Raw genomic sequence first — 144,179 nt, 5'->3', positions numbered from 1 at the left:
TATTGCGACTTGGTCTGTTAGCTTAATATATTCCTCGGTTTTGTTAACGTTTTGACAAAAGGCAGGATGTTGAACATTATAATAAACAGGCCTCCATGCGTATGATTGTTATACGTTAAAAATTACTTAATTAATTAAACGCCATCCAAATAACTGAATTTAAATTTATTCTTTTCCTTCTGGCAAACATATTGACCGGTTCTAATTTTGCCGTACTCGTGAAAAAATATTATCAGATGTCAAATTACGCTTCCAATGTAAATATGACAAATTTTATTTTTTCGACGTTTCACTTTGTTTTTCGCAAAAAAACAAAACAAAACAAAACAAACAAAACAAAAGTTTTTTTTTCGTAAAAATAAAAATGCTACAGTCGAACCTCCCTCAAGCGACCGTCCAAACTGTGGATCAATTTTCTTTTCTGGGCAACCGACCACGATAAAATCAGGTCGAGTACGAAGACCTAATTAGTGCACGATGCAATTACATCCAGCTTGATTACTTCTACCTCCAGCTCGATTACTTTTTATCGACTCGATTACTTTTTATCGACTCGATTACTTTTTGTCGACTCGATTAATTTTTATCGACTCGATTACTTTTTATCGAGCTTGAAAACAGTTCTTTAATATAATCGAGCACAAACTTTCAAAACTACAAAAAAAACATCATCGAGCTTGTATCACCCAAAACTTCTCGTTCGAGTTTGATTTTTAACGGGACTGGTACAGAGACGGGCGACACCCGATATGGACTGGTACCAAAATTACAGTTGAATCCCGATAACTCGTACCTTTTTCGATTCCCCTTCACGTCATTTTCTTACTAATTTAACCCTCGATAACTGGAACTCCCGATATCTCGAACCTTTTTCGATTTCCCTTGAAGGTTCGAGTTTATCGGGATTCGACTGTATTTCTTGCTCCCAGAGCCCCTCGTTGAATAAAAATGTCATGGGGAAACAAGAACGAAGAACGGGTGTTTGTAGTTACTTAGTAATTTAATAATAATAATAATTATAATATTACTAATAATAATAATGATGATGATGATAATGATGACGATGATAACTTAATGAATATACAGTCTGTTGGCTAGATCGATTCTCTTTTATTTTGTAATATTTCAGTTTGCGTCATAAGAGAATTTTTTTATACAAATGTAAAACTTTGTTGTCTGTAATAAACCGTGCTACATCATTATTTAGTATTGCTTTACCATTCAGTCAGTCTTTTAATTGTATTCTATTTTTAATCGTGATACGAACATTGATACCTAAAAAATGTTCATGTATATTCTAACGTTCATGTATAAAGACGGTAAATAATTGTAGTTAATGGAAAGTAATTCACTTATTGTTTATATACAATTACAAAAGTGCGCAGTTGTAATAATATAAGCATCAGAATCCCTTACAAAGGGTCAATAATATCTAACTTATTGTGCCTTTCAGTAACATGCAAAATTCCAAAACTCAAATATAAATTGCTACTTACTCCGACTGCAACCATGCATATGGTTGAAAACCAGGCATAAACCTTGAAAACAGTAACTAAGAAATGGATTCTAATTTTCCAATTTGAAGGGAATAAATTAGCTGAGGTGAATATTTGTTTGCCTTCATTTCTCTAGGTATGCCAAGATGATTGACGGGAGCAAAAAATGTAACCAACTTATTGAAAAGCACAGTTATACCAAATGTATGCAATTCAATGCATCATATTTCTTGGAGGCTACCTTAAATGTTTTCTCATTTTTAATTTATGTTTGCAATATTTTTGATATTTTCATACACCATTATTGGAGGATACTTAACGTTGCATTTATTCACGGCAGGATAATATAACACTGATCATAGCTTGGAATTTTTTTATACGTTCCGTTAAAATGTTACATACATTTGCTGAAAATAAATGGTCTATACGCGGCCTTAATATTTTACGCTTCGTAATAGATTCCAATAATAGGTACTGACCTGTTGATTTAGGAATATTTCCGGCTTCAATTATTCTTTACAGTTTGCCTACAAGCCTATTGAAACCAAGTTATACCAATCAAATATTTTTCAATGAAAACGTAGTATTGATGGCTTTCGTTTTTGTAAAACCGATTTTTGACTTTAAATCATCATTACAGACAATACCTCTACTAAAAATATTGTACTGCATACATTTTTTTAAAAGTACCGTTATCCTAGGTATCATATTTGTTTAATTGATCCATTATTTATATATTGTTGAAAGGCACCCTAAATTAAGGTTTGAAACGCATGCAGCAAGTTTCCCAAGTAGTCTGCGCCTTTTGTCGATGTGCTATTGTCTCTTGTATTTGCACCATCGATTTACTTTTGGGAACAGCCACCTTCCTTTGCTTTCAAGTAATATTTGATTGGTTAATTTTTGAAAGTTATATCTCAACAAAACTACTCCTTAAAATTTAAGAAAATAGATAATGAACTTAATTCTTAGCTTCCCATTTTCTTCTACCCATTTATTTATTCTTTGTAGATTTACCCCCCACATTTCGCCCTCCTTCAGGGTAGTGTGGTTGAGGAATAAAACCTCTTCTTTCTCTCCTCCAGGCATCATCACAAACCTAATTAAGAAAAATAGTTTACAAATGTATTGACTGTTAAGTAGAGTAATTATTAAAAGTTTTCTTTGACTGCATGGTTTTAATGCCTTACATTTTGAATACAAATCATTGCATTTCTACTGAATAAAAAAAATGGTCACTTGCATTTCAATCATATAGCTGGTGTTGAGGTTTCTTGTTTATACAGTATAGGCGTAAACATCATTAAGAGCTGCTTGATAGCGCCGTTAATGCAATTTTTCGGTTTTCGAGAACGAAACAAATATTCCACTAGCGCTTGCCAAATATGAAACGTGTAAAGCTAACCTGGAGCTACGAGCCTCATTGTCTATCTACCTCTATCCAACATATACTCATCGAATAATTGTTAATTTTCTTACCTTATCTCTACTGTCACTGGGTTTGTTGCTGACACAAGTTGCAGGAACAAATCCATGTCCGGTGTCAGCAGTGCCCTCCAACTGTCTTTTTCGTTTCTGCATATGATGCTGGTGATTGGCTCTTGTCTCATGTTCATTAGACCCATATTGTTAGGGAACTCTTCTATTTCCCATTTAAAAGAGATAACCCTTTCCACTTCAAGCTCTTTTTTTTCTGCATTGCACTCCTGTAAGTTGGATGCATTAACAGTTTGTTGATGAGTATGCCATTTCTGGATAATCCAGAGTCATTTAAAAACGCAAATGTTTGCTTCTGCCCCATAAATAGGGAAGAGGCGGTGACTTTCGATTTAATTATAAATTCAATTCTGAACAAGAAGTTTGCATTTTGGATGTAGAAGCAAAATTTGTAGATACTGTTATAAAAAATAATTTATTTTGAAGCTAACTACCTTTGTGTCCTTTTCACTGACTGAAAATAAACAACTGAGCTTGTATAATGTAGTCACAAATATATTGTTAAATCTCGATATTTTTTACCTCTTTGTTTATTATCCTATTGAGTCGTTGGATTTCCCCATCTTGTAGGCGGTAATGACTTTCAGCAGCCTCCACTACATGCTGCTGATAGTCCTTCCTTGCCACGAGTCTTTTGCAGCCAGGAACCTTGCACTCGATAGCTTTGTTGCTGCAAAGCTCCAAATGCAGGTTAACATGATTCCTGAAATTGAGATGGGTTATTATTTCAAGTTTCAATATAACGAAGAATTGTAACAATGGTAACGGTTTTATCCACAAATACATTACACAATTTATTCCTGATTCTAATTAACTAAATATGGTTGCTGATAACCATGTTTTGAGGTTTAATTATCTGTGACCGTTGGTTAAAAACATAAGGTCTTCACATCATCTAACTATGCAGAAAAAATATCATTTTCTTTCTTTTGCCTTGTCAAAAAACGTTTATGGCTATCCCTGATTTTACCAGATTTTCGAGCAGCCAAAATTTAAATGTGTGTCGCAGGAATCCTACAAATAATAGTACAGAGACTTTTTTAATTGACGGAAATTACTGACTTTTTTCAAGATTGTTGATAACGTAAATGACTTGCTTTGTAACTGTAAAAATTTCGTGTTATTAAAATTTCGAACGCTTAAAATTTCCAAAATGTTTTATAGAACTATAGTTATTGTAATCCTTCGGAGGTGCCTCACATCAAAACTAGTGTGTCCAGGTTAAAATGAAAATACCTAAAAACCAATATCAAATTAAAGCAAGTAGATCTGGCTACCCAAATATTGAATCCGCACCCACTCCCTCACGCGAAAGCTTCAGCAACAAAATTAAAATTCCTCTCATTTAAATTTTTAAAGGGTTTTCAACTCCCAAACCACTAAGGATACCAGTCAGTGTTTTGCATATTCGATCACAGTAAAATGTTACAAAGCACTTTGAAATCGGCTTAACACTCTATGGTTTGTCTTAGCTTGGAGATCTTTTTGAGAAAGAGCACATAATCTTTTTGTAATTATTGATGGTTTGAGTTTCTTTCCACTACCTGATGTCTGTTGAATGCAATCATTTCTATTGCTCACACAAGGTTGACTGGGACCATTCCATAAATCATAACACTTATATAACACTTAGCAAAATAAAAAGTTTTATTTTGTTACCAAAATAGACTTCATCTGTGGATAATTCACATGTTCAATTATAATTTATTTTAACAGTAAATTTTATTTTTGGATAATGGCCAATTTGAAAACAATTTGAAGAAAATTCATTCCCTGAAGGAATACGGTAGCCTAGGGCAAGAGTGTGACAAAAAAAAGCAGATATAATGTAATTTTTTGTTGAGGAATAATTACACATATTAAAAATCTTGATTGCAAAGTTGATAAAGCAAAACTTACTGCTACTGCTACTCTAGGGACGAGGCTATTTAGAAGCCCCGATACTTGGGAACTACCGACACTACTGCTACTCCAGGGACGAGGCCATTTATAAGCCCCGATACTTGGAAATTACTGATACTACTGCTACACCAGGGACTAGGCTATTTAAAAGCCCTGATACTTGGGCATTACTGACACTACTGCTACACCAGGGACGAGGCTATTCAAAAGCCCCGATACTTGGGAATTACTGACACTACTGCTACTCCAGGGACGAGGCTTTTTTAAAGCCCCGATACTTGGGAATTACTGACACTACTGATACTCCAGGGACGAGGCTATTTAGCAGCCCCGATACTTGGGAATTACTGACACTACTACTACTCCAGGGACGAGGCTTTTTTAAAGCCCCGATACTTGGGAATTACTGACACTACTGATACTCCAGGGACGAGGCTTTTTTAAAGCCCCGATACTTGGGAACTACTGACACTACTGCTACTCCAGGGACGAGGCTATTTAGCAGCCCCGATACTTGGGAACTACTGACACTACTGCTACTCCAGGGACGAGGCTATTTACAAGCCCCGATACTTGGGGATTACTGACACTACTGCTACTCCAGGGACGAGGCTTTTTTAAAGCCCCGATACTTGGGAATTACTGACACTACTGCTACTCCAGGGACAAGACCATTTAGAAGCCCCCATAATCGAGAAAAAGTGACAAGAACAAAATTGAAAAACATGCCGATTAACAAATTTGTAACATTATTGGTATTGCATAGGTGACACATGTGGAATTCAACAATAACTTAGGGACAAGCTATTTAGAAGCCCCCGATACTTGGGAATTACTGACACTACTGCTACTCCAGGGACGAGGCTTTTTTAAAGCCCCGATACTTGGGAACTACTGACACTACTGCTACTCCAGGGACGAGGCTTTTTTAAAGCCCCGATACTTGGGAACTACTGACACTACTGCTACTCCAGGGACGAGGCTATTTACAAGCCCCGATACTTGGGAATTACTGACACTACTGCTACTCCAGGGACAAGACCATTTAGAAGCCCCCATAATCGAGAAAAAGTGACAAGAACAAAATTGAAAAACATGCCGATTAACAAATTTGTAACATTATTGGTATTGCATAGGTGACACATGTGGAATTCAACAATAACTTAGGGACAAGCTATTTAGAAGCCCCCGATACTTGGGAATTACTGACTCTACTGCTACGCCAGGGACGAGGCTATTTAAAAGCCCCGATACTTGGGAATTACTGACACTACTGCTACTTCAGGGATGAGGCTTTTTTAAAGCCCCGATACTTGGGAATTATGAGACTACTGCTACTCCAGGGACGAGGCTATTTAGAAGTCCCAATAATTGAGAAAAAGTGACAAGAACAAAATTGAAAAAGATGCCAATTAACAAATTTGTAACATGGTTGGTATTGCATAGGTGACGCATGTGGAATTAAACAATACCTTAGGGACAAGCTATTTAGAAGCCCCTGATAAATGGGAATTACTGACACTACTGCCACTCCAGGGATGTGGCTATTTAAAAGCCCCGATACTTGGGAACAACTGACACTACTGCTACTCCAGGGATGAGGCTATTTACAAGCCCCGATACTTGGGAATTACTGACACTACTGCTACTCCAGGGACGAGGCTTTTTTAAAGCCCCGATACTTGGAAATTACTGACACTACTGCTACTCCAGGGACGAGGCTATTTAGCAGCCCCAATACTTGGGAACAACTGACACTACTGCTACTCCAGGGACGAGGCTATTTACAAGCCCCGATACTTGGGAATTACTGACACTACTGCTACTCCAGGGACGAGGCTATTTAGCAACCCTGATACTTGGGAACAACTGACACTACTGCTACCCCAGGGACAAGGCTATTTACAAGCCCCGATACTTGGGAATTACTGACACTACTGCTACTCCAGGGACGAGGCTTTTTTAAAGCCCAGATACTTGGGAATTAGTGACACTACTGCTACTCCAGGGACGAGGCTATTCAGAAGCCACGATAATTGAGAGTTAAAAGTGAACAAAATAAAATTGAATAAGATGCTGATCAACAAAATTTATAGCATGATTGGTATTGCATAGGTGACAGAATGCTAGGTATGTGGCATTTAACAATAATTTATTGTCAGAAAAGGTATATTTTTCACATTTCCAATTAAAAAATAATAATAATTTGTATAAACTGCATGATAAAGAGCATGAAGGGGAGTATGCTGCACAAAATTAATGAGTAATGTGTAACTTGCTTTAAAATGACTGGATAAAGCATAGAGCTACAATCATTTTTAGCAAGTTGCATGTGACTCATTCAAGCAGCATACTTCCCTTTCCTATACTTCATTGCAGGTATCCTTCAGTGGAAATGTACTGGAAAATGACATCAGGAGATTGGAAACCACTGTCGAAGGTAAGTTTCAACTCTATGCAGATACTGGCAGGCCGTGCTTTCAAATGAGGGTAAATGAGATTTCAAGTGATGATCAGAATTTTTTTTGTAGACAGGAAAATTTGGCACATACAGTTTATTTAGTGGCAATAAAAATAATTTCGAGAATTGTGGTAGTGCCTTGGCTGCACTGTTCTGTGAAAAAAGTATAAACAAACATTATGTCAAAGCCCTTGCAAAGTTATTTTGAAGGAGGACGGGGGTCTTAAGCTTTGCAACTAATTGATAATCCTCATCACTTGAAATCCCAACTACCTCTTTCCCCCCAGAAGCTGACATTAACTCTTTCAGTGCATTTATCGAGTAAAACTCAACATCTCATTTCGTGACCCTGAGTGCAGATGTCAAGTTTTCTTGTCATGATAAACAATCCCAGATTTCCTTTCGAAACTGCCTTCAATAGGGACTCTATGATCAAGAATTACTTCAGATACCCTCTGGGGTATCTGGAAAGCGTGACGAGCGGGATCTTTTGCCATTTTGTATATGAAGGCGGAGTATTATTGACAAATTCCTGTTACAATGTAGCTGTGTACGTCTAAAGGACATTTAAACATGGCGTCGAATGATAAATTTTCAATTGAGGAGTGCTTTGGAGAAGATTCTAGCCAACTTTTGGCCGAGAATATAACAGTTTTGGTTTATGAAGCAAGCGATTTCAATGACAGATTGAGTATTAAAGATGCGGATATTGCAAGACAATGATTACAACCTTCATGCTTGGGAAGGAAGCTATCAGATGGAGAACCAAATTACTGAAAGGATCAAAATGCAATGAATTTACACAATGAATATTTATGTTGGGCACAGCTCCTGAAAAACGTAATTAAATTGCTTAAACAGAACGAAAGATATTGTTGAATATGATGCCTGTTTGATTCAACGCACTGTGAAAAAAATGCAGCACTGCAGGGGAGTAAGGTCAACAGAAAAGTCAGCACCAAAAGAGTTACAATGTATATGATTCAAACAAACAAAGTCCTGGTAATTATACATCCCCGGTCTCTATTATCAAACAGATTATCAGATAAGGGATATGAAAGACACTCCAGGCTACATGTGATTCTATAGTATGCATCAGTGTATAATAGGTAAAAAATGCCAAACAAACTTTGTGTTTTTACAGACGAAAACAACAAACATGGCAATGAAAAGACCAAAAAAGAAAGAAAAAAGAAAAGAAAGGGCCCAGAAGAAAAAAGAGATGCCAACAGACAACCTAAAACAAAAAGAAAAAAGAAAAACCAAGAAAAGAAAATTAGATTGAAACGGAAAGACACAAAAGAAAGAGAAGAGGGCAAGGAGGATATAGAAGACAAAGAACAAAAAATTAGAGAAAAAGAAGAAGACAAAGAATGGGAAGAGAAAGATGAAAAGAAGGAAAAAGAGAAAAAAGACACTGAACAAAGTAAGAAACACAAGGAACAGGAGGAAAAAGTTGATGAGAAAGAAGATGTAGAACAGGAAGAAAAAATAGAGAATCGTAGAGAAACAACGGAAAAAGAACAACAAAAGACAGATCAAAATGGTAACGGACAAAAACAAGAAGACGCAGAGAAGGAGGACATTAACAGGAAAAGGAAGAAAGAAAAAAGATCAGGAGCCCAAAGGAAAAAATTAAAAAGTACAATGAAAACCATTAAATTTTCATACTGTTAGAATAATGTAGCACAGGAGCAGACTTTGAAGCTGGAACAGCATACAAAGTTGAAGGGACTATGTCACAGATTTTACCAGATTTTTGAAGAGCTAAAATTTAAATTTGTGTGACAGGAAACATAAAAATAAAAGTTCATTTTATTAAAAGTTGCTATTATTAGAGCACTGAAACTGTTATGTTAACAGGCATCTTTGGCAGTGGATAGCTTGGATGGAAACAGACTGCAACTTGAAAAAGTAATGCTTAACTTTTCAAGTTGTTTTTGCACAACTTAAAAATAAATATGTTATTTATAGCTGTAGCTTGATTTCTGCCTGCAAATTAAGGTTAAATCTCCCATTAGATTTTCAAAGATACCGGTAATGTTTTTTAAGGGTAAAGTTGACTACCACTAATTTCAGAAAAGTTCAGACTAAAAATCAGCGAAATCTACTGACATAGCCCCTTTAACATGAACAGTATTGGTATCAGGACAGAGATCTGTCTATAAATTATTACAGTCGGAAGTAGCAAGGCATGACAGGCCTGCACAATTCCTAGCAATGAAGAGTTTTGTACCATGTTTTTACCATGGACGTTGTTATAGTTTTGCATTTACAAGCATATCTTTTATGGATTTACCAATTACAAAGGATAGAAGTGGAGGCTCTTTGAAAATTTGCTGTAATGAATGCAGCTAGTTTTGTATCATGTGCCATTTTTGCTTTAAAACATGTTTGATTTTTGCATTGATGAGTGATATTGTATTACAAAAGTCAGGATTTCTTTTCAGCTTACATTTTTTTGCTGTATTGCTGATAACCTTTCTGCAAATTTAATATCTGATAGGAATGTCACAATCAGATTATTTGGATAAACTCAGCATGGAGACGCGATTTCAATTTGGGAATGTTCTCTTCTAATGATGCTCTTGAAGAGTTAGTGCATAAAAGTCTAAGTCTTTTTTGACACCTGGTTGGTGGCATGAAAGTGTTTTTATATCCAGAATGGATTGTTTACTTTTGTATATAAATGTTTCCAAAAATGTTGTTTCAGTATTTGAGATAGAACATTATTGGTATCAGCATAATATATGAAAAAAAAATTCTTTATCTAATTGAAATCTAAAAGTAATATTGTTTTGTTAGATAGTCTGTTTTTATAACCCTAATGATTAAAATTAATAACCAGACAAATTTTTCATGCAATGATTTTATTCGGATTGTTGAAAGTCGTTTCTATTTTGGTTCCAGCTACCAGAGGGTACATGTTTGTAGCATGCAATTAAGAACTTTCAATTAAAGATATATTTATAAAATATTATCAAAAGAATTGTGAGTTGTCTCTGAGGTGAAACAAGGCTGAAAAGACTTCGACCTTATTTTTTGTTCAAAGAGAGGCCACAAGGGAAATTATCTTCCTCTAACGCCAGGGACAGGTGGGGATGATTGGGACACTTAATTACCTGGTTAGGATCCACAGGTAAATTGCCATCCTAAATGACGTCTAAATGCACTGCAGGCTACAACTAAATGAACAGAATCGAAAATAAACAAAACAATTAATCCATCCAATAGACTAATGCAAGACAAATGCAAACACTATTTACGACGTGGTCCTTTTTATGTCAACTTTTTTCAAGCATATCTAATCTCGTTACATGGGTATTTCTCTGATAGAAATCCTTACCGTACAAAAAAGAAAAATTATGTATAAAACTGAGCCGAAAAACTGGAATAAGTACTTTTGAAAGGAAACTTGCTTCAAGTTGGAGCTCAACTTACAACACAATATAATAATATTTAATTATAGCGCGTATCCAAGTGCTAAGCGCTTTCCAATGGTTTAAAAAGGATTACCTTAATCCAATTCAAAAGGTTCGAGAGATTATCTTACTGCATGCAGGCTACACAAAGTCCAACTTCTTCGAATTACCACCGTGTTAACGTATCCATACTACGCCATGACATTTTTATTCTACGAGGGGCTCTGGGAGCAAGAGTACCAGTCTTTCTCGGTTTCTCGGTTGTCGTCCGACTCTGTACCAGTCCTTTATTTGGGTGATACAAGCTCGATGTATTTTTTGTTGTTGTTGTTGTTGTTGTTGTTGTTGTTGTTGTTATTTTTAAAGTTTATGTTCGATTAGGTTAAACAACTGTTTTCAAGCTCGATGAAAAGTAATCGAGTCGATAAAAAGTAATCGAGTCGATAAAAAGTAATCGAGTCGATAAAAAGTAATCGAGTCGATAAAAAGTAATCGAGCTGGATGTAAAAGTAATCGAGCTGGATGTAATTGCATCGTGCACTAATTAGGTCTTCGTACTCGACCTGATTTTATCGTGGTCGGTTGCCCAGAAAAGAAAATTGATCCCAAAATGTCAAGCTTAGGTGGACGCTTACGGGAGGTGGTCGCTATCGAGAGCTCAGACCTTTTTGCCGGTCAAAATTTTGGCTCATTAGCATATGGTAACTGCAGAGCCTTACCAATGCTTTATATGTCTTATTCATCAGAAAAGTCAATTTCAAGAGAAAAACCGGTACTTTTCGTTGAGAAAATTTCTATCTCTTGTAATGCGATGATGTTACAACATCTTGGAATGTGTCTTGTTGTCCAATTTTCGGTCTATAATGTGTTCAGTGGTCGCTCACACGAGGTTAAAAACAGGAATTTCAAACTTTTAGCTCTAAAAGTGGTTGCGGTCGTCTACGAGAGGTGATCGCTCATAAGAGGTTCCAAATATAGCGATCGGACTTGGAAACTTTTGGTATTTTGGAAAACTGGTCGCTTACGAGAGGTGGTCGCAACCGGAGGTTAGACTGTACATTACATGTTATTACGTCACTCTTGGTCTACAGGCAAACCAACAACAGAAGACCACATGTATAATATGAGAGTTAAAATGTTAACCCTTGGTAACCACGAATTGAATGGTAATTTCATTTCCGGTCGGTGCGGAGTGGACGACGGTGATCGAGCATCACTGACATGCGCAGAATATTGACGGAAGTCATTTGTTGTTACCGGTAGCCGTTCCAATCTGTCACGGTCGTCCTTGCTAAAGGTCTGTCTCCTCGACAAGGCTCGTATGTATACCGAACAATAAGGGACCATTCAATATTTATGCCTTGGGTGAAGGGGGAGGGGAGCTGGAAAATAAGAGGGGGAATGATCAAAAAATTAGAAAATGCAGAGGGGGTCACTAAACTAAATAAAGATAGGAGTGGGGGGCTATGTATTTTTTTTAGCCATATAGAGCATACCGGTGAACACTTCCAAACAGTCCACTTATATGAGTCAACTAATACAAAAAAAGTCACGACAGTGAGAGAACGACCTCACAATATTGCGCCCAGGTCGGATTTGGTCGGACACCTGTGCTACAACAGGTACTCTGTAACTGTTGGTTTCCTTTTGAATCACTCTCGCTTTCCGATTAATCAGAGTTGCAAAGATGCAAAATAACGATATCATCTCCGCTGTCACTTTCCGCATCAGAACTGCTGTCCATATCATTGTCATTGGTATCATCTTGCAGTACTTCGTGCCGCTGAAGAGGGACATGGGTATCAAGTACCCCACCCATTCTGATCAAGGGGTGTGCAGTGACCAGTGGCACCTCATCATTTTTCTTGCTCTTTAATTGAAGGTTGAAATGACTGACGGATACTTGTCAAGCTTCTGGATGCTTAATTGCCCAACTTTACCAGTGCGACAAGGAGTGTTCCAATCATAGTCTTCGAAGCATTTCTGTTGTTTCTGCTTGCGTTTCCTGTTGTTTCTGCTTGCATTTCTCACGTCATGTATCTGTTTTAGTTTGCATCCTGTCTTGAGGGTTCTTTAGCATTATTTTCTTTTGACATGCTTTTAATAATACAATTCTTTGCTATTTCATTGAAACGGTATTTTTGGACTGAACAATTTGCATGGCAGAAATTGAATGGCAATGTGAGGCCTGTTCTCATTATATATTTCTTTCATTATCTATATTTATGTTTCTTTATATTTTATTTCTTCCATGCCAGCTGCCTTGGAATTCATCCCCAAAATTGTCCACTGGAACAGAGAGTAACTGCGAAGGCTAATTCAAGAACTTGTATAAAGACCGAAAGAATGAAAAGGCCAAGTATTTCAACAAAATACTCCCAGGCATGTACAAACATGCACAGCCCTATTTGCTAGGTAACTTGCTAAAGTACCTTTACAAGGAAAGGAAAAGAAGATTTCACATCAAAAAAATATCTTAAAAAGGTCAAGCATGACATGAGTGTACTTTTTTCTGAAACAAATGAAGCCTCCTGTCTTAAATTTATGAGAATGTCCCCGACCCAACTAAGGCCTAATCATATAGGCATTGTGTCCAAAGTTGTTAAAAAATTCGAAAAAATTATGTCCCAAATGAAAAAGGAAGAAAATAACATCCTATCTAATTTGGGGACACTTTTTAACAGAAATAAACTTAAGCCATGGGCTAGTGAGGAATATCAGTATACTAAAGCAGTGCAAGAGGAACTTGCTCAAATGAAACGAGATGTCAGTAACAAATAAGAGAAGTTTTTAAGCTTAAAGCGAAGTCTTGACCGAGCCTTCAAAGGTTTGCCAAATAAGACAGGAATGAGGAACGGCAGACAAAAAAAAAAGAAAGAAAGAAAAGAAAAGCTGAAAAGGGAAAGAAAGAGCGCCTAAACAAAATCCAAGAAGAAACAAGGTGTAATATCATCAAACGTGATTCTGAGGAAGCTTACAAGTGTATTACAAAACAAATACTTCTGTTAAATGAACTAGAAAAATTGAGAGCAGACTGGCACAAAGCTCGATTAGCAAGCCTCATTAACAAGGGAAATTGGCATCCAGAAGCAAGGATATGTGCACTTGCAAAGCTCACCGATTAAGAATTAGAGGCAAACTGCCATGAAGACGAAGGACATAGTGAAGAAGAAGTGAAAAGTGAAAAAGGTGATTGCAAAGAAAGAAAGAAGTGGTGGAGGATAATAAAAAATTCAATGAAAGAATTTAAGTGTCATTGTCAGAGAACCGGGCAGTACCACTAGATCGAGGTCGGCCGTTTACTTTCATCTTTTCACAGTATAAAAGCTATCCGAAAAGATTAACAGCCATGACATTTAAAGGCATTTTATTTAGTTTAACATTCTGAAACGTGTACATGAGTTTTTCTAAAACAAACATATACTTACAGATTTATTGCATTCATGTCTGGATGGAACAAATGTCTTAACTACCGAGTTTAGAAATTGTACTTCTAATTTAATCTGAATTCAATTCTGTGTTTATCCACCCTCATTTCCATCCAAATCTCTACAAGTACGCTCTTCAGTCGTTATTAACAGACTGGAAAAAATTTATATGAAGAGAAGTTATTCTTCGCCGTATTTCTTATACGTTTAACACTGACGGCAAGTTAATGTTTAAAACGAACCATGGTTAAGTGGCATGTTTTGATTTCCCAACAGAAACACCTTTCGAGTTAACATCATTACGTTCCATCCAGACTTCTGGCACATTTAAACAATAAAACAATATTTACACCGACAGGTTATAACTATATCATGCATTCAGAGAGAATGCTTTAATTTACTAACACAGAGGTTTTTACCCAAAATTCCCAAGGTAATTCTCATTAATTTGCTTTGACTTTGCCTCGCTACGCTTAGTGATTGGTTTAAAAGCCTAGCATCATATTCTCAAGCAATCCTAGCTAAGCCTCGCTCGCACATCTTTTCTCGAGTTCGTATTCGAGTTCAATATTGCTTCAGTCGAATACCTGTGTCCTTTTTGATTGCTCAGAGTGATTACCTTGGTTGTCGTTTTACCACAGTCAGTTAAAAACCTCTCTATGTGTTCAATATTAAAATATGTTGGATAACTCATTACTAAACGTTGTATTGTACGTAACGTAATTTAATTAGTACTGCACTAAGATGGCATTGAGCCCCGGTGTAGCGTGATAGTGCGCAAGTCATTTGTACAGTTTGAAAATTTTATTTAGATTCAAAATTAATTGGTTTCTGCTGGAATCTGTGAGAGAACTAATAATTTCGTGGGATGCAAATTTAACCAGGAAAGAAATTTGGTGGGATAAAAGTTAGTTTCATCCTCAACTTGAATTTTCATTTAAGTTAATTTGTTGCTATTTGAAATCTATTTTTGCATCATGAAGAAATTAATCAACAATAATTCCAGCGCTTTTCTTTTGACTCCTGGTGCCTTTTGTTGCACGGAAAACATGACAAAAGCACTATCATGGTACTGGCCCTTTGAATCACTCTAACGCTGCGGTAAATACAACTGAACATACATGTACATATATATGTGTATACCTTAGTTGTACTAATCCCCTTAAACATTACATTATTTTAAGTAAAAAGGTAAATAATGATTACTGTTATAATAATAAAGGGTCCTTATTCATAGTTTTAAATAGACGTGAAAACTTATAAGGTACTTATAGACTGTCCCAATAATAACAATTTTTAACTATAATCCAACTTGTAAGCAAGGCAATTTTGGGCATTTTGTAGTTTCTGCCAGAAATTGTCTTGTATCCACTATATTTAAACTGTAGGGCAAATGAGAAAAGTTAGAAAGGAGTATTGATATTCATTACTAACATATGCAGAATCAAATAACAAAGGTACTGGACGTATATCTATAAGTGACAATTGTCTGTTTAAATACCTTACATGATGTTAGCACTACAGCTTAAATATATTTACAAAATTAAGGTAAGGAATTTGATCATTCCCTGAAAGATGCCTGTCTGTGGAAATAACTTCGTTGCCTGGAGTCTATCACAGTGGAGTTAACTAAGGAATATGTGAAAACTAAGATCGCGAAATAATGTCCTAATGACGTAAGGCAAAATCCTTAAGGAATTAAACAAAGTTTAATGTCAATCGATGTGATAAAAACTGAAATTTTCATATCAATCTGATCAGAAAAGTTGAAACACCAAAACGAATTTTGAGACAGATGTTGGGCTAAAAGAAAGAGGAGACTTACAAACTGAATTGTTTCTTGGTTAGATTACCGAAGGAAGAGTTTTTTTGATAGATTGAGGAAACAGGCAAAATGTCTGGAAGAGATTTCTTTTGTTGGCCTCTTAATATCTACATTATGTACACACAATTTACCAGCTCAGCATGCTGCAACAGAAATCAGCAGCCTTGGAACTTTCAGAGATGAGATAATTTCTTTTGTAAAATCCGCCATATTGTACCTAGAGAGTTCTACCACCGTCATTCCATATCAGCCGGAATTTTCAGCCGCGCAAGGAATTCGTAATTTTCTCGTCTCTATCCGTCTTGTACGTGCAAGCGCCGGACGCTATCGCATTCATTGGTACTACGGCGGCTAAAACCGTGAGCCAAAACCTTTGTCACGCCTTGTGTAAATATTTCACAACGTCACCTGCTTCCCTTCATAAATCCGACAAAACCTTAGTGGTTTGTGTCTTTGAAATGGCCACTAGTGTGGCTTAAATACAAGCGTTTACTGTATGTTTGTAAAACTACCTGAAGAGATCTAGTACTAGTTTGGTGTTTAATTTTAATTTTAAAAAATGTAAACCAAATATAAAAAGAAACAAAAAGTTGTAATTTAAAAAAAAAATTGTAAAACTTCTCGGTCTGCTTATACTACAGAAACTAGGCTGTGCTACTAAGTTAAATTTACGAGAAGTTACTATTTTATACAATTGCAAATTGCTTGTATAATGTCTGGGATGTCAGCAAATTTTTACGTTTGACTGTTGTCTGGGCACTAGCCAAACATGTTTACTAAAGAACTTTTGGCATTCCCTACAGGCGATTACACTAGATACATTTTTTTGAGAAACCAAATCGAAGAAAAACACAGATAAACAAACATAAAACACAAAAGTTAACCTACACGAGCTAAAAACGTGTATATTGTATATTGTATATTGTATACTGCTTATAATTTCAATCAAAACTGGTTAAAAGGTGTTCAATAACTTTTAAACAAATTAGGCTAAACCGATAGGAAGAGCAGTTTTTAAGATAAGACAAAGTAATGGTTGTTCCGCGCAATCAACAAAAATTGTTAAGCTGGCTTTCATATCAAATTTCTTTTTAAAGTCTCTTGTCTTGAGGAATGGAAGTTATGAAAGTTTTAAATAACCCTCACTTTTCACAAATTATATACACGACTGAATATTGAAAAATTATCAGATTTTAAGCTTTTGTAATCACACTCTATTTCCTTCTCTATAAACGAGAGCAAATGGATTGCTCAAATCACCGAAAAGAATAAACCTGCTTTGATTCAATATTTTTACTGCAGGGCCAAACAAAGTTCTCAGAAGCTCTCTTAGAAGACAAACTGTACAAAGTTATAACAAATCAACTTGAGCAACTAATTTCTTTAAAGCCTTTACTTTTGTTAAGAGAATGCGAGTTACTTTGCTAATGCTATTCGCATTGATATTATTGCTATTCATCTACTAGCTCACTGTACAGCGTTACAGTGTCTTGCCTAAAAAAAAAAAAAAAACAGCCGTCTTATGTCACGCCGTCGAGTCTTCTCCCGAGAAACGCGTGAAACTCGATGTGCATTTTGTTTGTTTGTTTATAGTGGTCAGGTTCTTAGTAATCCAGGTTTAAGAGTTGATGGTGGCTTAAAGTTTTCTTTCGTGGGTAAAGTATTTTCTTTTCTTATTTTTACAGGTCTTAGAGCTTGTAAGCCGTCGTCAAAAGTTGAGAGAAAAAAATGGCTAAAGTTTATAAATGGGTAACACTAATTTTGGCCTAGCTTGGTCATGCTTTGAACAACCAGGCCATGGTTAAGTTTTACTGTAGGTAATCATGTCGGGAAGTAATATCCCGCTTGGCACTAAAAGAGACAATGATCTAAGTCTTTTGCCACTACTATTCAACTGAAGCTAACTGAAACATACATATGCTATGACCGGATTAGTCAGTACTGCAATATCGGGCAGAACAATCCCGCAGGTGTGATAACTTGTAGATATAATAGGAGCCGCAATTCTTTAATTGAATGGGGAATGATATGCCGCAACAGGCAAACTTATTAATGCAGACGTTTCTTGTGACTTTACCCTCAGCCAGTGTAGGATGACCACCACTCAACCAGACAGGAAAGGAGGCATCACAACGCAACATCGGTGGACATGTGGTCACCATTTTTGTGCCTGCAGCTCCTTGGAAGCGATACCAGCCATTGAGGGTGTTGTCACACTTGCCGTCACCTTGTGTTTCGTAGTAATATCGTCTTTTTGCATCGGTCAGATTTTGGTAATTTTGCCAGTGACATACATCAACCAAAGGAAGTACACAAATGTGTAACTAAATATGTGATAAACACAGAAGACATTTGACATATGTCGTCTTGTGTTGTGTAGTCATATCTTCTTTCCGCGTCTGTCAGATTTTGGTAGTTCTTACATATCTCAACTAAAAAAAACAAACAAAGTAATACGTAAATAACTCTCCCCTGATCCGTAGATGCCTCTGTCGTGCTGTGTCGTTGGGTGTTACTTGTAGTTTGAATACAGTCACTTCATATATTTTGTTCAATTTTACATCACTTTATTACATCCGGTCATGCACAAACATTTCTAGATGATTTGTCTTCGTTTCCATTTTTCCTGGGAACAAGGTTGTAAAAAGATCTCGCCACCGAAATATAGCTTCTACAATAGGTATTAATTACCACCTTTTTGTCTGTTTATACGAGAAAATCTTCATATTTACATTTGAAATTTCCAGTTCAAATGTTGTTGGGTAACCTGTAAGTAAGCCATAGCTGAATAAATTTGTCCTTCAGGCGATGATAGTTACGGTTCTAAGTGCAAGAACATCGCAATCAGCGCCAGTGTTTCTCCACTAAGGTATGTTTACTCTCTGGCATTGGATAAACCGCTGGAGGAATACCATGTGGGATACTTTAACCAACTATGTGGTGGATTCTAACTTCATATGGATTATTTCTTATTTTTTCCTGATACATGCCTACTTGTAAAATAAGATTCTTAAATGTGGCAAACCGTCCTTACATAACGACAAATAAAGTTTATAACTGTAGCTAATTAAAACAGAATAGAAGATATCCCTACTAATGATAAAAACTGTGTTGCACCTTCACAAATAGCACCGTTCTTTACAAATCCATCTTTGCACTGGCAGTAGTACGATCCATTCGTATTCTTGCACTCAGAGTTTCCAACAGCATTACATGGGTCGACCTGTGCTGCGCACTCGTCGATGTCTAAAAACAAAGGGATCTAAGTGACAATGGACGGTTAAGTGTTCCATTACGAGCATAATAGGGAATTCTGGTGGAAATAAACTTCTTTACACATGAAACAAGCAAAAACAATTATCAGAAAAACCTCCAGAGAACCTTGTTACGAAGGAAAATAAGTAGAATTGGCGCCTTAAATCCACTCCAAAGTTTCTACATTTCTAAAATGATTACACAGCATATAGACCACACAATACTGCCATCTGTCGATCGATTGTAGGCGTTTCAGCCCGATTATTTACATATGGTATTACCTGCTGTTATCTACAGCGATTATCTCATTCACAGTGTTCCAGTAAAATCTAGTGCGCAGCTGCAGTTGAATTCGCTCATTCGTCTATGTAAAATATTTTTCTTCAATTTCAAGTAACTTTTCGCATCATTTCGCCTGCACCTGGCCACAGATGGTGTGAAATCGGCCCTGAAGCCATGCCCACCCGGTCAATTCCCCACCTGTCTCCCTTCACGAGATTGGAGGCTATGACTAAGGAACTACACGCCCTAGTGTGTTTAGTACGTTTAACTTTGGGTCGTGTGTCCGCTCATAGGCAAACTTTCTCAAGGAAATATGCTGTAAAGATGGAATTAAAACAGTTCTGCTGGAAAAGTAAAAAGGATGAAAGTTTCACAGCAACTCGTAAAAAAGGTTTATCTCTCGGTTTCCTCTTGGCAATAATAGCCAAAGACGACTTTCTCTTTGTTTTCCCTTTTCCAGTGGCTGTCAATTTTTACGAAATACACCTATTATTTACGAGCCCGTCTAATGTATAAATCAGATAACGTTCTGTTCCTTTCCAGTTGCTCCAGTCACACTAGTGTTTTATAGATGTTTTGGAAACGTATTTTCCGTTTACTGTGACTTGCAATAAATGTATTATAAACGTAATGGTTCTAAATGTAATGCTGTTGCTCAGATACGTTATAACTCGTCATTCCAAAACAACATTTCTATTTCGCTCATATGGCCCCCGGAAATAAGACACCCCCCCCCCCCCCCCCGCCCGTCTTTAAACCCACACAAAATCCTTTATGAAGTTATATGAGCCTGGGCTTTAACGCGGCATTTTACGGTATACGACAGAACCCACAACAACTATATCTGCAAAATAACCAAAAATGCATATGATCGTTTATCGGCCCAAACTTTCGCTCCTTAGAGACTTGGATAGGTCAATTGGTCAGAATTATGGAGAAAAAAGAAAGTTTTGGCAAAAAATGTGCCTTTCTTTAATCAAAAATGCATAAGCAAAAATATCTGTGAACATTGCTGTTTCATTCTTTACACGAACTATGAGGTTGCTGATGTTATCTGTTACGATTACCTGTTTCACACTGTGTTCCGTGAAATCCTGATGCGCAGCTGCAGCTGAATGCGTTCACTCGGTCTGTACAGGTCCCGTTGTTCTTACAGGGATGACTTGCACAGTCATCGATATCTGTTTCAAGGTGATAAGGCAGAAAGTTAATAACGGTCACATTCGTTAAAGTTAAATTAAAAGACACAACACTGCAAACAACTTAGAAAGAGATTAAAAACCGTAGAATATCAATGAAAATTAACTAGTTTTGGCTATAGCTACCTGTTTCACATTGTGTGCCATTAAATCCTGGTGCGCAGCTGCAGTTGAATGCGTTTACTCGGTCTATACAGGTCGCGTTATTCTTACAGGGATGACTTGTACAGTCATCGGTATCTGTTGTAAAGGAAAAAGGTAGAAAGATAATAACTGTGAGGTGAGAAAATCAGATTATTTAGTATATTTTACATATTCGGTTTAGATATATTTATTTTAGTTCATTTTGGATTTCTAAGTTATAGTATACTATTAATTCCAATTCATTAACCGTAACAAACACCTGCTATTTTTGTTGTAGATCATACCTGTAATAAGCGCTGAGCTGTAATTACTACCTGTGATAGTCTTTTTGTTGAACTGTTATTTCCCTTTATTGTTTTGAAAGTTATTAATGTTGAAAACTACAAATTCCGTTACAGCTAATCGAGTTTCCTGAAATGTATGAGATAATGTTTAGTTGAGATTTTTTAAAAACTTTTCGTAAACCTTTAGAATTGTGTTTTCGGCTTACATACCCATGCCTTGTAAAATATTCTTTTGTTACGTTCTTGGATTAAAATGATATCGTTGGACCTAAGTGCTGAGTGCTGCTGGCGGCTCTGAAGATATCTCCCTGTAACAGATTCCGGTCCTGATCCTCGTAACCAGAAAGTTTTCACAAGTTTTTACAGAAGTGCTTTCCCAGGCCAAAACTATATTATCACATATCGGTCACATACAATAGAACTTTGCAACAACAAAAATATATGTCTCTGCCCTTTTCAAGCAGTTTAAAAAATAAAAGGACTGCAAGCGACATACAAAGAGATTAAAAACTCCTAACATCTGAAGGAAAATAAATTTTGGCTATAGTTACCTGTTTCACATTGTGTGCCATTAAATCCTGGTGTACAGCTGCAGTTGAATCCGTTCACTCCGTCTGTGCAGGTCCCGTTGTTCTTACAGGGATGACTTGCGCAGTCATCGATATCTGTTTCAGAAGAAAAGATTGAAATGATTAAACTGCAATAGCTTCTGTTGATATATTTGACGGAGCCCGGTCAGGAGCAAATAGGCAAAAGAGATCACTAACTAAGTAACTTTTAAAATCTTTGCTTTTTATAAAGAAAAACAAAACATCTTTATCAGATATCCGATCCATCATTATCATAATCCAGTCAGGGAATGGCAACGGGTCTGCTCCTTGAAATACATCTGTTCCACAGACAATTTCTTGCTGGGTGGGAATCTTCTGGATCTGACCACCCGCTGTCAGTTGCACGTGGAAGATAGAGCCTGTTGACTGTTAATTATTAGTTGAGAGAAGATAGCAGACCTGAAACCCATCTTTGTAGCCCTCAGCTTCACGACCGATGTAAGTTGTCTTGTTGTTTTAACTCTAAACAAATAGTTTTACGATGATTGAGCCCGATTTGGTTTTAAAGCTGGGCTTCTTCTGTATGAAGAGCATCTCATAGATTAAACAGTCCATGTCCATGTCTTGAACGTTATTTTCGCCATGGGGACGTTTATTGCCGGAAGGGTTTATTAAAACTGACAGTGCTGGTCAGATTACATTAATAGAAAGGTAAAATAACTTAAATGTAAAAGTTCGTAAAAAATTGACTTAGCGCCAAGGTTGTACGCATCGCAAATATGCCTTGTTCACGGTTTCGGAGATTACAGAGTTTCTAATCACAGAAACAGCCTGGAGGTTGAGGCATTTTATAGCGCGTAGATTAAGCTTATTGGAAGAGGTTTGAAAATAATGAATCGCGGTGAAACCCCGAACGTCTAGTTACCTAGTTTAGAGATGTCACAACGAGCCAGGACTACCTCGCCAGGTTTAATTGAATCGAACCAGTAATTACCGCTGACTGCATCTTCTCCTTCACTCGCCCTGATCTCGGGGCACGACTCAGCTGGCAACTCGGGAACTGATTCAAGAAGAACTAAAAATAGAAAAGTCAAGAACATTGTTTTTTTTTTTTTAGCGCTTTTCTGTCATTACTAACCACTATTGTTAAGTTCTCTTGACGAAAAACTGCGGGCTTTGTTCGTAGTCCTCGGGATGCAAAAAGATTCTGGGCACGCTTGTATCAGATGCGAATACTATCGTCAGAAAAAAAATAGAGATGAATATTAAAAGAAGAACAATACCTCTTTTCCTGAATCGTTTAATATAGAACCGATCGCTGTCCGGAACAAAATATTCAGGTCTGGCTTCTTTGGTGCGGTTGTTCAACTCACATATACCTTGGCTGATGACGTAGTTAAAGCTTTGACATCTGACGTCATCATCGCACTAGCTTGTCTAAACAATTAAGCCAGATTCCGGTTTTTTCCTCGATGAAGGTATATCCTTTTAACATCATGCCGCGGATGGAATATTCGCCTCGAATTATACACTGCTGAGCGTTCAGTTTATAAAACATCTGAGACATCAGAAGCACCGTGATTACCACACTTATGCCAGCTTCTGAAACTGTCAAAAGGAGAGAAAAATATCTAGTCTTGCATGATATATGTTTTGAAGCTTACATAAAAAAAATCAACTGTTGGATGCAAGCGAGCATCTCGCTCTTCTATAGCTGAGTGTCAATGAGCAGAAATAGCTCTGAATTGCCGCGACACAACATGCCACCATTAATTATACACTCTTGCTTGTGAGCAATCATGTAGACAATCTTGAAATAAATTTAAAAAAAACTATAAAATAATCTTGAATCAGGTAATAGTCTTCACTCGAAACGTATTCGTCGAATTCTAGGCCTATACAAACAAAGAGATAATCAAATAGAAACATCAAAAGAATCTAGAATATCTCAAACAGAATGGAGGGGCTGCTTCCGTTAGGCAACAGGCGAATCTTTGCTGACGTCATTGTTTACATTTTTCCTCATTAACATACGACTTTGCGCATAGAAGGCATCATGCTAGACACGATTTTGCTAAAAAAACTTAAAGAGCTTGTGAATCTTATCAAGTGGTGTAATTTTTGGCTCTTTGGGTGTAATATTCGAGGAGAAATTGGCTTTCAAAAACATCAAAATTTCTGTGTGGCAAAAGCGCTAATGAACTCATACATTCTTTGCAAAATTTTGAGCTTTTAAACCCTCGTCGCACAAAAAGTATTCAATACATCGCGCTCAAATTCCTTGGGACAGGTTATCGTGCTGTGCCCTTTCCATATTCAGTATTAATCTCTTTTTAGCTCCATCAGAAACTGTATCGCTTATGGTAATGAGGCAAATATTGTAAACAAAGATTCTCCTACAGGGGGTTTAAGAAACCACGACGGCGTCGCCGCCGAGGGCAACGTCGATTTCAAAAAAAATGTGTTGATATTTTACCTATGAATCTCGCAATACTCTAGAGTCATTTACTTTGTTTATCATTGTCAAAACTATCACGAAACTAAATCTGGAACGCAACGATAAATTTGAAATAGAAATTAAAAAAAAATAAGTCATTGCGGTTCACGTTCTCCAGACCACGCAAGAATCGGTCATTTCACGTCGTTGTTTTGCAGAGGACGGCAAGGAAATGTACCAAGAATTATAATGCACTCGCACAGCTATTGTTTTGCTCATTAAACCTTTTGTTCAGTGACGTTTCCGTTGCCGTTGCCGTCGTGATTTTCTTAAATTCCCTACTCTCACTAACGCTCTGTATCTAGGGAGCGGTTAGTGGGGGAATCATTGAAATTTACTTTGTTTTGTGAGAAAAAGAGATGAAAAACCCAGGCTGCGTTCACACTACAATGGAGAAATTTGAAAACACGGCTATCTTTCTATGGTTAAGACTACCGTCTCCTCTAACCCGTCATGAAACGCTCTTCAAACAGGAGGAATTTGAAAACACGGCTATCTTTCTAAGGTTTAATCGTCCAAAATGACCGGTTGCGTTTTCCAAATTTTTCCAGCGTAGCGTGCAAAGAAAACATCTACTACGTTTTTAGGTATGCTCTGTTGTATTAATAACCTGTAACGCTGATGTTTTTGCTCGAAAAGAGCTGGTTAAATTTATTTACGCATCCCCTTAACTTTTTGTTTGCTTTCTTCAACTCACTGAATCCAAGATATCGCTCACTTAGACAAAAAGAAAACAAAAAAAGTTCAACAAATACACAAAAAGAAAGAAAAGACGAAAACACTGGAGTTCGCTCGCTCAAGAGAAAACTGCATACTGGCCTTTATACCGCATCATTTATCCGCATAATTTGACTTAATTGAGCGGTTTTAAGGCAATTATAACATACGCTAATTTCATACGGTGGAGAAAATGAGCTATTTTAAATCCACCTGTTACTGGCAATAACTCCCTTTATTATTTGTCGAGTCGTTTGGAGCACGCACGGAAGTCGTTTTTATTTTTTGACTACAGAATTCAAAGGATAATGACCTTTACAACAGAAGACTGAACCGAAACAGCTGTGACACAACCCATGGGCATAAGTTCATATTTATGTTTATGATTAAATTCAGATAATATGTTTTTTAACAAGAGCATTAATTAAATATAGTAGGAGATGTTTGTTACGACTATAACAAGAAAGCCCGCATTTCGATTATTTGCCGTTTGAACTCCAACTTTTCCTGCCCTTCGAAGATTTTTGAAAGATCTGTCCTCAAAGGTCACACAAAATGCAAAGCAATGGGTGTCAGATTAACTACCTTGCCGATTATATCAACGAAAAATGGAGCATCATCCTTTTTTAGGCGATAAAATACAGGCTAAACACACATTTTACAGATCCCTTTTCCCATGTAGTGAGAAAATAGCTGGTTTTGAGATTCCTTCATCTTCGTCTCTATTTATGCGTTGACTGAGAGTCATTTTTAAGAAAGTAGTGATGCTATGAGATAAATTAATGCATGTAGCAATTTCTCGTACCAACTTTTGTAAAGAATTGTGCATCGGTAATCGTGTCAAAAGGCGCTGTTACAGTGGGTTATAAACATGCCCCGCATTGCCGTAACGAAACCGTGCGAGACACGTCCATTTCAGGGAGTGTTACACTAGAAAACGCCTTGTGCAAATTGCTTCGTCGATGCGCAACAAAATTGTCAGACAAATTACAAATCAGTTTCGGTAAATTTATTCAAATATTATTTCTGCAAAATTTAGCTATGCATTAAGAACTTGAAATCTCCATGAAAATGGTTTTCTTTATCTTACAGTATTTTGACATTAAAACTATCCTTTAAAATACCAAAGAGTGCTAAATAAACAAAGTTTCTACGAAAGACAAAGAAGACAAAAATGACTGAACTGCAACTTTTAGAAGATTAGCTTCCCAAATTATCACAAAAGACTGTGATCTGGATGATAGTCTCTTGATTAATTCCTTCATTATCATCATTATCAAGAAGACTATTGAATCAAATAAGTACATTTATATTTTTGCATGGGTCTTATCTTTTAAACTTTTCGCACATCGTCAATTAAGGACCGAAATTACTTTCGCAAAAGAGGCAGACAGGTGATAAAAATGTTACCCCTAAAACGCATTTTTCTCCGTTTTTGTCAGTGATTAATGAAATATCGTCTCAATTTTACCTGAGAAAAATTTATCATGAAAAATTTTGCGCGATTTTTGCGGATTCGAACTGAAAATATTGAGGGTGTTTACAGACAAACCTAGACAAACTCGGATTCTTGGTCAAATTAGAATTTTAAAATCATGATGTCGGTTTTCATGAAGATAAGAAAACAGGAGTACCAGGAAGAAAACATGAACGAGAAGAAGAGGTTGAAGAGAAGAACCAACAACAATTCAACCTGATTATGACGCAGAGTTTAGGATTCCAGTCCAGGCAAGTGGATTTTAGGATACACAAAGTAGGAGGGTATAAAACGGGATTTCAAGGCTATCAATGAAAATGTAAGGACATTTTCGAACTCACCCTCCGCTTGCGTTGGATGAAGCATTATTGAAATCGATGACACAAAAATGAGGAGAGCAGAAACATTCATTTCTACACCGGAACGAACGTCTTCAGTTCTCAAGTCTTATAGAAGAAAGTATTCAGCTAGCACCAGCCTGCAATGTGAAGTCGAAATAACAGCTAATCAGAGGTCAACAAAGGCGTGTTTTGTCTCTGTCATTCAAAGCTATTTCTGCTCATGTCAGTTTGACTCCTCCTACTCTTACAAAGACTTCCTGTTTAAATTATGCACCTAACATGTGAACAAAATATTTCTATCTGTGGGTTTATCAACTAAGCTTACGGGAAGAAATTCCTTCTTAGGCTCTTTATCTTATTTTTTTTTTCTTGCGCTTGTTTATGAGTGAATGTTTTATTCGGATGAAAGATCGTTCCAAACTCATGTTTTTAACAATTACTCAGCAAATAACCTTCAATTTCTTGAATTTCCATAGCATTTTCCATGTTCACTACCTTTATTTTTATACTTTATTGAAAATTTTAACTTTCGTTACACTGCGCCGGTATCGTCATGGGTTCGAATCCCGTTCAGGCCTGAAGTTTTTTTCAGGTTTTAATCTTACTACTGCTTAAGTTAAGTGCATAACTGCGATGATCAATCATATCTTCATATCATTCTCCGCAGTTCAAATATATGAACTTTCATATATTTGGTTGTACCGTAATAAGAGATGGCGTGTTTCGTCTCTGTCTTTCAGAGCAATTACTGCTCATGGTAGTCTGACCCCTCCTGCTCTTACTATAACGACTTCCTATTTAAATTATTACGTGATTGTTATGTGAACAAAATATTTCTACCGGGTTTGTCAACTAAGCTTACAGGAAAGAATTTCTTCTTGCATGCCTGGGTGAATGTTATATTCCAAGGAAAGAAACGCTCCAAACTGATGTTTTTAACAATCACTCAGTTAAAATTTTGGAAATTCGACGACATTTTCCATGTTCTCTATCTTTGTTTTGGTACTTTATTGCGAATGAAACGTTGATTTCGTTGTTTTCCTCCTAATAAGTTTTTTGTTCAAGTTGGTTCGTGATAAAGTTAGCCTGAATGTTGAACACATATCTATATCAGGACGTTATTGCGACTTCGACTGTTAGCTTAATAAATTCGACGGTTTTGTTAACGTTTCGACAAAAGTTAGGATGTTGAACATTATAATTTACAGGCGTTCGTGCGTGCGATTGTTATAATTAATTAATGAATTAATTAATTAAACGCCGTTCAAACGACTGAATTTAAATTTATGCTTTTCCTTTGGCAAATTCCGGTCAAAATTTGGCCTCATTAGCGTATGGTAACTGGAGAGACTTTCCCGTGTTTCAAATGTCATGTGAAAAGTCAATTTCGAGAAAAAAACCGGTACTTTCTGTTGAGAAAATTTTCATCTCTTGTACTACCCAGCAATGCGATGATGTTACAACATCTTGTTGTCCAATTTTCGCTCTATAATCTGTTTAGTGGTCGCTCACTGGAGGTCAAAAACGAAAGAAAATTTCATTTTTTAGCTCTAAAAGAGGTCGCGGTCGCTTACGAGAGCTGGTCGCTTACAAGAGGTTCCAAATTTACTGATATGACTTTTGGTATTTTGGAAAGCTGGTCGCTGAGGAGAGGTGGTCGCTTACGAGAGGTGGTCGCAACGGGAGGTTCGACTGTATACATGTTATTATGTCACTCTTGGTCTGCAGGCAAACCAACAACAGACGACCACATGTAAAATTTGCGAAGTAAAAGGTTAAGCCTTGGTAACCACGCACTGAATGGTAATTTCATTTCCGGTCGGTGCGGAGTGGTCGACGGTTAGCGAACATCACTGACATGCGCAGAACATTGCCGGAAGTCATTTGTTGTTTCCGCTAGGCAATGTAATCCGTCACGGTCGTCCTTGTTAAAGGTCTGTCTCCTCGAGAAGGTTCGTCTGTATACCAAACAATAAGGGACCATTCAGTATTTATGCCTGGGGAGAGGAGATGGCACAAAAGAGGGGGGGATCTTTTAGCCAAATAGAGCATACCGGTGAACACTTCCAAACAGTCCACTTACATGGGTCAACTAATACCAAAAAAAAAAAAAGGTCACGACAGTGAGAGAACGACCTTACAATATTGCGCCCAGGTCGCGTTTGGCCAGAGACCTGTGCTACAACAGATACTCTATCACTGTTGGTTTCCTTTTGAATCACTCTCGCTTTCCGATGAATCAGAGCTACAAAGATGCGAAATAACGATATCATCTTCGCTGTCACTTTCCGCATCAGAACTGCTGTTCATGTCATTGTCACTGTTAGCATCTTGCGGTACTTCGTGCCGCTGAAGAGAGACATGGGTATCAAGTATCTCGCCCATTCTGAAGGTTGGAATGACCGACGTATACTTGTCAAGCTTCTGAATGCTTAATTGCTCAACTTTACCAGTGCGACAAAGAGCGTTCCAATCATAGTCCCAGAAGCATTTCTGTTGATTCTGCTTGCGTTTCGTGTTGTCTCTGCTTGCATTTCTCACGTCATGTATCTGTTTAAGTTTGCATCCTGTCTTGCGGGTTTTTTTAGCATTATTTTATGTAGACATGCTTTTAATAATACAATTCTTTGCTATTTCATTCAAAGAGTGTTTTTGAACTGAACAATTTGCATGGCAGCAATAGAATGAAAATGTGAGGCCTGTTCTCATTATATATTTCTTTCATTATCTATATTTATATTTCATTATATTTTATTTCTTCCAAGCACTACCTTGGAATTCATCACCAAAATTGTCAACTGGAGCAGAGAGTAACTGCGAAGGCTATTTCAAGAACTTGTATAAAGACCTCAAGCATGAAAGGGCCAAGTATTTCAACAAAATACTCCCAGACATATACAAACATGCACAGCCCTATTTGCTGGATGACTTGCTAAAGCACCTTTACAAGGAAAGGAAAAGAAGATTTCAAATCAAAAAAATATCTTAAAAAGGTCAAGCGTGACATAAGTGTACTTTTTTCTGAAACAAATGAAGCTTCCTGTTTTAAATTTATGAGAATGTCCCCGACACAACTTAGGCCTAATCATATAGGCATTGTGTCCAAAGGTGTTAAAAAATTCGAAAAAATTATCACCCAAATGAAAAGGGAAGAAAATAACATCTCATCTAATTTGGGGACACTTTTTAACAGAAATAAACTTAAGCCATGGGCCAGTGAGCAATATCAGTATACTAAAGCAGTGCAAGAGGAACTTGCTCAAATGAAAGTAGATGTCAGTAACAAATAAGAGACGTTTTTAAGCATAAAGCAAAGTCTTGACCTAGCATTCAAAGGTTTGCTAAATAAGACAGGAATGAAGAACGGAAGACAAAAAAAAAAAGAAAAGAAAAGAAAAGCTGAAAAGGGAAAGAAAGAGCGCCTAAATAAAATCCAAGAAGAAACAAGGCGTAAAATCATCAAACGTGATTCTGAGGAAGCTTACAAGTGTATTACAAAACAAATACTTCTGTTAAATGAACTAGAAAAATTGAGAGCAGACTGGCACAAAGCTCGATTAGCAAGCCTCATTAACAAGGGAAATTGGCATCCAAAAGCAAGGATGTGTGCACTTGCGTTTATGCAAAGCTCACAGATTAAGAATTAGAGGCAAACTGCCATGAAGACGAAGGACATAGTGAAGAAGAAATGAAAAGTGGAAAAGATGATTGGAAAGAAAGAAAGAAGTGGTGGAGGATAATAAAGAATTCAATAAAAGAAATTAAGTGTCATTGTCAGAGAGAACTGGGCAGTACCAAAAGATCGAGGTCGGCCGTTTACCTTCATCTTTTCACAGTATAAAAGCTATCCGAAAAGATTAACAGCCATGACATTTAAAGGAATTTTATTTAGTTTAACATTCTGAAACGTGTACATGAGTTTTTCTAAAACAAACATATATTTACAGATTTATTGCATTCATGTCTGGATGGAACAAACGTCTCAAATATCGAGTTTAGAGATTGTACTTCTAATTTAATCAATTCAATCCGGAGTTTATCCACCCTCATTTCCATCCAAATCTCTTCAAGTAGGCTCTTCAGTCGTTATTAACAGACTGGAAAAATTTATAAGAAGAGAAGTTATTCTTCGCCGTATTTCTTATACGTTTAACACTAACGGCAAGTTAATGTTTAAAAAGAACCATGGTTAAGTGGCATGTTTTGATTTCCCAACAGAAACACCTTTCGAGATAACATCATTACGTTCCATCCAGACTTCTGGCACATTTAAACAATAAAACAATATTTACACCGACAGGTTATAACTATATCCTGCATTCAGAAAGAATGCTTTAATTTACTAATATAACACAGAGGTTTTCCCCCTAAATTCCCAAGGTAATTCTCATTAATTTGCTTTGATTTTGCCTCGCTACGCTTAGTGATTGGTTTAAAAGCCTAGCGTCACATTTTCAAGCAATCCTAGCTAAGCCTCGCTCGCACATCTTATCTCGAGTTCGTATTCGAGCTCAATATTACTTCAGTCGAATGTCTGTGTCCTTTTTGATTGGTCAAAGTGATTACCTTGGTTGTCGTATTACCACAGTCAGTTAAAAACCTCTCTATTGGTTGAATATTAAAATATGTTGGATAAGTCATTACTAAACGTTGTATTGTACGTAATGTAATTTAATTAGTACTGCACTAAGATGGTATTGGGCCCCAGTGTAGCGTGATAGCGCGCACGTCATTTGTACATTTTCAAAATTGTATTTAGATTGAAAATTAATTGGTTTCTACTGGAATCTGTAGGAGAACTAATAACTTCGTGGGATGCAAATTTAACCAGGAAAGAAATTTGGTGGGATAAGATTTAGTTTCATCCTCAACTTGAATTTTCATTTAAGTTAATTTGTTGCTATTTGAAATCTACTTTTGCATCATAAACAAATTAATCAACAATAATTCCAACGCTTTTCTTTTGACTCCTGGTGCCTTTTGTCCCACGGAAAACTTGACAAAAGCGCTATCATGCTACTGGCCCTTTGAATAACTTTAGCGCTGCGGTAAATATAACTAAACATACATGTGTATGTATAACTTAGTTGTAGTAAACCCATTAAACATTACATTATTTTGAGTAACAAGGTGAATAATAATTGCTGTTATAATAATAAAGAGTCCTTATTCGTAGTTTTAAATAGACGTTAAAACTTACAAGGTACTTATAGAGTTAAAAACTCTCCCAATAATAACAATTATTAACTATAATCCAACTTGTAAGCAAGGCAATTTTGGGCATTTTGTAGTTTCTGCCAGAAATTGTCTCGTATACACTATATTTAAACTGTAAGGCAAATGAGAAAAGTTAGAAAGGAGTATTGATACTCATTACTAACATATGCAGAATCAAATTACAAAGGCACTGGACGTATATCTATAAGTGACAATTGTCTGTTTAAATACCTTACACGATGTTAGCACTACAGCTTAAATATATTTACAAAATTAAAGTAAGGAATTTGATCATTCCCTGAAAGATGCCTGTCTGTGGAAATAACTTCGTTGCCTGGAGTCTATCACAGTGGAGTTAACTAAGGAATATGAAGACTAAGATTGCGAAATAATGTCCTAATGACGTAAGGCAAAATCCTTGAAGAATTAAACAAAGTTTAATGTCAATCGATGTGATAAAAACTGAAATTTTCACATCAATCTGATCAGAAAAGTTGAAACACGAAAAAGAATTTTGAGACAGATGTTGGACTAAAAGAAAGAGGAGACTTACAAACTGAATTGTTTCTTGGTTAGATTACCGAAGGAAGAGTTTTTTTTGATAGATTGAAGAAACAAACAAAATGTCTGGAAGAGATTTCTTTTGCTGGCCTCTTAATATCTACATTAAATACACACAATTTACCAGCTCAACATGCTGCAACAGAAATCAGCAGCCTTGGAACTTTCAGAGATGAGATAATTTCTTTTGTAAAATCCGCCATACTGTACCTGGAGAGTTCTACCACCGTCATTCCATATCAGCCGGCATTTTCAGCCGTGCAAGAAATTCGTAATTCTCTCCTCTCTATCCGTGTTGTACGTGCAAGCGCCGGACACTGTCGCATTCATTGGTACTACGGCGGCTAAAACCGTGAGCCAAAACCTTTGTAACGCCTTGTGTAAATATTTCACAACGTCACCTGCATCCGTTCATAAATCCGACAAAACCTTAGTGGTTTGTGTCTTTGAAATGGCCGCTAGTGTGGCTTAAATACAGGCGTTTAGTGTATGTTTGTAAAACTTACTGAAGAGATCCAGTACTAGTTTAGTGTTTAAGTTTAATTTTAAAAAATGTAAACCAAATATAAAAAGAAACAAAAAGTTGTAATTTAAATTTAAAAAAATTGAAAAACTTCTCGGTCTGCTTATACTACAGAAACTAGGCTGTGTTACTAAGTTAAATTTACGAGAATTTACTATTATATAATGTTTGGGATGTCAGCAAATTTTTAATTTTGACTGCTGTCTGGGCAATAGCCAACCATGTTTGCTAAAGAACTTTTGGCATTCCCTACAGGCGATTACACTAGATACATTTTTTGAGAAACCAAATCGAACAAAACACACAGATAAACAAACATACAACACAAAAGTTTACCTACACCAGCTAAAAACGAGTTATCCCTATTGTATACTGCTTATAATTTCAATCAAAACTGGTTAAAAAAGTGTTCAATGACTTTTAAACAAACTAAGCTAAACCGATAGGAAGAGCAGTTTTTAAGATAAGACAAAGTAATGGTTGTTCCGCGCAATCAAGAAAAATTGTTACTCAGGCTTTCATATCAAATTCTTTTTAAAGTCTCTTGTCTTGAGGAATGGAAGTTATGAAAGTTTTAAATAACCCTCACTTTTCACAAATTATATAAACGACTGAATATTGAAAAAATTATCAGATTTTAAGTCTTTCCAATCACACTCTATTTCCTTCTTGATAAACGAGAGGAAATGGATTGCTCAAATCACCGAAAAGAATAGACCTGCTTTGATTCAATACCTTTACTGCAGGGCCAAACAAATTTCTCAGAAGCTCTCTTAGAAGACAAACTGTGGAAAGTTATAACAAATCAACTTGAGCAACTAATTTCTTTAAAGCCTTTACGTTTGTTAAGAGAATGCGAGTTACTTTGCTAATGTTATTCGCATTGATATTATTGCTATTCATCTACTAGCTCACTGTACAGCGTTACAGTGTCATGCCTAAGAAAACAGGCGTCATATGTGACACGAGAAACGCCTGAAACTCGATGTGCATTTTGTTTGTTTGTAGCGGTCAGGTTGTTCGTAATCCAGGTTTAAGAGTTTATGAAGGTTTAAAGTTTTCTTTCATGGGTAAAGTATTTTCTTTGCTAATTTTTAGAGGACTTAAAGCTTGTAAGCCGTCGTCAAACGTTGACAGAGAAAAAATGGCTTAAGTTTATAAATGAGTAACACTAATTTAAGACTAGCTTGGTCGTGCTTTGAACAACCAGGTCATGGTTAAGTTTTACTTTAGGTAATCATGTCGGGAAGTAATATCCCGCTTGGCGCTAAAAGAGACAATGATCTAAGTCTCTTGCCACTACTATTCAACTGAAGCTAACTGAAACATACATATGCTATGACCGGATTAGTCAGTACTGCAATATCGGGCAGGACAAACCGGCAGGTATGATAACTCGTAGATATAATAGGAGCTACAGTTCTTTACTTGAATCACGTCTAACCTATCGCAACAGCCTTCAAATGTGTGAATACAGACTTGTCTTAAGACTGTACCCTCAGTCACTGTAGGATGTCCGTCACTCAACCAGGCAGGAAAGACTGTATCACATCTGTTTATCGGTGGACATGTGGTCACCATTTTTGTGCCTGCAGCTCCTTGGAAGCGATACCAGCCATTGAGTGTGTTGTCACATTTGACGTCTTTTGTTACGTAGTCATATTTTCTTTCTGCGTCTGTCAGATTTTGGTAATTTTGCCAGTGACATACATCAACTAAAGGAAATACACAAATGTGTAAAATAAATATGCGATAAACACAGAAGACATTTAACATATGTCGTCTTGTGTTTCGTAGTCATATCTTCTCTCCGCGTCTGTCAGATTTTGGTAGTTCTTAAATATGTCAACTAAAAAAAAAAAAACAAAGTAATACGTAAATAACCCTCCCCTGATCCGTAGATACCTCTGTCGTGCTGTGTCGTTGGGTGTTACTTGTAGTTTGAATACAGTTACTTCATATATTTTGTTCAATTTTACATCACTTTGTTACATCCCGTCATGCACAAACATTCCATATGATTTGGTCTTCGTTTCCATTTTTCCTGGGAACGAGTTTGTTAAAAGATCTCGCCACCGAAATATAGCTTTTACGATAGGTATTAATTACCACCTTTTTGTCTGTTTATACGAGAAAATCTTCCTATTTGCATTTTAAATATCCAGTTCAAATGTTGTTGGGTAACCTGTAGGTAAGCCATAGCTGAATAAATTTGTCCATCAGGCGATGATATTTATCGCCTCTAAATGCAAGAACATCGCAATCAGCGCCAGTGTTTCTCCACTAAGGTATGTTTACTCTCTGGCATTGGATAAACCGCTGGAGGAATACCATGTGGGATACTTCAACCAACTATGTAGTGGATCCTAACTTCATATGGGTTATTTATCATTTTTTCCTGATACATGCCTACTTGTAATATAAGATTCTTAAATGTGGCAAACCGTCCTTACATAACGACAAATAAAGTTTTTAACTGTAGCTAATTAAAACGGAATAGAAGGTATCCATACTAATGATAAAACTGTGTTGCACCTTCACAGTTAAGACCGTTCTTTATAAATCCATCTTTGCACTGGCAGTTGTACGATCCATCCGTATTCTTGCACTTAGAGCTGGCAACAGCATTACATGGGTCGACCTGTGCAGCACACTCATCGATGTCTAAAAACAAAGGGATCTAAGTGTTACTATTTCAATGTCACAATGGATGGTTAAGTGTCCCAATACGAGCATAAAAGGGAATTCTGGGGGAAATAAACTGCTTGTTACGAAGGAAAATAAGTAGAATTGGCGCCTTAAATCCACTCCAAAGTTTTCACATTTCTTAAATGATTACACGGCATATAGAAACACCTTTAGCAAATACATTTTATTAGAGAAACTTTCAGTGATATCAACCACACAATACTGGCATCTACCGATCGATTATAGGCGTTTCAGCCCTATTACTTGCATCTGGTGTTACCTGCTGCTATCTACAGCGATTATCTCATTCACACTGTTCCAGTAAAGTCTAGTGCGCAGCTGCAGTTGAATTCGCTCACTCGTCTAAGTAAAATATTTGTCTTCACTTTCAAATAACTCTTCGCATTATTTCTCCTCCACCTGGCCACAGAAGGTGTAAAATCGGCCCTGAAGCCATACCCATCCGGTCAATTCCCCATCTGTCCCCCCTTCACCAGATTGGAGGTTATGACCATGGAACTACATGCCCTAGTGTGTTTAGCATGTGTAACTTTGGGTCGTGTCTCCGGTTAAAGGCAAACTTTTACAAGAAAATATGCTGTAAAGAAGGAATTAAAACATTTCTGCTGGAAAAGTAAAAAAGATGAAAGTTTCACAGCAACTCGTAAAAAAGGTTTCTTTTGGTCTCCTCGTGGCAATAATAGTCAAAGACGATTGACTTTCTCTTTTTTTCCCTTTTCTAGTGGCTGTCAATTTCTAGGAAATACACCTTTTGATTGGCTCCCAATCGTTTGTGAACATTGCTGTTGTATTATTTACACGAACTGCTACCTGTTTCACATTGTGTGCCATTAAATCCTGGTGCACAGCTGCAGTTGAATCCGTTCACTCCGTCTGTGCAGGTCCCGTTGTTCTTACAGGGATGACTTGCACAGTCATCGATATCTGTTTTAGAAGATAAGATTGAAAGGATTAAAATGCAATTGCTTATGTTGTTACATTTGACGGAGCCCGGCCCGGAGCAAATAGCCAAAAGAGATCACTAACTAAGTAACTTTTAAAATTTTTGCTTTTTCTAAAGAAAAACAAAACATCTTTATCAGATATCCAACATTATCATAATCCAGTCAGGGAATGGCAACGGATCTGCTCCGTGAAATATCTCTGTTCCACAAACAATTTCTTGCTGGGTAGGAATCTTCTGGTTCTGACCACCCGCTGTCAGTTGCATGAGGAAGATAGAGCCTGTTTGACTGTTAATTATTAGTCGAGAGAAGATAGCAGACCTGAAACCCATCTTTGTAGCTCTCGGCTTCATGACCTTCATAAATGCTATTGCTGTTTTAACTCTAAACAAATAGTTTTGCGCAGATGGAGCCCGATTGGGTTTTAAAGCTGGGCTTCTTCTTTATGAAGAGCATCTCATAGATTAAACAGTCTATGTCCATGTCTTGAACGTTATTTTCGCTATGGGAACGTTTATTGCCGGAAGGGTTTATTAAAACATACAGTGCTGGTTCGATCACATTAATAGAAAGGTAAAATAACTTAAATGTAAAAGTTCGTAAAAAATTGATTTAGCGCCAAGGTTGTACGCATCGCAAATATGCCTTATTTTATAGAATACAGAGTCTCTAATCATAGAAACAGCCTGGAAGTTGAGGCATTTTATAGCGCGTAGATGAGACTTGTTACAAGAGGTTTGAAAATAATAAATCGAGGTAAAACCCCGAACGTCTAGTTACCTAGTTTAGACATGTCACAACGAGCCAGGACTACCTCGCCAGGTTTAATTGAATCGAACCAGTAATTACCGCTGACTGCATCTTCTCCTTCACTCGCCCTGATCTCGGCGCACGACTCAGCTGGCAACTCGGGAACGGATCCAAGGGGAACTAAAAATAGAAAAGTCAAAAACATTGTTTTTTTTTGTTGGCGCTTTTCTGTGATTACTAAACACCACTATTGTTAAGCTCTCTTGACGAAAAACTGCGGGCGTTGTTCGTAGTCGTCGGGATGCAATGAGATTCTGGGCACGCCTGTATACGACACAATTACTATCCTCAAAAAAAGATAGAGATCAATTGTTCAAAGAAGAACAATACCTCTTTTCCTGAATCGTTTAATATAGAAGCGATCGCTGTTCGGAACAAAATCTTCAGGTCTGGCTTCTTTGGTGCGGTTGTTCAACTCACATATGCCTTGGCTGATGACGTAGTTAAAGCTTTGACATCTGACATCATCATCACACTTGTCTAAACAATTAAGCGGCCAGATTCCGGTCTTCTCCTCGATGAAGGTATGTCCTTTTAGCATCATGCCACGGATGGAATATTCGCCTCGAATTATACACTGCTGAGCGTCCAGTTTATAAAACATCTGAGACATCAGAAGCACCGTGATGGCCGTACTTATGCCAGCTTCTGAAACTGTCATATGGAGAGAAAAATATCGAGTCTTGCATAATATGTTTCTTGAACCGTACATAAAAAATTAACTGTTAGATGCAAGCGGCCATCTCGCTCTCTTATAGCTGAGTATCAATGAGCAGAAATACCTGTGAATGGCAGCGACACAAAACGCCACCCCTTATTACACAGTGTTGGTTGTAAGCAATCTTGTAAGGTCTGTAAGCAATCTCGAAATAAATTTTAAAAAACTGCAAAATAATCTTGAATCAGGCAATAGTCTTTACTTGAAATGTATTCGTCGAATTCTAGGCCTATACAAACAAAGAGATAATAAAATAGACACACCAAAAGAATCTAGAATATCTGAAACAGAAGGGAGGTGCTGCCTCCGTTAGACAATCTCACTAATAACGCTCTGTATCTAGGGAGCGGCTGGTGAGGGAACGCGTTGTCAATCATTGAAATTTACTTTAATTTGTGAGAAAAAGCGGTGAAAAACTCAGGCTGCGTCCACACTACAATGGAGAAATTTGAAAACACGGCTATCTTTCTAAGGTTAGGCCTGCCGTCTCCTCTAACCCGTCATGAAAACACTCTTGAAACAGGAGGAATTTGAAAATACGGCTATCTTTCTATGGTTAGGCCTACCGTCTCCGCTGGCCCGTCATGAAAGCTCTTCAAACAGGAGGAATTTGAAAACACGGTTATCTTTCTATGTCATGAAAACGCTCTTGAAACAGGAGGAATTTGAAAACACGGCTATCTTTCTATGGTTAGGCCTACCGTCTCCTCTAATCCGTCACGAAAACGCTCTTCAAACTGGAGGAATTTGAAAACGTTGGCTTGCGTTTTAGTCTGGACGAGAAACATTTTGGGTTAGGGTTCCTCGGTTTTGTTAAAGTTTGGACAAAAGGTTGGATGTTGAACGCGCACGTTACATTCTGCAGCCCAGCATGCGATTGTTATAAATGAAAGGTTAGTTAATTAAACGCCACTACAGCAACTGAATTTAAGTTTATTCCTGTGGCAAACAGATTGTCCGCTTCTAATTTTGCCATACTCTAGAAAAAAAATGTATTATCAGTCGTCAAGTGACCGTAACAAGACAAATATGTCTATCTTTATTTTTCCGAAGACGTTTAATATTGTGTTTCGAAACAATCATGTTTTTCGAAAGTTGTTTACAAACCTTGTGTTTCCGTGGTATTTTCCGTGTCTTCTACCTTTGTTTTGGTATAGTTGAAAATTTAAACAAAAAATTTCGTTGTTTTCCCGTCAATTATTTTTTTGCTCAAGGTGGCTCCTGATTAAGTCAGCCTAAATATTGAATAAATATCTGTATGTCAAGACGTAAACTTAGAGCTTAACTTATCTTCAAATTTAAAAAAGAACAGGAATTTTTGATGAAAGGAAGGATACTGAAGATTATATTGTGCAGCCATGGTTAAAAGTTAGTTAAACGCCATTCAAAAAACTGATTTAAATTAAGCTGAAAATGCCGACTTGCGTCTTAGTGTGGACTGGAAACATTTTGAAAACAGAGCTTTTCGAAAGCGATGACATCGCGATAATCAAGTGAATTCCCTGCCAAAGTTTTTCTCAAACACACGCCCAAAATGACCGGTGATTGTTGCATTTTCCAAATTTTTCCAGCGTAGCGTGGAAGAAAACATTTGCTACGTTTTCAGACGTGGTCTGTTGAATTAATCATCTGTAACGCTGTTTCTTTTTTTTTTTTTTTTTTTTTTTGTTTTTTTTTCTGGAAAAGAGCTGGTTAAATTTATTCACGCAACACCTTAACTTTTTTTTTGTTTGCTTTCTTCAATTCACTGAATCCGATATCGCTCACTTAGACAAAAAGTAGACGAAAAAGTTCAACAAATACACAGAAAGAAAGAAAACAACGAAAACAGTCGGGTTCGCTCGATCAAGAGAAAACCGCATACTGGCCTTCAAATCGGAACGTACGTAAACAACAAAGATGTTTTCTGCATAATTTGACTTAATTGAGGGGTTTTAATGATGACATACGGTAATTTCATACGGTGAAGAAAATGGGGTATTTCAAATCCACCTGTTACTGGTAATAAGTTCTTTATTAATTGTCGAGTGTTTTCGAGCTCGTAAGAATTCGTTCAGTCTTATTTCAGACTACAGGAATCAAGGGATAATTACCTTTGTATTAGAAGACTGAATCGAAAAAAACTGTTACACAACCTATGGGCATAAAGTTCATATTTATGCTGATGATTGAATTCAGATAATATATGTTTTAACAACAGCATTACATATAGTAGGAGATGTTTGTTAGACTATAACAAGAAGCCCGCATTTCGATTATTTGCCGTTTGAACTCCAATTTTTCCTTCCCTTTGAAGATATTTGAAAGATCTATCCTCAAAGATCACACAAAATGCAAAGCAATGGGTGTCAGATTAACTGCTTTGCCGATTTTAGTAACGAAAAATGTGCGCAGCATCATCCTTTTTAGGCGATACGATACAAAGTAGACACACATTTTACAGATCTCTTTTCCCATCTAGTGAGAAAATAGCTGGTTTTGATATTCTAGCTTCCTCTTCGTCTTTATTTATGGGCTGACAGAGAATTATTCTTAAGAACGTAGTGATGCTATAAGATGGCATTGCTGTAACGAAAACGTGCTTGACACGTCCAATTCAGGGAGTGTTACACTAGACAACGCCTCGTGCAAATTGCCTCGTAGATGCGCAACAAAATTGTGAGACAAATTACAAATAAATTCCGGGAAATTTATTCAAATGTTACTTCTGGAACACTTAGCGATGCATTAAGAACTTGAAATCTCCTTTAAAATGTTAGTCTGCAAAAACAGCCGTCCTTCTTCGTTCGCGGTTCGAGTGGCGTTTCGCGAAACGCCACTCGGGCCGGGAGCGAGGAAGGATAGCTGTTTTTCGCAAGCTAAATAGTCGATTGCTTTGTTATTAATATTCATGATTTTATACAAGGAAGACGTTGTTTGTATTTTTTTTTATGATCGACCGGACGCAAAGGATAATTACCTTCATAGCAGAAGATTAAAGCGAAAAGCTTAGGCACAACACATCAGCAAAAAGTTCAAATTTATGTTCATAATTAAGAGCATCACAAGTAGTAGACGATTGTTACGACTATAACAAGAAAGCCTGCATTTTTGTTCACAAAGTTCACACAAAACACGAAGCAATGAGTCAACTACCTTGACTATTTTTTGAACTAAAATGCAGCAGCATCTTTCTTTAGGCGATATAATACAAACTACACGCGCCTTTTACAGATCCCTTTTTCCATCTAGTGAGAAAATAGCTGGTTTTGAGATTCCTTCATCTTCGTCTCTATTTAGATGCTGATAGAGAATCATTTTTAAGAACGTAGCGAAGCTATAAGATAAATGCATGTAGCAATTTGTCGGCCGGCGTTTTGTAAAGAATTATGCGTTGGCAATCGTACCAAAAACGAGCTCAGTCAATTGACCCTATGGCGCTGTTACACTGGGTTTTATCAAGCAACCTGTCTCGCAATTTTGTTTTGACAAAAACTTGCCCGATGTGGCAATATATTGCAGGTTTTTGAAAGGGATTCAAAAAACCTGCAACATGGTTGTCCGAATTTACAATGTTGCGTTGAAAATCGTCTCGTGACGGAATCAATTTCTACTTTTTGAAATGATTGCCCTAACTGACAAACGTTGCAAGTCATGTTCATTTTAGAGAGTGTCACATCTGACCACGTCTAGTGCAAATTGCCTCTTGGATGCTCAACGCAATTGGAAGGCAAATTACAAATAAATTCCGGTAAAGTTATTGAAATGTTATTTCTAAAAAACTTAACGCATCGAGAACCTGAAATCTCCTTGAAAATGTTGTTTCGTTTTGTTTGTTTGTTTGTTTGTTTTTTTTTATCTCAAAACCTGTTTCAGTATTTTCTCAGGCAAAACCTATCCTCAATTAAATACCGAAGATTGCTAAATATAGAAAGCTTCCACGAAAGACAAGGAAACCAAAAATGACTGAACTGCAAGTTTTAGATCGAAAGAGAAGATTAGTTTTCCAAATTCATCATCAAAAAGTTTGAACCAAATGAGAACATTTATATTTTTCCATGGGTCTTATCTTTTGCACTCTTCGTGCATCGTCAATTAAGGACCGAAATTACTCTCGCAAAAGAGGCAGACAGGAGATAAAAATGTTACATAAAATACTCAATTATTTTTCTTCGTTTTTGTGAGTGATTAATGAAATAAGTTTTATTCGAGAAAGTATTAACGTGAAATGCACGGCGGAGGGCAGCATGTAACAAACTTGCGACCGACAAACCCGTTGCGCTTGGACTCCTGATCAAATTCGAAATTTAAAAATGTCGGCTTTCATGAAGAGGGGAAAATCGGAGTACCCCGGAAAAAAGCCAACGAGAGGAAGAGAAAGAACCAACAACAAACTCAACCCTCTTATGAGGCAGAGTTCGTGATAAGAACCCGGAAAATTGGTGGGTGCTAGGATATACAATTTCAGGGTGTATAAAACGGCAATTAAAGAGCATAAATTAAAATGTAAGGACAGTTTTGAACTCACCCTCCGAGTGCGTCGGACGAAACATTATTGAAATCCATGACAAAAAAACAACGAGACCAAAAACATTCATTTTTAAAGCGCAACGGATGTCTTCAGTTCCCAAGGCCTGTGGAAAATATCAAAATAATATTGAGACTGAACCAGCTGGAGATGTGTAATCGAAATAACGCCTCCTTAGGAGTCAACGCTGTGTAATGAAGGATGGTGTGTTGTGTCTCTGTGGGTGGCAAACGTGCCAGCTGTGAGAGATCAACCATTCAAAGCTATTTCTGCGCATGCCAGTTTGACTCCTCCTGCTATTACTAAGCCTCCTGCTCCTATAATGCAAGCTAAATATTTCGATCAGCGGTTTTGTCAACTACGCTTCCATCTTGCGCGCCTGTTTATAGGTGAATATGTTCTCAAATGAAATAAACGTTCCAAACTCATATTTTTAACAATCACATAGTAAAAAAAAGATAGAATTTCCAGGACATTTTCAGTGTTCCTCATCTTTGTTTTGTTTTTATTGAGTATTGAACATTGTGTAGTTGTTTCTCTCTTGAGTTATGTGTTTTTTTTTGTTCAAGTTGGTTTGTGATGAAGCCTAAATTGGAATACAAAACCATTTATACATCCCTCGGTTTTGTTAAAGTCTGGACAAAGGGTAGAATGTTGAACGCGCACGTTACATTCTACAGCTCAGCATGCGATTGTTATAAATTAAAAGTTAGTTAATTAAACGCCACTCCAGCAACTGAATTTAAATTGATTCCTGTGGCAAACAGATTGTCCGGGTCTAATTTTGCCATACTCCAGAAAAATATATATTATCAGTCGTCAAGTGACCGTAACAAGACAAATACGACTATCTTTATTTTTCCGAAGACGTTTTATTTTGTGTTTCGAAAATAAAAACCAATCATGTTTTTTTGAAAGTTTTTTACAAACCTACTGTTTCCATGGTATTCTCCGTGTTTTCTACGTTTGTTTTGGTATAGTTGAAAATTTAAACACAAACTTTCGTTGTTTTCCCGTGAAAGTGTTTTTATTTTTTGCTTAAGGTGGCTCCTGACTGAGTTAGCCTGAATATTGAATAAATATCAGTAACTTCGAGCTTAGCTTATCTTCAAATTTAAAAAAAAAGGAAGTTTTGATGAAAGGAAGGATACTGAAGATTATATTCTGTAGCCACACATAAGACGGTTAAAAGTTAGTTAAACGCCATTCAAAAAACTGAATTTTAACTATGCTTCAGTTTTCAGGCGTCAAGTTAAGATTGGAAAGATGAATTTCATTAGACGGGAACATGTGGTCTAAAAAACTGTCACTCCTCCTGCCAGTGCGAGTCGGCCAACTGCACGTTAAAATAAAAAATCCCAAGGGCTCAAAAGAAAGGAGGTAGAGTTTGATTCCTTCTATCAAAGACAAAGGCTTTTTTTATAATCTTACTAAGCACAAGGAAATGGTTCTGAAGAAAGTTTGAAAATAGACGTGTTTATTATAGTGTGTTCACAGACGCTCTATTTTGGCTTGAGTAAAGTGTTACCTGCAGGGGATTTGAGTAAAGCCCGAACTCAAGGAGCTCGAAGGGTTGGTCCAGGGAAAAGATATTCCCGCCCTTGCATCGCTCGCGCGCTCGAGGAAAAGTAATTCATAGCAAAGAGATTAACGTCTTTTGCCAGACTATGGTTTGACTGAGAAAGGACAAGGCCCGAAACATCTGCTATAGACATCGCTTTTAATTTGGCATTGTGTTATTAATATTTACAACTTTTTAACTGTTAACTGTGCCACGCAGCAACTGATCCTTTTGGATTACAAATATTTACGTTTTTAACGACACGACTTATTTACAATAATTAAATGGCTGGATACCGCCGCAGTAGTACCACGTCCTTTAAAAATACAGCTCGACATCTTTACCAAAAGAAAAGGCAGTGGCTTTAAAAAGCTCTAAACTTATCTTATCAGGAAAACAAAAACGATTCGTGCAGACGGTCTGCTATAATAAACAGCAGGTGTGGAAACAGCCAATCGCGTGACATTTTCGAGAAACACCCGGAAGATATCCTGATTCCCGTCCCTTAACAGGCCGCCTAAAATTTCTAGTTTTTGCCATAATTATGAGAACCTAATTAATGGAAAAATGACAAAGTCAGTCATAAGAAGTCTCATGCCTGTTACTAGAGTAGTTTTTGAGTTTTCTGCCTTTGAGCATATCCATTTTAGAAGACCGCATTAAGCCGGCTTTGAACTTTTTGACTATCTTCGTATAAAATAATATTCTGTTGATTGAAGATAAGCTATGAGCAGGGGCGGGGCAGAAGACTCCTGAAATTTGCGTATCTGGATCATCCACCAAAGAGTGACGTCACATCCGGTTTAAACTGTGCCGCGCAGCTCCTTTCACAACGCGAAAGAATGGCGTTTCGATTGGGGAAGATTTTCCTCCATTTGCAAACCATCAGGTTCGTGTCCTTTCTTACTGAGGATAGAAAGATGTTGCAGGCACATTTCTTCGACTTTTTAAGCAAAACTTTCGGCCAAAGAGAACAGTTTAGTATTGTTTTGAAGGAAAATAACGGAGAGCCTTCTGTCATCGAATGGCGGATTTTAAACATTTGCAAAACTTGTGTTGTTCCAACTTTTGGTTCTTATTGTTCGTGATTCGGTGATAACACTAAGTGCAATAGCCTATAATGTTAACAACCTGGATGAAGTATTGCTGGCCACAGTTTGCACTGTGTACTACGGGGGCATGTTTAATAGAAGCCGTTTTTTTCTAAAAGCGAACACAGTTGAAGCTCTGTATCCACGTGAGTGTGGTGGAAAATCGTACACTCAAGGTTAGTATCCTATTTCCGTATCTCTTGTTGAATACTTTTCTTTCTCTGTAAGAAATAATCTATGTTGAGAGCTAGAGTTCATTGTAAATGCGTGCTTTGGGGATATCAGATTTCCCCGAAAAGATCAACAAAGGGGTGAAGCAGTCCAGATGAGACTTTCCTTTAGTCATCCAGTGGTTAATTGTATATTCCTCTGTATTGTCTGAACTGCAATGCCGACCTGGGGATCAACTTCTTTGGGCAGTTCAAAAAGAAGGTATTGGCCTGTTTAGGGTTAGCTCCCAATGGTATGGTATATCTTTACCTCTTAACTTTACCCCCGCTTTTGACAGGTACCCTGACTTTTTCTATGAGCTGCCAAGATAGAAAATACGTGACGTCACATCTTAATGCCCCATCCGGTTGAGGCGACCTCATTCCCAGGGTCCTCTCTCTACCTCGAGAGCTAGAGAGAGGACCCTGGGAATGATGTTGCGGTGAAAGCACGTAAATATGGCGGATGAAGTGTCTTGCAAGATAAGACATTTTGGTGTTTTTCTGTTTTTATCTGCTCTTCTGTGGCTTGGTCTTATGTTGCGGTAAGTAAGATTTAGTCCTCCAAATTGAAAAGGAACTTCCAGAATAATGTAAGAAGACGGAAGCGTTTTTAGAAGGTGAATTTGAGCACATGGCAATAAAATTTAACATTTCATCGGGACAAATAGCGCCCAAGAGCAAACAGCTGTGCATATTTTTGAATCCAGCTGAAAGCTAAATTGTAGGGCTTTCATTAAAATTTTCAACGGGAGATCGAGCAACTGGTTTCCACAGGTAGGCAAAACTTCTTTATATTAAAGAAAAACTTTCCTCTAGATGGTGAAACCAGGCAGGCAAAATCATCCTCACATGTAGCCGGTCAATTTGCCCAGTGCTTGGCTCTTAATGAAACTCCCTGTAAATTGTTGATGTTATCCTTCTAATCAAATTATTACAATTCCCTGAATCTGATAATCCTGCATCATGATTGGCTACCCCAGCAGGCAAAATGGCACTATCTTGCCAGTGGGGGTTATGCACTGTGTCCCACAGGATAAAATTGTTCCTCATCACATATAATAACTCACATACCCACTTAACATGTTCGGTGAATATCGCTGAATATTGGCCTTGTTCTTTTTTGTTTGTTTACAGACCTTGACTCTGGTTTGGACCGTAAACATGCAAAAATAGAGCTTGACCAATATCAAGTCATCTTGACCTCATGCTTGGTCAATAAGCCATATGTGATTGGACTGAGTGGAGCACAATTCAGGGTGTTATCGCACGAGTGTAATTTCAAGTCCGACAAGCATGTAGAACAAGGTTGATTACTAATAACCCCATCGGTGACAAAGTCTTTAGTACAACCTTCTTTTAAACAAAAGCACTTGGTAGTGTTTTCGATAGATTTTTAACACTGTAGGAAACACTGAGAATAAAGCCAGTAAGGCACAAGTAAGTGGTGTGTGAATCCATTATCCAATTACAAAATTTAGTTGTGACAGGATATACAGGTGGACACCCAAGTGACTGCACAATGAATGATGAGTTATTTGATACAGCTACAGTCGAAACTCAATTATCCGGACTCTTTGGGACTAGACGAAATAGTCAGAATAATCGAGGCTCCAGATAATCAAAAATATGGATATTAATGAAGAACAAAACTTTTTAGATAAAGTAACATTTAATCGTGAAGAAACACTTTACAAATCATTTGGGAAACAATATGGTCTACTGTCCATCTTGACCCACTCAACAGCTAGCCAATCAGAACTCATTCAAATATTCTTCATTAGTTACGACGCGTGTAAGTGCTGCTTTTGCTCTTTAAAAGCAATAGATGCTATAGTTTTCAAAAGAATAATTATTGCTACAGATCTTGATCATGACTAATAAATATTCATGACAAAATTGGGACTAGAGAAAAAGTCCAGATAATCGAGAAATCCGGATAATTGAGGTACAGATAATCAAGGTTTGACTGTACAATAATTCCTATATCGCAGAGTACAATATGTAAAGCAGGTGATATGTAGAGTACAACATGAAAGTTTGTGTAGTCACTTAGACTTAAATTAGAAATGTCAAATGAATGTATGTATTGCAGTTAATGGTCACCTCATGCATGTACATTGTTTGTTCCCACAGAATGAAACACATCAAACTGAAACTCACTTGTTTGGAGCCTAGATTTTCATTACAGGACATGATGATATCAACATGGAAACTACTATTGGTAGGCAAGTGATAGCAAAAGCTATTAAAGCAGCTTTTTAAAATATAATGAGTTTTATCTTCAAAACAAAGCCACAGAAAAAAAGCTTACTTTAAATAAATGTAGAATGATACCAAAGAGGAGAATATTATATGATAAAGGGACCCAACGGACATGTTAAGATAAAACAACACTGATTTAGCGAGAGAGAAGATGCAAACACATACAATGTAGATATGCAAGGGATAAATGAATTATTTTCTGAGTGACAGGCTGTCTGTAGGTGTTGGGACTGCAATGTAGTGGATAAAGATGGAGTGCATATTTCTGTGGGCTTTCTGATCATTTAGTTTTTGGTCCATATACAATTAGAAATATGCTATTAAATATACATTTGACGTATTTAATAATGTTAATTAAAAGCACACATCACATCATACCAAAAGTTGCAAAATGTCTGTTTGTTTGGACTTCAACCTATGCAAACATTGGGCCAAAATCATGATTGCTTGTGTTTACTACTGTAAGTATCCTGTTATGCTTTGCGTATTTTCTTTGCTAATGGACTTTGCAAGATGGCATCACAGAGGGTCCACTGACTATACTTAAAAAATTACCACGTAACCAGTGCATCTGACATTTTCCTATGAAAACAGCAAAAAGCTGAAAAAACTTGAGAAATTTCACCTTTCAACTTTTTAGGGAGAAGTGAAATAAAACAAAATTGACTTAAATGATACCCATGAGAAATCCTAAAAATACTCCACCTTATCTGGAGGGTTGGAGTGGTTATAAATATTATTATTTTTGCTACCTGCAAAAGGAAGAATAACACTATGCAGACAAAAATGAAATAAAGTGGGTAGTAGTTATTTCAATGTTGTTCAGCTATTTCAAGAATCTTTTGTTCCATGTTTGCGACTACAGATAACCTAGCCATACTGCTGATACTGTCGCTGGTGAATGTTCATTTGTGGGAGGAGGGACCCAAATTAATTTCTTTAAGTATAATAACTTCCTTGACCATTTAGCTTCATGTTATTTAGTTATAACATTTGTTATTGTGGAAACTGAAGAGACACGGTGGTCTACATGTAATGCTCAGTACACTGGACTGCATATGAAGCAGTCTTTGGTTTGTTTCTGGCCAAGACACTTCACTCTCACAGTGCCTCTCCACCCAGGTGTGCAATTGGTACTTGGTGAATTCAATGCTGGGGGTACCCCTACCTGTGCATAGACTAACATCCCATTAAGGGGGTGGGGGGGGGGGGGGGGGGGGGAGAAGAAGTTCTTTTTATCACTTTACACGTACAGTATGCTTCAAAAAAACAGCATAAGCTGCTGCAGTGTTTCAGATCACTTAGCCTGACATAGATTCTACTTTAGCTTCATTGTCAAACCTCTCCCCTAGTAGGGTTGAAACTTTAAAAAAAGCTGATGACTCATTTTTAATTGTGTAGTTTGTAAAACTTAAGAGATGAAGGCTGTCATAAACATTTCCTGTTTCTTACTACATGTAGATTCAAAACAGAGCAGCAACAATGAAAGCTAATGACGAGACATTTGATGTGCTGAGACTCAATATTAGGAGAAAGCATCACATTGAAACATCAGATTCCATATAAGTAAGTCACAATTTCTTTGTGTTTGGTTTCATGTACTACGAATGACACAATGTAGGTGGGATATTTAAACTGATGTTATGTGGCCATACTACGCCTTAGCCCTTCGGGCTAGGGTGTACAAAAATTTCTTAAGACTGCAATACCTGGGCTGCTGTTATTGAGGAGTATTCTTTTGTGGGAGGAGGGATGCAGTAATCTAATGTTAAGCACACTGGACTGCAGATCAAGAAATCTGAGTTTGAGTCAATGGGTAGGGTCTCCACATTGTTTTCTTGGGCAAGACACTTAACTGACTCACAATACCTCTCTCCACCCAGGTGTACAAATGAGTTCTGGGTGAACTTAATACTGAGTGATAACCCATTGACAGACTAGTATGCCATGGGGGAGTAGTTCATAAACACTTATTGTCACTTATGTCACAGAGACTGGGATAAGCTATAGTGGTTCGCATCACTTGGCCTGATGCAGACTTAACCTTAGCTTCTTTGTCGAACCTTGCCCTTTTAGGGTTCACACTGCTAAAAATCAACTGTGTAGTTCTGTGAAACAGACAGACTCACATCCCATCAGAGTAGAACCACTCAAGATCATCTAATGCAGCAGAGACTGGGATAAGCTATAGTGGTTTGCATCACTTGGCCTGATGCAGACTTAACCTTAGCTTCTTTGTTGAACCTTGCCCTTGTAGGGTTCACACTGCTAAAAATCAACTGTGTAGTTCTGTGAAACAGACAGACTCACATCCCATCAGAGTAGAACCACTCAAGATCATCTAATGCAGCAGAGACTGGGATAAGCTATAGTGGTTTGCATCACTTGGCCTGATGCAGACTTAACCTTAGCTTCTTTGTTGAACCTTGCCCTTGTAGGGTTCACACTGCTAAAAATCAACTGTGTAGTTCTGTGAAACAGACAGACTCACATCCCATCAGAGTAGAACCACTCAAGATCATCTAATGCAGCAGAGACTGGGATAAGCTATAGTGGTTTGCATCACTTGGCCTGATGCAGACTTAACCTTAGCTTCTTTGTTGAACCTTGCCCTTGTAGGGTTCACACTGCTAAAAATCAACTGTGTAGTTCTGTGAAACAGACAGACTCACATCCCATCAGAGTAGAACCACTCAAGATCATCTAATGCAGCAGAGACTGGGATAAGCTATAGTGGTTTGCATCACTTGGCCTGATGCAGACTTAACCTTAGCTTCTTTGTTGAACCTTGCCCTTGTAGGGTTCACACTGCTAAAAATCAACTGTGTAGTTCTGTGAAACAGACAGACTCACATCCCATCAGAGTAGAACCACTCAAGATCATCTAATGCAGCAGAGACTGGGATAAGCTGTGGTGGCTTAGATCACTTGGTCTGATGAAGACTTTACCTTACAACTGTACATGTACCTTCATAGTCCAAACTCACCCTAGTAGGGTTAAAACCTTAAAAATCTGATTACTTATTTTTGATTCTGTAATTTGTAAAACTTAAATGGTAACCGTTATTACAGTTCCCATTTCTTACTAGATACAATTCATAACAACCAGAAGGCTGTGTGCTGAGAAAGATCCATATTGCGGCAGTAGATCCCATATCAGGTGAGACTTGGTGTTTCTTTGTGTTTTGTTGCAGAAGTTATCAGTTACTCAATTTTGCATGTAGCTGTGTTAAGAATAATGGAACATGATGCAGGCAGAAAATTAAAACAAATAGAGATGTTATTGTTTCACTGTTCAGCTATTGCATTGCACTGTGTTCTTGGAAATGACTCACTTGTAACTCTCACAGTGCCCCCCCCCCCCCCCCCCCCCTTCACCCAATCATATACAAATAGATACGGGTTGAATTTCATACTGGGCCTAACCCTGCAACAGACTAGCATCCCATTTAAAAGGGGGGGGGGGGGGGGAGGGCGAGTAGAAAGACTCCTTATCAGTTGATGCTACAGAAACTGGGATAAGGTGTGGTAGTTTGGATCACTTGGCCTGATGCAGACTTTACCTTACCTTCATCATCGCAACTCCCCCTAGTAGGGTTGAAACTTCAGAAGTTTGATTCATGACTAATTTTTAATTGTGTAGTTTGTAAAACATACAGTAATAGATCGAGGAATTCCATAAAGGTTAGAACATTTGCAGTTTAAATTCTCGCTAGATAAAAAAACAGAAAAGCAAGGAAAAGAGCTCTATGTTGAGACTCTAGAGGAGAAAGAATCAAATTGAGACATTGGATCCCTCAGTAGGTCAGTCACAATTTCTTCTATGTCTGGTATCATGTACTAGAAATAATAATAATGAGCACAAATTAGGGAGAAAATTAAAATGAATATAGATCAATCGATTGTCTCACAATTGTTCAGCTACTTCAACAAATTGTTGTTATGTGTTTGCATAACTTAGCCTTTCAGGGGTAAGGTGTTCCCTAAGACTACAATGGCAGGGGTATTAGTTGTTGTTAAGAGGATTGTTTTGTGGGAGGAAGGACACAGTGGTTTAATTACATGGTTAGTGTACTGGACTACAAGTCAAGCGATCTGGGTTTAAACCAATGGTTAGGGTCTCTGTACTGTGTTCTTGAGCAAGACACGTTACTCTCACACTACCTCTTTCCACCTAGGTGTACAAATGGGTACTGCGTGTATTTAATATTGGATGCTAACCCTGTGACACTAGTATCCCATCCAAGTGGAAGCTGTGGTGATTTGCATCACTTGGCTTGATGCAGACTTAACCTTACCTTCATTGTCAAAACTTACCCCTACAGGGTTAAAAATAATATTATGTAAAAAATGTGATGGTTTACTTTTAATTGTGTGGTTTTTGAAATAAAGAGATGAAGGTTGTCACAAAGGTTAAAACATTTCTTGTTTCTAACTAGATGCAAAAAAAGAAAAGGAAAAATAAAAGCTTTGCTGGGGCTCAAGAGGAAAAAGAATCAATTTGAGATATTAGATTCCTTGTAAGGTGAGTCACAATTTTCTTTTTAAAGGAAGCTACATGTAGGTTTTTAATCACTTGATAGTACCTTTACTAGGAATAACTTTACACAATACAAGCAAAGAACTTATTTGAACAGAGATGTTATTTCACTGTTAAGATATTTCAAGAAACCTTTGTTATATGGCTAACTGGATACCCTAGCCCTTCAGGGTTAGGTTATACAAACATTCAGTAAGGGCCTATAATAATTGATCCTTTTGAGCCATTGCTAGGGAAAATTAGTTGTCTTATAACCTGCCCATTTTTTGGTTAGTTCAGAGTTATTTCATTTGTTTTAACCTTTTCGTGATCAGTAACATCAGTGATGATGTCATCAAGCCAGGCCTATGATCATGTGACTAATTCCAAAAAAATGCAAAGGCTTCTAGGCATATTACTTTATCAAGATTTTTTCATTGATTTAATATTTTGATTTAAATCCTCATTTCGCTGTGCATAGATTTTGTTTCATTTCTACATGTATAAGGTCAGATTTTGACAGAGATTCAAGGTATTGAAAAATTTGCAATATTTTCTAAAACCAGAAGTGTCGCCAATATCTACCGGAAGTAGCCTTATAGCGCGTGCGCAGTTCCCTCTATCAGGGGCACTTTGATAACTTCAAACGAAGCACACGAAAGCCACACGAAGATAACTCTTCTTTTGAGCGTGTTTTTCTGTTTTTCTCTTATTTTGATTTTGTTTGACTGTACTTTTGTGAAACACATCGAAAAAAACATCGAAAATGTAACTGAATTTAAAAGCTATGGAACTGTTTTAATTTCCCAGGCTCAGGCACTGGAAGTGAAATTTCACTTCCTCAGCAACGCGTGCGAAGGCGCGCCTAAATCTGTTGTTGGGCCCCTTAAAGGGCCCTAGTCAGCCACACCTTTGCTTTTGTGTACCTGCTAGAGTTTGGCTGTTTTATTTTATTCGGAGCATGTCGAAACGAAGGAAATCACTGTGAAACTACTACAAATAATTAACCATCCTTTTAGGAACACAACTTACAGTAAAGCTGCATGTACAAGATTTCGCTTCACCATGCAATATCAACAATTTCGATGACATCGAAAATAGCGGAGGCTGACTAGGGTCCGAGGTACTGTTGTTGATGATTATTCAAATTTTGAGACAGTAGGTCTAATTGGATCAACAACCAATTGCTTTCCGGTTCATGTATCAATGCTTCCTTAGCTATTAAGTCTCGTGTGTGATAAGCTTAAAATTTCTCCTGACATTCTCAAACATAATCATGAAGAAACAGTAAAGAGGATATACATGCCGAGAGTAATCTCAAAAAGGAATCGTCTAGATAGATCAAAATTTGTTTTTTGACTAAGAACTCTGAATAAGGACAAAGCAATGAAAAGAAAAGTTATGAACTTGACTATATTGTCTTGATATTTCACCAAATACTTAGAACGAACTAGTCTATTAAGCAGGGATAAATTCATCCTCAGGAAGAAAATGCAAATATTGCTCGTTTAGTCAGGAACATTTTGTGCCATCGCAAGTAAAAGTTAATTTTTGAGTGCCATATTTTGGCCGGTGCCATTTATTTCGTGTTGCTGCTTGTCCGCGTTTCAAGTTGTTCTTGATATCATTATGTAAACTCCGTGTATTTCTACATGATGATGATAAAACCAAACGAGTGCATTCCCAATGAGAGAATTAAACTGTAAACTCAAGTCCAGAATACACTTCATGTATATTTTGTTCTTTGGGTGTCAGTATACCCATTGTTAATTGAACGTTTTATTTATCTTTCTTGCAGCCTGCCATCTTAAGTGTACATGCAGCGACATTAACATGGAAAGAAGCAAAGGAAAGCAAAGAACTTCGTTTAGATGTTTCTTCACGTTTTAAAAGTTAGGTAGATTTACAAGACAAAGTTTATCTCGACGGAATTTCTTTCGACAAGATTGTTAGGGCGGAGCTCGTATTAGTGATTTGCAATGTAAAACTCAAGAGTCAAAAGAAGGCATTGGAATTACGCTCCAATTGTCTAGTATCTAAAGCTGAACAGAGTAGTGGGAGTCAGGAGCTAACATTGTAAGATAATGGTTTTGACACTGACTATTTTTTGATGTTTTGTTTAAGACGTTTCGGCTGCTGCTTGAGCCTTCATCAGTTGAAATACTAACGTTAGTACGCGTGATTCAAATAACAGCACATCGAACGCGCGCGGAGGAAAATTCCGCGTGAAGTTTCAAGAAAACGTAGCGCGAGACTTATGCGCGTGCCAAAGACTTGTAGACTTCTGGGATGGCGATGTGGTCATTTCCAGATTGCGAATCCTTTATTGACATCCAGGCTTCCAAGAAGAGACTGTGAACAGTTTGTTCCCGCGACCGAAAGCTCAGGAAAAGGTTGACCGGCCACAATCTGGCACAGTGTACAAAATCAGTTGCACCAACTGCAGTTTGTATACTACGGTCAAACTGAACGATCACTGAAAACTCGGATTACAGAACACAAAAGGGCTGTTTCTATGTTCGACTGTGACTCCAAGATCTCTTGCCATGTCCACGAAAACAACCACAAAATGAATGTGGGAAGTGTCAGAGTTGTTGGACACGAGGCCAACTTTCACGAGCGACTCTTCTTGGAAGCCTGGATGTCAATGAAGAATCCGCAATCTGGAAATGACCACATCGCCATCCCAGAAGTCTACAAGTACAAGTCTTTGGCACGCGCATAAGTCTCGCGTTACGTTTTCTTGAAACTTCACGCGGAATTTTCCTCAGCGCGCGCTCAACGTGCTGTTTTTTTTAAAATCACGCGCACTAACGTTAGTATTTCAACTGATGAAGGCTCGAGCACCAGCCGAAACGTCTTGAACAAGACATTAAAAAAATTGTCAGTGTCAAACCATTATCTTGCAATGTCTAGTATTTACCAAATTGTCTCGCATCTTGCTAGTTTTCGAGGAAGCCGTGAAGCTTTACGATTAAGGTAGAATATTAGCATTACCTGGATTAGTTTTTGGTATAATATTAGCATTGCCTGCATTGGTTTTTGCGAATTCCCGAATTTTCAGCCTGGAAGTGTCGTTGAAATTACTGTCTTAACGTCAAGTATCTGTTTAACAAATTAACTGAACTCTCTCTAGTTCGCGAGGACATACTGTATCGATGAAAAGGTTGCGCTTTTGAAAGGACAAGAAAAAAGTCGAAAAGAAACCAAAGTCTTCAAGGGGAAAAAGTCTGCAATTTTAAATGGGGTCTAGTTTTGAGTCGAACATATACTGAGTCTTTGGGCCGAAAAAATCTTGCACTTTGTAGGATTTTTCCCATCAAAATTCAAAATACATGCTTGATTTCTGGCTAGACTCTGTTCAAAAGCCCAGAATGTTTTTTTTTTTCTCTTTGGCAACCCTACATAGTCAAAAAATAGTAAAAGTGAGCCTACATTTTGACTAGTTACCAGGCCCTTTTAAAAGCGCAATTTTTTATTTTGTTTACTGACTTGAAATTGTTTGTAAATGCAATTACAGTATTAAAAAGTCAATAAAAGTTATACTGAAGACGCCTGTGTAATTGACCTCTATTTGCTGTAGTATTTTTATTGTCTTTAATATTTTTTAACAATGCTAAAATAAAGTACGTAGTCAAAACCGCCACTTGCTGTTTTCATTTCATTTAACTTTATTGTTGCGCAATAAGCAACTAATTAATTAATTAATTAAAAACCAGTTACTGAAATTATATTAAAAGGTATGAAGGATAAATTTCGCGTTTAAAAACTAAGACTAAGACGTTTCCCCTTACAACTTTTTTGAGAAAAATGTTAAGAGGTTACCGTTCAGAATTTTTTGATCACAAAGTTTTCTCGAAGGTCACACTTGACAGAAAATCCCGTCAAAAACTACTGCATCACCTCGCATTGAAAAGTCAATTTTGATATTTCAAGACAGTTGTTTTCGTCCCGAAATAATTTTTTGCCAGACAGTCTTCAAATTTCAATTTTGAGCGAGGTGATGCAAGAAGGTTCTCGAGACATGAAAAGGATGAAATGTCAAATGAATCAAATAGGAGTCAAAATAAATTTTACTTCCGAAATGGATTTTGAAATCTCGCAGTGACCGTGAAATGCCATTTCAACCAGCTGAGTTTAATTTTATATCCAATCGAGTTTGATCTGCAACTGTTTCTAGCTTGCCATTTCATATCTTTCTCTGGTCAGATGATGATATAGATGGTACACCTCGGATAAGTTGCACAGGAGCAAGAACACTCTTACAATCAAAATACGATCAATGTTCCCCCCGCAAAATTGCCCAATTTTGATGGTTTATAACCCATTTAAGTATCAAAGTAACCACAGGCAGCCCAAGCTCTCTCTATGAACCAGACAAGCAACACAGTATGGCATCGAATTATGAGGGTTTATATGGGATTTTCTACAAGATATCCATGGAGGTAGTTAAACGTGAAAATTCTCAATAAAAATGGCTTACCTTATTCCATACGTGTGTTGTTTGCTCCTGGTGTGGTTATTTTACCTATTTAACTTGATTTAAGCGACTTTTTTGAATTCCAGTATTCGCTTCATAAAGAGAGGAGAAGGCGAAACACCTCAGTCAGGACAGCCTGTCAAACAAAGTCAAAAATCCCAGGCTAAAATGTACCCACGGCCACAAATCCACCACAGAATTCAAGGGCAAAGGTTGATCTTTCATTTCAATTCTCTAGCCACACAATCGCAGCCCTGCGAGCGACGCCAGGCCGTTCTTCGTGTCCCCAGTGAAACGATAAAACGATGGAAGAGCTCCGTGTCTGTTTGATTCGCGACCCAACGACCGTTGAAATCGGCTTGGTAACATCGTCATGTTGGCAAACCAAGACTCGCGGGGGTACTAGATCGCAATTTGTCAACCAAACTTCTTGTAACACCCGGGATCCCCTCAGGTCGAATTTACAATGCAAAATAAAAATCGTACAGAACGCTTTTGCAAAATGGCTTCAAAACCAAAGAAACGTAAGATCAATGGCGAAAGCTCCGTAGAAACTGAGGAGATACAATCATTTTTGAAGTGGAACTCGTGGTAAGTTTTCTCGTTTATCCACCTTGGATTTGTTTATATAAAATATTCCCGAGCTGATAAACTAAATTTCCTTCTCTTAGGGTATTGTGGAATTACGAATATTGTGAGGAAACTGTAATGGAAGCCAGCAAAATTTTGTCTAGAGCATACGAAGAGAAAGAAATTGCCGTAAGCAAATTGAACTCTGTTTTGCTCGGGAGAATTGTTAACGAATTACGGGGAGGTGAAGTTAAATTGGCGAGGCGAGGACCAAGTAACTCAAAGGTGCATGAAAATGAACGATTTATTCCATAAACGCAACAAAATTTATAACAATATTCATCTGCTCTTCGACCCGAACGTCCAGCTCACGTTTTTTCGTTTACAACATGTCATCACTCGGACCTAGTCTCCACTCGGTAAATAGGCAACGCGCCTTACACAAAATGAACACAAAATTTCAGTTCGGAACATCCTCCCGCCCGATGCAGGGAGTGCATCACTACATGTAACTTGTCAACCAAGTTCAGTAGAGTTCAACTAAAATGTTCAACAAGGTCTCATAAAGTTCAATTAAGTTCAGCAGCTAAGTCAGCATCAGAGCTTTCAAACAGGTGTAACCGCTGTACTGGACGACGGGTAAGACTTCCAGATGAGGTCCGCAGGGTAACGGACCGGACAAGACCGTCACGGCCTGTGTGGGTGTCTTCCACTCGTGCACGTGACCACTGACCCCGAGCTACGCGATCCTCACTTACTAGGACCAAGTCACCTTTGCAGATTTCACGACCAATCTTGTACCATTTCTTGAGAGGTGTCAGGGATTTTAGGTACTCTGCATGCCAACGCTTCCAAAATCCATTTACAAGCTTCTGGTGATACTGAAAACGTTTGGTGAGGGTTCTTGAGGTCTGTTCTGAAACATGAGTGTCTTTAGTCGGACACGCTTGAAGATTCCTGCCAATCAAAATCTGTGCAGGGGTAATCACACTGTAGTCATCAGGGTCTGCACCAAGGTAAGTAAGAGGACGACTGTTCAGCTGTGCTTCAATTTCAGCTAAAATAGTAGTTAACTGCTCGGCATCCAACATTGCTTTGGCAAATAGTTTCTTCAGTGGCGTCTTGACACTCTTTACAAGACGTTCATAAAAGCCACCCCACCATGGGGCTTTTTCCACAATGAACTTCCACTGAATCTTCTTTTCAGACAAAGCACTTTGGGTCTGGTCTGATTCCAATACTCTCCAACATCGCTGTAGCTCCTTGTTAGCAGCCTTAAAAGTTTTTGCATTATCTGACCAAATAATGCTGCACATTCCTCTTCTTGCAATCATCCGTCTAAGAGCAAGGAGAAATCGCTCAGTTGTCATACCACATACCAACTCCAAGTGTATTGCACGGGTAACTGCACATGTAAATAAACAGATATAGACTTTTTCACCACTGTCTTTCAAATACAAAGGACCAGCAAAGTCTAGACCCACGTTAGTGAACGGTGGTGCAGGCTTAATTCTGTCTTCAGGAAGTGGTGCCATCTGCTGACCAAAGGGTTTTGTTTGGTAATGGCGACAAATTAGACAGTTCCTTAGTGTCTGACGGACGTTCGATCGTCCCTTGATCACCCAATATCTCTGTCGCAAAAGTGACAAAGTGTGTTCAACTCCAGCATGTAGTTCACGGCTGTGAATATCATCAATTAACAACTTAACAACAGGATGGTTAGAAGGCAGGATAATAGGATGTTTCTCCTCTTCTGGCAACGGTGACTTGTGAATTCTTCCTCCAACACGAAGAAAATGACTAGTCGGACACATAAACGGGTTTAAATTGGCAAGGTTACTGTCCTTCACTGGACCATGCTGTTTACATGACGCAATTTCTTCAGGAAAACCTGCTTCTTGTACATGAGATATCAACCATTCCTCTGCATTTTGTATCTCTAAACCAGTTAAAGGGCTGTCAATTCTTTCCTCTTCTTTCACTCTTGAGTTGCTAACGAATCTTCTGATCCAAGCAACAGTTCTTAGCAAGCGACTATACTTGCTGAATCTTGTGAAGTCAATAAACGGCTCTTTGGGTTGCACAACACAACTGACACTAGCTTTACTCTTCCTCTCTGGGTTAACAATTTCACTGGAGGGTTTTGACCTTAAATCCTCGGGCCAATCTTTTTCGGACTCTTGCAACCAAGAGGGTCCTTTCCACCACAAATGACTCTCTCGTAACTGACTTGCAGATAAACCTCGGGTAGGTAGATCAGCTGGGTTCTGCGGTCCTGGACAATACCTCCAAACACTGGGATCCAGCAACGACTGAATTTCAATAACACGATTAGCAACAAATGGTTTCCACTGTGAGGCTGCTCCTCTAATCAAGTGTAACGTTGAAGAATTGTCTGTCCAACAAACAATGCGGCTAATGGGACAATCTATTGCACCTTTGACATAGGTGCAAAGTCTAGCAGTAATTACAGCAGCCATCAACTCTAAGCGCGGTAGGGTAATCTTCCTTACAGGAGCCACTCGGGTCTTGGACATCACAAGACTGGTAGATACCCTTCCATCTTCACAAACAACTCTCAGATAAACTGCAGAGGCATAAGCAACTTCTGACGCATCACCAAATGCGTGTAGCTCTACTTTGGGGTTCTGACCTAATGGCAAATCAGTGTAACATCTAGAAATTTGAAGGTGTCCAAGTTCAGAAATCTCTTGAACCCACTGATTCCATTTCGATGAGACTTCCATGGGAATTTCCTCATCCCATCCAACACCCTTGGTCCACAAGCTTTGAAGAATTAATTTTGACCTCACTGAAAAGGGTGCGATTAGACCAATCGGATCAAATATCTTTGCTGCTAAAGACGCCACCTTTCTTTTAGTGTACACTGTCTTTAATCTCGACTTAACAATGTCCACATCAATTGTAAAGACAAGGTTGTCAGTAAGTGTATTCCACTTTAATCCTAATGCTTTTGTGATTGGATGTGCTTCTGCTAGATCACTTTCCAGGCTGACAAGACTAACTGCTGCTCTGTCCCTCTCTGGTATGGCCTCCATAAGCTCAGATGAATTGCTTGACCATTTTGTCAAATTAAAGGCAGCTTTCTGCATAAGCTCAGTAGCACTTCGCTGTAATTTCAGCGTTTCCTGCACATTGTCTCTCCCTGAAGCAAAGTCATCAACATAAGTGTTCCTCAAGATTTCATTTGATGCAACAGGGAATGTTTCTTTACACCTTTTCACATGCTCTTGAATAGTGCCAATGGCAAGAAACGGACTGGAAACAACTCCAAATGTGACCCTTGTCATTCTGTAAATCTTAGGCGTGGCCTTGGGGTCCAAATCTCTCCACAGATACCGGTGTGAATCTCTGTCTTCTTCTTTTAACCGAATCTGCAAGAACATCTTCTCTATGTCACCCATGATACCAACATAATTCTTTCGAAAACGCAGAAGAATTCCGACCAAATCTGGCTGTAATGCTGGGCCTGGCTCTAAGCAGCTGTTCAGAGAGACACCATTGCTATCTTTCGCTGATGCATCAAACAAAACTCTTGTCTTGGTTGTCTGCTTGTCTTCCCTGATGATCGCATGATGAGGGAGATAGAACACCGGACGCCCATCTGTTGGTGTAATTTCATCACAAGGTACTTCTTCAGCAACACCGTTCTCAACATACTTGTTAATCGCTTCTCTGTACGATGCAGCTTTCACTGGCTCATGGAGCAGCTTCTTTTCTAGATTGTACAACCTACTTTCCGCTTGCCGGTAATTATCTTTCAATGAAATGCAATCTTCCTTCCATGGTAAGGATACTTCATAGCGACCATCATTGTATGTTAGTGTCTCTTTAAACTTCTTCAAGACCACATCTTCTGCATGAGTAGTAGAAATTGAACTTTCAGCAAGTCTGACACCAATGGACTCCAAATCCCAGAACTTTTGAAGTGTTTCATTCAATTGTTCTTCAACACTAATTTGAACATTCATAGACACAGTGCATTCTTGGCCATGACCACCTGTTGGCCCACAGAAGACCCAACCCAAAGTTGTGCGAACTGCAACTGGCTCACGGTAACCCCCTCTTACAATGTCTCTTGTCACAAAGGAATAATAGAAATCCAAGCCAATAAGCACATCAATCTCTTGTTCCTCTCTAGGGAATTCTTCAGGAAATGCTATGTTTCGAAGGTGACACCATCTTGTTGGATGAATATCCACAGCTTCAGCTGGCCGGCATATTACTGGTGTAGTAAGTGCCTCAATACATTGAGGCTGTCCAGATTTGTCAATAGGTGCCACAGTAAACGCAGTTCTCTTCCGCAAAGTGCTCTTGGTGGCCTCTCCACCAAATCCAGAAACAGCAATTTTGACACTCTTCCCATCAAGACCAAGCTCATCAATTACACTCTGCCGAACAAACGACGTTTGAGAACCAGGATCAAAGAAACATCTCACAACTTTTGAACACCCATTTGATCCACACAAAATAGCTGGTATGGTCTGCAGGATCACTTTTCCACCTGAGCTCACTGCAACAGAATTTGTCACAACTGAGGACGGCAAAGCAGGACCTGACGACGAGGGTAGTAATTCCGGGGCTGATTCCACCTTGACTTCTTCCAAGGGAGGACGAGCTGAATCCTGATGCAGGAGACTGTGATGTCTACCTTGGCAATGCTTGCATGGAGGTTTCTGGCACACTTCGGCTCTATGACCAGGTTCAAGGCATCGGAAACACAGGCCTTTAGACGTTGCTTTTCTGAATCTTTCTTTCACAGGTAATGACAGAAAAGTGACACATGACTTCAAACCATGGTTTTTGTAGCAAATGACACACTTGCCCTCTTGCGTTGCCGCACATAATGCAGAGGTGGATAATTTTTGTGACCGGTTAAACTTGAAACGGTTTTCACGATTTCCAAGATTTTCCTTTGCCGGAGCTTTGGAATCAAGAGAAGGAGGCTGTGAAGACTCTTTAGCTCTTATCAATTGCTCCAAGAAAGTAAACAGTATTTTCACTTCCACACAGTCCTGTTTAGCTTTCTCCTCATTAAGCTCCAATTCCCATTTTTCCACAACTTTTTTTGGCAGCTTGTCAACTATTAGAGGCACAAGAACTGGAGCCAAAGTTTCAGAATTAAACTTTTCACCAAAGGACTCAACAGAGCGAACGTGACCTATCACTTCATCGTAGAATTTACGCATGGAGGTTGCATCATCAGAGCTCAAACGTGGCAAATGGATCAAGGATCTTACATGTGCATCAAGTATTAACCTTGCATGCCCGAATCTTTCCTTCAAGATTTCCAAAACTGGCTTGTAATTCGCTTGTACCACTGCAAAACCTTTCACCGCTTCAGCAGCCGAACCCTTTAGCGATCTCATCAAGTACTCTAATTTTTGGACATCTGCCAACGACGGATTGTCAACCACTGAAACTTTTATCGACTGATAATAGGGTTGCCAGCTCAAAACATTTCCGTCAAAGGTTGGTAGATTAATCTTGGGTAGCTTAACTTGTACTTGAGAGGACGACTGGGATACGGGTGGATTGCTTCCTAACAATTGTACTTCGGGAACTTGTTTACTTGCCAAATAACTTGTCATTTTGGCCATGTTTTCAATTACACGCGCTTCGTATTCATCATGGCTCTCACATTCCGCCTCGATCTCTTCATCCTCTAACATTGTGCACATCGTGGCTTGCACTTCCTGCAAGTCACTCCACTTACTTGCGACATTATCTTTCAACACTTGAACTCGTGCATAATTATCTTGTTGTGACAGGGCTTCGTCGATTAACTTCAACGTGTCTGTGACAGATTTTCTCAGGAATTTTCTCTTTTTCTTGATAGCTTCTAAATCTTTCGACATTTTGAAAGACCACAAATTTTACTAACCTCATATAATCGCAACAATTACAGGTCTGCACATTCACAGAAGTTCCTCTCGTTCAAAGTGCTGATGCAATACACATGTCGTTTGTTTGGCGCCAAATCGCCGATATGCGAAAACCAACTTCTTCGCAGTAATAAACGGTCCAACTCTCCTTTTGCTCGACCAATCGTCGAAACTGTTTCTCCAAATCCAATATCCGGCTCGAAGGACCATGAAAATGAACGATTTATTCCATAAACGCAACAAAATTTATAACAATATTCATCTGCTCTTCGACCCGAACGTCCAGCTCACGTTTTTTCGTTTACAACATGTCATCACTCGGACCTAGTCTCCACTCGGTAAATAGGCAACGCGCCTTACACAAAATGAACACAAAATTTCAGTTCGGAACAGTGCATAAACGTGAAAACTTACCATGACTTCCACTTGCAAAATGATTGTATCTCCTCAGTTTCTACGGAGCTTTCGCCGTTGATCTTACGTTTGACAAATTTGACAAATTGCGGTCTAGTACCCCCGCGAGTCTCACGGAATTTCAATCTCTTCTTTCGCTCGCCAGGTCGTCATACCATCCCTCTTTGCCGTTAGGCCATTTCCTCTCCTGAAAAGAAGAAAACAATGAGAAACATTAGCTTTTTCTCGGGACAAATTTATTGCCAAGATACACCATTACTACCAGGGCAAGCAGCGACCAAAGCACGTATGCACGTGGTAACGGTTTTCAATTTTTCGGGAGCAACACGCAACGAGAAGAGCAGGAAATACCAAACAAATTCAGCTCAAGTATCTTACAAACTTGCCTAAAATTATTTCTTAACCCTTCACGGAAACGTTTCTTTCCAGTGTTTGCAAAACTGCGACTATCTGGTTTACGGTACGCAGCTGTGTGCAGCGTGGAAAATTAGGAAAATTGCGGGCGAAGAAATCGTTTCGTTCGGTGAAGAGCAACAAGATTAAAACGTACACTCGCCATTAATATTTGGACACTTCAATCTCGCCCTGCTTTATATTCTTCAAAGCAAAAACATGGCCAGATCACCAGGAGTACATAAATCCACGTCTTCACAATATGACCAAGTGTCTGGGTTGAGTTGAATTTTCACAAGTAATCATGAATATTGATTACAAACTTGAACCAATCACTGAAAAAAATGTCACCGCATATTTTCACGGACTTAAATTCTTATGCAAGACTATTGCATCACTTCAAAACTATTAATTTCACTCCAGAAATTTGCATTCCTAGGCTTTATTAAGACAGTAATACGTGAAAATAAATACCTTTGCAAAGACTGATTCACGCGGCCATCATATTTCGTTAAATAAACCTTTTCTTATAATCTTATTGGTCGACTTTTGAAGACTTTTAAATTATCCCCGTGTATAATGTTTAATATTTGTATAACTTTATTACTTTTAAATGTTGTCAGTTAAAGGGGCTAAGTCACGCTATTTTAGGTAATTTTGTTTTTAAACAAAATTGCAAATGAAAGACTTTTGCTCTGCCAATTCTCTTTTGCAAAATCACGGCCACATAACAACTGAGAATGATTTTCCAGCTGTGTAAATGACATTTTGATATAAACTGATATAAATTTGAAAAAAAGGTGGGCCGACGTTTTTCAAATTTACCCAAATGCAATCCATTTTAATCCTCTCCAGTTTTGTCCATCCATGTCCCTTCTTGGCTTTCCTGTATTTTGTTTGAGATCTTCTATAGTTCTGAACCGTTTTTGTGGTATTTTAGTTAATTCTATGACCATTTGATCAGTGCCGAAATTGCCTAAAATTGCGTGACCTAGCTAGCCCCTTTAATGAATGGATCCACTGGAAATCATGGGTTCCCTTGTGGTTTCCCACTTACTTACCCTTTGCATTCGCATCCCAAAGAGCTTTTAATCGTTCTTTTCACATTGCACTCCCTTGTGTATTTCCTCATCTCTTTCTCTTTCTGTTTCTCCGTCTAATCCCTGCACTTTACACCACACGCAAAGTCGTTCATTCATCTGTGGGTCTCCCTCACTTATGGTGTGTTTCCTAACGTGTTTGGTCGTCCGTTACGTCGTGACCTCCCTTGGCCTGTGTTATGCGCTTCACGTGCATCGCCGTGGATTTTCTTGCGTTCGGCTATGGATTTCCTTGTGCTTTAAGCCATACGCATCCCCGATATCTAACTTGTCATTGAAGTACCTGAATATTTTAGAGTCTTCATCTAAATCGTCGAAGTACTCGACAAAAGGCCTAGCTGAATGTTTTACAAGGCTTCGGTACCGCAGTAGCGAGCACCGTAACATCAGCCTGGAGGCGCACAGGCTCTCCCCACTCCCTGCGCATCCGCAAGCAAATTCCCGCGCAGGTTACCCCTGTGCCTGCGTGGAAGGGTTCGAACAAAATAAAAAATAAACAGCAGCGTATTTCTTGAAGTGTCACTTTAATCATCAACTAAAAAAAAATCATTGAATCCAGTTTTGGCTCTCTTTGTCACGCAAAAATACGCTGTTGTGTGACAGTGGGCCACAACTGGACGAGAATCTCTCTGTTGTAAGTATCTCGCTCACAGTTGTATCGCGAATCGATTCTCTGGTTGACCTCGCATAACAAAAAAAACACCGTCCCCCACCCACCCCCCCCCCCCCCTCAAAAAAATGTCGAAAAAAATCATCAATACTTTCAAATAGTCTTTGACATATTAGGAAAAGAGCTAAGGCAGACAAATTCGTGCACCGCTTTGATTTATAGAAGATCCCCACCTAACTAATGTCCTTCGTCTTCTTCTAATGTTGAAATGACATCAAAATCCTTCAATTAAAATATTGAACTGGAGTAAGGGAGAGTTCGTGTGATATGCTCCTGGGCAAACATATTTTGATGAACAATCGAAAACAAAATAATTTTTTCTTTATTCAACTGTCTAAACCATTTTGCGACAGATTGCAGCTGCTAATCGAGAAAAAAACCCGCAATTATCAATAATATTAATATACTTTAAACCAATACTTCAATAACCAGCCAATAACTCAGCGGTATTTTAGTAGAGATATTATGCTGTAGTGTATCAATCATATAGTAGCTTGATGTGGAAAGGCTAATCTCGTTCCCAGATCTCTTGTGGGCGAAGCCCTCAATAGATCTGCGAACGAGATTATCGTGCGATGCACCACAGGCTGGACGGATTGAAGGAATATATTTTTCAGCGCAAAATGATCCTGAATTAAAAGGTAATCGGGGGTTTAATGTCTTTCAGTGCCATTGTTTTGTGGAGTTTAGGCTCGTCAAAGTGAAATATAAAAGACCAAAACAAAACTAGTAAACGTCACTGACAAGCAACAAATTTTACTGAAAGCTACACCCTGGATGGTTCTTTGAACAGCCGGCCTAATATTCCAATGGGGGCTATTTGTGCCTTATACAGCTGCATACAGAATTGTCTATAACTATATACTCCCACGTGCGTAAAGCACATAATGAAGGAACAAAATGGAAACCCAAGGAGGCAAAAAGAAAAAATGGCGGAAAGCTGAGATGGGCCTTACCTGTACATAGACCGACACTTAGAAAGCACCAAAAGACCGAAAAATGGCGTAGAATATTTGTGGCCTTATGCCTCACACAGGGTTAAGAGGACGAATGGGTGATTGTCATTTACTAGCATTTATGCATAGGGTTATTACTTGGCCAAATATGCACTACACAGCTACCCATGAGAGACCATACCTAAGTTTGGCAATATAGTGCGCTTGACCTAAACAGCAATGAGATTGTCATTCAGAGTCCTATGCCTTACATGCTCATCGATATATAGCCCTATACAACTATCTAAACACGATAGCCATACAAAGTCATACACAGCCCTAGTCATACAAAGTCATACACAGCCCTAAGTCATACAAAGTCATACACAACCCTAGTCATAGAAAGTCATACACAGCCCTAGTCATACAAAGTCATACACAGCCCTAGTCATACAAAGTCATACACAGCCCTAGTCATACAAAGTCATACACAGCCCTAGTCATACAAAGTCATACACAGCCCTAAGTCATACAAAGTCATACACAACCCTAGTCATACAAAGTCATACACAGTCCTAGTCATACAAAGTCATACCCAGCCCTAGTCATACAAAGTCATACACAGCCCTAGTCATACAAAGTCATACACATCCCTAAGTCATACAAAGTCATACACAGCCCTAAGTCATACAAAGTCATACACAACCCTAGTCATACAAAGTCATACACAGTACTAGTCATAGAAAGTCATACACAGCCCTAGTCATACAAAGTCATACACAGCCCTAGTCATACAAAGTCATACACAGCCCTGGTCATAGAAAGTCATACACAGCCCTAGTCATAGAAAGTCATACACAGCCCTAGTCATAGAAAGTCATACACAGCCCTAGTCATAGAAAGTCATACACAGCCCTAGTCATACAAAGTCATACACAACCCTAGTCATACAAAGTCATACACAGCCCTAGTCATACAAAGTCATACACAGCCCTAGTCGTACAAAGTCATACACAGCCTATACAGCTATCTATACACGATAGCCATACAGAGTTATAGATAGCCCTGCATATTTCCCCCAGCACAAGGCCGTGCTATTAAATCTTTGCTGATGCAGTCGATCTAGTAAAAAACCTTTCGTAAAGAAGGCATCACGCTAAACTGAAATTGACTCAAAAAAATTAGAGGTAGTGAAACTTAGTGAGGACCTATGCGTCCCACGGCGCAAAGAGGACAGATGGTGATGAAACTTAGTAAGTGGTGAGAGTTTTAATCCTTCAAGTGTAAATTGGAGGAGATATTGCCTGTGAAAAACTGCAATATTTCTAGATGGCGCGCAAAAGCGTAAATGAGCCCATAAGTTAATTGTAAAATATTGAATTTTTAAACCCGCATCACACAAAAAAGTATTTAATAGATCGCGTTCAAACGTCTCGAGTCAGTTAATTGTACAATGATCTTTCAATATTCAGAGTAATACTTTTGCAGTTCGATCAGAAGCTGAAGGGCTTATCCTAATGACGCAAATATTATTTAAACAGAGATTTCTCTACAAAGCCTTTCATAACCACACGAAGCCACAAACAGCCCCATATAGCCATCCGTCAGCACACACACTACAACCCGTTACCTAGTACTACATAGTCATATACATGGTCCTATATTACTACTCTGACCACAGAACTTTTATTTACCTCCACATACATCATCGTCCAGGTCATTAGAAGGCGTATATAAACGTAACGAAGTGTCCAAGCAGGTCACGCTCTCCTACCGCTATACCCATGTCTCAAACATGCTGGCGAAGGACAACTCATACTTCATTTTCGGAGATCACAGTATTGCTATTCCTCCCGGAGACGGAATGCTAGTCCATCATAGCTTACTCCCTCCCCCAGCTGCGCTTTGTCAGATAATCTTAACAATTTACCGGGAACCATTTATACACCTGAGCGGAGAGGCCTTGTGAGAGTGGAGAGTCTTGCCCAGGAAAGACACCATTACCCTAGCCAGGGCTCGAACCAGGACCGCTCGATCCGATTCCAGCGCACTAAAGCTTCGCATCACCTTTGCATACTCAGCCCGTTATCACTAAAATACCACTGAACGTTTCTACTAACATTTGTTTCACTATGCAATCTTTAAGTGCCGATAATCTACTTTTTACTTTGTCACTCGAACCTACACTATAAATCAATTCAATTCACTCAGCTCCCGGAGCTGAAAGCTTGGGGCACAAAAATCACATTTTACATAAATTCTAGCTTTAGTAGCTCTAAGTATCATGGTAACACACGATGTACCCGGAAGATAACAGTCATCTGCGAATATTCCTGTTAATTCTTAGCGAATTTAATTTTTAAAACTGTTTCAGAGAATTTAAAAAAAAAATGTTTAAAAGGCGACACCTTTCCCAGAATTTCGGTTTATGAAAATCATATAAATTTATTCGTGGGTAAAGGTTCTGCGCGATCTTGACGCTCGTTAAATGAATTGATCAGTCTTTCAATCAATTTACTTGGACACGTTCCTGCTCAAGTTTTACTTGTAATAGAGTCCTAAAGTGTGACGTCACGTTACCATGGCGCTAAAAATTCCTGTTCTAAACAAACGCTTGTCATATTGCGCGTCCTTTTCGTAGCTTTTGTATTGAAGAGGTCAAGGGTGTAATTATCGTTTAGAAAAGCACCAGGAGACTTCGAATACGATTGACGTTGTAATTCACACGAAAGTTGTAAAACTGAAAAGGAATTTGAAAGGAAACGATCGAAATGGTGCATTGCTTCGCGCCCGAGTGTGACCACCACTCGGAAAGCCATACGTGCCGGTTTTTCGGATTCCCTAACAAGGAGAAAAAGCTGGATGAATACAGAAGATGGGTTCGCCCACTGAGGTTAGTAAAGGTCAGAGGTTTAAATACTTATCCCGGATCATGATACATACGTGATAAGAAAAGTACGTTTGCACGCAGTCCCGTTGATGCAGATAGACTGTCGCCATCTTTGTTATGAAACTAAGCTCAAGCTCACATTTATTACGAAGTTCGTAAAGTTTGCTTACTATTTGTTATGGGTTGTCGGGTGGCCTTTCTGCAGATTTTAAATGTCTTTCCTTGAAGAGGAGAATTAACGTTCGACTCGCTTGAAATTAATGTTAGATACCACAGGTTTGGTTGTAGTTGCTTTTAATAATCCAGCTTTATACGTTTACCAATGCCCACAGTATTTGCATTTTCTTTTATTTTAAATGAAGGTGGTTTCTTTTCAAAATATGCTGCTAAAATAATCCTCTTTCCGCTACAGGAGACAAGATAGAGAGCCAGGAAAACACGCCCGAGTCTGCAGTTGCCATTTCAGAGATGGAAATAAAAGCAATGGTCCTGAAATTTTCAAGAGAAATCAAGACAAACTCTTCGCTGCAGAAGAAGGAAAGCCAAAAAAGAAGAAAAAAATCGAGCCAGCAAAGAAGGAGTCTCTGCAAGATATGATAAAAGCAGCAAGGGAAAAAGAACAAGACTGTCAAGAAGACAGTGGGGAAAATTTGGAGAGACCATCAACAACAAGAGAAATTATCCTGGAAGTAGAACTGCAACAAGCAGAAAGGGACCTAATGGACCTTAAAGAAAAAAATGACTACTTGCAAAAACATTACACAGTGTCAGCAATTGATGAAAATGTTTTAAAGATGGAGACTGGCCTTCCAACAAAGGAAGTTTTTCACATTGTTGTTAATTATACATGCAGGTTCAAACAGGCCATCAATTACTTTGCTGGTTGGAAAGTTGAATCAATTACTTTTGAAGACCAAATATTTATTACCTTGATGAAAGTAAGACAAAATTATACAAACCTTCACCTTGCACAGTTATTTAATCGCAGTGTATCCACAATAGCAAATATTGTAACAACCTTCATTCATGTACTGCACTCAATTTTATTTAATGACCTCATGGCATCAATTCCAAGTAGGGATAAGAACAAGTTGTCTGCCCCATCATCTTTCAGTCAATTTGGTTCTTGTAGAGTTGTAATAGACTGTACAGATATTGAGATTGCCACACCTGGGCTAATGAGCCAGCAAAATGCTACCTATTCTAACTATAGGGGAATGCATTCCTTCAAGGTTATTGTGGGTGTAGCCCCAAATGGTGTTATTACTTATGTAAGTAAACTTTATCCAGGGTCGATATCCGACAAGGCAATTGTGCAGCAATCAGGATTGCTAAACCACCTAACTGCTGGAGATATGGTCCTGGCAGACAAGGGTTTTGTTATACAGGATCTTGTACCAAATGGTGTTTCTGTAAATATACCACCTTTTTTAAACAATGGTGCATTCACTGAGAGTGAAGCAAGGGCAACAAAGGCCATAGCAAAATGCAGAATTCATGTTGAGCGGGCAAATGCTAGGCTTAAGGACTTTAAGATCTTAAGTTTTATACCCTCATATTTGCGTTGTCATGCAGACATTCTATTTCAACTGTGTGCCTCACTAGTCAATTTACAGTTTCCTCTCATCAAGGAGGGATGTGAGGGTTATGAATTTGATTAATAATAAATATTTATTGTTGAAATGGAATTAAGTATTAACTAGGTAAAATACATTGGTTACTTGGAGTGAAATAAATCTGCAATCATTAGTGGATTTACATTATGTATATCTTCACCCACACAATGAGGGTTAACACTAACTTAAAAATAGTCTTCTGGCTGGTGTATATGGAGTGCACCCTTACACCCTCACCCACCCTTATGACACCCAATGAATAATCATGAATAAGTACACTTTAAGTGGGTCAGGTGTTTATATTACAAGTTAAATTTTAATTTTAAATTATCTACACTAAGGCAGTGAAAGATTCAGACCTTGAGGTAATGTCGGGAAAGGGGGGGGGGGGGAACTTTCAAAAATAAGTTTGTACAACAGGACTGCAGGACTTCCTCAGATTGTGCTCTTTTAGGGGTTCAATTTCAATTGCCTGACAAGCATTCCCAATCTTTTCTAATGGGATTACCCAAGGAAATACATAAAGCCCAAATTCTTTATAATATTATTATAGATGACAATCATATAAGGTTATAACTGTCCCTCAACAATCTTTGGGAAGAGGTGATCAAAATAAAACTGCATAAGCTTTGGAATGTTTTCACTCCAAGTTTCATCCCTCGCTATTTTTAAAGCTACCACATCTTTAGCTGTCCAGATAACAAAATAACAAAACTTCCGGCGAGAGAAGTACATCTCCCCTTGAATTTGATGCCAATAAACATGTTCTTTCTTCAAAGCATATTGGCCACCTTCAGTTTTCTCCAAGCAGAAATTGGGAGAGGTGTTGACTGCCTCTTCAATTGTCATGTTTCTTTCCGTGTAGGGACACTTTGCTTCCAAAACAGAATCTTCATCCACTAGGCCATCAGGGGAGGCACTAATAATTCCAGAAGCATCCAGCCATATTCCAGTTTCCAGGACAGTCTTTCCAGTTAACCTTGTAAATGCTCTGAGAGCTTCTGTTTCATTGTTTACCCCCCACTGTACTGCCTTAACTCGGGACAAATCATACTCCCCAAGGAGTCGTTTCAGAAGGGATGGAGTGACTCTTTTTGCCTGCAAAACAGAGCCAAAATTGCTTGCAGTCAGTCTTCCTCTTCTTGCAAGATGCCAGGTTGGGTTGTCTCGCTGGCCCACAGTCATTTCACTGACTAAGACGATATCCCTTTCGTCGACCTTGGCTTTACGCACCAAGCAATCCAGCTGTTGTTGGGACTCGCTGGTTTGAAGAAACTCGTCTGAATAAATAATTTCTTCAATTGTTGGAATGGGCAGTTTGGCTTCGGGTGCTGGTTCAGGGCTCATAAGCCAGCACAGACCAGTGAATCTACCATACTCTTTCAAGTCTTCATAGAGTGCAGACCGATCTAATGCATCAGGAGTTCTAGAGATCGCCACATACTTCTTTGGCAGGGGAAACATTTCTTCGACTGCCAGCAGTGACAGGGAGCTGTTTGACTTCCTCTTCCTCCATTGGCACTCGATGTCCGTGCGGCTGAGGTTGTGAATGCCGTGGATAAAAAGTGCAGCTGCGTGGCTGCATTTGAATTTACCCCTTGGACATTCACACTCCGTAGATTTTATGTCAAATTGCTCATTTAGGTATATCTAAAAGGGTTCAGATGAGAAGTACAACATAAGAAAACTAAGTCAACGTAACTTCTCTGATAGACGATCGTAGCTTTACGATTTTCGGACGAAAAAGGCCTACACGCTTTAATTGTTTCAAGGAGCCGTAGAAGTTGAAATAAATATAAACTGACTAACGCTGAATTGTGAAATTTAAGGAGAAAACAAGAGGATGCGTGCTGAATATCTACAAATATTACTTCGGCAACTGTTTAAAAACGATCGCTCTACTCACCGTGACTTTGTAGACCTTTTTTTTCATGCTTGCATGGACCTCTCCGCGTAGAACACCCTGTTGGTAACTGAATGACTCAATATGGTCCGATTTATAATGATTTTCTCCCCGCTCAATGGATTTTTTTTCTTCAAAGAAGAAAGAGATCAACGAAGCGATTGAAAGCGACGCCATTTTTCTCGCTGAGCGCGTTTGTTTAGAACAGAAAATTCTGCTTCCATGACAACGTGACGTCAAAGCTTTAGAACTCTATACAGCGTTAATTGGAGACCCCTACAAAAATTAAAAACCTAAGTTTTAGGACAAATTTACAGGTTAAAACTTTAAGGATATAAAATACCATACTGTTTCAAAATTTCTTTTCAAAAACTAATTATATAATTGATTCTTTTTCTACTGGAGTAATATAATTGCCTTTTACATTATCACATGTAGATCTTTTATGAAAATGTTCGACCTTTTCCGAAGCACTGAGTGTAAACCTAAATTCTTAGCGACAGCTACACTATACAATAAATTCTCAAACTGAAAAGTATTTATACTTTGCGTGAAAAATATATTATCAAAGCACCCGTCTTTTGGAATGTTTTGCAAAGACTTTGTGTAGCACTGGAAGCTAAAACGGAGTATTTGTCAAATTAAAAAATTGGGAAACGTAAAACTTTAAGCTACTTCTGAAAGATAACATCTCAGCATTCCAAGACGTTATACAGTGGAATCCCGTTACTATCACTACAACTACATCATAATATTGTGGTCGTATTCAAGGGATTCTTTAAAAAAAAGTAACAAGAAAATGACTGACTAAGCGTTTTCTTACCGTCTGGTCAAAAAACGTGCCTGTAGTAATGAGTTGATCGCACTGACGGAGTGGTCTTGAGGCGGGCTTTAACTGACATTAATGTTAGAGGGTACGCTTTTAAACTTATTTCCTAGTTGTATAATACCTGTGCTACACAATGTGCATGTTAAGATAACAAAGTTCTTCAAACGCATTTTTTCCTTCAGTTTTAAGAAGTTGCAACAGTTCATTGTTTCGTCAGGAGTTTCTTGAGTCATGTATCGCCACAGTGAAGTGGTCTAGCCTTGTTAACCTGTGAGAGAGAACAGTGTATGTAACAAATAAACCAGTGGTAGAAAATATAAGTTACAAGAAAGATTTGCCACTAACAACTGTACATATTTTGTATAAAGAAGATTTCATTTGAAGGGACGAATAACTTGTTGACAGTCCAAATTAAACCAAAACTTCTAAGCAATAATGACGAAAAAGATACTAGCCATCAGAACCGATACTGTTGACATAGGATTGGCACCAAATCTTTGATGCGGGGATTCGCTTGTAAAACGAGTGTTATCTCTACATCGTTGAATTTTGCTTCCAGTTCAAGAAAAACTATGAAAAATGCGGATAACAGGGTCCATTTGATCAAAGGGCAGATAGCGCTATCCACCGGTTAAATCACTATCCAGTGGATAACTGTTATTATGTTTGTATTTTCAAATGAGAATTACTATCAATATACGCGGCCAAATTGAAAACCGCCCTCTTGAAAACACGCGCTTTGCGGGCTGCAAATGACTCCTAGCGGGCCGTTAATGTATTAACGGCCCTGCAGCTGATTGGTTCTCGGTTCATCATCCGATGAATATTAACCAATCAGGTTACGTTTATTGACGCGGGAAAACCATTCAGGTGCGAACAGCTTGCGTAGTGAACGTTTGCCGTTTGGAAATTTCATTTAAAATGGAAGAACTCCCAAATTTTCAGCTTTTTTCTAGTCAAAACTCGGACTTAGACAACGAGCAACTGGATGAGATTGAGCAAAAAGCTCAAGCGAAAAACACCAAGAGAGCAACTGAGTGGGGAGTAAAAAAGTTCGAGAAATGGTGTGAGAAAAGAAAAATTACAGTGGATCTCAAAACAGTAAGTGCAACGGACTTGAGTGAAATTCTGCGAAAGTTATTCGCTGAAGTGAAAACAGAGAAAGGCCAAGCATTAACTCCAAGTGCATTGACTGGAATTAGAGCGCCCATTCATCGCCATCTAACCTGTGCTCCACTCAGCCGAAACATAAACATTTTGCAAGACAGCGAATTTATGTCTGCCAATAAAATGTTTGAAGCGAAGGCCAAGCTATTTACGAAAGAAAACAATGCGAAACCAAAACACAAATCATCCATTCAGTCAGGAGACATGCAGAAATTGAATCGATACTTCATGGAAGGGCAGAACACGGACGGCGTTTGGAAAGATGCGGAGAAGTTAGTTGAGTTTATTTAGTTTTCGTTGTAATTTCATTTTGTTCGCCGCGGAATGGCGGGAGCTTAGAGGACAGTCATTTGATTTTTGCTAATCATTGTCATTAATCTTTTTAAAACTAGATCATATTTGACTTTTATTGTAAACAGAAAGGATTTTTATTCGGCTCTTGTTTAGCTGATCGTATTGTGGCAACAACTTTTCATATCATAGTTTCATGCTACATCTCTGCTAAACATTTTTTTCTTATTAAATGAATTTGTACGATTTGGCCTTGTGTATTGATAATAATGATAATCGCATGACTTTTGTCGGTCATATAGTTTATTTGTGTCCCTCGCAGCATCATTTGCGCCCTTGCGCTTCGCGCTCGGGCGCAAATGATGCTACTCGGGCCACAAATAAACTATATGCCCTCCAAAAGTCATGTGATTGTCCTATTAAAGCAATCGTCTTCGTATATACAGAAATTACTTTAGACTTGTTTTCATATCTCTGATAAACTTTCCGAAACATTGGCTCCGAAAACTAAGCACCTCACATCTTTCACACAAATCTCTTTCCCATGACAAGATTTCTCCCGCGTATGAAATTTATACATTGCTTATAACAGTGGTATCAACTATTTCAAGAAACCCTCTACATTTGGCGACTGCGAAATGTCTTCTGTGGAATGAATTGGTACGGTATGTTCTGCACGCGATTGATTTAACTTGTCATCTACAGAACTTGTCTTTTAGTGTTTCGAATATTTTCGTTCAAAGGCCTTTAACGTCAATGTATTTTTTACATTCATCTTGAAAAAACCTTTTCATAAAATGTACAACACCTTTCGAGAAAAAAGGCCAAGAAAAACCTAGCCTTTGCTTTCCAAACGGCATGTGTTGAAATAACTCTTAACAATTCCGTTATATTGGACCCAAAGAGCAAACTACGCGACGAATGAAAGTCTTACCATCTATCAATCGCCACATTTTTTGAACAAGAGCTTCACACTGCTTCTCCCAGCTGAAAGTATCTTCGTAACTTGTTCGCAGTCTTTGAATCTCTTGCAGCCGCTCTGCTCGGTCTTTCAGACGGACGGCTTTGATTGCGTTGGCCCACTCTTTAGGCTCGGCTGACTCCACCACAAATGGCTTGCCTAATGGTAACGAACGCAGTGTATCTCCAAAACCCGAGTTTCCACTCACAAGAATGGGAAGACCAGCAGACAAGGCTTCCAGCGCAGTCAGTCCAAAACCCTCCGTCCTAGACGGCATGATGGCAAGGTCAGCTTCGCAAAACAACTCCTTCAATCTTTCCTTATTTTGCTCAAATTTCCTAACGACCAGTTGATTTCTTGAGATTCCACATTGTAGCAAGTTCTCTGCGACGTCCTCCTCTTTTCCATCTGGTGCCCCCACAAATATCAGACGGTACGAGCTGTCGTCCAGTTCAACTATTGCTTTAGCAGCAACGTCATATCCTTTGAGACTGAAGTCTTCTTGATCACCGCGGCCAAAAATCAGTACCCTAAACTTCTCGCTCTCGAAAGTGGCTTGCTTTATGACTGAAAATTCACTGAAAACACCTGGAGTCAGCTGAATTACATCTTGGCGTTCTTTGCACGATCGCAGGCAAGCAGAGTAGGCCTCCTTCAACTTGGGTCCAACAGCCACAACAGCATTGGCCAACTTGCACAGGTCTACTTCGGTTCTTTTCTTCTCTTCACCTTTCGAAATGGCCTCTGAATAATTCTTGTGCATTCCGAGTTCCTCGGGTGCAGTATGCACTACCTGGACCCACTTACAACTGTGCGACTCTCTAATGATCTGGGCTTGTTTACCAAGCTTCGCTCCATGACCCAGAACGACTTCAATGGCAAGGTCTCTTGGTGGGAAGCTCAACCATTCAAGGGAGTCGTAGCCCGGGCATCTCTCTGCTTCTCTAATGGCAATGTTGTGGCTTTTAGCGACCCTCCTTTCTTCTTCAGAGCAGGCAAACTGTGGGACTAATAGAGTGACTTCTACTTCCATGTGTTGTGCCAGCTGTAAGGCAAGCTCTCTGTTTATGGTTGACAAACCCCCCTTAGACGAACGCCACTCACTGGCTAAGAGAGTTACATTCAAAACTCCCTCTGACGTCCCTAGATTACGCTGTGGTGGCTCGCCCTGAGATTTCGCAGCTACAGTGGAAAAAAATACATCCTGCAAGAGAATGAAAACGTCTTAATAGGAATACAGCCAATTTTCTCGGTTTCTATTGTAAGCGGGCATGAGATAAACCTTTCCCGCAATGCAAGACTGCATCACTTTTTTAACTTGGTTTACTTGGGTGCGCGTTACGAAAACCACAATGAATACAAGGGAACAGTTAACTGTGGGAATTTCTCCGTTAGTTTTATTTCAAGCTTGTCAGATGTGAACAAAACAGGGGAATCCCATTACTGTTGATTGCGACCTAAACAGATCTTCAGTTCTTTGTATGAATAACCTTCGCATTCTTCCTTTTAAATGCCTCCCTATAGACATGAAGTTATGGTGACGACTGTTGCCTGATATAGGTAGATAATACTTTTTGCGTTTGTTTTGTATCAACCATGCTGAACTACGATGTCAACCACTGGTGTTATTACTCGTGAATACATTACTTTTTATTCATAAATTGTACCTGGCTTGTTCTTTGTGGGTACCACTTTTCCAGACCACGAACTGTTAGTACTTTGCCACTGACGCTTTTCATGCAGATCAAGCGTCCTCCTTGTTTTATTTCAAGGAGGTGCAAACAATCTTCGTGTGTGCACAAGGTTTGGCTGTGGTTTGCACACACTTGACGCCCCTGCAGACAGTAGGGGCATGCAACACAGAACTCGTACCGCAGATTACCAAGGTACTGAAACTGCTTCAACAAATCTTGTAAAGTGTCTTCCACAAACGATCGCACTCTTCTTGCTGTTTCTGGCGATGTCGAAACTGGAACTGCTTCCTCTTCAGTTCTTTGCTTGAGGGAAATCTTGATGAACTTCTTTTTGCAAATCAGAATCATATCATGTATTATTTCCCGACCAACAACAAACCAAGCTCCATCTCTGTACAGGTTTGGGGGCTGTACGGATCCAATCTTGGAACACCAAGATATCGATCTTGAAACAAACTGAGAGAAGAATCCATGCGGAACAAAACCATCCACAAAGTGAAGATACAACGGGCAAGGATCGGTGGGCGATGGCTCCAGCTTAGCAAGGTCTTCAGGTGGCGACTTAAGCTGAGCGGGTACAAAGTACTTCACATCACTTGGCGAAGCTGAGAACTTGGCGATCAAACCAAATCGCTCCATCATGTGTAAGATGTCTTCCTTGACAACCCCTTCCTGAATGAATTTGGAAAAAACACGATCGACAAGTTCCATGCTGAGGACACCGCTTGTTTCTACCTCCAGCCAGCACTTAGATTCTACGGGATCCTAACAGCAAACAAAACACACTTACGTTGCACAATTCCTTTTTGATGAAGCAAAGGGAGATTTGTGAAAACGAAGCTCAACATGTCACGAACATGTGACAAGAGAGAAACTGAGTTCGACGGCATTTGAAACCATTACCTCCCATATATCAGCTAAGTGCTATAACCATTGACCTATGGCGAAACTCACGACGAGCGAGGCCATAATTATAGTACAATTCTGAGGGATTATTTTTATCACCCTGCTGGACCTTGCGTTCTTTAAGTTGTCTCATGTCTGTTCACTAGCACTGGTAAAAGACCAAGAGAAAAAAAAAAAACGGAAATCGGCTCTCGTTTAAAGTTGTCACTAAGGTATGATGTACCTTTAGACTTCAGCCCGCATTTTACAGGTCTGCCTTTCATAATCCTCCTTAATCTTGCTCAATTGAACTATCCCGGCAGCTTTTTTGGGTTTCATCACGTCTAAGGTATTACTTTGAGCCTTACTTTCTTTGAGAGTAGTTTTAATTTATGGTAAATAGCTACTTTAATAACTCACACCGCTAATGCCCTTGCCTTCACACAGAGGAACAGACCTCATTTAGAAGCTGTCCCCAATAAAAATATACGTAAGTCCATATGACCAAGAGTTTGTTTGAGGAATACGCTAGGCGTTTCGTATAGAAGATAGGCTTTTTAAGTGCTAAGCATAGCGTCTTCGTACCGCTTTGTTGAAGGGTGGTATGGTTATCAGCATCTTGAATAGCTCAATTAACCATTGCGCCTTCAGTATGACTGTGCTGCGGTGCTTTACAATCACTCCAAGGTCGTGATAAAAATGCAACATGGCGTAGAACTGCTTTTTATCCTCGATAAAGCACACTTCTTTGGCATACGTTTGAAGTTGTTCCACATTCATGTGATAGACATTTTCAGCTACCAAAGCTTCAACGACCTTTTCGAAGTTGAACCACCTAAAGAACAATCATACAAAATAACTAAGAAGCTTAAAACAGTATTCTAAACATCTCCCCCTTAAAATTTAAAAAAAAAAAACAGTTAAACATAACGTCTGACAACAACATTGCCGATTTTCAGCTGGCACTTACTAGTGACTTATTTATTGCTAATTTACTTTATTCCTAGGTATTTAGTGATTTAGTGATTTATTGCACTTCCTTATTTACATTTTTCATTTTCCCCTTATTTTGTCTCCTTTCTGCCCCCCTCCAGCCCCCTGAAGCAATAATGCCAACCAACTTCTTTATATAAAATAATTAATACTATTTCATTTCACTCAACACGATCAGCTTTTAGTTATTCTGAGTGAATTTAACTAATTTTCTGTTTCAATTATCTTGTTTTTTGTAACCAAGAGTTTTTATAGTTTGGTAATAAAGTGTATATTGTATCGAAATCCCCTAACCGAAGAAAAAACATGACAATCCAAAACATGGGCTTCGAAGATTCCATGAAAGGGATAATTGATACTTCCCATGGGAAAATTATAGTAGAAAAGATTTTGGAAAATGCTATATATTATCAAGATGACATATAAATGGAAAATTCCCATCGAAAGATTTTAATGGATATTTTCCCTGTAAAATTCGAAAGAAAGTACATGAAAAATCCCCATGTAATACTTCATGAAAATTTTAAGATCAATCAAATGTAAGACATGGCTCGTCAAAAATCCTAGTTTCTCGATAAGAACGCGTATTTCGTCTTTAATAAATTTCTTTGGCGGGTATTCCTTGCTTCTCTCCACTTAAGTAGTCTAAATGAATAATCTCCTCGATATTTCAATGAATGCAGCGCAGTTGCACTTAAGTATATACGTTCCAAAACTTCTTTTCCAATGATAGTCTCATATTTTCTATATTAAATGTCGCTTCTCTAAGCCGGATAGAGTTGTAAATGAGCTCTTCTAGCATTTATTTGAGGTATAGTACTAGGTTAAGCTATAATGGTTAAATATATGGTTGTCCAAAATGATAAACAAAAACCCTTGCTAATAAACTCAAGGCTAAAAGAAATGCAGGAAAAACTAAATGTCGGGTCTACGTACAAGACCAAGTTTGAAATGAACGCCACTGCGTTTAACCGAGAAAATGCGGTAAGTACAAAGTAATGAAAAGATTGAGGGAAAATGGAAACACTAGTTGTGCTGATGTGACAAAAATGATGGCAGATGGACAGACAGACAAACCCTAAATATACTACACTACCGCCGTGTAGAACTACGAAGTGCACGAAAGGGCATAAATGAAATATATAAAAAGAAAGAGACATTCACAAGCAATTAAGTTGCAAAGAAACCCAAAAAAGTCTCAATGGGAGATCATAGAAATTAAATCCTTTTTACAGGCCTCTTGTGCAACTGCTGTTATTGCAATGGTGTGAAGATCTCTTTCTCTTGTCATATCACCTTACTTCACTGGTATCTTCTTCCCCATGTATGGCTCCTGTCTCAAAACATCTATGATTTTGGTTCGAAGAGCATGAATTCCATCATCACTAGCAACATCAGTGTCACTCCCCTGCCCTGAAAATTACAAATAGTAACAAGACACTCAACTGTATAGCACCCAAACAAAGTTACGCGTAACATTCACTCAGATCCTACGCGAATGGCAGTTGCTACAGAGAAGCTCTTATCACCTATGTCTTCTCTATACACGTTTGTGATTTGTGCTTATTTCCGCCACAATTCGAGAGCATGGCTCAGGAAAGATACTGTTAAACGTTTACAAACAATATACGCTACATGGTCCTTACAGCGAAGACCCAACCATGAACCTTTTGAGGTATCTTAGGCAGAGGATGTAAACAATGTAAATCTTTCCAAGGCTATCTTTATCGCAATATATACTCCCGATGTACTAAAACTGTTCCCTCCATACAAAACAACGTCAATTCTATGAAAGGCATGGCCAGTATTTGATAAAATCCTGCAGGTTTTACCAATTTGCTTTACTGATGGCTTTTATACATAAACCAAATGCAGACTTGAAACTATTTTAGCTAAAAGTCTTGTAGAACTTGTCTTTTCATAGTAAGCTGAATCAGTGGTCCAGCAAAAAAAAATGTTTACCTGAAAACCATTTCTTGATCTTGTGTAACCATGATTCATCGCCCAGCCCGGTGTTGTCAATGCTGAAGAATGGCCGGATAACATGCTTCTCGTATTCCTTACCAGAAATTGCCTGCTCTACTTTTGATGTCATAGCCTTGATATCCTCGAATGGTTTATCAGCATGTGTGCCGACAATGAACACTGGAGGTCGGAGATAGGACAGCATTACGTCAGAGTTGCCAGTCATCTCCTCTCTTGTTGGTCTGATACTGTGGATTGTTACCAGCCATGAGAGCAGATTCTCCAGATTTGTTTCGCTGTTTGGGTTTTCCAAAAATTTATCATGTGTTCCTTGTCGAACACAGGGCTGGGCTGGGGCGTTTAGTGGTTTGCTGAGGTTGTGCACCAGGATATACACTGCTCGTGATGACAGGAACACAGGGTGAGAAGCGTAGTACAGGTGCTGTCCGGCAAAATCCCACAAATCTACAGTGACTATGGGTTCTCTCTCGTCATCAGCCTTTTTAGCATCACCATGCACGCCATTAAGCATGTTGTTCAACCACCGATACGCATGTTTTAAGACGTCTTCTGTAGGTGAGGCTACATCCATCATCAATGTCGAATCTTTACCAGAACTTACATCGCTGTCACGGTCATCGGTGACGTCACCGACGGTATTTTTACCTACAGCTTGTACTCGCATTTCAATCTCTGGTGCGGCAATGGTTGAGTTCTCGAGATTGCCAACACTTTCAGGAACCTAAAATGGAGTTTTTAAAAGAGATAGAATTGTCGTCTTATTAGGACCTGGTTATTGCAGTATTTATATTTATATCTGAGAAATAGCGTAGGAGAGCTGAAAAAGTCCCCACAGGGACTCACTTTGCATAATAAATAAGTTAACCTTATCTATCTCAGGTATCTCAGTGGATAATTCAGTAGCTAAGTAGATAAGTAGCTATCAAAAAATTAAAACGACACTTAATGATTAATGTCTTGTCTCTTGGCCAGCCAGTGTCAGTGCTGTTATACACTGGTCACTCCTCATCCTCTTATACATGTACAGTGTAGCTGGTACTAGTGATCTTCAGCCGCCAAAATAAGACTTTTTGGGTAGCTTTCGCTATCTTTATCAATTAATCTTAAGCATACCATTTACTTTAAAACTAGAGTGGCCCCAGACTTAAACGTACAAACCTGATTCATGTCGGAGCTGTTTGTGCCCACCTCCATTGTTGATTCTTCTCTTGTCATGATCAGTCCTAGATCTGATTCCATTGCTTCATTGACTATCCAGTGATATTGTTTTTCAGCTAACATTCTTGATATGTCTTCAGAAAATTCCGCCAAACTTGGTTTATTCTCGCTAGTGGATTTCCACTTTTTTACTTGATCGACTGTAATCTCGCAGACAGAAGGATCAACTTCGATTCCCTCAGTGCTCTGTTCTTTAGGGTTAAATGGCAAACCTAAGAGAGACTTCTTCAAACTTGTTTTGCCTGCACGATCCTGGCCAACCAATAATACTCTACCACGGTTAACAGTTACAAATCCATCCTTCAGCGCTTTTTCATAGAGCAGCTTTGCAACATCTCCTTGCGTTTGTATTTCTACAGGAGCTGTAGGTGTAATTGTAAGAACATGCAGTGATTTTTCTTATTGCGAAGGCTGTATATTAGAAAGGAATTAACAAGGTGAAATTGGTTATTGTTGCATATTTTGATCACAGAGGTTTGAAAAAGTAAGTAACAAATAAGCACAATGTGCGATCATAATTGTGCCTCCTATTCGCCTCCACATTAGAATACATAAATAACAAATGGTCTATGAGCAAAAATTGTAAAATTCTAACACGGCTCCAAGGCTTAGCTGACTAAAAGAAAAGAAATAACAATGAGATTGAAATAAGAATAGGCAGTTTCTTTTGTTTTAGTCCCTTAAGGTTCGGCGGCATAATTTATTAGGATTGGCCCATTACCAATAAATTTAAGAAGTATGTAGTCAAGTCAGTTATGTTGCTTAACTGGCTATGCTTTATACTAACCTGTAATGTCTATTGACATCCTTTGCGGCTCCGAATCCCTTAGCATCACGAGATTTCCAATTTCTTCATATGTCAGGGGATTACCTGTCACGGACAGCTTCTTAAGATGGTCTAAATTAACGATATCTATACAGAGTCTTTTAATTTTGTTGTTCCTCAATTCTAGCTCTTCTAGTTTTTCCAGATTGTTCATATTTGTCGGTAGTGTTGAGAGTTGATTGTCATTCAAAAACAAGTGCGTCAGGTTGATCAGGGTGATAACAACTTCAGGAAACTGTGTTAGCTTGTTGTGGTTCAAATTCAGCTTTGTAAGGTTTGACAGACTTCTTGTACTACGTGGTAACTTTGCGAGCTCATTGTGTGAAAGGTTCATTATTTCCACCTCCGTCAGTTCTGTCGCAGTCTGTGGAATCCTTAACAATCTCCTCCCTTCCAGATTTAAAGCCTTGCTATCTTTACGAACTGTCTTCGTTAAAGTACGTTCGATCTCCAACTGGTCCGCTACAAAAAATAATAATCATTCCTCATTCAGTTGTTTTAGATAAAGGTTCCTTTTGTCGATTTAGGTCTCAGCTGTCTCTGATGTGCAGTATCAAAACTGCAAAGCCGAAACATGCGTTGTCAATTATGCCCCAGTACTATTTAAATCCTTACTGGACACAAGGAAACCATGTCAGCGGTTTAAGCTTAAGCAGCAGAATATTAAAAGCAATTGTGCGGCACATGCAATGTGGTGTTCGCCAAAGATATGGAACAGTTCATTGCCTATGTGTATTTCAGCGACCCAGGACAAGTATCAGACTTTACAATGCTTTTCACATCAGGGCCTTACAACAATGACTCCTCACCATCAATCCAAAGAATATCTGAAAGAATCGGAGAAATGGTAAGAACAAAGCAGTCTTAGAAAACTTTGTTGAGGTTAAGGACGCAGGATAAGGATACGTTTAACACTACACTTTTCGCCAACTTACAAAAGATCTGGAGCACAGACGTAAGTCAAGAGTGGTACAACTTTAAAAGTCACAAGCTAGGCTCTACTGACATTTTAAAATTTGGCTAGTGACATACCTTGCATACAGTGGCTGCGCCCGCAGTACGAGCGGCAGTCAAAAACAAGCTGCCCTTATAATAGTCTTTTTCTTCGCAGTTAACAAAAATAGACAGAATGCTAAAGTTGCTTTGGTCTCTTCTCATAACTTCACGCGAGCACTCTGAGTTTAAGGTATCAGTATAACCCACAATTGACCACTTTTCAAAAAAATCGTTTCTCGCTTTTTCAGATAGATCTTCTTGCGATCTTTCATTGAAAAAATTTCTATGAAAAAAGATTGATTCTACGCAGTTATAAACAAAAAACGTTTCTTTACATAATTACCTCTAACTGATAGTTGTCAACGGGTTGTCACGAGAAGTACGTTAAAAAGTTACGTGACAGATTGCTGCGTAGTACGATTGTCTAACGTTTGTGTTTGGTTGTCGACGAGCTGTTCTGAGAGTTCTCCATTTGTAGATTGTTAATTTGAACTTAAATATATGGTCGAAGAAACGCAAAAGATCGTGTCCATTTACAAGTGCGAAGAAATCACCACACAGCAAAATGCAGAAAAAGGCAGAAATGTTTCAAAAACAATCGATCAGAATTGGGCTGATGCGTTAGCTGGCTAGCGACAAAGGTTCCTGCTTCGAGCAGGAGAAGTTGCTTGCACTGGACGAGGAAAATATTGGGCATTCTCTGAGCAATACTTCGTTGGCGCTTTCGCCGTTCGAAGCGGTAACGATAACATCTCAACTCAATCGGTATCTCGTGGGTTTCCTTTACGTTGCTTACGAGTGCCCTCTTGCATTGCCTACGGCATCTCAAAACTAATACGTTTTACAGATCGAAAAGAAGAAACAGAACGAAAAATATTTTTTTACTAACCTGGGAGCACGAGCGGTGGAATTCAGATCTTGCAAAGGATATTTCCCGCCGGAAGCAACATTCGAGGGGTAACTCGAAAACACGGACCCCCGGTCGGCGGATCCCCACTACGGCCCGGGTCCGCGGACTACCCATGGACCGGTCCACGTACTTCCCCTACTGGCCCCCTCTACAGACCACCCCCCAAAATAGAATAAAAATAATAATTAATTACTATCCAACTGCAGCAAATAGCATCCAAAAAGCAGTACAAATATACAGCGATATTGTAGTTATTTGTACAGTTGAAAACCTGTTTGCCGTGCAGGTCGGCGCGCGCACGCAAAACTGTCACACTCTTCCTCTTTTCAGTGATAAATTTATTGACTACAGCAGTTGGATTATCAATCTCTTATTAGATGTTTTGGTGTGTAGTATCGCTTTATATTTTTACTCATTGTCTGTTAGATAACTCGTGCCGACGAAATTTCGAACGTTACATTGTGCAAATGTAACCGACTTCGGTTCAGGCTCGGGCGCAAGTTCTATCATTGCACGTTGCCTTTTCCTTTGGCCATGCAGTATATGAAAGACCGGAAAGCCTCCGGGAGCCTCGAAATTTGTGCTCTTTCCCCTCTCCCATTTTGTTTAGCCCATTCTCCCATGGGTTCGTGAACTCGTTCCAGGCTTCACAATTTGCTCAGCGAAATTACAGAAACAAACAAGCTTAAACAAGTTCAAAACACATCTTACATCTTCACCAGATTGAGCCACGAATTTTTGTCATCGGCATGTCACACTGAAAACAGCTTTTTAGCATTTTTTTTTTTCTTTTTTGGGCGGGGGGTGGTGGGGGGGGGGGGGGATGGGTGTAAAAAGTTCAAGGCTGTTACATTATTTTGGGGTGGTCGGTAGAGGGGGTAGTAGGGGTAGTCCGGTCCGTAGTGTAGTCCACGGACCCGGTCCGTAGGGGGTCCGCGGACGGGGGGTCAGTGGTTTCGGGTTACCCACATTTGATCCCGCTTTGTAATTGGACTCTCTTGTTTAAGTAAAATGAGCCTTCACTTTATCGATCAACGCGTCATTACTTTCACACGTTTGTGTAATTATCTCATTACACCGGAAGAGCGCCCTAAAGTATATTTTCCTTCGTATCCCGAAACAACAATTTCAGCAAGTGAAGCACACTTTTTGAGTTCGTTTTTGGCGAGTTTTAAACGTTTTTCGCTGAAATTTGGAGAGAATGTTGCCCGAAAATCAGGCAAAAAACAAACGGTGTTGGAGAATTTTTATTTTTTGCTTCTTTCAAAAGTTATAGCTATTTTAGTGAAGAAAACGTATGTTTTATCAACTTCAAAGTTTAACTGCGTGTCAAACCAAACCAGACAAGTAATCAAATTTCCCGACACCGTTTTTCAGAGAGAGGAAGAAAAGAAGACGTGGTGATATTCATCGCGTCCCCTCGCTCAAACCCGATCGAAAACGAACTTGATTAGTGAACCTCTGTACTTGGGGAAATAGAGCGCTATATTCGGAAAACCTTATTTTTTATTATCTTAATAAATATACTTTCGTAATCTACAATTCTTAAACTTTCAGAAAATATATACTTTACTGGGGTTTCCGTCAAGTGTCCGACCGTAAAGCGGCGCAAACGAATGATGGTCATTTGGGGTATACTGATACATTAATTTGACGAGGAGCAACATATTTTGCTCAAAATAGCACAACCAATATGCTACCTGGCGACACTCGGCGAGTGAAGAGCGAATCGCCGGACGCGCCAGGGGAAACTGATTTTCGGCGCTAAATTAAAATCTTGGAGACAAAATTTTTCATATTTTTCACTTGTTACAATCTGCTGTGGCTTTCGATGTTATAGTTTTCTTTATGGTAATATTCAACACTGTCTCTAGTGAGAAAAATTTCCAGACTTCAAAGCCTTTCCTGTTAACAAACATTGACATCGACAATAGTTTCCCCCGGCCCTACTGAATCCTGATTAGTCAATTCAAATTAACAAAATAAATCACTTTATTAACGTGTAAAAGTCTTTAGCACTACTGTGCCAATTAACGACACTGAAATGAATTAACAAATATTGTAAATTGAACAGAAACATGTCAAATATCCAAACTGGCGGAAGACTGAGCAGTTGGCTATTTACAAAGCGTGGAGGAGTTGAATCTGGGACCACCAAACACAAATCCATCTAGTGGCAGGGAGGAGATTTGAACTCGGGACCTACGCATTACAAAAAAGTGCCAACCTATTTCACGCCAACTTCACGTCCTGAACTAATAACAAATGAGCAGAAACAAGTTTTAACCGATTTGAAAGCGAATTTGTGTCCAGACTGACTATTAAGGAAGTGTCTCAACAATAAAACAAACTCAGACAGTCACAGGAGAGGGCACTGAGGTTTGCGGTGCTTCCTTATGTTAAGGGTGCATCTGATCGTTTGGGTTTCGTCCTCCAAAAATTTCACATTTGACTGTCTTATAGACCGCTAAGAGCATTACCTCATAAAACGCCCAAGGACCGACCAACGATCAACCAAGTCCTAGGGATCGTATACAAAGTGAGGTGCTATAACTGTTTCTTCGCCTAGATTATGGAGAATACTCGTAAGCGCTCGTGGAGCTCGCAAGGAGCAAAACATGCGAGCAACAGCGAATCAGCAAATAAACAACTGAGTCCAGGGATAAACAACTGATAGATGCCCGGGTCTTCGAACGAGGTGTGACCAAATACCACAAGAGGAGTTACGTATAGGAGTTAGGGCCACGATGACGTTAACGAGGGTAAAACGTTCCCTCGCGCTTACGCATCTCTAATTCAAATTAAAAACGACAGCACACAGGTTTGTAGCACAAGCAGTAACGAACCTTTTAACATTGTAGCCATGATGAAGGTGAACAGAAGTTACCAAAAATTTAGTAAAACAAAACCAGATCGTTTTATAACTCACCTACTGTTAAGAACAACTTTTCCACATTCTCACCGGTTAATGCTGACACTTCCATAAATAGATCCACATCATTGTCATGTGCACAAGACTGACCATCCTACACAGTCAAATTCAAGAAACAAAACCCTGTTCAATGAGCTGAACCTGTAGTTTCAGTAGCCTAGGAGGGAAACTGGATTTACACAGGTACACTGTACACAGATAACCATAGGGCACCGTTTGTAATGATCAATTATTTATTCTACTTTTGGTCGTTTATTTTTTCGTGATAACTTGGTTTATTTATGATTATTCATTACTGACCACCCACTCACAAACAGGTAACGAATCCTGCAATCTGATTGGTTTTCAGCGCGGTCCGGATTTTTCTAAATCTCTACCCACGGTCTTAAACTTTTGTCTTCCACTTTACAAGATAAGGAAAAATAAATAAGTTATTTAACGGCTTACAGTCGGTCCGTATGGTGAAAATCTGTGACCTCGGCCTTGAAAATGCTGCCCCACGCCGAAAATGCTGTCCTTTGCTACTTGAATAACGATCAATAGATTATAAGAAAAAACTCTTCCCTGATGATGGTGTATCAGTTCTTCAACAGATATGGCTTCTCTAATTGCTCTTGTAACGGCTGTACACAACCTCGCATTCTGACCTGATCCGTACGCCATATTTACTCAACCGCGGAGATCAAACTCTACGCAAACACTAAGCGCCTTCTCTATGTTACAATACTGCTGGGCGACATTTGAGCCCATCGAGTTGACACTAAGGTTATTTCAAATAACCAATTTCATAAAATTGAATTTGGCTATTTGAAATAATAGCGTTAACATCGTTCAAAACGTAAAAAGGACAGGCCAAAGGGTTTTTAGTTGTAAGATGCCCAAAAAAAAGGTTCAGGGGATACGATGGTAAAAGTTTCAACACTGAAACGAAATAATGGTTTAATTCGTCAAATAAATATCCGAGTAACGACCTCAGTAACGCCACAATGGTGTTATCTAATAGCGGAGCTTCAGCGCGCGAAGCGCGCCAGCGAAGCACCATGGGTAAGCAAAATTGGTAACCCATCAAACCGAGAAAATTTGGTTATGACGTCAGCGTACGAGCGAGCGAGCGAACGCCGTCCGTACAGACTCTGGGGGAGGGGGAGGGGCGTCTCGCGGTAGCCCTCACAGGGAAGCTAGGGAATGCCATCTGTTCTGGGCGGGATTTTTCAGAAACGTCAGGGGAAAAAAAAAAACTTATTTCTATTTGTTATGTTAACAAACGATCGGAGGGGTTGATCTAACGTTTTCAAGATAGGGTTTAACTGAAGCAGAACGTGAAAGAGAACGGCAGAGAGCAAGGATTGACAGCCAAAGAAGTGGTGAAGAAGATCGCGAAAGAGCGGGCCAGGACTAGAAAGGAGGCGAGGTAGTACTGAACAGTGCTGTGAATTAGATCGAGTTAGGGCTAGAGAAAGGATATGAAATCATACCGAACAATGCCGTAGGGCAGAGCGAACGACGGCTATAGAAAAGAGCTGGAATACCCGAAAAACTTACTCAGAAGACTACACAACTTCGCGCGTCGAGATGTGCAGCCGTGCAAGAAGTCACATGATTTCATCAGGTGATCAACAAGAGAAATCAAACGTGTTTCTTGTGTTTAGAGGAAAAAACACAGCGGGAAAAGAGTAGTTGATTCGTTGATCTATCGAAAAGATTAGTTCAGTTCAGTCTTCGCAACTTTTGCTGGAAGTTTCTTCCTATAGGATTCAAACTGAAGTGAACTGCCAAATTGTGGTAAGCGACTGTTTTACATAGAAACTTTCGCGTTTTCCATAAAAATTATGTAGTTGCTTCGGCGAGATAAGCTTAGAAGTTAAGCTTATATTTTCAATAGGAGTTTTAAAGTCTCCCTGATTATCTGATTTGGAACCATACTGGAAGAAATTTGATAAATTTCAAACAATAAGACTAGAGTCGTTGTTGAATATAAAGTTGCATACTGTAAACAAACAAGCTTAGTTTTCTGTTGTTTTTCGCCGTATACCGATAACCTCACGTCTAAAAGTAATAGAACTGTATTTGTAAATACTGCCAGCCGAGTTTTGAAGTTTTCTTTGTTTTAGTAAGGACAGCCGCTTTGTAGACTGCTATAATTTCTTCTTCTGTTTACCTTGGGAAGAAGGAAAACCATCGATTTGCTACCCTTGACAGCTTTTGACGCTCGTATGTTGTCATGCATACTGCGTTTACAAATTATGGAGACTTCCTCGTTTTGTTTGGTTAATTTATTGGGTTTAGTGAAATGTTTGGCTGAATTTCTTTTAAGGTTATTGGTAAAAGCCTGGTTAAGCCACGGCCGAAAAAAGGACTGCGAAGCCGTCGGCGAAAATAATATTCAAATTACGCTTTGGCGCGAATAATTATTAAACTTGAACACCGCAAGTCTTTGAGATTTTGGACGTTTTCTGGCTTCTAAATGCATTTGTTGGCTTTAACTGGAATGATAATAAATTTTAAAGAATTTCTGTAACATTTCTGGTATCCTTCGTTTGATTCAGGTGTAGTGATACCCATATTGTGTTTATGTAGTTTTCCTCGGTTTTGTTGTTGTTGTTGTTGTTGAAATGTCGAGTGGATGATTAGTATTACATTAGGCTTGCTGGTGCAGCAAGTATGGAATATAATTTTCTGAAATAGTAAATCCATACACTCTTCTGAAACGTGGTAAATTGCTAACAGCACCTCCATATTCCCCTTTTGCACATGAACATGAACTATTTTTTCTACATCAATCAGTGACCCTACATGCAGAGAAAGCTCTACACGGAGACGATTCCAATGGTGCCACTGCATTTGGGGATACATGGTCCCTATTTTTCAATTTTTTGGGGGCTTTTCGTGTTCAACTTTGGTGCATGTAGGATATATTTTTTATCCATTTAGCTGTAATTTTACTGATTTCTTAATTAAACATATCTTGGATTTGGTTGACCAAATGCACATATGCATCAAAACCTCCGAGTGTGTTCAATTGTCTACATGTAGTGAAGGCAAAATATGTGTAGATGGTATAACTTACTTATAGCTTACTGATTAATTTTTGACATAATTTAATTACAAAATTATATATTTGATGGGGTCACCCAGTAGTTAACAGTCCCTGTAGTCCACAATCTTCATGGAGAAAAAAAAACACATCAATTATTGAGGTTGAATTATAAAATTATTAATGGTAGCCCACATGTAAGTATTCATCCACAAAGTGTTATTTTTACCATTAATGCCAGGGGAAGTTTTTCATTGTGAATGTTGCAATGTTGCAGTGGATCTCATTATATTCCTGTATGCTGTTCTTAATACTGTACAGCTGTCATACCTTTAACCGTATCTTTTTACAGTCACTTTTGGGAAGTGTCTTAAGGCTATGTAGAATTCCAGTATTTTTTAAAAGGTAGACAGTATTAATAGCATATTTTATGAAAAAAAAAATGAACTATTGATGGATGTACAGCATGAAGGCAAATAGCAATGCACAATTATGTTACAAAATACATGTACAAATTCATGCCACCACTGAGTCAATTGTAAACATTGTAATATTTAGATTTAGCCAAGCCTAAAAGTGGAGCTCCTGGGCCAGGTTGCTCAAAGTCCGAGTAAGCTAACCCAGGATTTCGATGTGAGTTTTGTAACTTTGAGGTTTTTTTTCTGTTTATAATGTCTGGCCTTCTGTTTTGAGTTTCAATAATCTCAAACTACATAAAACATAAGTAGTGAAAAACATTAGTATACCTTCTGAACAACCCGGCCCTGATCAAGAAGTTAACCTAGCTTGAGCCCACGATCCAATAGAAAACCAGTACTTTGTCAGCGGTCAACTTTTTAAAAAACAGGTGACCTTGATGAGCTCTTAACCTGAGCCCGTGATATGGTCACATAATACTGGTTAGCAGATACCTTGTTTTGACAGCTGTCAATTGACCATGACATGGATGTCCAATATCATACATGTATGATTAAACTATGGCCGCCATGTTCCGCGGCGTCGGCTTTGTTAGGCGCACCTGCCATGATCCACACTGCTAGACATGTTGACCATGAAAAAATAGTTCTATGGTTTTCTATTTGTATGCGTGCATGTGGTTCTGTTTCTATAGTTATGGGACTCCGCTTGGTGGCGGCCCCTGGGAGCTCTGCTATAAAGCTGGCTGTGTCATATACTGTTTCACATAAAATGGAAAGAAGCAATAAGTTCATGGTTTAAGGTTACTGTATACCTTGAGAGGTGTTTCGCATCCAAGAGAAGTAGTGCTCCCCTTTCACACTGTACTGTAGCTACCTAAACCCCTATATCAAATTAAAGCTTATAGAGTTGGTTATCAAATGAGACCAAGAATTTTGAAATAAAATGAATTATCCAGTTATCCAGGCCCCCTAAGGGGAGTGTCCAAATCACCTTTAGAAAGCTACAGGTCAGTGCAATTTTTTTGCTAATTTAATATGTTACTCAGATTCTAGACCCAAAGTGCTTAAACATTACGATATGTCTGCATTTTGCCATATTCAATTTCAGTGAACATAAAAGCTACAGAACAATTTTGAAATAGGATTAAAAAAATATATGAAGTGATTGTACAAAAATCACTCTTGGGAAAAAAAAAATTCAAAATAAAATATCCCCTGACATGTTTTTGTTGTTTACATGTCAATTAGCTACATCGCTTAGATGCAGGCACATGGTAACCCTAAAGACACAGCATTTACGACAGAGTGATTCTAAACTATATCCTTATTCTAGATCTAGACTACACAATTATATCATGGTCACTGAAGACTGCATAACCTTCATGATCTAAAGGCAAGGACAAGATCAGATCTACTGACTTTTTCAAAAAGAGGAAGCTTGGGATTGCATAACCCCAGATATGCATGTTTGCCAAGATGACTTGACATCCCAATTTGTTTATATTTTGTTTTTGTTTTTTTTTTAACCAGCACATTCAATGCAGACTGAGGACAACAAAAGAAAAGCCACTAACTGGAATGCAAACAGTTTTAAGACCTAAATGGAAGATCAAGATGTTTATAATTATTTGGACCAGGACAATAAACATAAACTGAGAAGAACGTTGAAGCCACTAGATGGAATGCAAACAATTCATAGACACTGCAAAAGTGTTACTCTTTTCTTTTCAGTCCAGACTGAAGTGTCATCATGTTCAAGATCATATATTTCATGAAAAGGTTGCAAGGATCATATTTAAAATAATTTTCCTAATAGGCCTATTGCAATAGTGGATGACGTCACCCCAGCAAAGACAGGAAGATCTTCCAGTGTCATCTGTTGATTGCAATTATACAAAGTAAGTAAGAGAGACATGCTAATTAAACTTTGACAATCCTACCTGCAAGACAACTCAGAAGACTTGCATGAACTCTTCAGATCACATGAAATACATCAAATGAATGGTTCTTGATCCTTCTCAAACAGTACTCAACAATCAATGACACAAGATGCAACTATGGTACTGACAAACATGATGCCTGTGCTAACCTTTCATGAAAGCATATACATTGCTGATGAAAACTTTAAATAAGCATAAAAGCAAATGACTTTTAATTAATTAAATTAGGAAAAAAGTAGACAGAGTTCTAGAGCTGGTATTCTTGGTTTGCACTGTCACACAAAAATTAATTTGAATTGACCATTCAGTGGATAAATTCAAGACATTGTGATATTATAGGAGATAAATAAAGAAGACACCTTTCCAAGTTTTAGCTCTACAGGCTGTGCATCTTCCCAAGCTTCAGATATTTGTTGAAATATTTTGCGCAAATTTACAGAGCCCAGTATGAAACTGCCATGTTGGTGTACCTCCACTGTACACCAACATTGCAGCAGGCAAATGTTGTAAACATCTGGAAGTTACTTTGGATATCTAGGTGGCTGATTAACTGAACTGAACAAGCAAACATCTAAATATTAAGCACTTTTCCTAATACTTTAACTTCTAAAAAGGCTAAAAGCCACGAGATAAGTAAATATTTTTTGACAAATGCTTTCGTAGCGTCATGTTACGCACCACCATAACTCTGAAATTCAAAATGTGCTTGTTTCCAGACAAAGTAAGTTATTAAGGTGAAAAGTTGTTAAAAGATATAAATTTACACCCCTCTTATGCCTGATGAGGATAAAAACTTTAACTGGTGACTCTTTAGTTTTGGATTTTAGAAAATGATCATGTCACGTGCAAATGAAAATTATCCTTGAGGTCAGATTGGGTAAGATTTGAGTCCTAGGTTGAATGGTTTTTTTAGCATGAACATCTCAATATCGATTTTATTTCAAACAAATTAGAACCTAGAAGTTCACTAAATAGCTTAATTATTTAAGTACCTGTATTACCTGTAAGGCTTATAAGTTAAGGGAAAACAGCAAGTTCAACTCCTTCTACATGTACATGAGGGAGTTGTTTGACTCAAGAAAATAGCTTTTAGCTTCTGAACTTATTAGCTTGCAAAGAAAGTCATGTCTGATAGGACAAAGCCTAGCAGTTCCTTGGGAAATTCTTTGAAGAAATTCAAACTACAGAAGTACTGTGAGAGATTAAATTTTTGGGGGCTAGCGAGAATGACTTTTAGACAAGTACATCATAGTTACAGCTTACTGAGAGGATAGGCCAAAAAATTGGTTTTCATTTCTCCACACCCTGCTTATACTTAGTTATACTTTGCGAGATGGTGCAAACCGTTCCAGCAGAAGTGAAGAGCACTAATTGTATCTTCAAGTTAGATACAAAAATCTCCAACTTTACACAAGGGTACACTTATCTATTAACTTTTGATATTTTTGGGGGAGATATGGTAGAGATTTAGGAACTGAGTAAACAAAGGATATAATGATTAATTATAATGCTGTCTTTCTGCTTAAGGAGGCAATAAGAATGTCACCAAGCACAGGAGACAGTTTTGTTACATGATCAAAATTTCCATTACATTGAAAATGCATGCTCTTTTGTCAATGATCAAATCTACAGGTGGATATACACAACTTCTCCCACTTCATATGAATGTCCTAAATATAATGGGTGACACCTCAGAATGTCTGAAAAATTAACTACCCTGAAAATTGATGCTTGAAGTACAAACAGCCCTATGCATTTTAAGCTTGCTTGCCAATAGGAGAGGAGTGATGTGAGTAAACAATTGAAAATCTTTTCTGTTGTACTTTCTGGTTGTGACTCCTGCAAGTCAAAACTACATAAGACAGAAATACCACTAACAGCTTACTTGTTAGGGGTTCAAGCAAAGTTTCCCAATAATGTATTCTTAAAATGCAGGAAACACTATTTTTTAAAGAAATACTTATTACAGTCAAACTCACAAAACCGTGAACACCTAAAATATGCCTGGAATGTTTATTGTGTAATAACCAATCACAAGTGAGATCTCAAACCACATAAACCACAGAAGAGGGATGTATTGCATAGGCCATGGAACTATAAATTCACGTATAGTTTTGGTTTTCGCTTTGTCCCAGGATAAACACTCTGTCTTTATATATTACTGAAAGTCCGCATAATTGCTATCCTTTTGTATCAAGAACCACATCCAGTATTTTAATAGTTTGTGGGATTTTGAAAAACAAGAATCGCCCGACGCTTACAGTTACTCAAGTAAAGCGATGGTTAATTTGACACAGCTATAAATAGGGATGAATAAAAATTTAAAATTTTGGTGGTTTCGCTAACTTTGGTATCATCTTTGGTTAAACTAGCAACTCAGTTTGCTCTCCAACAACTGCAAAGGTACCATGCACTTCAATTGTACAATTTTATAACAGTGGTTGGCCTTTTTAGGGACAACACATTATAGTACATTGGCCAAAATACAAATAGTCCAAAAACGAAGAACAGTCTAGAAAGTAAATTTAACAAAGCCTGCAATGATTACAGAATGATTAAGCCTCATTATTGTTTTAGTCAAGCAACACATACTTAGTATAAGCTTTTGCTGACAAGGATAGTACAAATCTGGAATGATATTCCCACAACTCTGGTTACCGTTGTACTATCTAGTGAAACCACAACCTGCATGCCTCTTGTATGATTTGTTTGTCAAATAGAACCAATAAATTGTATCCATTTTAGCATTCTGCAAACAGAATATAAATGGACATAAATAAATAAACAAATCAATTATTCAAAATTATTCCATTAAATTACTGTAACTAACATAATAGCCACCTAATTTGTTATAAACTACAACTCGATTCTAACCTGGGACCTACAGAAATTTGATTACCTATGATATTTTGAACTTTAACACCCAACATTTAAGTACATTGTATAAGGGAGTAGACTCTTTTTCCTTTATGTTCTAAAGATACTAATTTATGCACTGCATCATTTACTCTGTACTGATGATACTGCTTACAAAATTCCAACAGTTTAGCTGTTCTATATATTTAAATGATTCTGTGGTTATTTTATGAAAGGGCCTGTACGGTCGAATATTCCTTGATGGCCTATGTAATTTAGTAATGAACAAAGATGTTCCGATTTCACTTCCACTTTGCTGGCAATCAAATTGAAAATCGTCAGTGTAAAACGCAGACTGTGGACTGCAAACCGGGGTAAAATGCAGACTGAGAGTAAAATGCAGACTGCAGACTAGACTTCATAAGTACATATCGTTTTATAATAATAGTATCAGGCGCTGGTCTTAAACATGATTATTCAGGCTAATTGCAGTGAAAGACTGTGCTCCGGTCAGCTGACTCGCGCTCCGGTTAGACTGAATATCACTCCAGTTGGCCTGGATATCACTTAGGTTAGCCTCCGGTTACCCTGTTTTCGCTTAGGACTCAATGGTCAGTCTACATTTTAGTCTGTAGTTTGCAGTCCGCAGTCTGCGTTTTACACTGACCGAATCAAAAATTTAGTGTAAAATAAGCCTACTTACACTGTAACATTGTAATCAACCCTAAAGCCTACCACTATCAACAATGAAAAATATCAGATGGCTTACCTCTTAATCTTTTCAAGGAAGTATCTATTCTTGTGTCAACATTTCATGGCGTTCAACTTCAAATTTTTCTGTTGCGGATCTTGTTAGACCTTTCGTGAACACGTTGCTTATGATCTGACATGTTTATAACTGAGCGTTAATATTTCCGATACCTAATAAAGAGGAAAAATCACTTGAAACCTAAAAACTCTGATCAAAATGGTTAAAGTGCCACTGAAACGAAATTTTTGTATGTGAGATTTTTGCTTAGTAATAAAGTTTCAACCTTACTTGGAAACACTGCAAACTTTTTTTTCGCATGCGGTAAGCAAAAACTGCTTTTTCAGCCGTTCGAAGTTGGCTGGTTAAGCCCAAAATTGGCGGCCATTTTGGCGCGGCCAAAACAGCCTAGTGACGTCACTGGTTGTATTACTCTCATGCTGCGCTGAAAATTTAGAGTGATTATGGGAGGAGAGATTACTGTTCGAAGCCCCCCAAAAAACATCTTAAGGACATCTCAGAGCTGTAAAGCAGATAATCACAGTAGCCTTAGACATGAAGAGGTCGAGAGTCGATCCTGGGGCTTTCCAGTCTATTTAATTGGATATTTGCAGGATATTTTATGTAAGCAAGCAAACGAGTGGGAGTTCTTAGATCGCAAAATGATCGGGACTCTTGGTGAAATGCCAGCACTCAATTAAACAATATCTACACTCATAAAGTAAAAAAGAAAAGACATGAAAACAAGAGAAAGCGGCTTTTGAAAATATTATCCGGACTGCTGCTGCACGAATCGCAGCAACAACGCTTAGAGTTTTCGAGTTGCTTCGCTTCGAGGAAACCGGACGCTTTGTGAGTTTCACGGCGGACGAGATTGTGCCACAGTGACCTTTAGTCCAGTTGTATCTGCTACATCCTACAAGTTATCACAACAGCAACAACCTAAGAAACCCTCTTCTTTTACATGAGGGAGCGAATTTAAACTATAAAGGTAAACTAAGCTGCCATGACCCTACAGGTATGTTTTCAGGAAACGAGAGAAAGCGTGACAATGTCGGCGGCGAAAGGTCATATATGCAAATCAGTTCAAATTCTGTTTAATGAACCTTCGAAAGGAGTGTAAACTAGTGACGTTTTAACGAACTGTTTTGAACTTGGATATTATTAAATGAAGATCATAGACATAAGTATGTGCTAAAGAACTCAAAGTAATCCATCGGCCGTGAAATATTGCAATTGGGAGATACGTGTAAAAGAGAAGCGAAATTCCCGCTTTGTTTACACTGATACGTATGCGGCGATAAAGCAAACTCTGCTGCGGATCACAATTTTCAAAGATACATTTTGTCTACCACAAGAACTCTCACTTATTAGTATCATAAAAAGATGCCCTCAGTGTGCAAAGAAGTACTCGACTCAAAGCTTGTGGACCGTTTATAACTTCGTGATTGTGCGGATGGCTGATGCGCTTACGACTTTTAATGCAATAAAGTTGCCGAGGATATATTCGAACCTTGTTAATAGACCTTAGATAAACGCGAGAATCCAAATTTCAGAACCAGGCTGAAAACAGACGACGAAATATGGTGTTTAGGCTTCAGGACGTGATATAAAAGTTGCCACACTCGTCTTCGAAATCTCCAATCGAGTACTCAAGATGTTCGAAAAGTATACTGAGCTGTTATAATCTGTAGCATTTATTCTGGTGAATCTACACTCTCTGGCGCCCTCCAACGTTTATGATATGTATTTCCTGTCAAGGCTGGACAGAAATTATAAGGTAGAAAACTAGTAGGTATCGACAATATGAAGCCGAATAAACTTGAATAACTCAAGTGAAAACAAGAGAGAATCTATAGCGCTTCTTGCGTGAATACAACCAGTGACGTCACAAGGTCCTTAAACTCGGTTCCAGAGCCCGGACACAGTTTTGCTCCAAAAAGTCGATTTCAACATCTAAAAAAAGCACTTTCCGTTAGGATTTGGCAGAAATAAAGTTCACCATTACTTTTAGCACGTTTGAAACTATAGATTGGGATAATAAAAGAGAGTACGAAAATTTCGTTTCAGTGGCACTTTAAATCCGACGTGTTTTGCAGGGTTATATACTTGCCACGAGCGGCGAATTAATGTCTTGTTCCCAGTGTTCCTCGGCCCCTCTCGAAAGGGGAAAATCCGCTGAGTGCAGGCGCAGGGCTACGTGAACGGCGACCCAACAAGGGACGATTTGTGCAACGAACGTTCGAAGAGATCTAGATAGAAAAAAGTCGTGGGGGAGGGGGAAGGGGTGGCCTCTTAAGTTCCCCTGAAATCTGCCCATGAATTAAGGCTCAATTTTCGTTTTCCTTATCACATCACCTAGACTGCGAGCAGTCTCTCTCTTCGAAAATCCATGGGGAAGAACGCAAAACAAGTAAGCGCGCGAGCGTGACTCATGACTGTGAGCGTGACGTGCGAGCAACGATGCCGAGAGCCGCTAGTAGCGCGGACAACGGAAGACGGCTGCTAGCGGCTCGCGGCATTGCCATTCGTCGCTCGCACGTCACGCTCACAGTCACGCTCGCACGCTTACTTGTTTTGCGTTCTTTCCCACGGTTTTCGGTATAGCATGCGTGGGGCCGCACATACGAGGAATGTGTTCAATACAGAAAAACCCTTTCTCTGTTCTTCTCACACGTTGATTTATTTGGTGCATACAATTCAGCCCAATAGCCCTTTAAGTTTAATGCTTAGCTTTTTTTATTTGCGTTACAATGTAATCCAACGCGGATGCCATGCAAGTTGGATTATAAACAATTTATTGGCTGAGGTTTTTGTGATATCCGGAATAATCAAGGTGGAGGTAACTGAAGCTGATAACACTAACCGAGCCCTTGATTATTTCGGATATCACAAAAACGGAATCTAATAATTGTTTTCTTATACATTGATTTAAAGAAAATAACGACAAACGCATTATCGCACCGAACACAGTTTATTTTCGACAAGCCATGTTCTTACTTCGCTGTCCGTGAACTTGACGTTACTCTTGAAAATCATGCATGGCGCGCGCAACCTACAGATTATTCACTGATCTGCTAGCAGATTAGTGAATAATCTGTAGGTTGCGCTGTTTCCCAGAATTAACTGTAGTTTTTTTTTTTAGCCAATGAGAAGACAGATGGTGACTACAATGTATAATGATTTTAACTATTAACAACATCCAATTAAAATTCTGAGGAGCTCCGCTTTTAGGCCTGGCTAAATCTATATATTATTTAATATAAGCAACACAAAACTGGTTCTGACAAATAACCAAATAACGCAAGATTGGTTTTATCAAATAACTAAATAACGCAACATTGGTTTTATCAAAAAACGAAGCCATATAAGAATGGTTTTATGACAAACCAATACATAGATGAATCGTTTTATGAAATAACCAAATGTTGTACGTTGGGTTTTAACAAATAACCAATTGTAGTAAAACCTTTTTTGTGTGTGTGAAAAGGGACGGTCAGTAGTGAATTATGATAAAAAAAAAAAAAACCAACACTAATTTTTTAAAAAAACCAACGGATAAACACTGAGATCAATCGAAAAACGACCGAAAAGTAAAATAAATGAAAAATTTACAAACGGTGCCTCATAGATAACTGGAAGTGAGCAAAATAAAACTCTGAGCAACGTCTAGCAAGTCATAGAATTTATTGTGTGGAAGACCAAGAGGTGCGTGATGAAGATGAGAACTCTGTGACTATATTTGCCGTGGCAGATCGCAGGTAGAAATCCTGTAATGGAACTTGATACCGATTAGCTAGGAAACTTATTAGATTAAAAAAAATCAGACCGATGTAATGCAATGTATGTGCAAATTAATATAACGGATTTCCTCAAGAACTTGTATCCCTACGGTGTGACAGAATTGGATTTCATAATATAACTGCAGATTTTACACCTGACGTAAAGCTATGGCTACAAACACAAGTTACCTCAAACGTCACCTTCCTGTCGCTAACAAGATCTGCTTTGTTTCCTGCAAGTGCTTTGAAAATATTTGGACTGAACTTCCTCCGACATTGGTCAAGGCATTCCCTTGCAATTCGAAGTGAATCTTGCTGTGTTATGTCATACACAATAATAACAGCATCCGCACTGATCAAGTCACGACCATAGCCAAATCTTCTAATGCCAGAAGTGTCTCTTATTACAAGGTACACTGCTCTGTCATGATCGAGATAAACTGCCCTTGACCAAATGCCATCTAGAAACAGTTAAATTAAAGTGGAAAAGATCTAATAAGTCAATATTAATTCAACTCGTTATATAAAATATGGTGGGGTCAGAATATCTCATTAGTCGAGCTCCGAAGATATACTGAAGGAATATCGGCTCAAGATCGCGACAGTACAGACCGAGCGCAGTGAGGTCCATACAAAAAAATTAAAGACCGATATTTTCCTAGTATGGTACCAAGCAAACTTGGTTAATAAACGATTTACTAAAAATGTCATAATTACTTGGGCTTCCGTAGGAAAGCCCGAGTCTTAAAATGCTAGCGTTTTGGTCGCCAAAAGGGGGGTCATGGTCCCAGGCGTTCCATGCGTAGACCATGGAAACTGGGGACGAGAAAGGTGAGATTGCTCGTTCTTCGTGACAGAATGCGGTGTTTTGCGAAGAAAGTTTTGGCAAGAATCGCGCCCTATACATTCATTTCACCTACATAGATGTCGATCGTTTTCAGAAAGGGTCGGTCCACGGATTATACCGCTTGAAAACCAGCCAGGTAAGCAAAGTTCACGCTCGAAACGTTCTCGTGAGATAACAACTGAGCCGATTGCGGTATGAGTTCAATCTACGAAACACTGGCAAAAAATAGGTAGTCAATGACGGTATGTGGCTACTCAGTGCTGCTATTATTTAGAACATTGCAGTAAAGCAAATCATATTGCAACAAAACGAGCTAAACAGGAAAACGTTTTTCGACTCGTAGCTCATTAAAAACATACGACTTGTCTCTTACACCGCGCAAAATATATCGATCTCCAAAGTTGTAAAGATAAGACTTCCGGTAACTTGAATTAAATATCTTACCTCCAAGTTAGTTGGCTTTCTAGTAGGGTGCAAGAAAAAAAAAATAACGTGTGAATTTAGAGGCACATTGTGCGGGAGAATTAAACCTTCGATTGTGCGGGGAATTGTGCGGGATTATTGACGAACCAATGTTCTTGCCAAGTCCTAAGGAAAATCTGCATTGACGTTAGTTTAGCCAGTTATTTCACCAGTAGTTCAAATATATTTAGTAGTCTTGGCAATCGCCAATTCTTTAAGAAAAACTCTGTCTGACTGCAAAAGAAAATCATGTTGCGTGACATGAACTAGACGAGCATGAAACCAAAATAAATAGCAAAACAGAATGCCGCATCTTCCTTTATAAATGAGAGTCCTTTTTAAAATACTCCTGCCTTGATTCAATAAAAATATGTAGCTTGAATATTTCTTCATAAACTGCGTTAAGGGTCGCAAATTCTGGGAAGTTATCCGCAAAATACCCCGGGCAAAATACACAACTTGAAAGTTTATGCAAATTATGTGCAATGCAATTTGCGCCTAGTCACAGAACTGTTGTTTTCGCGAAGGAGTTTATCATGATTCGTTTTGGCTCTCTCGAAACGGATTATTCGCTCTCCAAAGGAGATATGACTCTTGAAAAGGGTTTAAGATCCCAACACGGCAAAGATGTTGAGCTACACAATTTACCCGGATCGCCACGACCAGCAAACAAACTTCGTACAATTTCTGCTAGCATGAGCAAAGTAATCGCCATAAATTGTAAAAAGACCTCGAAAATTCTTTGCAAACAACTTCCCAATCAATGCGTAGACAGCTGTGCTTCATTCTTGAACCAAAATGGTTTAAACTCACAACTTGCGATAGGATGAGGAGGATACTCAACGAAGCAACTTGAATAGTAAATATCTAAGCGGAACTCTTGTGCTAAAATATCCTGATTTTTTAATTTGCTTTTATTATGTCCAATACGCGTTTTCGTATGGTGCGATTTGATACTGTGGTACGAAGCCCGAGTAAACGCTCTTAGAGCGTCTAGTTGTTTAGAAAAAAACCTCGAAAGGTAATATAGACACTAAACGACTGAAAATCAAAGACCCTTTGGGCAGCCTCGTGTCACTTGTTTTAGAGTGAGTGCGAGAAAATCCACTACCAAACTAAACTAGTGCAATTTAAGCGGACTTCACGGCAGAATGTCCTGTCACTTAATTCTTCGTAGCCGGCTACGCAGTACGTAGAAACTCATTAATTCAAACTGAAGTATATAATTTATTCATGTTACAAATAAATTGCGCATACCCGTAGTCACCCATTTTCAGTGAAGGGCTCGATGTCCCAGGGTATTCTGCAGTTACTCCTGCAAGTGTAACGCTAGCTAAAGTAAACAGGAGCGCATTTTCACTTCCGGTAGTTTTACGAACACAATTCGATCTGACACAATCTGGCCCTTATTGACAGTTATTTTTTGTTTTGTTTTGTTTTGTTTTACACCTGTTTGCTTATTTTCAGAAAGTGCGCATTATATGATAGTTTTGAATCGGCTCATTTCATCTCTAGACTTTTTTTCATGTTAGAGTGGTATTTAGTTTTTTGAGACTTCAGCTTTTACGACCCTTTATCAACTAGTGAGACAATCTCAGTTAGTGCAGAGCGTAATTGATAGCTCTGGTACAGTAGTCCCATAAGTACTCACCCCTACTCGGTTCACTTCCGGTTTGTGTCTACCTTGGTAGTCTGCTACGGCTTTTCCCCTTTGCAGTGTGTATGTTTCAAGGTTGTATTTTCATTCAAGGTCCAAAACTTACGCACAAATTAATTACTACTGGTGTTTTACGTTGATTTTCGTTCATTTTAAATTCAATAATACGCTGAAGCAGCAAACGTGACAATTTAGCTCTTCACGCCAACTTTGTAACTTGATACTTTTGTTTTCCTCGCAGAGGCATGTAATATGAAACCCTTGTTTTCTCCAAAACATACGGAAGATGTCCTTGTTTTTTGGAGATAAATGAAAGAAAGTTAGATATCTGATGTGGTGATGAAGAAACGGAACAGAAACGATGTTGTTTTACTAAAAATGCAAATTTTTACCGATGAACAAGAACTTATTTAAATGTAAAAAAAATGTAAATGTAAATGTATTTGTTTACCCACGGAGCACCAAGGAGTTCACAAGAACTCGTTCAGAAATGTCCGTGCATTCAAGGATCGAATTATCAGATAGTCACGAAATACCACTTTCTTTTTCTGTTGCCACTTTGTTGTTAACAATAAAACAATTCAAAATAAACACGCAACGATATTGATGGCTGAGAAGCATTTCAACGAAAAGTATTGAAGATAAACAGCGCTATTTGGCCGATATGAATGAGTCTCCCCAAAGACTGATTAAATCAATTTGCGCTTTCATTAGGTGCCACGGCGTCTGCAGCAACATTTGAGCATTTTCTTGGTTTCTTTTGTTACAAATTTACAATTTGCGGAGTATTAAAGCCACTAACTTGGGAACTTTTTGGTCTCTCTTACAGACACAATTAAGGCAAGAAATAAACAAGCCGCTAAGGAGAAGCAATACATTTGAATCCTGACAAGCACACTATTGTAGATTGGAAACAGCAGATGATATTTGTTGAACCGACCTGTGTGTAATTCTAAAAGCTACGCAGCCACAGTAACGTTTCACTTTTGCAATAAAAAGGGACAATTGGCATTACCTGAAAAATAACTGCCGTCCTTGGTCACATGACATGATATATAAAATACCGCGTGGAAAGATAGTGTATAACACTAGCGATGCTAGAACGCATGCGTCTTACATGTTGAGCTCTACCATAAGGAAAACCACTCAACATTTGTGCATGATTCCGTATGGAATGTGTCCTTCACCTAATATAGGAGCCACGAACGCTAACTAATCTACGCATGCGTTTAGGACAAATTAGTTTTGTTCTAAGGAGAATGGTACCACAAGGAGAGCAAGGGGTTACCTGAAACAAATATATAGCTTTGCGATGTTCAAAGCTAAGTGACGGCGACAAAATGTGTTTTACGTAGAGTACACATGTACCTTTCCCACCCTACCCCCATTACTTCCTTGCCTCTAGACTAATTAATTAATTGAAATTAATTAATTAAACAAACATTAAAGTTTACACTTTAGTGCCATAGTACTTTACACTAAAAAGGGTTTTCTAAAATAGATTCCATTTCAGGGACCTTTACGTGGCCCTGTAATTAAAGTCAACTTTAAGCTTAAATATGTTATTTGGTCAAATTCATTTCACGGATTCAAATGATACAGAAGAGTCAAAAACCAGTCAACGCGAATCAGTTCCGTGTGATTTGTCTAGAGTGATTTGACCTGCTTCTGAGTTTAACCCAAGTAGCGTGATGCGATGATATGCTTTCATGCTGTTAATAGAATGTCAAGAAAACAGAATACAATAAGAATTGCGAAAAATCCTTACACAGGAATCTTCATTAGGATCGGAATGGGAAGAATCCTTACACAGGAATACAGCAAAAACCCTCCATATCCTCGTGTCCACGTGACTCTGGTCACGTAAGCGCGAGGCAAAACGGGGAAAAGTTGGAAGAAAACGATTAACAAGCTCTGACATGTAAGTTATTTCCTATAAACAGATAAGCCATAAGCGAAAATATGGAACAGCAATAAAGCAAACTAATTGGTTAGTTTTGGTTATTGGCCTTAACTGGACTAACTTGGTCATGTAATAATTAAACTTACTCAATTTAAATAATGCTGTTTAGAACTAAACATGCATCTCACCTACAGTAGTGGGCAAAGTATCAGGACTGAAACCAGCTGGTCCTTCAAAATATGTATTACACAAACATGTTTTACCAACAGCAGAACCACCTGTTCAGGAACAATTTAAAAGCTAAATTCAAAACTTAAAGGACAACGGAGGCTAGATATCTTATCATATTTTACTTAATCACTGAAAATTACGGAAATTACTAAGATTTGTAGAAAACGGCAAAAGAAAGAGAGTTTTTCCTATAGCTACCAAAATGGAGGAGCAAAGCGAAAAGCCATGGCAGTTATTCAAAGTGCCCAACAGTTTCACAGTTCACCGGTAGGCCCCGGGCTACTGTAGTTTACACTGCATCACAGTTCCCTTAAACAAGATTACTGGTACTCTTCTTAGAGTTGGACACTAGTCCACAACAGGTAACTGCTTCCCCAAAGGCAGTTATCCAAAGTGCCCAACAGTTCCACAGTTCACCAGGCAGACTGGTACACATGTATATATGTTGTAGTTTAAAATGTTTTTTTTTTGGTCAGGATGATTTCAAACTAGTCTAATTTTCATCAAAGGGGTTGGGGGAGTCTGGAAACCAATAACTTATTAGGCCATTAAATATTCAAAAATTTGTAATGATTGCTTGCATAGCCAAGTGGAGATGAAAGTGGACTACAAAGTCAGAGATTGGGTGAATCTAGGTGAGTACAAAGTAAAAAAGTGGGGGTTAAAATGGTATCCTGGCAGGGTAGGGTACTGGGTGGACTTTCATATAAAAACGATGAGGATCTTGGTACCTCTTAGGGGTTCTTTTCAAAGTTTTCAATGAACAGCGTTAACCCTATCCTTTTTATTTTTGGTGTCCCCTTAGGGGCAGGGTAGGGTTAGGGACAGTCAGGGAGGTGGGTGGTGGGCATGTTATTCTTTTTTAACAGAAGCCCAAACATGAAGAAATAAATAAAGTTATTTGCAAAATCTAAGCTAAGTTAAAACAAAATAACCTGGCTTAAGACATTCTTACCTAAAATACATTATGTTTAAACTACAACATCTACATGTACACCCTTGCATCCAGTCCTCCTTGTATCAAGAGGTGTTGTGACGGCAAACTATCTTGCCTAAGAACAAGAAAATGTCCCTGACCACTTAACATGGACCATCCAGCCCCAACTCACTCACTATCGGCCACCCGATCACCACCCGTGTTACTTTCAAGTATGTAAAACATCTTTTGTTGTGCTTTTTTTTTCCCACTAGCTCAATTTTTAGCTTCCTTTGCTCAATTAGTATATAATAATGATATGATACAACAAAGAGTACAATTGAACCCTAACTCATACAGCCTTAACCGTTTCAGATTAAACTGAATGACTTAATTTGAAAGGTACATTGTGTAATAATTAAAGATCCTACAAACTTTAACAATATAATAACAACAAACACCATGAGCACTCACCCAATAGTAGCACTTTATATTTCCTATATCCCCCTAAAGGACTATAAATTATCCTGGTGTCCACCATGAGACAGCGCAAGTGTCAGAATTTATCCTCAGGATAAAACTGTTGTACAGCTGCAACTGTTAAGAACTTTCACCTAGAAATACAACGCAAACAGTGGTATTCTCCATTTATCTACTTGTAAAATTCATCGCTAGTTCCAAAGGAATGGATCCAATGAAAAGACGCTACTCAGGTCACACAAATGGGCTGCAAACCTAAATACAAATTATGCATTCTATAATTTTTAATACAAAAAAAAAAACCCTTCTGTATCATTTTGAAAACAGAATTACACCAACTGATTACATATTTTGATTGCTTGCTTTTAAGCTTGAACAACAAAAATTGAATATCCATAAATTTCACAAGTCTTATTCAGTGATCATGTTCGAACTCACCACTGTAAACACCTGTGCAGATTGGCTGCCTAAATTATATTTACCACTAAGTTTAACTGTTGAGAACAGTGTAACTCCAACAACCCCATTATTATGACCACTTTCAGGCTGTAACAATTTAACCCTGCTTATATTTTGGCTGTCATGAACAAAGTTCAGTCATTTCTTTTTATACATGTAACATATATGCCACAGTGGAACCTGTGTTAAGCGGACCCTATATTAAGTGGACTCCCTCAATTAAGTGGACACTAGCTTGAGTCCTAAAATTTTCTTCCATAATTTACTGTAAAATAAACCTACATTCAGTGGACACCTCTGTTAAGCCGACGCAGAAACCAATATTATTAAGCCATTTTGTTTCACAAAACCTCCAATAAACGGACACTTCAAAGGCTTTTTATTTCTAAAAGCTCAGCTCACTCCCTTAACTTTGTTCAGTGATGTCAGTTTAAACGTAAGTAGATTATTCCAGATTGATGCATTGACTGACTGAACATTGTGCTTTAAGCAGTCTTTGATCTTACATTGTGTACTTACAAAAGAGTTAATAGTTAACTACAGTGTATCATTGCACTAATCTATATTAGAACCTGTTTAGAGCGGACACCCTCTACTAAGTGGACACTAGTGAGTGTCCCATGGGTGTCCACTTAATACAGGTTTCACTGTCAGTAGTTATATAGCAAAGCCATGCTATCTGTTACATAATCAGCTCGTGTAGTTCTATTCATTCTGTCACCTTTTAGGTATAGTCCTAATGTAGAGTGTTTGTTAATTTTATGGTACAAGCAACATCAAACTCTTTCATCATTCCTATTGGCAATTAATTTATTGAACACTGCCCCAGTTGTTCGAAGGCTGTATAACACTATCCAAAAGATAAATCCCTATCCAGTGGATAGCACGGTTTGTTTTGCTGACACTTATCTGCTGTGGAGTCATTTATCCACTGGATATGAACATTATCGAACATTACCCAGGCCAGATGAACTGGAAAAGTTCAGGGTCACTCTAAGCCATACCTCAAGTAACCCTTATTAGCTTCTTTCAAACTCTCCTACCAAACTGTCAAGCACATGCATTGTAAGTCAATGACGCACACTGAATTATGTATCAATTTAAAGCTAAACAGGCTGCCGACCTTAATTCTTTACGCCAAAAACACATGCTGGATCTCTGAATTCCAATTACAGACACTTCTCCCATTAATGGCTGCATATACAAATCTGAAGTAAAGAGTAAGGGTGAGCTTACAGCCACAAACAGGCAGAAAATCAAATGGGAACTCTAAGAAAGCATGAAAAGAGACAATGGAACTATTATCATTCCCAACCGAAGGTAATGGAACATGAAGGGAAGTGTTTTTTGAGGTCCTTTGAGATATTTTTTGATACAAATTGAACACCATAATTGAATGGCTTGGTGCAAGACTGACGTAAGTGACTTTTTCGGGTGAAATTTTTTTTTCTTCAAAAGTGCCTGAATTTTTGCATGTGCTTTTCAATTTAGTAGTATTATAACAACAGCTAAGGATTAGGTGCAAGGTCTGGAATCTCGGGTAATGGGTAGTGCACAGTTCATGCCCCACTGTCTCCCCCCCCCCCCTCCCCCCTTAACCTACATGTTGGTTACCATCAATAATTTCCATCTTTTTTGGGTACTGCACGGGTCAAGAGGGAGAAGAAAAAATAATTAATACAACCAATTTCAGTCTTTCATCAAATATTTCCCTCACTTTTTTTGGAAACGGTTAGATGTCAAAAATTAAGACTCAGCAACATGTCTGACAGTGCACTGTATGATAACGTGTATGTATGCCATTAGGTATGGAAATCTGAATTTGACACATAATATAAAAACTAATTATATAAATACCTCATTTCCCGAAGGTATCCACTTTACATAAAGGTTTAACTGTACTCAGTTACCAAAAACTGAGGAGATATTGAAAATCACAAACTTGATGAGCCACGTGACTTTTCATATTATGATTCAAGCCGTGATTAAAAGTTTTGGACGATCAACAAACAAGAGAACTGAGGAGAATATTTCGAGCGTGTTTCACCATTATTTATACAGTATTGTAAATAAATACTTCAAAGATGAATACAGACACGGTACAATGATATGAACAAAATAGTTGATAAATAGAAAAAAAAAACATTACACAAGACTGGCAGTTCAGCAGTCACTAATATTGCCTTTGAAAGGGAAAAAAAAAAAGAAAATATTATAACATGGGGTATTCATATTTGGTAACCCATCCAAGCAGGAACCCCACCAAACAGGGCTTAACTTTGTTGAGCGGAACTTTGTTGAGGGGACAACCCGCAGTGCTGTCCTTGTGGTATTATGACTCTATTTTGAAAAATGTTTGTTTACTTCAAAGATCTCTCAAAAGGTAACAAAGAAAGAAAAAAATCACTTATATTGCCTGGGAAAATAAAGAACGAAAAAAGAAAAGAATGAAAATGAGAATCCAATTATGCTTGCTTTGCTGATCAGACAAGAAGCCATACTTTCTTTATAATTGTCTCCAATGAGGATCACGATTAAATTCATGAATGTGTTCAACAGTGTTACATCCCCTTCTGTATTCTCTTACCGTTGCATTTTGCGAGTGGGCTTTAACTTTAACTTATCCCACTGATTAAAACCTCAAGTCAGAGACATCAAAATTGTCATTGTTTACGGGCGATCCATTTTCCAAGTAGAGTGGCTCATAGCTACTTTGATTGAGATTCAGAAGGGCTCTTAGGTCTTAGTTTTTGAGATTCGGGGGGGGGGGCCTTTGGCCTTAGTTCTTGAGATTCAGAAGGGTTCTTAGGTCTTAGTTTTTAAGTTTCAGAGGGGGTCTAACAGGTCTTAGGTTTTGAGATTCTGGGGGGGGGGGTCTTACATCTAAGGTCTTAGATCTTAGGCATTAGGTTTTGAGACACCAGGACAAAAAGTTTGTAACCAAACCCCATCCCCACCTCCACCCCCCCCCCCCCCGCTAGACAAATTATTTTGTCCTTGCTAGACAAACCATCTACAAGTTATGTGCTGACAGGTTTGTTTGTTAAACTTTGAAACAAAAAGTTTTGTTCTCAGTGTGGACAACTCTAATTAAGTTTTTCAGTTTTATAGCTTCATGTGTTTTTAAAGTAAACAACACATAATACAAAGTAGTTCTAACACTTGAGTAACTTAAGCTTATGTAAATACCAGCACCCAGGGTGATCATGACTGCGCAGGGAAAATAACAAAATTCATCTGCAGCGAGCAGATCTGTGCTACACGAGCTTAACTTACGTTAATAACTTTTGTTTCATGAGGCTCGTGATCTTTCAAGCCTTCAAACAGCATCAACATCTAACTTTATTAAGATTCTGGAATACAATTTGCTGCGTATCCTATTTAACAAGCGTGCGTATATTTATTTATGAAATACGAGCTGAGTTAAACAAGTATAAATACTTTAAGGCCTTCAAACACTTCTTACCTCGGGAAAGAACGTTGCAAGCTACTGACCATCACCATTTATCGCCGATTTTTGGAAAGAATGGTCCTAGACTACCAAACATCGATTAAACAAACATGTCGCATCTTGATGTCGCATCGCCTTCGTAGCATTTGCTGTGCATGAATGAACAGCATTTCCGCAATCTCTCACTCGCCCCACCAGCACCCACTCCCTCGATTTTTTGCTCTCGCCCCAATTTTCAAGCGACCAGAAGGCGTAAAACGCAAAACGCCTTCAAATGACTAACGCGAGTCGAAAGCAAAACCGTATTTTTATCACACCTCGCTATTAGTTGATTTCTTATTACATGGCACTGGCTAAATGTTTAACTTTTTCGATTTCGTATAATTTCTTCAATCTGCGTTTCATCTCGTCTGTGTATCAAAGCGTACGAACTTTCAAATAAAAAGGACGGGGTTGCTCATCGTATCTTTTAGGGGTTAAACAAGCGGTTTTGGTACCTCAATCTTAAGGTGTTCAACCTCAAAAGGTCCACACCGGGAGCTTTTGCCGTACCTTTTGGTGTATTGATCCGAAAATCATATAACAAGAGATAATATGTTGTTTTAGAATTGGTACCTCTTAGGGGTGAAAAACATTTAAGCCACGTCCACAAAACAGGATCTTGGTACCTCTTAGGGGTTCTTATCAAAATCTCAGATGAGCACCCCCATCCTCTTTATATGGGAGTCCCCTCCCCCCCCCCCCCCCCGGGAGGTTTGGATTTCCCTAAGCATAGCCAGGTCTAGAGACAGATTTACAATGATAATTGTTTTGACCAAAAACGCAGCAAAATTATCCTGAGTGTCCATTTAATTGTTGATTTAAACCTCCGGTTGCGACTGCCTCTCATAAGCGACCACCTCTCCTCGGCGACCAGCTTTCCAAAATACCAAAAGTTTCCCCATCAAATCACTATATTTGGAACCTCTTGTAAGTGACCACCTCTCGTAAGCGACCGCGACCACTTTTGGAGCAAAAAGTCTGAAATTTTCTTTCGTTTTTAACCTCCCGTAAGGGACTTCTTGACAGATAATAGAGCAGAAATTGGATAATAAGGTGTTGTCACATTATTGCATTCCTGGAAAGTGCCAGATTTTTCCTCGAAATTGATTTTTCACATGAATAAAACATTGAATAACATTATGGCTACTGTTGCCTGGGAACAGTAGCCACGAAAATTTAAAGAAAAAATGCATGTTCACTGTATTCTATCAGTCTGTATTCTATCAGTCTTAAAAAAGACAACCTAAATGTAAAATTTTGACCCAATATGGTCTAAAAAAAAAAACAATTTTCAAAAGAAGATGGAAGAAGATTATAGTAATAGTGATGCATGAAAAGTGCATTGTGAAGGACAACAAGATCAGTTAATTTAACAATCTCTAATTCCTTAAAATGAGGCTCAGAGTGTTCATCTGGTTTCAAGAAAGTTATAATATGTATAGCCCTCTTTTGAACAATTACTTAAGGTTTAAGAGTAGAATTGTAAGTATTGCCCCAAATTGATAAATCATAGGTGAGGAAGGGGTAAATAAGTGAATAATATAATAAAATATTAATGTAATATTTTATTCCTGTTTACATAATATCTAATTTTAGATAATACTCCAATACCTCTTGAAACTTTCTTGCTCAATTTGTGTAAGTATGGTTTCCAGTTCAAATTGGAAGAAAAAATAGGAGATCTGAATCACTGAAAGGCATTTCTTCAATATGGTTTACATGAACTGTTCCTTCCTCTCTAGGTTCATTAAGTGCAATTTCAGCTTTCAACACCATTACAAGCAAGTGAAGAGTTACTTGTATTCTGAAGTCCTAATGGTGTATTGTGTTTCTCATCTGAATCACTGACAGGCATTTCTTCAATATGGTTTACATGAACTATTCCATCCTCTACAGGTTCATTAAGTACAATTTCAGCTTTCAACACCATTACAAGCAAGTGAAGAGTTCCTTGTATTCTGAAGTTCTAATGGTGCATTGTGTTCCTCATCTGAATCACTGACAGGCATTTCTTCAATATTGTTTACAAGAACTGTTCCTTCCTCTCCAGGTTCATTAAGTTCAATTTCAGCTTTCAACACCATTACAAGCAAGTGAAGAGTTACTTGTATTCTGAAGTTCTAATGGTGTATTGTGTTCTTCATCTGAATCACTGACAGGCATTTCTTCAATATGGTCTACATGAACTGTTCCATCCTCTGCAGGTTCATCAAAACTGCAATCAGGCATGTCTTGTTGGTTTATCTGTACTCCGACTTTGCCATTGTCCAAAGATATAATAATCACTCTTCTAAATGCATTTTCATATGCATGTCTGTGGGCCAGTTTCTTGGCATATCCAAGCAATTCAAGTCTTTTGGCGGGGTCTTTTTCTGTGAACCATAAAATTTACCAGGAATTTGAAAGTTGAAAAGTCAGATATATAATCTTAATTTCCTCAAAAAGTTTCCAAAAGAAACCTACTGGCCCTGGGCTATCGGACACGAATTTCTTTCCACACGGAAGGTAAGTAAGGTAAGGTAAGTCTGCATACAAGCCAAGTGGCCTTTATCCCTGTTTCTGTGGCATGAAGCAACTAGGAGTATTTCTACTCCCCCTGGATGGGGTGCTAGTCCATTGCAGGGTTACCCCCAGCATTAAGTTTGCCGGTACCCATTTTTACACCTGGGTGGAGAGAGACACTGTGAGAGTAAAGTGTCTTGCCCAAGAACACAACACAATGTCCCCAGCCAGGGCTCGAACCTGGACTGCTCAATCTGGAGACAAGCGCACTAACCATGAGGCCACCGCACCTCCCACACGGAAGACTCTCACAATTGCTCTATTGAAAGATTATGATACCATTGCTTAAGGACGTTCATGCGAACATTTTCCAGTCAATAGATTTTTTTGAAATTTTTACTGCAGTCAGATAATGAGTTACCTGTGTCAGAAATGCCAAAAAAATCAGGGATCAGCAACTTCATTTCAGAGATGAAGCCTGTGGAAAACTACTGTGATTTTGAAAAATTGGCGCACACAATTCAGTATCGACCACAGGGGGTTTATAGAACTTTAAAAATATTGAAGGTGAGTCAACGGAGCCAAACGATCTCGGACATATTTTGTAAAAGTGGGTCTGTTGCATAAATAATTCCAAATGTTGCCAACCTTTTCACAAAACTTAACCCTTCAGGGGCATTTGAAACCGCTGCACAGGTAAACAAAGAGCTAAAAAGAACAGAATTTGATGGTGCAGTTTGCAAAAAATCCAAACTTTTAATAGAAAGATTTTCTTCATTTTTTTTGCTTAACATAGAAAATCGGTAGAGGAAATGATCTATCAAAGGAAAAATAGGGGTCACTGAACATCCAAGATCATTAAGTCCATAGCAATGGCCATCTGCCATATTATTGTTCATTTTATTACTTAGCGCACACTTGATGCATGATGTGGAGTGTGAATTTTCCTGCGCAGTAAGGATGCGCAGAAACAATTCAGGTGAATGTCCTCAAGCCACTGTTAGAATTAAAAATATCAGTGTTGACACTTTAGCCCATCAATCTGTACTAACCTTGCTGTATCATGTCTTGATCTCCACCATGCCCAGTGCCGTCACAAAAGAATTCACAATCTTTAATCTCCAGTCTAACCACACATCTATACAAAGAATTGTTCTTTTCCTGACTGTCACTGTTATCAATTTTATTCTCCAGCCTCTCTAGCTGAAAAAAGTGCAACAGTAAAAACCTGTCAGATGAACAATAATATTTCTTTTGCATGTTTCTGTTACATGAAGGGGAGTGGCTCCTCACGTGAAGAGTTACAGTAAGTGCCTGCACTGATAACACATTGTGGTGACCCATATTACCCAAATGGGAGTGTTTAGACTTGACTGAGGTTCTCTCAGAAAACCCAAATTCACACAGATTCAGAAATCATACATCAGAATTTTAACATTAAAAATGACTTTATTTTACAAAATAAATTAATTCAGATAATTGACCTTAGTAGCCAGTAATTAGCAAAGTTATTATGTAGGTAATCTACCCTAAACAAAAGATTTAATGATGTTATTAATTTTAAAGCTCAAAGAAAAAAAAATAAATAAATAATCAGCACTTCTGAGTTACCATAACAAAATGAAGACAGGAAGATTTCATTACCTGAACAATTTTTGTTGACCATCCATTAAATCCAAAGTAATGATTAGCAAGCACTGTACACTTTGCCATGTACAAAGGGTGTCGAACAACTTCTGTGAACTTTTTCCGTTGAGCAAACTGGACCTGTATAAACAATGCCAACTAATAAATTCTTAAAGCTAACTCAGATAACACCGAACACAGGTAAAAAACTCTGCATCAGACCTAGAGGCCCAATTACCAGCAGAGCACATCCTGGTTTCTGTAGCATTAAGTGCTCAGGAGTATTTTGACACCTCCCTGATGGGACAGTATGTCAATCAGAGGGTTTACTCACCCCCACCCCTTATGGCATTAAAATCACCTGTACCTATTTGTACAAGTAGATCTAATCTATGTAGAGGGAATCACTGTGAGAGTTAAGTGTCTTGCTCAAGGATACAACACAATGTCCCTGGCTAGGGCTCAAACGGAAATAACTTGATCTGAAGTCCAGCACACAAGCCCTCTGGCCCAGGTTGTTCGAAATGTTGATAACGCTATCCACCAGATGAATCACTATCCGGTGAATATCGTGGTTGGTTTTGTTAACACTTATCCACTGCATATCAATTTACCTCATGGATAGCACTATCCACCTTTCAAACAACCCGGGCCTGGCCTCAAAATTATGCAACAGTCGGTGAAGAACATTATTGCCATGAGAACTCTGCCACAAGGGAAAACTAAAACTGACCTTTAAAAATTGGCCTCTAAAAGTCTCTTTCCATTTATTCTTTCTTTTGCCTTTTTTGCTGCCCTTGCTGAATAAAACTTGACAAAGGCATATAGAGAACTGTAGTTCAACTCAGAACAATTCACAGTAGACTCCTCAGGAGCTGATGGCAAAAATGATAATTTTCATGTTATTAGATAATCACTCAGTTAAGTAATAATCAACTTTTTGACTTTAGTTTATTACATGCAGCCTTGATAAGATTCCTTCTCATGCATGGTGGTGAAGTAATCAGATTAAAAATGAATCATCCCAAGTTGGCTTGTTACGACAGTTTAAAACAAATTCACACATTGAAATTATGTTTATAGTGGTCAATGCACTTAGCTACACCTACAACCCTGCAAAAAACTGTCGAGATAGTATCATCAATGTTCTAATTGCATGTGATACCATAATGTAATCAAACCACACTGTAGTCCCCCACTACCTCCATTCAATGTTGTTTTATTGGTCTCAAAACCAAAGGATAAAGTTCTTGTGTTATTCCCATCCTCACCAAAAAAAAAAACATGATTACAAACATTACAGGAGGGGAGGGGTAAAGGCTCCATTTATTTAACGACATTTTGGAATCTACTCAGTGCAAATGGAAAAATGATAATATTTTTTCAATATATTTTTTGTCACAACTAGTTTAGACCATGGTTGTAGCTCGTTCAGCTAAGGCAAAACACTTAAACAGACAGACTGGTAGTGGGTTCTAGCAGAAGCATATCACCTAGACTAGGTGATAGGCTTCTGGCTCTAGCAATACTTATTATTCTTTAATGGGTTTATCATTTCCATTATTTAGCAGCTGCTGTTAGAGTGAAAACCTCAAAATTTTCTGACATTTAAAATGGCTCTGAAATGCCTCCTTTAAATTTCAAGTGCTTATCCTGAGCAAATTGTAGTCGAAATCATGTAATCACCTAAAAAAAATTAATAAGCTTACTGTATAGGGCCACTCCATTTAATGTCCACACCTCCACCCCTCCACCCCCTATCCCTATTGAAGACTTTTGAATTTTACCCCCTCAGAAAAGTAAACTTTTTACTCCCCAAGAAGGGAAGACCAAAGTTCAGACACACTCCCCCCTTCAGAATTTATTAAAGACCAAAGATCCCAACACTGTTGCCATCTCAGAAATGGCCTTTGAAGACTCCCCCCTCCCTCTCTGATTTCCTAGGTCATCAATAGAGGGGAACTGCAGATAAAAATGGAATGGCCCATAGAATTGCTTCCAATTGGTCAACCTTTTTTCACAATAACTGTCTAATTTCTCGCACGCTGATTGGCTCATTTTTATCATCAATGGGAGTACAGACGGTCAGTTTTTTATGTGTCTGTCCTCTTATTGCTGATAAATTGCATCATAACATTGTCAAAGTGGCTGTGGAACCACTCGCCTGCGGCGTGTGGCTCCGCAGTAGACTTTCACAATGTTATGACGAAATTTATCATCAAAGAGAGGACAGACACATAAAAAACTGACGTCAATTTGTTAAATTATCCAAGTCTTCAGTGTTCACAGTTCTGACGTTAAAAAGAGTTCCTACGATCAGAAAATTAGAACAAGAAAAATAAGTTACCTTCTGAACTATCTGATGAATCGATCACTTGTACTTCATACACCAATCCAAACTGGGAGAATATTTCAAGCAGTTTCACCTGAATCATTGAAAACGACAATTCTTATTATTTAGTCAAGTTGTACACCATTATTGTCTATATTATATGGCAAAGCATCTTATTATACACAAAGAAATCCTTACTTGTACCACTTCTTTCTCCAGCCGTCTTGAAATGTTGGTGACATAGAGATTAACTTCATTCTTATGAGGACGAAAAAACTCGATAAGTTCTACTGATGAGTCCGCCATGTTTGTTTTGGCTTCCCGCGCGCTCCCGCGTATCGTCCGATCACTCAGCGGTATTTTAGTAAAGAAATTGCCTCGTGGTGTATCAATCATATAGTGGTTTTCTATATACCTTGGGCTTGAAGGAAAATAATTTTTAAGGTGATTTCTCAGTATTGCATTGCGCATCCCTACTGTGCACGATTTTCGCGTCATTAGCGCCTCAAACTCTTATTTGTTGCGCACGAAGATTACCAAAAGTCACCTAAATAACCGTATTTGTCAGCATTGTGGCATGAAAACAAGCACGGTGACCCCTCTTTTTACAACGCTTTTGATATCTCCTTGTCCTGTAACAACCAAATTTCATCGGAAATCTATGGCCGGTTCTTTTACTAGGGACTCACCTTGAGCGCAAAATGACTCAGAATTGAAATTTAATCGGGGTTTTAATGTTTTTCAATGTCATTGTTTTGTGGAGCTTAGAGTAGTCAAAGTGAAATGTATAGTGCCAAAGAAAACCAGTGAAGGTCATTCAAGGATACCTCCAGGATCAAACTTTGAGCAGCCGGGCCCGATATTGCAATGGAGGGCTATGTGTACCTTTTACTACTGTATACAGACTTGCTCATATTCAATTGTCCCAAGAGCGTATAAAACGCAAAATGAGGCCCTACGTCAGGTGAAACCCTAGGGAGAACAAAAACATCATGGCGGAGAACTCTCGAAATTGAGATGAGACAGGCCTTACATGACCAGAAATGTGGAAAGCGGCAAAAGATCGAAAAATGCAACCTCGTTTTCAGGGCCCTCTCTCTTCCTCGAGAAAAGCAAGGGAGGAAGAAAGAGGACCGTAGGAACAAGCTTAGGAAAGTTGCGAGCTTATGCCTCACAAAGGGTTAAGAGGACGAGTGAGTGATTACCCTGTATAGCATTTATAACTGAGGGCTATAACTGAGCCAGACATGAGTTACACAGCTACCCATAGACTACGAGGCTCTTCATGGGAAAGAAAATAGGAAATGAAAAAAGGAAGAAGAACCTGCCCGCATCACTTAGAGCCCAAGAAACTCCACTGATGCGACGCTGAGCGAGTTGTCAGAAATCAGTCAATCAGCGCTGGAACACCAGATATATATGGATTGACACGTTGTCCACGCGATCTGTGTCGCGCTAGAGGATATTAGGGTACTGGATCGCGACGACTAATGCAAAATAAAATTTGACAAGGGAGAAAACATATGCCAGAAAAATTCAAACGACTATTGCAAATGTTTCAAAGCCTCATTGAAAATCTTGTCCACAGAAAATATGTTTTGTCCAGCAAGATGGCGTTTAGATATATTATTATTATTATTATTATTATTGTTGTTGTTGTTGTTGTTGTTGTTACTATTATTATTATTATTATTATTATTATTATCATCTAAGTTTAAAACAAGGGAATGAATGTAGGAAAAAATTCTCATCTGTCACAGAGAGTACGGCGTAAACCGTGAGCAGGTAGAGAAAAGACAGAATACCGTAAATCACAACTGCTGCCACATTTCGGCTGAGCAAAATAGAATTGTCTTTCAGGATATTCAGCGATCGTTGCTCGAACACTCCCCCAACCCCACTCCCTCTCCTTCACCATTGAACGCCTGTCACGCAGGCTATATTACGTTCAGACAGGAGCGCAGACATAATTCACTGGTCTAATCAGCCTATTCTATAACCCTGTCGAATGTCACTTTCGTCATGGGGGGCTTATTGGAATAGGGGTGCTTATTTAAAAAAAACGGCATTCATCTAGGGAGCGCGTATTGGAAGAAGGGTGCTAAAGGGAATCCTTATGTTCGCCTTATTAGATCTAGCACGCTTACGTTTATTTCTTTTATTCTTTACAAGTTAGACAACTTTGTGAATCAGTCGCTGTCCAATCATCTTAGAGCAAAGATTCTTTCCTGAAAGTAACAGCCCTCTGACCGCGTTTTGTTTTGGGCCCAGGCTTCGCCTCGCCTTGTTTCGTCAGCGCTAGATACCAGTCAGGATTGAGCATGGATTGATACGAAGTGCACTCGGTCCCACAAATCTCTTTGAAGACACATTCTGGCCGAGATGAGGAGGTCTGTGGAATTTTAAAAAGAGTTACCACAAAAAAAGTAATGTAATAGGATTGAGTGGAGCAAGATCAAGACTCAAAGAGTATAAAGAAAAAAAACTAGTACCTTCTAATTCCACCCTTATCAGTGATATTGCTTTTGAGTCTCTACCCGGTTATTCCGAGCACTATATATTGTCTTCTAGGCAATTCAATTCAAAACCAGACAGTTCTTACTTACTGTGGTATATAACTCTCCGTTTGCACCCATCGCAATGTACTGTCCTGCAGCTTTTCCTTTTATCATGGCCACACCGGCCTCGACGAACTCCATTACAAGAAAAACTATTGACAAAGAAACACAAGAAATAGCAGCTGCTGCTGGGCCACAACTGTCATTGTTTCACTGATTCCTGTTTGTATATTATGGAACAACTGGGACCTGTTGCCTAAGTACAGTGTTAGTTCGGTTTTGAATGGAATGCTAGTGCTGCAGGTTTCTTTTAAGCGTCAACAAAGTTAAGACAACGACCACTACGCAACATGGCGGCCATACTCTTGCTAATAAGTTGACCGAAACATGCAGCCTTGGTTTACAGCGTACATCTTTGATATTGACATCCAGGTTATGGTCAATTGACGCCTATAAAAACAAGTACTGGTTTTCGATTGGATCGCAGGCTCAAGCTAAGTTAACGTCTTAAAACAGTTGGGCATCGTTGGCCATCGTTGGAAAGTGAAAAACCTAAATTAATCACCGTATTCAGTGATAGAATATTTGTCTAGCTAGTTTTTTCATTTTCTGATGACTTTGTGCGAAGCATCGATACACTTTAATATTGTAACTGTATAATAAAGCTACCAAAGGACACGAGTGCAGTGTAGACAAGTGCACACAGGGAGCCCAATATTATAACGGGACTACCCAATTTATTTAAGATCGCCTTCCAAGTATTCCATTTAAAAAGAACAGCGCAATGTACGGCGAATTACAAAAAGTGAAAATCATCAAAAACGAATTACGATTTTGACGTTCCACCAAATTATCTAAATTAACATTGAAAGCGGAAAACTGGCCGACAATCAATTGGTCAAAAAATAAGTTCATCACCGTCATTGAGTTTTTCTTTTCCGTGTCTGGCTACACGTAGACAATGCTATATTTTCAGTAACAGTCAGAATTCCTTTTCTTTTAGTTTCAAGACGTTGTAACTCAGTGAAGTTCACATCAAAAATACATTTTTTCATTGACACTCGGCCTTTTCGAATGCAAATCTCGATTTCTTGAAACTGAAAACTGCTTAAAGCCATGTAGACTTAAAGAAGTTATACTCCTAACTGACTATTACGCATTTCCTTTAATGTAAGTTTAGAGAATATCGCTCTATATGAAGGCGACAACCCTTCCTCGCTTGATGATCTCCTCACCTGCCTACTTAACAATGTATCAACATCGTAAAGAGAAACTAGAAAATGATCGTTCTTGGAAATAAATGGTAAAAAATGCGAAGGAAACGTTTCACTTAAGTTGTGGCTGGGTTATAATTCTTAGGCGCGAACGTAGCCCGCAGGCATTTTGTAAGTTATACGTTACATTATAATTAGCGAAATAAATTTCTCTACTCACTGTAAATATCATTTTCGTCCCGGCTTCCCTCTACGCTGTTCTCGTTTACTCTGAGATAGAAGCCATGACTGCATTTTAAATGCTTCAGTGACCACGTGTTGGGCGTGAAATGAACCATGTCGTTTGTTGTTGATGTAAGTGGATTTGCGATACACTGAAGATATTTTGCGTGTACTAGTCTAACTTTATTGCACACCTCGATTACTCGTGATTGACGCCTACCAATTTAAAAGAATTTCGTTTCACTCACCCTGTCAATTCCCTTTGCATTTTCTTTTTGTTTGGAACGGCACGTGATTTTATCTTCTACATCGTCTCTTTTGGCCAGCGGTAGCTTATTGAAGAACAATCTCGCATCCCTGTTGGTACCAAACTTACACTGACGTGCTTAGCATTTGAGACGCCGTCTTAGACCTCGACAGTGAGAATTCCCTGGTGCCGAGACGGGATATGACTTTTACCTCTGTTTCAAAATGAGCTGCTCTTTGCTTCTGTTTCAAAATGAGGCTCGGCGCAAAAACTATGGCTATAGTCTATGAGCCCTCGACAACAACTCTTTATATGACAACAGGGCACGATCGCACACACGACATTTTGAAAGGGAAATTTTTCCTTAAACGATACCTAAGAAAAAAAAAATTTCCTGACCGCTCATGAAGTATGAGCGAAAGTCAACTGGCTGGGCCTCGTCGACAAGGAGCTCATAGAAAACCTAGGGATATTGTCCAATTATTAACGCTTACTGATGGCCTTTGTGTATCATCAAATATTTTCTTATATGTAAGTTATCGGTGGAGGTGGCTACCTTGAGACGTGGGTATTTCCTTTTAGTGTCTCGTTTTACAAACGCAGCCCTATTTTTGAATAAAAGTCGAAGTTTCCTTCCTTTAAGTTTTAAGACGACAATTACATGTAAACTACTTGTCATTGTAATTTCATATTGGGCTTCTTCTACATGCTATGAACGCCTCGTTTTTGAAACTGAAAAATGCGTGAGTAATGGGAAAAGGAAGTATATGTTAAATGAGATGATAGGAAAGTAAAAACTCTACTGTAAATATGAATTTTACAAAAAAAATACAAGAACCTTTTCAGCAAATAAGTAAAATCAGGCAGGGTTTGCAAAGTTTCAAATACCGTTGCAAATAACTAAATATATTCTTTACCCCGTTCTCAATAATTGGAAGGTGGAAGTCATTGTTGGAAAGGAAAAACTTTCAGTCTCGTTTCAAAAACGAGGCCAAATTTGTCTCAAAATAAACATGGCACACCTTAATATAATATTCGTATATTTTATTTTAGAAACGAATATTCAACCCGTTTACGTTACGCAAGAGTGGAAATTCACTTTAACACAAGGAATGAATTCGATTTCCATTCAGCTTTCAAAATATAGTTTTTGCCAAGACATTATATTCTCTTGCTTTCACTCAGAACAATGCGGAGAAATGCGAAATTTATTGCGCAATAAGATTGTTTCGAAAAATACAGATTCGTACTTCCATGACTGTCTTTACTTTAATCCACTTCTATCGCTCTCACGATTTATCATCTTCCCTTGCTAAAGGATTTTTGCATTTTGTCACGTGCTGTTCTACAGATTAAATCAAACCCTCTTATAATATAATAATACCTTAGAACTTCTTCAAATATCAAGGGTGGATCTAGGGGGAGAGTGCAAGGGGTGAACAATTTCCCTCCCTCCCCCGTCTGAGATGAAGACCCCTTCGTATTCGCTTTTAAAATTTGTTTACCTGACCAGTCAGTTACGTCATTCCTTAGTGACGCACCCCTCCTAAGAAAAATTCTGGATCCGCCCATGAACATCATCTATTTTACTTACACTCTAGTCCAACTAAAATAAAGTTATTGCGCTATTAGCATTATCAAATGCACCAAGAATTTAGTATCCAGTGGAAAATCCATTAACAGATTAAACTCTTCTTGATAAAAATTCCACGGATCTCTGGCCGGATGCAGCTTTTGGACCCAGGCTTTGCTCTGCCATCGTTTGTCAGTGCAAGGAACCAGCCTGCGTGAGGCTTGGACTCAAATGAACTGTAGCCATTCGTGTTATGATGTTCTTTAAAAAAACAATCTTCCACCAAGGAGCTCTGTTGAAAGTTAAGGACATAGGTTAAGTTAAATGATCTAGATTCGATCGAGCGAGAGAGCGAGCACGTAAGTGAAGGAAGGAAGAAACGAGGAAAGGGAGGCTGGGTGACCGCGCGCGCGTGCATTAATTCGCGCGCGTTGCGTGCGTGTATGACTAAATCCTCATTGGCATTAATCAGTGACATCATTGATACTTACGTAGGTCAAGAGGTTTCCTTTACTGTCCATCCCGATATATCTATTAGATACTTCTCGTAACACAATTTCCCCTGGCGCAACAGATATCATTTCAAGGGTAGCTGCAAATCAATTTTAGAATGAACATTTCTCTGTCAACGGCTCTGGCAAAACGAAGTCAAAGATAAATGTAAGTTGGTAAACTTGTGTGTACTTCAGCGCGACCCCGTTTGGCAGCTTATGTGTGTACATCTATGCTAGCTTTCCAATGCAACGAGATCTAAAAGTTTATCTTGATCTTTAACTCAAAGCGCTGTCAGACAAGCAAACTCTTCTCAAAATTCTTTTGCGATACAATTAAGTTGCCAAAGAAATTGCTTAGCGTGTTGAAAACACCCTTGAAAAATGAGAACATTCATGAAACATACAGCAAGCGCTACAAGCTCAAATCTTAGCAAGAAAATCTTTGGTACTGCTCATGCGCGGTGTTTTCTTATAAAATGTTTATTTATCATATAAAAATATAAAACAAATAGAGTCCATGATATGTTGGTGTGCGTCTGTTCAGTAATAGATCACAGATGACGTCAAATGTGGTAAGGAGATCAGTGCACAAGCGGCCAAATCCGTCGATCCGAAAAACTATTCACGCCCCTCAATTCACCTCTCGCAAGATATCAAGATATAGATCAAGGTCTTATGCCTCTTATTAATTGGCCTGGTCTTTGTCGTAAGGTAGGTCAGGGACGTAGCCAGTGCTAGGCAAACCGAGACACTTGCCTTAGCCTTTTCTTTTTGTTTTTGTTTTTGTTTTTGTTTTTTTCGTTTTGGTTGTTTTTCTTTTTAAAGGGGGAAAGTAAAACATTGCTAAATACCTAGGAAAAGAATTTGACCACAGACATTACCTCACTTTCTGGGTAAGGCCCTGTAGGGCAGGCCTTTTGTAGCAGTAAGCCAGACATAACAGTGTTTTGAAGTCACTTAACATTACAGTCGATCACTGATTTTTTTTTAATAAATAAATTAATTCAAAACTTCTCGTCAAACCACTCGTCTGCAAAATTGTTTCGCCGCGCCCAGATATCGAATTTTCCCAATATAACGTAATTGCTATCAGACTATATTCCAAATGACAAACACATATGCTTAACATTTGAAAAAAAATTATTTGATGCTTAATATTTTCACTTTTGCAACAACCCTAGCGCGACTTTAACTTGTCTTGCAAGATTGTCACGTGACTCTCTCAGAAGCGGTGTGATCTTTTTCAGTCCAAAAGACGGCCGAGATGTAATGTGGCCTTACACAAACTGGTATACCTGTTGAAAGCGCTTTCACCTAATTAAGACAAACCTTCCAAGTCATCATAATTCTCCACAAATTCTTAAGGACTTTATGAAGAGAGAACTCCTTTCCCCTGGTTATTTACGTCGAATCTTCGACACAAGTTGTGAACAATACAAACCGGCAAGCATAAAATGATCGAAAATTAAAACTTTAAAACCATGAAGCCGGGCTAATTTGTTTATCCTGGTTTGTTTAATTTGTTTATCTTTCATTAGCGAACTTAGTAGGAACAATTGCACTCGCTGTTTAAGACCTGTTGGTTTTACAGTGTGTACGATACATGTGTGTGTAGTAAACAGAAGAATTAAACTTACTAGAAACATCACCGATTCGTTGTTGACTCCCCTCAACTGTGTCATCTGTTACTCGCAAAAAGAACCCGTGACGGGAGATCAATTGCGTCTTTCGGGAGACGTTTGTTGTGGGCTGAAGAGAAGTCATGGCCGGCGCTGCAATCTGTACACAGTTTCAGGCAGGGCCTTTCACTTTCAAGGGTGAATATGCAAAGTTTATTGGTGCAAACCTAACAGATTCCTCTTAGCCGTCAAAGCTGCCCAATTCATTTTCTGTGCATTACTTCAATCACCAAAATAAAAACCCAGGCGCCTTCCCACGAAATTGTTTTAACCAGTATGTCTACAACCGTTTGCTGTAACCTTTAGTGGAAATTACAGTACCTTGGAAAACAATTAAGAGCTTTTCCTGCGGTGTCTGAGATAAAAGCTTTTCTTTTGATGCTTTATTTAAGGGTGGTTAATTTGCATGTTGCATCAGTTGATCAGTCATGCGTGCGAGTATTGGGACGGTGGAATTTCAATTAGGTGTAAAAATAGTTCACAGATGACTGTGACTTTAAGAGGATACTTACTATATCGTACATGAGTTGATATCGATGACATTACACTGATTTGCATGAGACGTCAGACTTGACAAGCGGTTTGAGCGATAAGTTAGGAATGTGCGAATCTGACGCTCTCCAGAGGCCGTGTGACGTCATAAAAGCATTATGTCAAACGTTAGCAGGATGGGAGTGCCTGGGTAATAGTACTTCGTCACAGCTTTGCCTTTGGGTCTCTTTCTTTCTGAAATCTCTGTTAAAAATGGCTAACTCCGTGAGCGGGCGAGATGAACCAAATACTGTGATGTGATTGGCTATCCTAGCGGGCAAGATGGCACTATTTGACCCGCTCGGAATTTTCGCTCTATCCCGCAGGAAAAATTTCCCCGAAATCCATATAATAAATCCCTTATTGACCAGGCATGTAAAAAACATGTAAAGTGTAATGTAAATCTTTTTATAGTGGCCATGCACTTAGCTATACAAACACTAAGCTTAGCTAGTTTACAGGCATGCCACTAAAACAACGGAAACAAATATTTCAAATAAAGGTAACATAGTTAAGAATCCCAACTGGCAGGAGGCAGACCAGTTGGCTATTTAGGTCAAGATGGCACAGTGCGTTCGTTTGTTGCAAGTTTACCTCGACTCCGTGTCGGTCTATAAACATGAATGTCCAGCCATCTTGACTTCACGCTTGGTCAATAACCCATATTTATCAGTTAAATTTTCGGCGATTTCTCGGCTATCGGTTAACACTTCTCAGTTATCACGAATTTCTGCAGATCTCAGATCTTTGCCATCAGTAATTAAAAAGTTTGACTAATTCTCAGTTATCAGCTGAGCCCCGTTATGCCCTCACACGCGCATGCGCACATTCCCCGATAGCGATCATGGCAACTAACGGGAAAGTTGCGCGAATGGAGATTTGGAAAGTGCTGAGCACAGCGTCGAAGTTGAAAACCGTCAAGAAGAGACAAATACAGGGAGCGGAAAAAGAACAAAGCATCAAATAAAAATGCGCAGAAAACATTCGGTCCATTAAGCGTCTTAGTCTCTCTATGTTATTTTAGCAGAGTGGATCACTTAATTTAATTTGATCCTCTGTACCCTGCTGAATTGATGGTTCTGAAACCAGTTGTCTCTGTTTGTTTGTTTCCTGTTTAGACTGGAACTTGTCGCGTTTTGATCATCGGAAGGACTTGGTTTAATCACACTAGATTGTCTGGATTATGCTATTTCGAATTAATTACCAGGGCCGGGTTAGGATTTGCGAGAATTTTGATTTTAGTTTTGTAGTTTTTCGCTGAGGTTTTCTGTTCATGGATTGTCTAGATTAAAGGAGCAACGTCACAGTTTGCGCGTCTCGAAAAGTTTAACCTAAAATTTTTCAAGTTAGTCGTTTGTAATTCGTGTCAATCTTGTCCATCCCTTACCATCCTTGTTCAGTTATGGTTTACTATTATTTCTTATGTGTTTTTTCACCTTAGTTAACTAGTATTTTCAGGTTTCGTTCAATTTAAAGGTAATTTTGCACGTCCAAAATAACACAAAATACCATGAATGAAATCCTTTAAGGGAAGCTTTTTCGAGTTAATTACCAGAACAGTGTCGTTCAAAGCCCGGTTAAGGTAACCCAGGAGATTAGCGAGAATTTTAATTTCAGTTTTGCAACTCATGTGTTTTGCAACTTGTCACTGACGTTTTCTGTTCATATTGTTTGCCCTACACTTTTGAATTAAAATAATCTCAATTTATACAAAGCATAAGCAGAGAGAAACATTTCTATACAAAGAAAGATTAATATGCATTTCGGTTAACTTTTAATACTGGGTTAACGTTTAAAAGCTGGCTTTCGAAGCGGTTTCCTCTATAAAGTAGTTAGGACTGGGAAGACGGTGTGAGTGAATTTTGATAAAAGTAAATGGAGAAAGCAGTAATTTATAATCAAAGTGATCTACAGTTTTGCCATCTTATTTTGAAACTAAAAAGCAATGTGAACAAAACTGTGACACCATTTTTTGCTTCCCTCTTCAGTCAGGAAGCAATGTCTTAGCACTTCATTGACGGCCGAAGCTTAAACTAAGAACCCAGTGATATGGTCTCGGGACGCCGAGACAACTTCAGCCTCTCCCTGAGGCAACTGCAGTATCGAGAGTTTATATGTGAAAGCGTAGTCCCTGTAGGCCGAGTCAAAGTTGACCCAGCATGATTATTCATAACCCTTATTGAATAATTAAATGTGCAAATATCCCTCTTTCTTTGAGTTTCCCTCGGTCATTCGATCACGGTGGGTTTTGCCGAGTTAATTGTCACTTCTATGATACGAATCTCTGCTTTAAATCCTAAATCTAGGCATTACGTGACACTCGCCACGCCAGGAGTTGTCCCGGTTAGGCGAGCCAAAGCGTTTATATGAAGAAAAGTTGTCCCCCTTATCAGGGTTACCTTACCTGCCAAGACGAGACAACTCGCTCATCCGAGTTGTCTTGCCTCCCGAAACGGGTTCGCGATCCTCTTGTAAACGTTTGGTTGAATTTTGCAAAGAAATGAGTTAAAAGTTACCTCTGCCAGGGTAACTCGGGAAGAGGGTTGTCTCGGGTATCCGAGACCATATAAATGGGGCCTCAGGAAGTAACGAAATTTTTCGTTTCAGAAAAGAAAGCCACGCCAGTTTTAGTTCTGGGTGTTGAAGCGAAACAATAAATATCAGAAGTCGTGGCTCCTATAAATATTGAATACTGCTTTTATATCATAAAGGAAAATTGAGTATTGCTTCAAGATCGTGCGTTAAGGATTGAAATGTACTTCGTTTTTCAACTCAGAAACAAAGAATGTCTGTCAACGCGAAACAAATCAAGACGACATAAGCTAACACGAAATACAAATTATTCGTGAACTTCTAATTCGGCTACGAAATAAGGACAGTAATGCAGCGAAGAAAATCACTTGCTGCGTTCGACAGAACGCAGTTCTAATCGCGTAATGCATAAAAATTCGAGATATGTGTATCTATCTATCTGGGGACACTAATTTACGCTCCCCCCCCCCCCCCCCCAAAAAAAATTCTTCAGGGGCAAATGACGTCATCTCTTTGTTCATCCATGTACTTTCTTTCGAGTGTTGCGCAATATTGTGGACTTTCGAGTGTCGAGGCAGCTTATTGTAGACTGTAGCGGATACTGAAGTTGGTTATTTTTAAGTTCGAAGTCAGTGTTAATGGCATTTGAAAATCTTGCAGACGTGTCTTCACGAAATGTGTAAGACTTTTCGAGGCAGCTTATTGAAGACTGTAGCGATTATTTATCTAAAGTTCGAAGTCAGTGTTAATGGCATTTACAAACCTTGCTGACAAGTCTTCACGAAATGTGTACGACTTTCCGTACGAACAAAAAGCTGTAGTTTGGGTGCGTGTTGTGTACCCTCTTCTCTTCGACAAAAACCAACGCTGCTTTCTGCTGAATAAATCAAAGGAGGAAATGTGTAGTTTCAGTCTCTCGCCTAGATTTCTGTGCACAAAATGTGTAACATAAACCCAACGCGCGACGAAAGTGTTTACATAGAAAAAAGCTTTCAACTCCCCCAGGATTGCTTTGATACACCAACATGTCCTCCGTTTCATTGTTTCGGAAGTGAAAAAGCCTGGAAGCTGTTACCCCAAAGCCAAGGCGATTCAAAGTTGTGTTCGTAAACAAAATAATTGCCCTAGTCAGTTTTGGTAATAAAAGCACGTCGTCTCGTATACCGACGGAACAAGCATGATTGGTGTCGAGTCACACGGTCAGTATAAAACACGCACTGGGGAATGCTGACTGCGGACTGCGGACTACAGACTACGGACTACGGTCTGGGTATAAACCGTGAACTTAGGTATAAAACGCGGACTAAACATTACGGACTGGGCATAAAACGCCGACTCAGGTATAAAATGCGGACTGCGGACTAAATGCGGTCTACCGACTGCAGTCCATGTATTTTACTGACCGGTCGTAACTAATATCACATAATACATGTATAAACGAGAACAAACCCTCTCGTATGCACGTGCTATGCGATCATTTCATTTATTTTCACCCCTGCTGAAGGGAGACTAATTTTACGCCCATCTAAAAGCTCAGTCACAAAATGCCTTCCCTAGAATTTTTGTTTTTTTAACATACCAAACCTACGAAAACTCGAACGCACTCTAACTATCTACGATTACTAAAGACGACAATTTACCGGTAACTTAACTTAACAATTTACCGGTAACCATTTATACAACTGAACGGAGAAAGGCCTTGTGAGAGGGAAGAGTCTTGCCCAGGATAGACACAATGACCCCGGCCAGGACTCGAACCAGGACCGCTCGATCCGAGTCCAGCGCATTAGAGGTTCTTATCACCTTTGCATACTCAGCCCGTTATCACTAAAATACCACTGAACGTTTCTATTAATATTTATTGTTTCTCTAGGCAATCTTGGAGTGCCCATAATCTACTTTTTACTTTGTCACGTGAATCTATACTATAAACCAATTCAATTCACTAAGTTCCTGGACCTGAAACCTTGAGGCACAAAATCACATTTTACATAATTCTAACTTTAGTAGATTTAAGTATCATGATAACACACGATGTGCCTGGAAGATAACAGTCATCCGTGAATATTCCTCTTCATTCTTAGCGAATTCAAATTCTAAAACTGTTTCAGAGAATCCAAAAATGATTAAAAGGCGACACCTTTCCCAGAATTCCGGTTTATAAAAATCATATCAATTTATTCGTGGGTAAAGGTCCTGCGCGACCTTGACGATCGTTAAATGAATTGATCAGTCTTTCAATCAGTTTACTTGGACACGTTCCTGCTCAAGTTTTACTTGTACTACAGGGTTAATTGGAGACCCCTACAAAAATTAAAAGCCTAAGTTTTCGGACAAATTTACAGGTTAACTCTTTAAAGATATAAAATACCATACTTTTCAAAAACTAATTACATAATTGATTCTTTTTTTTTTTTTTTTTTTTTGAGTAATATAGTTGCCTTTTACATTATCACACGTAGGTCCTTTATGAAAATGTTCGACCTTTTCCGAAGCACTGAGTGTAAACTTAAATTCTTAGCGACAGCTACACTATACAATAAATTCTCAAACTAAAAAGTATTAACACTTTGCGTGAAAAATATATTATCAAAGCACCCGTCTTTTGGAATGTTTTGCAAAGACTTTGTGTAGCACTGGCAGCTAAAATGGACTATCTGTCAAATTAAAAAATTGGGAAACGTAAAACTTTAAGCTACTTCTGAAAGATAACATCTCAGCATTCCAAGACGTTATACAGAGGAATCCCGTTACTGTCACTAAAACTACATCAATATTGTGGTCGTATTCAAGGGATTCTTTAAAAAAAAGTAACAAGAAAATGACTGACTAAGCGTTTTCTTAACTTCTCGTCAAAAAACGTGCCTGTAGTAATGAGTTGATCGCACTGACGGAGTGGTCTTGAGGCGGGCTTCAACTGACATTAATGTTAGAGGTTACGCTTTTAAACTTATTTCCTAGTTGTATAATACCTGTGCTACACAATGTGCATGTTAAGATAACATAAAGTTCTTCAAACGCACTTTTTCCTTCCGTTTTAAGCAGTTGCAACAGTTCATTGTTTCCTCAGGAGTTTCTTGAGTCATGTATCGCCACAGTGAAGCGGTCTAGCCTTGTTAACCTGTGAGAGAGAAGAGTGTATGTAACAAATAAACAAATGGTAGAAAATATAAGTTACAAGAAAGATTTGCCACTAACGACTGTACATATTTTGTATAAAGATTTCATTTGAGGGGACAAATAACTTGTTGACAGTCCAAATTAAACCAAAACTTCTCAGCAGTAATGAAGAAAAAGATACTAGCCATCAGAACCGATTCTGTTCACATAGGATTGGCAAATCTTTGATGCAGGGATTCGCTTGTAAAACGAGTGTTATCCCTAGATCGTTGAACTTTGCGTCCAGTTCAAGAAAAACTGTGAAAAATATGGATAACAGGGGCCATTTGATCAAAGGGCAGATAACGCAATCCACCGGTCAAATCATTATCCAGTGGATAACTGTTGCCTGTTTGTATTTTCAAATGAAAATTAAAGCGGTCGTCTTCGTATATACAGAAATTACATTAGACTTGTTTTCATATCTCTGATAAACTTTCCAAAACATTGGCTCCGAAAACTAAGCACTTCACATCTTTCACACAAATCTCTTTCGCATGACAAGATTTCTCCCACGTATGAAATTTATACATTGCTTATAAGAGTGGTATCAAATATTTCAAGAAACCCTCTACATTTGGCGACTGCGAAATGTCTTCTGTGGAATGAATTGGTACCAAACGTTCTGCACGCGATTGATTTAACTTGTCATCTAGAATACTTGTCTTTTATTGTTTCGAATATTTTCGTTCAAAGGCCTTTAACGTCAGTGTATTTTTTACATTCATCTTGAAAAAACCTTTTCATAAAATGTACACCACTTTTCGAGAATAAGGCCAAGAAAAACCTAGCCTTTACTTTCCAAACGGCATGTGTTGAAATAACTCTGAACAATTCCATTATATTGGACCCAAAGTGAAAACTACGCGACGAATGAAAGTCTTACCATCAATCAATCGCCACATTTTTTGAACAAGAGCTTCACACTGCTTCTCCCAGCTGAAAGTATCTTCGTAACTTGTTCGCAGTCTTTGAATCTCTTGCAGCCGCTCTGCTCGGTCTTTCAGACGGACGGCTTTGATTGCTTTGGCCCACTCTTTAGGCTCAGCTGACTCCACCACAAATGGCTTTCCTAATGGTAACGAACGCAGTGCATCTCCAAAACCCGAGTTTCCACTCACAAGAATGGGAAGACCAGCAGACAAGCCTTCCAGCGCAGTTAGTCCAAAACCCTCCGTCCTGGAGGGCATGATGGCAAGGTCCGCCTCGCAAAACAACTCCTTCAATCTTTCCTTATTCTGCATAAATTTCCTAACGACCAGTTGATCTTTTGAGATTCCACATTGTAGCAAGTTCTCTGCGACGTCCTCCTCTTTTCCATCTGGTGCCCCCACAAATATCAGACGGTACGAGCTGTCTTTCAGTTCAACTATTGCTTTAGCAGCGATGTCATATCCTTTGAGACTGAAGTCTTCTGGATCACCGCGACCAAAGGTCAGCACTCTAAACTTCTCGCTCCCGAAAGTGGCTTGCTTTATGACTGAAAATTCACTGAAAATACCTGGAGTCAGCTGAATGACATCTTGGTGTTCTTTGCACGATCGCAGGTAAGCAGTGTAGGCGTCCTTCAACTTGGGTCCAACAGTTACAACAAGATTTGCCAACTTGCACAAGTCTACTTCTGTTCGGTGCTTCTCTTCACCTTTGGAAATGGCCTTGGAATAGTTCTTGTGCATTCCGAGTTCTTCAGGTGCAGTATGCACTACCTGGACCCACTTACAACTGTGCGATTTTTTAATGACCTGGACTTGTTTACCAAGCTTTGCTCCATGACCCAGAACAACGTCAATGGCAAGGTCTCCTGGTGGGACAATCAAACATTCAAGGGAGTCGTAGCCCACGAGTCTCTCTGCTTCTCTAATGGCAATGTTGTGGCTCTTAGCGTCTATCCTTTCTTCTTCAGAGCAGGCTGACGGTGGGACTAATAGAGTGACTTCTACTTCCATGTGTTCTGCAAGCTGGAAGGCAAGCTTTCTGTTTACGGTTGACAAGCCTCCCTTTTTAGACCTCCACTCACTGCCTAAGAGAGTTACTTTCAAAACCCTCTCGGACTTCCCTGGATTATCTTGTACTGGCTCGCCCTGAGATGTGCCGGCTACAGAGGAAAGACATAAATCCTGCAAGAAAATGAAAACGCCTTAATAAAAATGCATCAAAGCCAAATTTGTGGGTATATATTGTAACCGGGCATGAAATGCACTCTTCTTGCAATGCAAGACTACATCATCTTTTCAACTTGGTTTATTTGGCTTCGCATCACGAAAACGAAAGTGAATACAAGGGAGAAGTTAACTGTGGGAATTCCTCTATTGGCTTTATTCCAAGCTTGTCAGATGTCAAAACAAGACAAGGGAATCCCATTACTGTTGATTGCGACCTTAACAGATCTTTAGCTGTTTGAATGATTGCCGCATTCCTCCTTTTGAATGCTGCCCTAATGGCAAGTAATGGTGACGACTATTAAACAATTATACACGAGCGCGCGTTGGATATGAGATGTTAGATAGGCTAAGTGGCGCGTAGCGCCAAGTTGACTATAATCGTCCCAAATCCAACGAGGGCGAGTGGATTAATTGCTTTATTAAAAACGCTACGAAAATATGGAAAGCTAAACTAAAACGAAAATAAAAACGCTCAAAAAAATCACGCGTACGCTTATCATATTCTTAGAGCATGGTATAATAGCTCATAACCCATGATGAATAAGCCAATGAAAACTCTCGAATTGCATTATCCAACGATCCAGTTCTTAATAATACCTGATATAGGTAAATAATACATTTTGCGTTGTTTTGTAACACCCAAGCTCAACTACAATGTCAACCACTGGTGATATTACTCGTGAAATATATTACTTTTTATTCAAAAATCATACCTGGCTTGTCCTTTGTGAATACCACTTTTCCAGACCACGAACTGTGAGTACTTTGTCACTGACGCTTTTCATGCAGATCAAGCGTTCTCCTTGTTTTATTTCAAGGAAATGCAAACAATCTTCGTGTGAGCATAAGGTTTGGCTGTGGTTTACACACTGCTGACTTCCCTGTAGACAGTAGGGGCATGCAACACAGAACTCGTACCGCAGATTACCAAGGTACTGAAACTGTTTCAACAAATCTTGCAAAGTGTCTTCCAGAAACAATCGCACACTTCTTGCTGTTTCTGGTGATGTCGAAACTGGAACTGCTTCCTCTTCAGCTCTTTGCTAGAGGGAAATCTTGATGAACTTCTTTTTGCAAATCAGAATCATATCATGTATTATTTGTCGACCAACAACAAGCCAAGCTCCATCTCGGTACAGGTTTGGGGGTTGTACGGATCCAATCTTGGAACACCAAGCTATCGATCTTGAAACAAACTGAGAGAAGAATCCATGCGGAACAAAACCATCCACAAAGTGAAGATACAACGGGCAAGGATTGGTGGGCGATGGCTCCAGTTTAGCAAGGTCTTCAGGTGGCGACTTAAGTTGAGCGGGTACAAAGTACTTCATATCACTTGGCGAAGCTGAGAACTTTGCGATCAAACCAAATCGCTCCATCATGTCCAAGATGTCTTCCTTGACAAGGCCTTGCTGAATGAATTTGGAAAAGACACGATCGACAAGTTCCATGCTGAGGATACCGCTTGTCTCTACCTCTAGCCAGTACTTGGATTCTACGGGATCCTAACAACAAACAAAAAACAGTCTTAAGTTGCACAATTCCTTTTTATTGAAGCAAAGGAAGATTTGTGAAAACAAAGCTCAATATGCCACGAACATGTGACAAGAGAAAATCTGAGTCCCCGACGGTATTTGAACCCATTACCTCCCATATATCACATGAGTGCTATAACCACTGACCGATGGTTAGCGAGGCCATAATTGTACTACAATTCTAAGGGATTATTTTTATAACCCTGCTGGACCTTGCGTTCTTAATTTGTCTCATGTATGTTCACTAGAATCGGCAAAAGACGAAGAGGAAAAAACGGAAATCGCCTCTCGTTAAAAGTTATGTCACTGAGGTATGATGTATCTTAAGACTTCAGCCCGCATTTTACAGGTCCGTCTTTCATAATCTTCCTTAATCTTGCTCAATTGAACTATCCCGGCAGCTTGTTTTGGTTTCACCACGTCTAAGCTATTACTTTGAGACTTACTTTCTTTGAAGGTAGTTTTAATCCATGGTAAATAGCTACTTCAGTAACTCACACCGCTAATACCCTTGTCTTCACACAGAGGAACAGACCTCCTTTAAAAGCTGTCCCCAATAAAAATATACGTAAGTCCATTTGACCAAGAGTTTGTTTGGGGAATACGCTAGACGTTTCGTATAGAAGATAGGCTTTTTAAGTGCTAAGCATAACGTCTTCCTACCGCTTTGTTGAAGGGTGGTATGGTTATCAACATCTTGAATAGCTCAATTAACCATTGCGCCTTCAGTATGACTGTGCTGCGGTGCTTTACAATCATTCCAAGGTCGTGATAAAAATGCGACATGGCGTAGAACTGGTCTTCATCCTCGATAAAGCACACTTCTTTGGCATACGTTTGAAGTTGTTCCACATTCATGTGATAGACATTTTCAGCTACCAAAGCTTCAACGACCTTTTCGAAGTTGAACCACCTAAAAAACAATCAAACAAAATAACTAATCAATTTAAAACAGTATTCAAGTATTAAACATCTCCACCTCAAAATTTTTAAAAACAAACAGTTAAACAAAAGATCTTACAACCATATTGCCGACATTCACCTGGCACTTCCTGGTGGCTTATTTATTGCTAATTTACTTTATTCCCAGGTATTTAGTGACTTATTGCACTTACTTATTTATATTTTTCATTTTTCCCATATTTTGTCTCCTTACTGCCCTCCACCCCCCTGAAGCTATAATGTCAACCAACTTTTCTATGTAAAATAATTAATACTATTTCATTTCACTCATCTCGATTAGCTTTTTAGTTATTCTGTGTGGATGTAACTAATTTTCTGTTTCAATTATTTTTTATTGTAACCAAGAGTTTTTATAGTTTCGTAATAAAGTGTACGTTGCATTCAAATGTCCTAACCGGAGAAAAAAGATGACATTCCAAAACATGGGCTTCGAAGATTCCATAAAAGGGATAATTGATAGTTCCCATAGCGAAATTTCACAGAAAAAATCTTGGGAAATGCTATATGTTATCAAGATGACATATAAATGGAAAATTCCCGTCGAAAGATTTTTACGGATATTTTCCCTGTAAAATTCGAAAGAAAGTACATGAAAAATCCCCAAGTAATACTTCATGGAAATTTTATGTTTAATCAAATATAAGACATGGCTCGTCAAAAATCCTAGTTTCTCGATAAGAACGCGCATTTCGTCTTTAATAAATTCATTGGAGGGTATTTCCTTGGTTCTTTCCACTTACGTAGCCTCAATTAATAATCTCGATATTTCAATGAATCTAGTGCAGTTACAAATAAAGTATATACGTTCCAAAACCTCTTTCCCAGGATAGTACCATAGTTTCTAAATCAAATGTCGATTCTCTAAGATAGAGTTGTAAATAAGCCCTTCTAGCATTTATTTGAGGTATAGTACTAGGTTAAACCATAATGGTTAAATATATGGCTGTCCAAAATGATAAACAAAAACCTTTGCTAATAAACTCAAGGCTAAAAAATGCAGGAAAAACTAAATGTCGGGTCTACGTACAAGGCCAAGTTTGAAATGAACGCCACACGGCGTTTAATCGAGAAAATACGGTAAATACAAAGTAATGTAAAGATTGAGGGAAAATGGAAACACTAGTTGTGTTGATGTGATAAAAATAATGGCAGATACACAAACAGACAAACCCTAAATATACTACACTACCCCCGTGTAGCACTACGAAGTGCACGAAAGGGCATAAATGAAATATATAAAACGAAACAGACATTCACAAGCAATTAAGTTGCAAAGAAACCCAAAAAGGTCTCAATGGGAGACCATAGATCTTAAATCCTCTTTACAGGCCTCTTGTGCAACTGCTGTTATTGCAAAGGCGTGAAGATCTCTTTCTCTTGTCAGTCATATCACTTTACTTCACTGGTATCTTCTCCCCCATGTATGGCTCCTGTCTCAAAACATCCATGATTTTGGTTCGAAGAGCATCAATTCCATCATCACTAGCAACATCAGTGTCACGCCCCTGCCCTGAAAATTACAAATAGTAACAAGGCACTCGGCTGTATAGCACCCATGCAAAGTTACGCGTAACATTCATCCAGATCCAAGGTGAATGGCAGTTGTTACAGAGAAGCTCTTATCACCTGTGTCTTCTCTATACACGTTTGTGATTTGCGCTTATTTCCACCACAATTCGAGAGTATGGCTCAGGAGAGATACTGTTAAACGTTTACAAACAATATACTCTACATGGTCCTTACACCGAAGACCCAACCATGAACCTTTTGAGGTATCTTAGGCAGAGAATGTAAACAATGTAAATCTTTCCAAGGCTATCTTTATCGCAACATATACTCCCGATGTACTAAAACTGTTCCCTCCGTACAAAACAAGTCAATTCTATGAAAGGCACGGCCAGTATTTGATAAAATCCTGTAGGTTTTATCCATTTGCTTTACTGATGGCTTTTATACATAAACCAAAAGCAGACTTGAACCTATGTGCATTTTTTTTTTTTGCTGAATCAGTGGTCAAGCAAAAAAAATCGTTTACCTGCAAACCATTTCATGATCTTGCATAACCATGACTCATCGCCCAGAGTGTTGTCAATGCTGAAGAATGGCCGGATAACATGCTTCTCGTATTCCTTACCCGAAATTGCCTGCTGTATTTTTGATGTCGCAGCCTCAATATCCTCAAACGGTTCATCAGCATGTGTGCCAACAATGAACACTGGAGGTCGGAGATAGGGCGGCCTGTCGTCTGAGATGCCAACCACTTCCTCTCCTGTTGGTCTGATACTGTGGATTGTTACCAGCCATGACAGCAGATTCTCCAGATTTGTTTCGTTGTTTGGGTTTTCCAAAAATTTATCATGTGTTCCTTGTCGAACACAGGGCTGAGCTAGGGCGTCTAGTGCCTTGCTGAGGTTGTGCACCAGGACATACACTGCTCGTAATGACAGAAACACAGGGTGAGAAGCGTAGTACAGGTGCTGTCCGGCAAAATCCCACAAATCTACAGTAACTATGGTTTCTCTCTTGTCACCAGCATTTTCAGCGTCACCATGCACGCCTTTAAGCATGTTCCTCAACCGCAGATACGCATGTTTTGTGACGTCATCTGGAGGCGAGGTTGCATCCATCATTAATGTTGAATTTTTACTTGAACTTACAATGCTGTCATCTAGAAGGTCATCAACGGTATTCTTTGTTACAGCTTGCACTCGCATTTCACTCTCTGGCGGGGAAATGGTTGAGTTCTTGAGATTGCCAACATTTTCAGGAACCTAAAATGGAGTTTTTAAAAGAGGTAGCATTTTCGTTTCATTAGGACATGCTTATTCCAGTATCTATAATTATATCTGAGAAATAGTGTAGGAGTACGTACTGAAAAAGAACTGTCACATTTTTGCCCACAGGGACTCACCTTGCATAGTAAATGAGTCAACCTTATCTATCTAATCTGACTACAATTCAGTCAAAGCTTTAATATTATGTATTCTAGCTCCTTTTTTGTGTACCGTAATCCTATGTTTCAAAAATGCCCAATTTTATGCTCTTACAAGATAGGCCTACGAGTCTCATCCTATGGCGCCATACAACAGTTCAACCGTGCTATGTTGCCTGGGTGTGGAATCAAAGTACGTCGCAAATAGTCAAACAGGAAGTAGCTATCAGCCCTATGTCTGCGGATAGGCGTACGGGCACCTTCGGACTTGGGGTGGCGGTGACCTTCTTGCCCGAAAAATCTACGCAATGCCCGAATGCGTGATTGTTGAAATCGGGATGGAAACGAACTCAAATTGCATGAAAATCAAAAACGTTCACAATTCCCACAACTAATGAAACTGCTATGATTCCAAAAATAGATATATTGCTTGCATACTCAGTCTATCAACAGTCTCAATCTGAGTAAAATCTAAAACTTATTAAAATGAAATTTTCTAAAAAAAATTAAAGTATCTAACTAGAAAGTTCATTTAAGAGTTTTGGAAATCACGCCAACAGCATTATTTCGTAATGTTTTCTCTCAAGTGTCGTTGCCCGAATAATTTAGCGTTTTGCCCGAAAAATCACAGTGTCCATAGCTGGGGGGGGGGGGGGGGGAGGGCTGCAGCCCCCCCTCGCCCTCGCCCTCCTCCCCCCCCTCCCCCAGTTCGTACGCCTATGGTCTGTGACGTTACTCTTGGCCTGTCAGTGTTACTCAGCATTGTTTTACACTCGACCTCTTAATGTAGGTACTGATGACCTCCAGCCACCAAAAGAGATTATATATGGTCGCTTTTGGTGTCGTTTTCAATTAACATCGACCATACCATTCACTTTTAAACTAGAGTCGCCCCAAACTTCAACGTACAAACCTGATTTATTTCCGAGCTGTTCGTGCCCATCTCCATTGTTGATTCTTCTCCTGTCAGTTTTAGATCTGATTCCATTGCCGACACTCTCTTTACTTCATTGACTATACAGTGATAATGTTTTTCAGCTAACATTCTTGATATGTCTTCAGAAAATTCCGCCAAACTTGGCTTATTCTCGCCAGTGGAATTCCAATTTTTTACCTGATCGACTTCAATCTCGCAGACTGAAGGATCAACTTCGATTCCCTCAGTGCTCTGTTCTTTAGCGTTAAATGGCAAACCTAAGAGAGACTTCTTCAAACTTGTTTTGCCAGCACGATCCTGACCAACCAATAATATTCTACCACGGTAAACATTCACAGAACCATCCTTCAAAGCCTTTTCATAGAGCAGCTTTGCAACATCTCCTTGTGCTTGTATTTCTCCTGGAACTATGGGTGTAATTGTAAGAAAATGCAGTGATTTTTCTGATTGCGAAGGCTGTTTATAAGGGAATAGCTGTTATTGCAGTTGAGTCTGCGGTCAAATATTCTCTTGTTTTAAAAGGCATGCAAACGAGGCGAAAGGGTCAATACAATGCAGGATTGACCCTTTCGCCTCGTTTGTGTGTCAAGCCGCTGATAACTGCAATAACAGCTATTAACGAAGTGAAATTGGTTATTGTGGTATACTTCAATCACAGAGGTTCGCCAGTGACCTCAAAGTAACAAAAAAGCGCAACCTGCGATCATAACTGCGTATCTTATTCGCATCCACATTAGAATACACTAAATACATGTAATAACTGGACCACAAGCATATATTGTAAAATTCTAACATGGCTTCAAGGCTTAGGGGACTACAACCAAAGAAACAACATTGCGGTTGAGGTACGAATAAACAGTTTCTTTTGCTTTGGTCCCTTAAGGTTCGGCGGCAAAGTTTATTAGAATTGGCCCATTAACAACACGGTTAAGAGGGATGCAGTTAAGTCAGTTACATAGCTAGATAATGATACACCACGGCATGGCATAACTTAACCGGCCAGGTTCTATGCTAACCTGCAATGTCTAATGACATCCCTTGTGTCATGAGACTTTCAATTTCTTCAAACCCCAAGGGGTTACCTGCCACGGACAGCTTTTTAAGATGGTGTAACTCAACGATATCTTCATAGATTTTTTCTATATTGTTGTTCCTCAATTCCAGCTCTTCTAGTTTTTCCAGATTTTTCATATTTGCCGGTAGTGTTTAGAGTTCATTGTCATTCAAAAACAAGTGCGTCAGGTTGATCAGGGTGACAACAACTTCAGGAAACTGTGTTAGCTTGTTGTGGTTCAAATTCAGCTTTGTAAGGTTTGACAGGTTTCTTGTACTACGTGGTAACTTTGCGAGCTCATTGTGTGAAAGGTTCAGTATTTCCACCTCCGTTAACAGTTCTGTGATAGCGTCTGAAATCCTTAGCAATCTCTTCCCTTCCAGATTTAAAGCCTTGCTTTTTATACGAATTGTCTGCTTTAAAGTACGTTCGATCTCCAACTGGTTCACTACAAAAAAAATAAGAATAATTCCTCATTCAGTTGTTTTAGATAAAGATTCCTCTTGTCAATTTAGGACTCAGCTGTCTCTGATGCACAGTATCAAAACTGCAAAACCGAAACATGCGTTGTCAATTATGCCTCAATACTATTTAAATCTTTACTGGACACGAGGAAACCATGTCAGCGGTTTAACCTTAAACAGCAGAATATTAAAAGCAATTGAGCGACACCAGCAATGTGGTGTTCGTCAAAGATATGGAACACTTTATTGCCTATTTGTATTTCAGCGATCCAGGACACGTACTAGACTTTACAACGCTTTTCACATCAGGGCCTTACAACAATGACTCCTCATCATCAATCCATAGAATATTTGAAGGAATTGGAGAAATGGTACAAGCAAAGACATCTTAGAAGACTTTGTTGAGGTTAAGGACACAGGAAAAGGATAGGTTTAACACTACTCTAGGAGTGGGCAGGAATTTTGCCAACTCACAAAAGAACTGGGGCCCAGACATACGAGTGGTACAACTTTAACAGTCACAGGCTATGCTGCAATAATTTAATGATAATTTACCAATTTATATAACGCGTATTTATATATTCTGATCTATAGCGCTTACTGATATTGTGCTCATATTTTAAAATTTGGCTGGTGACATACCATGCATACAGTGGCTGCGCCCGCAGTACGAGCGGCAGTCAAACACAAGCTGCTCTTATAATAATCTCTTTCTTCGCAGTTAACAAAAATAGAGAGAATGCTAAAGTTGCTTTGGTCTCTTCTCCAACCTCTGAGTTAAGGTATCAGTATATCCCAAAATTGACTATTTTTCAAAAAAAATGTTTTTTGCTTTTTCAGATAGATCTTATTGCGATTTTTCATTTAAAAAAAAATTCTATGAAAACGATTGACCATAAGCAAATTTATAGACAAAAAAACGTTTCTTTGCATTAATTACCTCTAACTGATAGCTGTCCATTAACAAGTTGCGTGACAGATTGCCGCGTAATACGATTGTCTAACGCTTGTGTTTGGTAGTCTACGAGCTGTTCTGAGTGTTCTCTGAGTGTGCTCTTTCATTGCCTACGGCATCTCAAAGCTGATGCGTTTTACAAATCGAAAAGAATATACAGAAGCGAAAGATATTTTCTTACTAACCTTGGAGCACGAGCGGTGCAATTCAGATCTTACAAAAGATATTTCCCGCCGGAGGCAACATTTTAGGGGTAACCCGAAAACACTGACACCCTGCGTGTAAAAAAGAAACCAGACAAGTA

At 38.6% G+C, this 144,179-nt stretch overlaps 7 protein-coding genes, 2 long non-coding RNA genes and 3 pseudogenes across 17 annotated transcripts; 2 read left to right on the top strand and 10 right to left on the bottom strand.

Annotated features, from left to right (window-relative positions):
• Nucleotides 1–2,233: 2,233 nt before the first annotated feature.
• LOC149104820 (uncharacterized) lies at nt 2,234–29,163 on the bottom strand. Its single transcript, XM_089272270.1, has 6 exons — nt 29,001–29,163; nt 22,672–22,821; nt 19,139–19,277; nt 3,516–3,696; nt 2,976–3,202; nt 2,234–2,595 (listed from the first exon to the last, which is right to left on the bottom strand). Exons 1-6 carry the CDS (start codon nt 29,161–29,163, stop codon nt 2,430–2,432), a joined length of 1,026 nt encoding a protein of 341 aa, XP_089128396.1. The 3' UTR covers nt 2,234–2,429.
• A 16,900-nt stretch (nt 29,164–46,063) lies between these two features.
• LOC149104819 (uncharacterized) lies at nt 46,064–54,327 on the top strand. Of its 5 annotated transcripts, none has more exons than XR_016201218.1 (5): nt 46,064–46,173; nt 47,765–47,852; nt 49,355–49,459; nt 50,983–51,053; nt 51,610–51,697. XR_016201218.1 is itself a non-coding variant. In XM_089271026.1 (5 exons), exons 1-4 carry the CDS (start codon nt 46,088–46,090, stop codon nt 52,415–52,417), a joined length of 330 nt encoding a protein of 109 aa, XP_089127152.1. In that variant the 5' UTR covers nt 46,064–46,087; the 3' UTR covers nt 52,418; nt 54,211–54,327. The 5 variants fall into 5 exon arrangements, 2 of the variants coding, with proteins under 2 accessions (XP_089127152.1, XP_089127153.1); XR_016201217.1 differs by having other exon boundaries at nt 50,966–51,053; XM_089271026.1 differs by lacking the exons at nt 49,355–49,459; nt 51,610–51,697 and adding exons at nt 52,333–52,418; nt 54,211–54,327.
• Nucleotides 54,328–58,031: 3,704 nt separating this feature from the next.
• Nucleotides 58,032–63,341, bottom strand: LOC110056382 (uncharacterized). Its single transcript, XM_089272269.1, has one exon. The coding sequence runs from the start codon at nt 63,339–63,341 to the stop codon at nt 58,032–58,034; it is 5,310 nt and encodes a 1,769-aa protein (XP_089128395.1).
• A 6,094-nt stretch (nt 63,342–69,435) lies between these two features.
• Nucleotides 69,436–71,524, top strand: LOC149104818 (uncharacterized). Of its 3 annotated transcripts, none has more exons than XM_089270865.1 (2): nt 69,436–69,773; nt 70,183–71,524. In XM_089270865.1, the coding sequence occupies exons 1-2, from the start codon at nt 69,652–69,654 to the stop codon at nt 71,429–71,431; spliced, it is 1,371 nt and encodes a 456-aa protein (XP_089126991.1). In that variant the 5' UTR covers nt 69,436–69,651; the 3' UTR covers nt 71,432–71,524. The 3 variants fall into 3 exon arrangements, with proteins under 3 accessions (XP_089126991.1, XP_089126989.1, XP_089126990.1); XM_089270863.1 differs by lacking the exon at nt 69,436–69,773 and adding an exon at nt 69,775–69,921; XM_089270864.1 differs by lacking the exon at nt 69,436–69,773 and adding an exon at nt 69,929–70,046.
• On the bottom strand, nt 71,423–73,539 carry LOC149104817 (uncharacterized). Its single transcript, XM_089270876.1, has 2 exons — nt 73,293–73,539; nt 71,423–73,036 (listed from the first exon to the last, which is right to left on the bottom strand). Exons 1-2 carry the CDS (start codon nt 73,464–73,466, stop codon nt 71,957–71,959), a joined length of 1,254 nt encoding a protein of 417 aa, XP_089127002.1. The 5' UTR covers nt 73,467–73,539; the 3' UTR covers nt 71,423–71,956.
• Nucleotides 73,540–76,463: 2,924 nt separating this feature from the next.
• LOC149104815 (uncharacterized) lies at nt 76,464–104,336 on the bottom strand. The gene is made up of 10 exons (XM_089272268.1): nt 104,333–104,336; nt 101,946–102,217; nt 88,975–89,071; nt 84,101–84,601; nt 83,254–83,666; nt 82,072–82,816; nt 81,411–81,522; nt 79,702–79,951; nt 78,205–78,996; nt 76,464–77,741 (listed from the first exon to the last, which is right to left on the bottom strand). The coding sequence occupies exons 1-10, from the start codon at nt 104,334–104,336 to the stop codon at nt 76,464–76,466; spliced, it is 4,464 nt and encodes a 1,487-aa protein (XP_089128394.1).
• Nucleotides 96,370–98,194, bottom strand: LOC149104816 (uncharacterized). Its single transcript, XR_016201295.1, has 2 exons — nt 97,996–98,194; nt 96,370–97,119 (listed from the first exon to the last, which is right to left on the bottom strand). It is a non-coding gene; the product is annotated as an uncharacterized LOC149104816 (long non-coding RNA).
• Nucleotides 104,337–104,465: 129 nt separating the features above from the next.
• Nucleotides 104,466–109,385, bottom strand: LOC149104814 (uncharacterized). The gene is made up of 3 exons (XR_016201308.1): nt 108,247–109,385; nt 106,814–106,903; nt 104,466–106,434 (listed from the first exon to the last, which is right to left on the bottom strand). It is a non-coding gene; the product is annotated as an uncharacterized LOC149104814 (long non-coding RNA).
• Nucleotides 109,386–112,992: 3,607 nt separating this feature from the next.
• On the bottom strand, nt 112,993–118,997 carry LOC149104813 (RAD52 motif-containing protein 1-like; annotated as a pseudogene). Its single transcript, XR_016201248.1, has 6 exons — nt 118,863–118,997; nt 118,680–118,758; nt 117,066–117,207; nt 116,351–116,473; nt 115,759–115,909; nt 112,993–114,576 (listed from the first exon to the last, which is right to left on the bottom strand). The product of XR_016201248.1 is annotated as an RAD52 motif-containing protein 1-like (transcript).
• A 1,792-nt stretch (nt 118,998–120,789) lies between these two features.
• LOC149104812 (fibroblast growth factor 2-like) lies at nt 120,790–123,307 on the bottom strand. The gene is made up of 3 exons (XM_089271011.1): nt 122,657–123,307; nt 121,271–121,374; nt 120,790–121,056 (listed from the first exon to the last, which is right to left on the bottom strand). The coding sequence occupies exons 1-3, from the start codon at nt 122,772–122,774 to the stop codon at nt 120,874–120,876; spliced, it is 405 nt and encodes a 134-aa protein (XP_089127137.1). The 5' UTR covers nt 122,775–123,307; the 3' UTR covers nt 120,790–120,873.
• A 1,040-nt stretch (nt 123,308–124,347) lies between these two features.
• LOC149104811 (fibroblast growth factor 1-like) lies at nt 124,348–127,030 on the bottom strand (annotated as a pseudogene).
• A 4,523-nt stretch (nt 127,031–131,553) lies between these two features.
• Nucleotides 131,554–139,044, bottom strand: LOC110057052 (uncharacterized; annotated as a pseudogene). The gene is made up of 5 exons (XR_016201700.1): nt 138,932–139,044; nt 137,234–137,483; nt 135,749–136,540; nt 133,760–134,990; nt 131,554–132,835 (listed from the first exon to the last, which is right to left on the bottom strand). The product of XR_016201700.1 is annotated as an uncharacterized LOC110057052 (transcript).
• Nucleotides 139,045–144,179: the final 5,135 nt, after the last annotated feature.

The sequence above is a fragment of the Orbicella faveolata genome, unplaced genomic scaffold (assembly GCF_042242905.1).
Source record: "Orbicella faveolata isolate gen_17 unplaced genomic scaffold, um_ofav_v1 contig_34, whole genome shotgun sequence".
NCBI lineage: Eukaryota > Metazoa > Cnidaria > Anthozoa > Scleractinia > Merulinidae > Orbicella > Orbicella faveolata.
Note: the sequence above shows the minus strand (reverse complement) of the source record. Positions and strands in the feature narration are given on the sequence as shown.

Excerpts from the sequence above, each read along its gene's own strand:
- LOC149104815 (XM_089272268.1), bottom strand. Across the intron at positions 84,602-88,974 it reads AAAGTTGTTCTTAACAGTAG|CGGACCAGTTGGAGATCGAA; the intron begins GTGAGTTATAAA and ends TATTTTTTGTAG. Across the intron at positions 78,997-79,701 it reads TACCACCCTTCAACAAAGCG|GATCCCGTAGAATCTAAGTG; the intron begins GTACGAAGACGC and ends GTTTGCTGTTAG.
- LOC110056382 (XM_089272269.1), bottom strand. The coding sequence starts at position 63,341 with ATGTCGAAAGATTTAGAAGCTATCAAGAAAAAGAGAAAATTCCTGAGA.
- LOC149104818 (XM_089270865.1), top strand. The coding sequence starts at position 69,652 with ATGGTGCATTGCTTCGCGCCCGAGTGTGACCACCACTCGGAAAGCCAT. Across the intron at positions 69,774-70,182 it reads AGATGGGTTCGCCCACTGAG|GAGACAAGATAGAGAGCCAG; the intron begins GTTAGTAAAGGT and ends TTTCCGCTACAG.
- LOC149104820 (XM_089272270.1), bottom strand. The coding sequence starts at position 29,163 with ATGGGCGAGATACTTGATACCCATGTCTCTCTTCAGCGGCACGAAGTA. Across the intron at positions 3,697-19,138 it reads ATTTGTGAAGGTGCAACACA|GAATCATGTTAACCTGCATT; the intron begins GTTTTTATCATT and ends TCTCAATTTCAG. Across the intron at positions 3,203-3,515 it reads ATAGGATAATAAACAAAGAG|GAGTGCAATGCAGAAAAAAA; the intron begins GTAAAAAATATC and ends TCCAACTTACAG.
- LOC149104812 (XM_089271011.1), bottom strand. The coding sequence starts at position 122,774 with ATGGTTCATTTCACGCCCAACACGTGGTCACTGAAGCATTTAAAATGC. Across the intron at positions 121,375-122,656 it reads GGACGAAAATGATATTTACA|TTTTTCTTGTAATGGAGTTC; the intron begins GTGAGTAGAGAA and ends CTTTGTCAATAG. Across the intron at positions 121,057-121,270 it reads ACGGAGAGTTATATACCACA|ACCTCCTCATCTCGGCCAGA; the intron begins GTAAGTAAGAAC and ends AAAATTCCACAG.
- LOC149104819 (XM_089271026.1), top strand. The coding sequence starts at position 46,088 with ATGGCGGATGAAGTGTCTTGCAAGATAAGACATTTTGGTGTTTTTCTG. Across the intron at positions 46,174-47,764 it reads TGGCTTGGTCTTATGTTGCG|AATGAAACACATCAAACTGA; the intron begins GTAAGTAAGATT and ends TTGTTCCCACAG. Across the intron at positions 47,853-50,982 it reads CAACATGGAAACTACTATTG|ATACAATTCATAACAACCAG; the intron begins GTAGGCAAGTGA and ends ATTTCTTACTAG.
- LOC149104817 (XM_089270876.1), bottom strand. The coding sequence starts at position 73,466 with ATGGCGTCGCTTTCAATCGCTTCGTTGATCTCTTTCTTCTTTGAAGAA. Across the intron at positions 73,037-73,292 it reads AAAAGGTCTACAAAGTCACG|ATATACCTAAATGAGCAATT; the intron begins GTGAGTAGAGCG and ends GAACCCTTTTAG.